The sequence below is a fragment of the Centruroides vittatus genome, unplaced genomic scaffold (assembly GCF_030686945.1).
Source record: "Centruroides vittatus isolate TY-2023 unplaced genomic scaffold, ASM3068694v2 scaffold_1015, whole genome shotgun sequence".
Lineage (NCBI taxonomy): Eukaryota > Metazoa > Arthropoda > Arachnida > Scorpiones > Buthidae > Centruroides > Centruroides vittatus.
In genome coordinates, this window is record NW_027122666.1 from 1,944,216 (window position 1) to 2,065,723 (window position 121,508).

The following is a 121,508-nucleotide window of genomic DNA, read 5'->3' on the forward strand; positions in this document are numbered from 1 at the left end:
AAACCCAATTTCTAATTTTCAATTTAACCACAAGAGATTATAATTGTCCACTTTTAATAAAATTATGAAATTTGACGTGATTAAAATGTACTTTAATTCTAGCCCGAAAACACACAACTCAAAAGTAAAATAACACCATCAAGGAATGCACATAGCCACATGCAAATTGCAGGTCCGGTAGATGTGACAGAGATGCAAATGATTAAGTTTGAGTACGTTTTGGACTCTAAAGACCAGCAGCTGGTTCGAGCCTTAAATGCTATCAGTGACAGTTTATGGCAGCCGAACTTTCGAAGAAGTGGAGAAAATGCCTAAGAGACAACAGTGAGATGAATACCATTAGTTAATGGCTGGGGAATGAGACCATATCCTGGAACTGCGAGACCTTGGTTTGTCAATGTGCGCAATTGCCACGTGTTGGAGATAACATGAGTACCATCCAGTGATGTGATAGGATGGATGCAGGAACATCTGCAAACATTCCAAAGAGGGAGTGGATTACACCAGCACGAGCATACACAATGGCAGATTTGCCAAACAGCCCATTGGGACTTGTTTGTTAAGGCATGTGACATCTGAAGTCACACATCACCATCAATGCATACATCCATGTCCACCCAAACCATTTGCAACAGGTTGCATGAAGTTGGGCTGCACACACAGCAACCAACAACAGGGGTGACATTAACCACTCAGCAGAAGGCTGCACACCTGGCATGGTGTTGTCATCACAACTGGACCACAGAATAGCATCATATATTGTTTACAAATGAATCTCACATCTGTCATGGAGGAATGAAGGCCATGGATGGGTGCGGTATCTTGAGGAATGCTAAGTGCCCTTTTGCCCAGCCCTTTTTGCCAAGTGTCACAACACTGGGCATCATGTTTGATCAGCAGACAGCCCTGGTGCACTCTGACAACAAAACAGTATGTTACACAAATTGTGGGGCCTCTTCACTAGTTCAGGTTGTACCCGAGTGTTCCAGCAAGAAAAATGTCCAACTGCATGTTACATGGCAAACACTCACCAGCCTGGACGGATTTCAATCTTTCCCTGGCTGGCAGTCTCACCAGAATTCTCCCCTATTGAACACCTGTGGAACCTTGTCTGACATGCAAGGTGCACCAGGGACCACCACACCACCACCACAGTGGACACAGCTTGGCAAGGAATACCTCAGGCAGCCATTAATCACCTCATTGATAGTATGCCTCACTATATAGTGGCCCATATTCATTACTGAATAAACAGGTATCTGTTGCATAACTTTGTTCTTATACTCATTTGCATATATCTCTCACCTTGACTGGTCCTGCATTTTGCAGGAGGCTATGCACATTCCTTCCTAGTGTTGTGATTTCACTTCTGAGTATAACTTGACTATTAAATGTGTTTGCTATGAAAATTTTGGCACTTGTTCATTTTTTTACACTTATTACAAATCAAACTTGTGGATTTTTATTCCGATATTGTTAGAATTCTAACAGTTAATCAAAAACTTACTTTTCTAACAGTCACAACTGATAATGGTTTCTACACCATGTTCATGAGTTAGTCATTTTAATGAATAAAGCATATTTACACTCAAAATATTAAATATTTATTATTTAATAAAACATTTTAATGTTGAAAATTTTAATTACACTTATTGAGTCAATCTGAAAATAAAAATTTATCATTTCTTTTATATTATAAAGAATTTAGCATCTTTCAATCATAATTAAAATATTTCAGACCAATTCATAAGTTAATATCCATAGTACAAAACAAAAAAAAATTTAACATTGGTTTAAATCCAATTCAGAAATGTACAATTTATACAAATTTACAACAGAAATAATTCCTGTTAAAATTAATTAAACTTAATACTTAATTCAATAAATTTCAGTAAAATGAATAGTAATTACCAAAGAATATGTACTGTACAACATAATTTTTGTTAACACTGCATTGACCAATAGTGTATAATATAATATATTTTTTCATATATTGTATAACTTTAACATTGCACAAATTTTATTATACAGTTTTTCTTTTCTTCAAAATATCTATCAAAACAATACTGGAAGAAACAATGGAAGCTTTTCCAAATCAAAAAATAATAATATACTTATGCATATATACAATAATTTTTAATTAGTGCACTTTAAAATACATCTTCATTGCTATATATTTTGCACTCTTTTTTTAAGTCAAATTTGCATTGAAACTTTTATACTGGCATTATTTACTTGTAAAAAATATTGCCAAGATGGAATGTAGAAATTCAAATAATCTCATATATATTTGGACTTATGCTGTTATGTTCTTCGACATGAAGAAAATAGGATACACCTGAAAAGATAATAAGTAAATTGATTTATACACATGTGTAAAAAAGTTTTCTTTTATCATATTATCTCTAAGTATACTCACATGCTAATTATAGTAATTTGAAATCTATTATCATCTTTGCAATTCTACAGCTTTGGCCAATATTTTGTGAATGTCCATGTCAGGAAAATTCTATAAAAGAAAAATCAGCATTTCAATATAATATTCTCATTTTAATTATTACCTGAGAATTATGAGATTACACCAATCAATAGAATAACTGTCCAAGTTTCATCTCCCATTCTCCCATTTGCATTCATAATGTCTTGTCGTCTACTACTTCTAGGAAGTGGTGTAAACAAAATGGCAACTCTGCACTAGAGAAGTTCTTTTGTGAAGGTGAAAACCAATCCTAAGAAATCAAAATCACTCATTATTGTTCAACAAGAATAATCTACAAGAGCTGCAGGAACTTTGGAATTGTGGCTGCTGTGGGAGAAGTGACAATGAATATGCCATACACATATACATGAAAGACATCATGCCAAGCCGGCGGAAAAGAGGGTAAGGGAAAGGGGGAAGAAGGAGGGAGAGGAGATAGACAGTAGAGAAAGGTAGGATCCCTGTGAATGGCATACATATGGCTACTGTACCCTCTACGTTTGATGTTGAATGCAGTTTTTAGGCTGCAAGGCCATAGTCTCCCAAATGGTCTAAAAGAAAACCTAAGTGTAGCGAACACCAATAATTGAGTGCTGCCACGAATGGCTAAGTGTAGAAGTTAGTGCCAAGTGGCTGTTAGTAGTAAGAATTATATCTACTTAATACTAATAAAACCAAATGCAAGCATGAGCAGACATGCCATAACAGTCGTAGGAAGAATTCAAGTGTTGGTTGGATGTGTGTACCTCCTTGTGCTGTATGACGTGAGGAGATACAGAAGTTGTAATGAGAAAATGTGAAAATTGGGCAGTTTTCCAATGTTTTAATATATATTACGACATTCTCGAATAATAATTAACATAATTACATTCTTTTTGGAAGCTCCTCTATATATATAGATATATGTGTGTACACATATATGTACAAGACTATAACTATTTATTTTCAAAATTAACACGTATAATAATATAAATGAATAAAAATTATAAAAATTAAACAAACATACCACTGAGCCTGTTACCAGTGTGCATCTTCTAATAAACAGACCGTTTGTAATGGTCTGTTTATTAGAAGACGCACACCAGTAACAGGCTCAGTGGTATGTTTGTTTACTTTACTCTGGTGTAGTATCACTGTTGTTTAATTATAAAAATTATTAGATGTTTAATTTTCTCTTATGTACTTATTAGAAAAACGTATAATAATTACCTGAAGCAATTTCATATTAGTTGGAAAGTCTCCTTCCATTAATCGATCCCTTATTAATCTAAAAAATAAATGAGTAATAATAAAAAATAAATAATGTGCCTTTATTACTTTAATAAATAAATAAATAAATATACATATATATACAAATACATACATTATACCTACAAAAATATAATTAAACAAAAAAATAAAACTGCTTTCTTGGAGTTTAAGAAAGTTTAATATTGGCATTCTAGTGCTCATCTTCAGGTATGTAGCAAACACTAAAATACAAATAGTAAATATTTTTTAAACTTCAAGAATTTAGTTTTATTCTTTAGCTTTGAAGTATTTATTAGATTTTTACTCATTATTATTATAATAAAATTGAAAATTTTGAATACAGTTTCAATTTTAAGATCATAATGGAAAATTAAAATAAATAAAATAATAATATAAAAAAAAATTTACAATTCTTGATTTATTTTCTTAAAAACATCATAGTGAAGCATTTAAATAATAACTAAGACTGCAAGCTTGTATCTTGCACCACTCTATCATGATTGGATATTAGATCAGAATTTCTATACTGGTCAATCACTAACACAAACTAGTCAATATATTATACATTATTCTAAAGAAATAGATCTTTTTCAGCATACATATATAATTATATAATATATATAATTATATATTATATAGCATTACATTTATTTATTTTTATCAAACAAAGGCAATAACTTTCTTATCATGTATCTTGAATGAATATTTAACTGACCATGAGATCATGGCTCTTTTTTGAGGAATGTTTCTTTTTGAACAAAAACAATGGTTATTCCAACAATGGCCCCAGCAACTATAAATCCCTTTTTTTAATCTCTTAATTATGACTGACTACTACTCTGAAATAATGCACTGTATAAAATTATTGATAAGACAAAGTTTGACTATTGGCTTTTCACACATTTAGTGAACTTGGCTATAAATGTAAAATTAAAATTCTTAAAAAAACATCAAGGACTAACTACATTTAAAATTGTAGGCAGTTGCAAAAAAATTTTGTACAGAAAGTCCTCCTCTAATCTGCAGAGAACTCTTAAAACACATAGCTCATAGCCTACAATAAAAGATGGATCTATGTTAAAATGTGTCAAAAAAAGAAAAAAATAATAATGAACAGTGTCTTCTGCTGGTCGTAATGATAAAATTTCAACACCAAACACTAACTATACTTTACATGCTTAAGAAGAATTTGAAGACGTGTTTATTTAATTAACATTGCAAGCAGAGGACACTTTTTTAAAACACATTTTAATATAGATCATAGTCTACAATAAAATACTGATCTATGTATATTTTTAAAGTTCTATGAATATTACAGAAGTACTTTCATATAAAATTTGTAATTTTCTATAATGTTAAAAATAATAAATTGATTTAAGTTTTCCTTCACTTTATACAACCCATACAACATGTAATTTTCAACAAAGATCATATTATTGTTCCTGTTAGTGGCCACTGTTCAGAGGTTTAACTGTATATTTATTGTGGATATTAAATAAAAATTAGGTTAAAAATAATCAAGTGAGTGCTATATGTAAATAATTATAAATATTAATATTCATTTTAAATTGACAGATCATAAATATATTCAGTTTAATTATAAAAAATATACTAAAGATCTGCTGAGTCAAAGAATTTGATTTAAAATTATTAATGCATGATAATAAGCAGAAGCTAAACTGAAAATTTGTTTGATCATTAATAAATTTATTGACTTAGATTAATAGAGCTGATAATGGTGTTAACTATCTTGACAAAGATATGAATAGACCAGAAATATTTATATATTAACAAATATTATTATTATTAACAACTATATATAGTTAATAGTTAAATGTATTTGTGAACAATAGAGTTGGACTGTAGGATTAAATAAAAAATGAGTTGCATATATTCTGTGAATGAAAACATTAATTTTATATTAATAAATTCAAAATTTTATCCAAATATTTTTTTTAAATTATGAAGTTCATATCTAATGTTTTGGAATAAATCTTAATAATCTATGAGTAAAAAGCAAGCAATTTAAATATCTGTTTTAATAGACTAATTTATTATATATGGTAATAAAATAAATACTTACAGTAACATAGCACAACAAACATTTATCAAAAAGTCAAATCTTTTATGATCAGAAAATAAAGAATCCCATACTCTGATCACATCTGAAAATATTAAAAAAGTAAAGTTGATCATTATAAATTATATAAAAATAAAAAGAATTGTTTATAAAATACAATTATAAAAATTTATTATCTGACCAGAACATTTAAAATTTTTGCACTTTTTTTTATCATCAAACACTTGAATATATTAGAATGATTTTAAAGATGGTTATGATAATACATTATAAAATTAATTCCTCTGAGATGAATATCAACATGTGTCTTCAAGTTAAACATAACAGAAATAATCCATGAAACAATTTATGTGAAATGCTTTTGACTTGAATAATGAGTTGAAAATATTTTGAGTTGTTTATAACACATTTGATTCTTTATATTATCTTTAACATAATCTGAGAAAAACTCATTCAGTAAGTTGAAAACAGTTGTTTTCATTGTTAAAATAGTAATGGATATAACATCTCACTAATGAATGCTTTATCATAGTTATATATGTATAATGAACAATGTCCATACATAGTAAACAACAATCCATTATGTTCATATTTCCAAGTGATCTGCCAAATTAGCAATCAAGTTAAATTACGGCTAATTAGTTGTTAGCTTTAATTTAGCCTGCTAAGAGTATCTACTGCAGTGTTTAAAAAACAATCCAAACACTGCAATAGATTTGCAACTCTTTCTTCCAGTGGGTACTAAGGTGATTTTTTCTGAGCTCATCATGGGTTTGACCATTATTGTTCTGTGTATTTTTTCAATGGGCAGCAAGCATCAAAATGAAAAATACTGCAAGGCTCTAACAAACTTATAAATGTTTCTTAAATACTTAAAACGATCATTACTGTAGCAAACCTGATTGTTAAATCATTTGAATCCTACTACAGTACATAAGTTACATTAAATGCTAAATTGTGTCTTAAAGCAGGTATAATAAAAAAAAGTATTCACAACAAAAATTTCTAAATTAGAAATTCCAAAACAATGATAAACAAAAATGAAACAAAATGTAAGATCTCCAAAATACGTAACTTTATAAATTTATTACAAGGCTGCACTAATATCACTTGATGGAATGTAATTACACTAATTTTGCAAGAATATTGCCAATTCTTGAAATTGGCATAACTGCTGATTTCCCAAAATGAACATTTCTGGATTCAATGTAACAGTCACAACAGCAACAATAACAACATACAATGTAATATTTTTAATGAAATAAATACGAAAGTTACAAGTATTTTTATTGCTGTTTTGCATTGACACTAATGGCTAGAATATCAAGTACACAAGAGATGATCTCTAAAATAAATAATGACATTTATAATTTCGTTTCAGCATTCTAGAAAGAGTCTTGCACTATTCAGTTCAGAATCCACTGGTTCAATCTCATTGTTGCCTTCTCCAAAATCTAGAAATGACACTTAATGATCATTCAATGCTCTCAAAATCTGTCTTTGAGTCACCTGTTTCTAAGTTGCTGATAATTCTAATTTTAATAAAATCATTCATATGGTATGTTTAATTGTTACTCATTCTCTTGATGGATTCTACAGTGATAAGCATAAATTTTGCTGAAGGGAACTAATCACACAAGGAACACACCAGTAATTGACTATGCAAACTTTAGATTTATTACAAAAGGTCTTTAAATCAATCTTTTCCAACTATTTTACATTTACTTACAATTTTATACAGTTTATCAATATAAAGTTTACTCAACCAGTAGTCACTAATATATTTGAAAAACAGTTAAAGGTATGTAATAAAGGACTGAGGAGACAGAAGGCTTGAAATGCTTTTCCTGGTATAACAAGGTTTGCAGAGTCAATTACTAGTGTGTTCCCTATTCTTCAGCAAAATTTATGTTTACCACTAAAGAATCCATGTAGTATTTTTATGCCAGAGAAGTCATCAAATAGTAATAACAACAATGTACTCAATGATCACACAGAAATAACTTATATAAAATTTTGTGTTCCTATATTTATTGAACAGCACATTATGCATATTTTCTGCATTTATGATGTCATTTGCAACTATATGTATGGTGATAGAACAGGAAAAAAAATTTGTGAAGTAGTTTTTTGTTTGTTTGTTTTGCAGTAACTATTAGTTTGTCAATTATGCTTAACTTTTGGACCAGTGAATTAAATGCAATCTTTATTACATAAAGTTTGAGAATTACTACTTATTTCAGTTGATTCATGTTGAATTAAAAAGTAACCTGATAGTGTCTGAATATTAAAAAAAAAAAAAAAATGTGTATAAAGACAAGATTACTGTACTGTTTGTATTTTAACAATTATATATTTGATATTATTCATATTTTTTTGTATGAATTTTTTAAAATAATATTAAAAAGTTTGAACATAAAGTCACTAGTCTATATTAATTTATAAATTGATAAAAAAAAGTTTTCACCAAATTGTTTTTGCACTGATATTTCTGAAATTACCTGGAAGAGGAAATTCCTGAGATAACAAAAGTGTTATCCATCTGAAACTATAATATTGCGGCATTAATTCTAATTCTTGTAAGCGAAACCATACATCATAATCATAGTGATTTAACATATTCATTAGTCGATTCATCATTGAACCAATTCCGCTAGAAGACTCATCTAGAGATTTAATGAAAAAATCTCTAATTTCAGACATAAGGTTAGTAAAACAGAAGAAACAATCAGCTTCAGCATACCCTGAAAAAATTGTTTAAATTCACAAAAAATTTCTTTTAATATTTAATATCTATAAGAGATTTAGAAGATTCTTACTACTCCATTCAGGATTAAGATCGGAAGCAAATGTATAATAAATTGGTCCAATTATTTCATTCATTCCCTGTAATTAATATTTTAAAACAGGTTAAGTCATTTGATTATTTACATCAGTAGAATATTTCAGAAGAAGAAGAAAAAGAAGAAAGAGAGGGGGAGAGAATAAGGAAAAACTAGAAAAAATGTTTTAAAAATAATTAATAATTAAATAATACTAGTTTAAAAAAAATTTTATTATAAAATTTTAAAAACAATTTAAATCTTTAGAGAGTTTATCTCATGTGAAAATAAATTATGAAAATGACGCTATTTAGCAAAGTTCAGATTATTAAAATAACTTATTAAAGACAAATTATTAAATTAAAAAACATTTAGAATGTAAAAGATAAAATATGTTACAAAATAAAAATGAATATTTTCATTCTCATTATTAATTGAATTTGATTTTAAATTTAATAATTGAAACGTCTTTCAGTTTAATTTACAGCAACAAAAAATTTGTTGTAAGTGTTAAGTTTAAAATTAAAACATGAAAAATATTATGTATATAAAAGTCTAACTAAAGTCCAGATTGATATACAAAGCATTTTTATGTAAAATTTAACAGAAGCAATGGAATTCAATTAAAGAAAAAATGGTTAATTTAATTTATATAGAAATAAAATTTAAAAATCTAAACATTTGAAAATTTTGAAAAACATATTGTAACTACTTTTTAAATATTTAAACTTTTTGTGAGAAAAAAATATATCACAAAATTTAATACCTGAACATAACTTTGCCCTGGATTTAATTTTGCATAGAGGAATAATATTCGTTCTACCACCTCCCAATGTGCTTCTTGGCCTTGAGGCAAATACTGATATTCATCATGTGCTCTTTTTTTAGAAAGTGAAATCTGAAGTTAAATGATTAATCATAAACAGTTAATTTTAAAATATTATTTTAATATAGTTTATGAATTAATAACAATTAACTATTAATTGCTATTAATAAGTAATTAATTCTATTAATAGAATTAATATAAAATAACATATTAAGTCAGAATTCAATTTTGAAAAATTTATAATTCTAACTGAAACAAAATTACAATGTATTGATGATCAATAGGGTGATTCTCATGCCAAATATTGTATTCTAAACTGAAGAAAAACACTGAGATTGGCGTTAAACTTAGTGTGTCCTTTTATCGCAAGCACTTTCGACGCACTTATGGACATCGTCATCAGGTGAAAATGAAACTTAGTGAGAAATCTAACGGAAATTATCCGACAAAAACAGAACGCTTAACAATTTGAATTAAAAACTTCTTTCCAAACCGTTAGGAACACACATCAAATGCTAAAAAGTGTTCGAACTTGAACGAACGCCAAACTCCGTGATAGGCAAAGCGGTGCATGTGTGGATCTAGGCTCGAGCTACACATTTGCTGTAGGATGTTTATCGTTGTTTAATCGCTTGTACAGCGTGACCCATACACTGGGTAGGTTGAGTGTGGGAGAGTTGCATGCCTCCAAGGGGGTGGTTAGTAGAGACTCCCATATGAAAACGATTTTCCGATTATTACAGTTCCTGAGCATAACTGACTGGGACCACAGCGGGTTGTAACTCTGCTCTAGCACCTTTCTTGATAGCTCTGTAGTGTGTCTTCCCCTCATAACATCATCCTGGTGCTCCGCAAGCCGGCTGGCAAGCATTCTGGTAGTGGCCCCGATATACTGAGAGACGTTCCTCATTTTTATGCAGCAACTCTCAAGAGTTTATCCTTCCATCAATTTTACGTGGGAGAATGAAAATGATGCTGCAATAACATTCTTAGATTTACACATACGTAAAGCTCTTGAAGGGCCACAATTCTCAGTGCACCACAAATCTAATTTAGCACCACATATTATCCAGCAGAGGCTTTCCAGCCCTCACGATATGTCAATGCCACCATTGCCGCTCTCATCAGAAGGGCATTCTTAATATCATCTTTGCAAGTGCTGATAGACATTGAATTAGACATCTGTTTGGCGGTACGCACTGCAGGTTTTCCATGTGCCAAGTTTACGTATGTGCTCAGTATGGTAAAAAAATCTCTGTTCCCAAGTACTACACTACACAGCAAGAGCGAATTATCTGTGGCCGAAACATCATTGCCATACCTTGGACCCCATTCCATCCAAATTTGCCACATTTTCAAGCAGAACAACCTTGTCCTACCACTATCCACACTTCCAAATCTACACAAACTCATTTGCAATGATAGGGACAAGTTTTCCATTCTCGAAAAGTTGGGCGTCTATGCTGTTCCAATGGGGAATCGTACCACAGGAGAAAACACGCAGTATATCGGGGCCACTACCAGAATGCTTGCCAGCCGGCTTGCGGAGCACCAGGATGATGTTATGAGGGGAAGACACACTACAGAGTTATCAAGAAAGGTGCTAGAGCAGAGTTACAACCCGCTGTGGTCCCAGTCAGTTATGCTCAGGAACTGTAATAATCGGAAAATCGTTTTCATATGGGAGTCTCTACTAACCACCACCTTGGAGGCATGCAACTCTCCCACACTCAACCTACCCAGTGTATGGGTCACGCTGTACAAGCGATTAAACAACGATAAACATCCTACAGCAAATGTGTAGCTCGAGCCTAGATCCACGCATGCACCGCTTTGCCTATCACGGAGTTTGCCGTTCGTTCAAGTTCGAACACTTTTTAGCATTTGATGTGTGTTCCTAACGGTTTGGAAAGAAGTTTTTAATTCAAATTGTTAAGCGTTTTGTTTTTGTTGGATAATTTCCGTTAGATTTCTCACTAAGTTTCGTTTTCGCCTGATGACGATGTCCATAAGTGCATCGAAAGTGCTTGCGATAAAAAGGACACACTAAGTATAATGCCAATCTCAGTGTTTTTCTTCAGTTTAGAATTACAATGTATTCCAAATCATTATTGAAATCAAATTTTACATTTAATAATAAAAGTAAAAGATGTTTCTACATTTAAAAAAAAATATATATAATTATTAAGTTTATTTTACTTTTATTGTAAATATCTGATTTATGATATATATATATATATATCATAAATCAGATATTTACAATATACAATATAGAATATGAATATAGAATCTTCTATTTTAAAATTTCAATTAGGTCAAAAAATATACAAAAATGCAGTAAAATTAAATAAAAAAAAAATCATTAAAAATTTGTGTTTGAAATAAACTGGCATTTCCTTTAAAGTTTCTAATAAAATGATATTCATCAAAGCATTTATGAATCTCAATAAAAGTATTATGTTATAAAAATAAAATCATTAATTTTATTATTTTATAAAAAAGCTATTACACTATACATTAAGAATGCTTACATTTGTAATTCCAGCTCTACTGCGAATAACATTTGCAGAACTTAATGCAGTTTGCTTTACTCTTTCCCTAAATGATTCAACTTCTGTATTTTCTACAATTTGTATGCAAGGATAATCTGTTGGTTGTTGAAAAAATGATATGTCTGGACATAAGCGTCTGTAAAATATAAAACAATAAACATTTTTGTTTTATTTTACTGTAATTTAAAAAAGAAAGATGAAGAAGTATGATAACTAATCTTTAAATAAATGATACATTAGAAATTTAATACTATATCAATTTATTCAAAGACAGTTCATTTTTTAAAAAGTCTTAATTAGCAATTAGTGATAAATATTTAAGCATGAGAACATAAATATAACAGAAAATATTTTACAAATGTATTATTTATAATAAAATATATCTCAATATACAGTAAAATTTGTGTAATATGAATTTACAAGGTTCCAAATTACCTTTTCCATTTTAAACAGGTTTAGTATTTTTTCCTTTTATCTTTATGTTTGTTTGTATGTTTAGTTATGGCAACGCAACACTTCAGCAATCTGTCTAGGGGGTGCCTTCTGGGAGGTCTTTCTAAGGGAAACTGGCCCCTATTTAGGCATTACAAATGTGAAAAAACCCGGAAAACTCCACGTAGCCAGCCTGTCTGAGTGAGGCATGAACCCACAACCGAACTCCCAATGTTCAGAGTAAAGACTGCTTGGCCACTGGTGGGCCCTTTTATCTTTAAACTACACTAGATGAATGTCCTATAGTTACATTCAATTTTTCAGTAAAATTACCTTTATATATCTAAAGAAATTTCATTACTAGGCTTAATCCAAATTAATGCTAACTTAAAATAGGAGAATAGGAGAATACTCAAATACAAGAATTGGGAACTATTCTATTGCATAGAGTTCTCATTGTTTCCAAGAACTTGTTCTAAGTATTCAAATATATGAGGTTGCCGAATTCGTGATATCCAAATGTCAGGACTTATTGCATGTGGAGTGAAGGAAAGTGAGGCAAATAGCTGCAGTGACAAACAAACCTGTTTATTAACACTAAGTCTTACAATCTAGTGTGTCCTGCGTGTCTTGTCTTCTGGTGGCTCTTGATGGTTCAGTTGTTGGCCCCGGGGCAGACAGTTGATGCTCGACCGTGGGAGGTTGTGACGAATGGTGAAAGCCTGAAGTTCAGTCGGATGGTGTCCACTCGTAGAGGCAGGGAAAAGTCTGGACAGTGGATTATAGTTGTCAGCTGGGAAAAGTCTGAACAGTAGTCAACACGGACAGAAGCTGGGAGAAGTCTTCACAAGGGGAGGCAGAGAAAAGTCTGCTTTGCCCTTGAGATCCAGGTTTTTATAAGATTTCTCTTCCCTGGATCTCCAGCTCCCGATTGGTCGGTTTCCTGTATCTAGGCAGATGACCGACCATTTCCAGCTACTAAAGGTTTTAAATTCGACACTGTGTTTTAATCTGATCAAGGGAAATTAATCGCAACTTGAAACTCCTGCTCATATTCAATTGTTTCGAATTCTTATAAGTCTGATACATAATATCAGCGCTGCATCTCCTTTTAAGGTTAAAAACATTTCTCTCTCGATTAATAATTTTAATATTTCCCGATTTTATTTAAGGTTTTCTTCCAATTTTTACGAGCATCAGAATCAAAGCTTGATCCCTTGATTTGACATTTTTACAATATTTTTAACACATGAGCTCGAGTATCGCTCAGGCTTTACAAATATGAGCTGACACAATAGCAAATAGACCAATTTTAGTTCCAAAACTAATGTCTGGCTGTGCTGTCAGAAGTTCTAATCTCATTACAGTAATGCAAGATGAAGCTATTATGTGATCTTGCCTCTTGAGAAATTTTAAATAATTAGAGATTGAAGTAAATGATTAATCATTTAATTCAATCTCTAATTATCAGCAATTCTAATGAACTTGTTTTTAAATACTTCTTAAGTTACTAACTACTCTGTACAAGGTAAACTGGTAGCACTATATTACTTTATTCTCATTGTTTTCATAAAGTACATTAGTTTTAAGTTCTTGAGATATCAGTTCTTAGAAACACATTTTATTCTTGAAAGTTCTGAATTCTTAAAAATATTCCATTCTGCCTCTGGTTAATTATAAGAAGCTAATCTGACACCTTAATACAGTTAATAAAAGGTAAATGACAATGGCATTAGTTGTGTATGGCTTAGATGAGAACATGCAAGTGAAAATCAACAATGCAAGACTTATTTACCATACACAAAAACCTCCATAACTTAAGTTTCTTGAAATGTTAGAAATTTACAAAGCTAGCATAAACAACATTGTAATCGACTAAAAGAACAATAACATGTTTTTGAAGACATTATTTGAAATTTATTATTTTTACATCTCAATGAAATCACACAACTGCTGACTGCTAATAAGACATTGTTCTTTTCATATTTTAATTTATAAAATTCCATTTCCAAATCCATTCTTTTAACCTGAAGATGGTTTCTTAAGGAAATTGAAAACATTTGTTTTTCTTTCACTTTTTTGACATATGAGCTGGATTTTTGGTTTTGTGAGTGTTATTTCATCACAGTGAATCAGTTAATTTATTGAAGTACATTATTCAAATGTACTTCAATAAATTAACTGATATAATTCTAAACTCTACTGTATATATAAAAACTTATAAAAATAAAACAAATGCTATTTTGAAAATAATTTTTATCTATAATTTTTATAATTTACATCGAGCAGATTACTTAAACTTATCATATTCAGATTATAATTTGGTAATAATTATTTATTAATTTCATATTTTTTTTGATTTTGATATTGCTCTTTCATAACTTTTCGTAAATTATTTACATACCTAACATCTTTATCAATCTGTAAGAGTACTTCATTATCCTTAAAATATGTTTTCCATTTACTTTCTGGATTAGGATTTAAAGGCTAAAATGATTAAAATCTTTATTAGAATGTTATGACTTATATTAAAGAAAAAATTTTATACTTACATGGTCTTCTATTTTTTCACTGGGAGATTCACTTTTATAACTAAGACCTGGCGTAATTATCATTTCTTCTATGAAATGGTTATATAAATTCCTTTAGAAAAATTTAATCAAAATTATTTTAACTTCAGTTTAAAATAACATATACATCATTAAATTTCTTAATGGTATGTTAAATATAATAAATTGGTTACTATGCATTATCACTAGTTATTTTACAAAATAATCAATATTTATGGTTAATGTGATAAAATACATGCAAATAATTATTTTCACTGGTACATAATAACCAAACCTTTTTGGCTCAATTAATAAATTACAAAGTACACAAGTTTTTTATTCTTATGATTTTTAATGGACAACATCCTACTTGTTGGAACAGAGCAGTGTCATGAAATTTCAAATTATAGAGTATTCCATGTCTTTTGCAGTTACATTTTGTCAAAAGGCATTTTTCCTTTCAGTTGCATCTCTTGTACCCTTGAGTTTCTGTAATATGCAATTTTTTGGCATGTTTGCGAAGAAACACAATAACATTGATTTTACAAGATGACATTCCCAAAATTTTTTAACAAATGACAAACTGGTTCCTTGAATACTTTTGAGCCAATCAGCCTTTTTTTAGTGCCAATCTCATATATCTCACCTTTATCATCCATCTACAAAATGATTCCCAGAATGTTCCTGGAGTTAGCCTTCCACTGTAGACATCAGGAACTTGCAGTTTAATATTACCTCTGATCTTTCCCCTTGGAAACTTTGTCAGATGTTTGTCTGATCTTTGCCTGAGACTACAATGCACTTCTGGCATCTCTTTTTCTTAATATTGTTGATCTTATCAGCAATAACATTCTGTCCTGATATGCCCTTCATAACTGTCTCCATCCTCTACTTGTTCATCATCCTCATCACTGTTCTCTATTTGTCCATCTCTCTTCTCACATTTATCCATATGTATGAAGCATGATGTACTGTACAATAGACAAGTTCAAACTTGCAGAAATGTGAGATTTATCATTTTATTCAGAGGGTGCTGGTTATTGTTCATAATGACAGGTTAATATGATTAATTTTACAAAAACACAAATAATTTATCACTTTTATCAAACTTGATTATGCAGAATATCCAGTGATTGAGCATATTCACCAGATTTAATGATTTAACCATAACATATATATTAATAATAGAATATACACTACTGATAAAGCTTAAAATCAGCAATAAAATACACAGTAATTTGAATTAGTTAATTTATCGTGACTAGTTTAGGTTTTTACAGATGTCAACAGCAAAAACATTTAACAAAAATTATTTCACTTTAATTTCATCAAAGTATTCACCATGAGCTTTAATTCACAGCTGCACAAACCTGTGGTATACATTCCAACAATTTGTTGAGGTAACTTAAAAACATAGAGTAGATGTCAAGCCAACAATTTTTTCACAACTGATTCAAGAGAAAATTCACACAAAAAAGCATTAAAGAACATTTTAAAAAATGTTTTAATATCCTGCAAGCGCTTTCAACATATTTATAAATGGCATCTTCAGGCAGAACCAGAATAAAATAGCTTTTCAAACAGATTTTTTAAAAAATTGAAACAAAAACAACATTAGCCACTTAGAACATAACAAGTTTAAAAATAAAGTATTATATTTAAAGTACACGTAACATTATCGCACATGCACCTTACTGTGCAGAGATCAAGAATGGCTTTAGTCATTTAGAATATAACACAAAACATGAAGTATTAATTTAAATTTGTGTAACATCGTTATGCAGGCATCCTACAGCGCAGAAAACAGAAATAGCAATAAGCCGTTTAATGGATAAATTTTAAAGATAAGATCAGATAAATTTTAAATATTCTATGGTTTGATCCAGAGTTTAAATTTTAACTCATTAGTCAATAGCACCTACTTCCACTCTACCATGGATCAATTCTTGTGCTATACTCATTTCAGTCATTTAGCCTTATTTCCACAAAGAAGGAGTGGTTCACATGCTACAACTCAACCATGGAAACCAGCCTTCTGCAATCAACTCATCACTGTGGACACAGAAATGGATGTTTGCCTCATTCTGTTATAATTGCCAACACAGTCAGTTACCTGTTTTGCATGTTACACATGATAATAAACTTGTCCTCATGAGCTATTTAATTAATTTCAATTCATATTCATTAATGTCAATTAATTTTAACTTAATTAATTTTGAAAAAGTACCTTTGTTTTTGCAGTTCAGAAGGCCATTCTTCTCTTACAAGTGGCAAATAATTAAGTAAAATCTGAAAAAATACAACAATATATTTTATATCATTTTAAATGTAATTTTATATATGTTTAAAGACAAAAAAATCAGTTTTAATTTAATTAAAATATTATCAAAATTTTTTGGTAAAATTTTAACTATTACAATTATTTTAAAAACAACAAATATATACTGTATACGTAGTTTGATCTTCAATTTACAATATGCCAATAATTTCACAACTGAAAAGTAAATTGATATTTGTATTGCAACAGTAAAAGTATCAGATTTTTTTCTTATTTCTGCTAATATAAATTTTGAATTAATATATTTATAATTATCAACATTTTAAATCAGAAGAGTTCCTTAAATTATCATTATCATGAATCTTTTTACAATAATTTTTTTTCCACAGCTTTAAGACAAACTTTTTAAGAAACAATTTTTAACAAAATAGTAATATCTGTTTAAATTTTGAATCAAAAGACATCATTTCAAAACTTTTTTCTATTTGCTACTTGCATTTAACATCTTTATTTCAACATTAATTATCATAATTATCTTATTTATATATAAAAAACCATGCCCAAATTTGACTAATAATGAAATGATAAAACCAGATTAAGTAACGAATCAGTAACTTCTAGCCTGATAATAAATCATATGATAAAGTTTGATTAACTATTTTATTTAAAATCTAAGGAATAAATGCATGATCATACCCTCCAACATAAAGCTCTGTATTTGCCATCATCTGGTATTCCTATAAAATATATAATAAATTTTTAAAAATTATTTATTTGCTATAAGCAATAAATTATATATTTTATACAAATATATAATGCACATACTGGATAACTATAATATGAATAAAACACACCTTTAATAATCCAGCAAATAAATATTAGCAATTTTAAGGCAAATACATAAAAATGTGGCCAAGATTAATAATTTCCAAGTGGTATATTGATGCAATCCTACAGTTTTCAAGGTCTTAAGAAACGATAAGAAACAATATGACTGGAATTCAACCACAGGAATCTACTCTATACCATTACATGATCAACGTTTTGATTCTGATCTTGTTTATGTGGGAGCCATGATGCGCAACTTGCAGCAACATCTCAAGGAGCATAAATATATGATTAATAAAAACCATGCTATCAGCTTACGCAAGACAGCAAGACATTCAAATCCATTGGGATCAAGCAGCAATAATTAGGCCAACAACAAATTTACACACAAAACATCTTAAGTAAAATTACTCTTCACTCCGACACCGGGGATGAAATACTAAATACCGAACCTGTTACCGGTGTAATTTGCGTGAAAAATCTTCTTTCCACAAACGTTTTCGAGCTTTCCAAACAGCTCTTCTTCAGGTATAGAAAAAAGTTCCGACGAAACACTTCGAAAAAGGAACGTAGACATTTAAATAAAAACCGAATCTAAAAAATAGAATGCAGATGTTTAAACAAAAATTATGGAACTCGCATATCAAACGAACATTAAGGTGGACATGCGCATTCGTGCGCCAATGTTGCTATTTATAGATCGTTGTTTATGAGGGCCTGCCACGCTATAGAAAGATTAATCTCATCCTTCCGATTTATACATGTGGTCCAGTGGTTAGCCTTACAGATGGATATAGCTTCCCGCCATTTTAGTTGCTCCAGGTGGGGCGTAGTGTCGATGATGTCAGCTTTGTCGAACTCCGGTTCTATATCGGGATCAGATGCAAAGGTGGTTAGGGCCGTGGTGTACCGCCCGTGCCGAAGGTCCGCCTGATGTTCTTGCATTCTGGTATTTAAAGATCGCTTGGTTGAGCCGATATATACAAGGCTCTCGTTACATCTGTTATCTTTCAGCGGGATAGAGTACACGCCAGGAAGCCTGCCACGGACTGGACTGCCTTTTTCATTTCTGAGGATGTCGTAGATTGTCGGGCCTCTTCTATAGGCTATTTGTAGTTGTTGTTTTCCAGCGATCTCAGCGTATATCGCTTTAACATATGGGTTAAAGGTGACTGGGAGGCGTGTACGTTCATCCTGGTCAGTGTTGGTCCTCGTATGCGTAGTGGGTGCGTATTGTGAGTGTTGAAGTCGCTCAATTAGACGGTGTGTCAGACCATTGTAACTGTGCTTGGCTGCTATCTTCTTGATATAATTCAATTCGGTGTTGAGGGCTTGCGTGGTGGACGAATGGGAAAAGGCCCTTTTAATCAAAGTATTAAATGCTGCAGCCTTGTAGGTGAATGGGTCAGATGAACCTACCGGTATGTATATAGGGTCGGCATCTTGCCAAAACGCACAAAATGGGCCAACAATTACGTCCAATAGTCGATAAAATCAGAGCTCCCACAAGAAAATTGGAGAAAGCCATTCATAACCTACTTTCTCCCCACCTCAAGGACTACCCATACACCATCGATAACCCAGTTGAGCTCATCCACCTCCTTCGGGTTGTGCCTTCGACGCCGCAGTATATTACCGTGCTAGACTTTAAATCTATGTACCCGTCGGTGGAGCTCCCTCCAGCTTTTTGCTCCCTTAGGGACATTTTGCTTAATTTGACTCAAGAACAAGCATTACACCACCAAGTCATTGACTTAGCCCATCTGATCTGTTATAATTCTATCTTTGCGTTCGACGGAGAGGTCTACAAACAACAAAGAGGAGTCCCCATGGGTAGCCCAGTATCTGGGGACCTATGCGAAATGGTCGTTAGGCAACTGGAACAAAAAATACTTCCGCTGTTCCTCCCGAACATCTTACTCTATAGGAGGTATGTGGACGACATCCTCATCATGTGGAAGACAATACCTGACATCTCAAACTTCGTACAAACCGTTAACGATAATCCCTACGGCCTAACGCTGGAAATGGAACAATCTAGCAATACTGAGGTCCATTTTTTGGATATAAACATTAAAGTAGAAGGATCCGCCATCGTCACGTCGGTATACCGTAAACCTTATGCCGACCCTATATACATACCGGTAGGTTCATCTGACCCATTCACCTACAAGGCTGCAGCATTTAATACTTTGATTAAAAGGGCCTTTTCCCACTCGTCCACCACGCAAGCCCTCAACACCGAATTGAATTATATCAAGAAGATAGCAGCCAAGCACGGTTACAATGGTCTGACACACCGTCTAATTGAGCGACTTCAACGCTCACAATACGCACCCACTACGCATACGAGGACCAACACTGACCAGGATGAACGTACACGCCTCCCAGTCACCTTTAACCCATATGTTAAAGCGATATACGCTGAGATCGCTGGAAAACAACAACTACAAATAGCCTATAGAAGAGGCCCGACAATCTACGACATCCTCAGAAATGAAAAAGGCAGTCCAGTCCGTGGCAGGCTTCCTGGCGTGTACTCTATCCCGCTGAAAGATAACAGATGTAACGAGAGCCTTGTATATATCGGCTCAACCAAGCGATCTTTAAATACCAGAGTGCAAGAACATCAGGCGGACCTTCGGCACGGGCGGTACACCACGGCCCTAACCACCTTTGCATCTGATCCCGATATAGAACCGGAGTTCGACAAAGCTGACATCATCGACACTACGCCCCACCTGGAGCAACTAAAATGGCGGGAAGCTATATCCATCTGTAAGGCTAACCACTGGACCACATGTATAAATCGGAAGGATGAGATTAATCTTTCTATAGCGTGGCAGGCCCTCATAAACAACGATCTATAAATAGCAACATTGGCGCACGAATGCGCATGTCCACCTTAATGTTCGTTTGATATGCGAGTTCCATAATTTTTGTTTAAACATCTGCATTCTATTTTTTAGATTCGGTTTTTATTTAAATGTCTACGTTCCTTTTTCGAAGTGTTTCGTCGGAACTTTTTTCTCTACCTGAAGAAGAGCTGTTTGGAAAGCTCGAAAACGTTTGTGAAAAGAAGATTTTTTCATGCAAATTACACCGGTAACAGGTTCGGTATTTAGTATAAAACATCTTGAAAGGTTAAAGTGCACGAGAACTGGTTGCATCAACCATAGGGATGCGGACACATTAGCTACCGCATGGCAATCCTTTTACAAAAATTAATGTTATTAAAAGAATTTTGTTTATTTTGATTTTATTTTATTTTATTAAGTGACATTTTCAGCTTAATTTATATTATTTCTGTGTTTGTTTATTTTATTGACTACAATTACTTTTACAATTACAATTACTTTAAAATGCTAGTACTACAATTACAATTATTTTTATCTCGGAATCCTTATTTTCATATTTACATTCTATTTTGGTATTCTATTTTATGTTAACTGAAGATCATTAATTAAAAATGGTTGAAAATGTTTTTATGTTGCTAATATTTATTTTCTGGACTATTAAAGGAGTGTTTTATTCATTATAATCCCATTTATTATCTAGTCACCTTTATTATTCATGTATCCTAGTTGAAAAATATTTAAAATATTTAACAGTGAAATACTACCATATTTCCTTGAATAAAGATGAATCATACAATCAATAACACTTTACATTATCAGGTCAAAAATTGTCAGCAGTCGGCAGTCATTGCAATAGACCGTATGTAATATATACCAATAATGGTCATTCTGACTACTGCTCAATAGTTATGTAAGTAAAAATAAACTTTGCTGTTAATGGCATTTAAATTCAAACTATTTCAACATTTAAGATGCATCAAAATATCATTTTAACAGTAACATTAAAAAGTTATTATATAAGCAGAAATGCAAGAAAATAGAACTCCCAATAGACAACATCTAAGTGCTGGTTAAAATGTACTAAATCAACTGATAGATACCAGCAAAATTTCACTTACAATTCACACAAATGTTTTTGTTCATGTCCATTGGACATCTTCAGGCTGTAGATGAAATTGGAGATGCAGGATATCCACCAATCAGCAAACAACAACACATCTGTTTTAAGTTGTTATAAAACATTTAGTTTCAATTCTATTTACAGCCTGAATGTTTTTGTCCAATGGAATGTGGACAAAAACATTTGCCTGAATTGTAAGCAAAATTTTACTGGTATCTAGGCTTGGGTGTCTGTTGATTTAGAACTGTCAACATTATCTATTTAAAATTTGGATTGTTTTTATAATTTATTTAATAAAACTTAATACAATTGATTATATATCTTTCCTTTCACAAAAAATCTTAAAATTCATCCTAAAAATAATGTGGACTTAGAATTAGAAAGAAAAAAATAGTATTTACATTTAATAATAATATTTGATGATAAACATTCATTATTATTTCCACCTGTTTTGAAAAGTAGAATTGTTTCTCAAATTACTTAGTAATTTTATATCAATACATCATTTAACGAAAACAAACATTCATTAATTATTGATTACTCAACACGTTATTACTTAACGTTTCATTTTATTTAATAAAACAAAGTAGTTTTTAACTTTTATAATTTATAATTAAAAGATAAGTAATTAAATTAAGAATAAATTACTAGAATAAGAAATAAAAAAACTACCATTAAAGCAAAGTGCTTTTAATCTTGATATATCAACTTTTGCAGCAGAAAGTATTGAACTAAATTCTTTTATCCTAAAAAAAAAATCCATTAAAAAATTATTAACAATTAAAGAAATCAAATTAAAACTATATCAAAAAAAGATAATTATTAATACATCTAATCCAATAATATATAACTAGTAAGTATGGTTGCTGTGCATTCTAATTCTGTGTGTACCGTCCGTGTAATCCAAAAAACGATTTTGGTAGACGATCATACAGCAATGGTTAGGAAATTTTCGTTTATTTAATCAAATGCATTTTGGGTTGGTTTATCTCCCAACCCCTCTTTAGTGCTGTCAAAGAATACAAAATATGGTAAGGTTTCCGACAATATTAAACATCATGTAAATTGAAATACAACAACATAAAACTTACATATCATATGTTGGTACATTTTTAAAAATATTTTTCTATATTTTAACATAGAGGTGTATTACATTCTCTATAACATAAAAATTTTTTTGTGATTTAATACAATTTGATAAAAAATATATACAGTTATTCAATTTAGATTAAAGACCACCAACTGCCGAATTATCGGGCTAGCAAATGGCTATAGTAATATTAATAATTTAAGTTAATTTGGTACTAGAGTTAGGCGTTAGGCGCCATCTCTTGCTAAATTTAATAATTAGAATTTTAATTAAATAATTTAAATAAATTTAGGCTTAACTGGAAGAAAAGAATCGGCCCGAAGCGGGATTCGAACCCGCAACTTCTGCTATCCGTGCAGACACGTTACCAGTTACGCTACCCGGACCTTCAGTCCGATCCTCCCCTTCCAGTTGATATAAGATTACCGCACGACCATCGACGGCTATTACAATGCCGGCTGGGGACACATTAATTGCCCACGTCCTCCCAAAGGCACTCAACCAGCCATCGCAAACCCTGGCAAGGGGTATACATATAAATAAACAACAACTAACCCGTTATATATAAAGACCAACAACTGCCGAATATACGCCTTGCCGGGGTTTGCGATGGCCGGTTGAGTGCCTTTGGGAGGACGTGGGCAATTAATGTGTCCCCAGCCGGCATTGTAATAGCCGTCGATGGTCGTACGGTAATCTTATATCAACTGGAAGGGGAGGATCGGACTGAAGGTCCGGGTAGCGTAACTGGTAACGTGTCTGCACGGATAGCAGAAGTTGCGGGTTCGAATCCCGCTTCGGGCCGATTCTTTTCTTCCAGTTAAGCCTAAATTTATTTAAATTATTTAATTAAAATTCTAATTATTAAATTTAGCAAGAGATGGCGCCTAACGCCTAACTCTAGTACCAAATTAACTTAAATTATTAATATTACTATAGCCATTTGCTAGCCCGATAATTCGGCAGTTGTTGGTCTTTATATATAACAAATTAGTTGTTGTTTATTTTCAATTTAGATTATTTATATAAAAACTTACATTTGCAGTGAAAGTGCCTTGTTCCTAATGAGGGTGAAGATGAGTAAAAACTATCACTTATGCACTAAATACAATGCACTTTCACTGCAAATGTAAGTTTTTATATAAATAATCTAAATTGAATAACTGTATATATTTTTTTATCAAATTGTATTAAATCACAAAAAATTTTTTATGTTATAGAGAATGTAATACACCTTTGTGTTAAAATATAGAAAAATATTTTAAAAAATGTACCAACATATGATATGTAAGTTTTATATTGTTGTATTTCAATTTACGTGATGTTTAATATTGTCGGAAACCTTACCATATTTTGTATTCTTTGACAGCACTGAAGAGGGGTTGGGAGATAAACCAACCCGAAATGCATTTGATTAAATAAATGAAAATTTCCTAACCATTGCTGTATGATCGTCTACCAGAATCGTTTTTTGGATTGCAAGGATGGTACACACAGAATATATAACTAATTTATATATTGAATGAACTTTAACAACAATTACACACATATAAAGCATTGTAATATTTTCAAATGATTTGTTCATGATTTTACAATACATAAATAAAAACAAAAATTCTCATTAACATAAAGTTTTTTGAAATACTAGTTCAAATTATTTATGTATTTGATTATACAAATAAATTATTCAAGTTCACAAATAATAATTAAATGCAATGTTTTTAAATTGCTTGTAATTTAGATATGTTTACATTTTAGATTTTACTGATTACAAATAAAATTTACAAACTAAATATAAATTATATAAATAATTAATAAATACATAGGTAGGAAAAAATAAAATTAAAAAATTATTAAAACTTTAATTTCATATTTCTGTAAAAGAAATGTAGTAAAACATTTAGTTTATAGAATGTGTTGATAGTAAAAGTAATACAGAACCAGATGAAGTATCCAGAAAGCTTGGGACTGAAAGAGGTTTAGATTTCTGGATTTTTTAGTTTTCTAGACACAAGCTATGTATATATACTTAAAATATATAATGGAAAGTAAAGAGTTAAACTGTTTATAACACACCATACATCAGTAGTCACAGCAGCACTGGTGTCAAGCAATGTATATACAATGGAAAATAAGTCATGTGGCAAAATACAAATGCACTATGGCTCACAAAGTCAAAATTAGCCAGTTTTTTGGTAATTCCAGATTTATGGAAACCAGATATTTAATCTTGTGCCATACACACATGTATTCTGATTTATTATATAAAATAAACTGTCTTAAAAAATGTCTTAATTAAGAGCTAACATTAAATTGTGATGACAAAAATCCTTAATAGTGACTTTAGTAACATTAACATATATAGACAATCAAGCTTGAATTATTCTAATGATCAAATAATAAGGGCATAACTATCAGACTGGAATTTGGCTAACTAATTTCATAAATACTATGTAAATTGGACTAAAGGTAGATAGGTAAGCATGCTTAACTATCTACCTTTATGGTAAGACATCTGCTTACCATGAAGAATTTTCACGGCAAGCAGAAATCAAGACTGTACAGTTGGTAGACCAAGTCCAACTCCAACTATTACTCATAACATTTTAGAAGATATGATTCCAACTCCTAAATAATAATTTCAAATATATTTTGATTATATTAACCTGGAATGGCATTTTATCACTACCAATAAATCATCAAAGCCAATTTTTTAGCTTTTTTTTTAATTGAATCATCAGGCATTCCTATTGTAATGATGAGTAGTCTAAATAAGCCCTTCATATTCAATATTTGCAAGATCTACTCAGGTTCTATATCAGGTTGCCAAGCAGTTCTCTCTCAGTACCATAATTGTTCTATCTTTTCCTCCAATGTTCATTAACTATTTTATTTTAAATAAAACTCTACGAACCACAAAACAACTTTTTTTCTGCTACAGGGTAGGGAAGGACTGACGTAAAGGTGCTTGTGCTGCTACAGTTGTACTTGTTTGTGCTCCTCAATTGAGTGGATTTTTTCACAGAACTTTTTGTGCCAGGACCTTTCGTAATACACAGTTGGAAACAGCTAATCATTCCAAAGCTACCAGTATAGAAATTACTTAATTACATTAATTAGGGAGAGGAGTTAATTAACTTTAAAGTTTTGGATTTTTGATCAGACCTAGTGGAAGGGGGATTAATTTTCGGGGAGTGGCAGCAGGGGGTTTGTCAAAAGAAGAGTAGTTTTAGAGGTATATAAAATTGGGTGGCAGTAAAATAAAAATTTAACAAGTTACAGGGTTTAAACAATTTAGTATTACAGCCTTGGAAAATTTCAAAAATTTTGAGTTACAATGGATTTTAATGGCCGTTTAACGGATTCTAATGGACTTTATAATGGTTCCAACTATCTGTTTATTCATTAAAATGCATTAGGGTAGAGGTATCAGTTTTGGCCAGTGTACCAGTTCTGGCCAGAAAACAAATTTAACTTAAAATCACCACATATTCAAATCTGTCCAATGAAACAAACTTTTATTGTTAACTGTTCACACAGTTAACAATAAAAGTTTGTTTCATTTGTGATTATATTTTTAAGTTAAATTTTTTTTCTGGCCAGAACTGGTACTACACTGGCCAAAACTGGTACATCTACCCTACTAGCTTAATTAGTAGGTACCTTATAGTTAATTGGGAATAAATTAGAGTCTTTATTTAATTAGCATAATATAGTTCAGCTAACTATATATAAAATAATTTTGCATACTTACGCGTGTATTGTCGGGACATTGCTGTACCTGTTAGTATATTAGTCCACTCAAGTGATTGCTTTGACATCAATTACTCATGGCTTACTATTTATTCTTGAATAATGGAGTCAAATGGTGTGCAATCTCAAGCTGAACTTAACAACACACAAGACTCACAAAGTGGCCCAGCTGTTGTTCTTGGGTCAATAAAAAACATAATACTGAAAGAGACAAGTTTCCACCTATGGAAAATACTTAACTTGGTACCTGAAACTTACTGGTCAAATTTAAAGATAGAGGAGCATAAGGAGATCTGGGAAAGAGTTTCACAGCTACATAGCTGTGTTGGCCAAATATATGGAATCCTTAGGAAACTCAAAACAAAACCCAGCTCCCCACTAGTATTTAGTAATGGACAGGTGATCCAACCAACCTATGCCACTATTACCAAAAGTAATAGACCAATAATAACGAACAACTGCACACTGGAGTTTACCAAACAAAACGTACTTCAGAAACCTTTAACAAATACAAATTAAAATTTAACAGTACAAATGTTTTCAGACCCCTCCTGGGTCCTTCCTCAGGTAAAAACCAAAATTTGAAACAGTTTTAAAGACAAAAAAATAGTCATGTGGAACGATTTTTAAATAGGAAAGATAGAACAAAATCACGCACTCAACGGTTCCAAATGTAAAAGTTTCTACGTAATATCAAATGTCATTTATAAGTTTTTGTACATGTACAATCATCTGAATAATAATCTGCAGAGCATCAAAGTGCTTACAGAGAGGACGAGAAACACCTAGTCAGTGGCAGTATCTTCATAGTCATGCAAATCTACTGAACTATGATGTTAACACCACATGTTAATAAAAATCACTGTCTATGCTTTTAGTGTAACCCTAGGAATGTCAATTATAAATACGTTTGTGCTATTTGTCTTTGTCACATAGTGCTCCCCATGTAACTATTGTACTATTGTTAATCTGCATAATGTACATAGATTTGTCATCTGTTTTTATGTTTGTACTGTCTGTGATTTGTCAGACAGCACTGAACATGTAATTTCTTGTAACAATATTAATCTGCATACTGTATATATGTTATTACCTGTACATATATTAGTGCTATTTGCGATCTGTAACATAGCCCTCCCAACTTGTATTCCTCTGTAAGATTCTTGTTATTGTATTTTCTACTGAACATTTCCTTATAAAACACCGTCGCGAGATGCCCATGGATCCCAATCCTTTTTTTATTCCCTTTCCTTTCTCACCCCCACCCCTTCTTCCCCACCATTCCCATCTTCCCCCTTTTCCATAACACAAGTTGTACCAAAGAGTGATACCTGTCTTACTACTACTACTACTACAGCATAGGGACACCACACCTAGCTCTTCTGGTTAAAATTTGAGAAGGCTTACATCATCCTTTTTGCAAGAACCCCTCACAGATCAATTAAACAAGTAAAAAAATTAAAAAGTTCATATTTGGTTCTAACACCCAATGAAACTAAAAGCATTTATCTTTTTTTACAGAATTATTCATTATCACCACTATCAATCTTCAACAACACATTTATGCACAAAATATTTTCTATCTGTGGTTATAGTAAAGTATTCAAGAACACTAGCGTTAATGCTCCTATTAGGAGTTTAATATCAGGTACATAATAAAAATATGGAAGTTGGAATTGATCCATTTTTATCAACTCCAGTTCTTCTAGCAACGAATTCTCTCCAACTCTACAGTCCTGAAAGAAATTGTGGACTTGGACAATCTAGATTGATCTTTACTTAGAATAATCTAAGTTTTCTTTTCTCTTATTTAAGATAGTGATTTTCATAGCAACTAACACTAACTTTTCTACAATTCTGACAGGTCAGTGCCTTGCATCAAGTATCATGATACCTGATGCAAATCACATATCTCCCTGTCAACCTGCCATACCAATTTTATCATTGGTACACTCCACAACAATGGAATTGGCCTCCTAAATATAAAATGCATATTTTATCATCTATGATAGAGTCCCATCTTCTCATTATAGACAGATTGCCACTGCCTTTCTTTTAAATTTTATATTATATTATATACATTTCGAGAGAAAGTGAAAAACAAAATTGTAAAAAATAAGTTACTCAAACATTAAGTTCAATTTTGAACTTTCCAGGCAATTTTAAAAATAGAAATGTCATACAACACTTATACAATAGTAGTAGTTGTCTGCTTATGCACTATTATTATTATTATTTTATAGTTTGCCATTTTTTAAAAAGAAATGTTGATGCTTATAGCTGCTCTACATCTATGGCTGATTATTTTTAATCATTGCACACGTCTGAATTGAACATTAAGTGTTAAGCACAGAATGTTATTTTAATTGTAAAATTGTATTTATGGAAAAAACTGGAAAGCACGTTCTTGAGAAACAATGATCATTTGGTTAATCTTTATTGGTGGAAAAAGACAGTGAAAATGATCTTACTCCAAAATGTAAGATGTTTCTAATTTTTCACATTATATTCTGCTATTGGATATTACATTAGTCTTCAATGTTTGAAAAGGTGAAAACGTTCTAATAAATTTTCTTTCAATAGTGTATCACTGATTTTGTGACATATTGTTTTAATAATATTTAACTTGACATATATTTTGTATTTGATGATTTTTCAAATAAAAATTATAATAATTAAAAAAAATTTTTTTAAAATTATTTTTCTACAAAATTAAAATTTAATTACTAACTATTGAAATATTTTATGCTTTACAAAATAAACTAATTAACTTTATTCTAATGAGAAAGCTGTTTACCATGTTATGTTCATTATAAAATAATAATAATAATATTCAAAAGTAACTGCTTAACTTTAACTATATATACAAAACAGTTTGTATGAGAACTGCATTTGTATTGAAGCACTCAATTATTAATTTTAATAATTAACAATGCCATTAATTATGCAACATGTGATCAAAAAACTTATAAATTCAAATGTAAAAAATTAATTTTGAAATTTGCTAATTTTTTTACATTAAAAAAATAATGAACAATAATTTATTTAAAAAATTTAATCATCTAATTTTTAAATCTACAAAAATATTGCTATAATGTATATCATTTTCTCATAATTCATTCAAATAAAAATAATTTTCAAGTAAATATAATGACAAATGTATTATGTGCATTACTCTTCATTTTTACTATGAAAGAAATTAAAATTTACTATGTCAAAAATAAGCATTATCATTGGATACAGTATGAAGAAATAAACAGTGGTTTTTTTTTAAATAAAATAAACAATGATTATTTTATATAGAAAGTAAATCTCTTAAACTAATTAAAACTTAAAGTCAAGTTACATTTCCATATATCTTCATACATAACTCTTTATTACAGTCTTTTACAAAAGAGCTTGCTTGACAGCTTGAATAATGAAAAATAGCAATAAAGGGTTATGCTTGAAGATATATGTAATTAAAACTCTGCCATATTTTTAAAAAGTTTCTTTATAACACAATAACAACATTTATAAAGCCTACTAAACAAATTTTAAATATTTATATAACACATTTATATATATATATATATATATAAGCTGTCAATGAAGTCATAACAGAAATTTTTCAGAAAATAAAATTTTTTATTATGCAAATCAGTTATGAGTTCCTTCTATATATTCTCCCCCATTATTTAAAACCTTTTGCCAAACCCTTAAATTTACCTTACCTCATCTGCAGAATTATTTTTCTGGGCATATCACTGACTATTTAACAGTAAAAATATGTTTTCAAGCAGTCAGAGAAAATCTGTCACAAATCAAAGCAAACAGAACAAACAGAAAATTACAATTAGATAAAAGTTTAAGAGCACTGTCTATCAGTGTTAATAAGGTTTTGATGAGTAACACACAAAATAAATACAAAATACTTCAGAAGTACTTTTGTTTTGCCCAACAGACTGCTGGGCATTTATAGCATCCCTATCAGAGACAACAGATGGGATAGGGAAATGGTGTATGTTGGCTCTACTAAACGTTCAGTGGAGATCAGGATACGGAAGCATAAATCTGACATACAACATAACAGGGCTACAACTGCCTTTTCCACTTATGCGACGGATCTGGATATTACAGCGGACTTCACCGAAGCTCATGTTATCCTTACCACCCCACACCTGGAACACCTCAAATGGTTGGAGGTAACAGAAATTTTTAAGGCTGGTTGCAGAATCCCCTGCATTAATTTTAGGGAGGAGATGTGCCTTTTGATGATATGGCAAGTTCTACTAGACAATAATATTTACCATATTTACTCGCATATAAGACAAGGTTTTTATTCATTTATCAGAGCTTTAAATTCCTAGGTCATCCTATACACGCGAGCGAAAGATTCTTTGTGTTTTTGCAAATAATTTTTATGAACTGTACATTCGCATTTTTTTACCAGATGCTTACTCTCTTGTATTTAAAAACATAAGTATTTTATCTGGGTCGTTTGAATTGTTCTTGTATATTGTCAGGAATAAAGATGAATAGCAATAGGAAAAGCAAAGCTTTTGAATTGAATTCCAGATTGAAATTCCAAACTCACACGGGAGCCCGATATAAGTTTTAATCCATTCCGTGAAAACAGATGATTATTCGAAAATCAGAATTCAGAGAAACTCATAAGCGTAATCGACGGAGAGTGGATTTGACTGTTAAGAATTGGCAAAAAAAGGTTCCAATTGTCCAGCTTTACATGAACAAATGTTGTTGATTTTACAAGATTTTACTTTAAAGTTTAAAATGCCAGTAATTTTTGAGGGACAATGTGCATTTATGTTTATTTGATATTTTACTTGTATTTAAACAAAATAAAATTAAAATTATATTATTAAATCTAATTTTCTTTATTTTGATCCTTAAAGTCACATCTTGTCCTATATGCGAGGTTGTCTTATATGTGAGTAAATATGGTAATTTGCAATCGTATTTGAAGTGGAATGCATGTGCATTCAAACTCATCATATTGTTTGATATTATTTAACATCTTAAGGAGAACCATGTGCGTATGGTACCCCAAATCGATTACCATTAGATTTATATTCGAATGTTAACTGCCAGCTTGTTTTGAATAAAAAGGAAGCCTGAAGAAGAGCCCAGAAGGGGCTACGAAAACATTCACAAATGCATATGCACTCCAGTTATTTGGTTAATGTGAGTCGTACATTTTTTATATATCTAAAAGAGCAATTTAAGATTCTTCATTTTCCACTAGTCTAATAAAATAATCTTCCAACAACAAAGTGTTAGTCACTATAAATAAAATTTACAAACTGTACTGTGTTTTGCATTTAGTTATGAAAACTGTTACATCACTAATATTTTCAGTCATCCACACCTAGGATCTTCTTCAGGTAAACTCCCTAATATATCAAACCTTTCTGATTTCAGCATTCTATCTTCAAATACATTGTAGTCTTATATACACAGTCTATTGATGATGTTTTTTTTTTTAAAAAAAAGCTGAAAATATTTGCTTTGGTGTAAATTAAGATGTTTTATGAAGGGCGACAGAGATTGCTACATATGCTGTGACCAAAAAGTAGTTACTTTTTGGTCACAGCATATATAAGTGTGTATCCTAAATGTATAAGAAGTTTTACTGATTTATAGTGACCAGTCTAAACAATAAAAGTTTAAAACATTTTTTTTAAAAAAACTTAAGATTTCTTTAAAAAAAAAAAAAAAAACATAAATTGCTGGATAGATAGACAGATAGATAACACTTTATTGCACTGAAAATACATCTGTGCTGGATCCAGCTGGAATGATGTTGGTCCAGCAAAAATCCAGCTGGATTGCAATCCCTAGTTGCCAGTTATGCTATCAGGACCTCCATCCAACTTTTGCTTCCAGAACTATTAATTTACACATATAACCATACTAGTTACTTACAGCACTTGCACTCACTTAGCATGGCATGCACATAAATGTTTTTATATATAAAGAACAACTCATAACCCAATTTTAATTGATTAATCCAAATAATCTTGCTAAAATTATCAGGCTACTTTTGGGCTACATTAATTAATTAATTCAACTAAAGATAGGTGGTTATGCCACTATGCCAGATGATTGTGTGGTTGTTCGTACTAAGAGATAGTAATGCTTGTAAACAAACATTACTAAGAGGGATACATAAAACAGATGTACAAACAAAATATCCTTTATTTCTCTCCAAACCGATTCTTTTAGTACAGATCCCAACTTTACAGATATTAATATTACTAATTAACAAAAGGGTGGTCTATTGTCCTCTCATAAGCATATAGGTAATGTGCATGTATACATACTGTATCAACCTGACCAACTTACAACTAAGCTTATACCTATCTTAAACCTAAGAAAAAGAAAAAGGAAGAAACAGAGCTTAGGGAAGTATGTCAGATAGACAGAGGAAGGTAGAAAATATCTGGGTCTTCTTAAGTGGTAGGTACCAATGTGGAAGGTGTCTCTGCTTTCGGATGCCTCCCTCCTTCGAAACAAAAGAAAAAAAAAAAGGTGCCTCGTAGATCTCCAGTCATACTCACTGTCTTTACAACCCTTCTTTTTCTGTTCTTTTCGACCTCTACAGTTTTCCTCGGCTTCACAGTCCCCTTTGTCCTGTCATCCACTCTGAGATCTTGACCAAGAATGACTCTTCCATTGGCAGTTTTGCCTCCAGTCCTTGCCTTCCTTTTGTTTTCCCCGAAAATTCGGAGAAACGATAATTCCCATACCCTTTTGTTCTACCAAGAATTCAGAGAAAGGGTAATCCCTCCTTAAGGCAATGAGATTTAAGACAGAAGCTTCTAAAAGGAAGTTATGAAAAAAGGGAAGAATTGAATATAAAGATAAATAAAAAAATATAACTAAAATGCATATAACAATATGGCTGACGGCCGCAATTGCAATAGATGGCTAAGTGCCATGAAGAAGGTTAAAGGGTGTGGTTGCTTAAAATTGTCCTCAGTCAGTGTTGTACGTAACTAGTATCACTATGTCTAAATTAATAGTTCTGGAAGATTGGATGGAGGCTTAGGTAGCAAAACTGGCAATGCATCCAGACAATAAGAGAGAGTTGTGGGTTCAAGTCCAGCTATGGGCTGATTTCTTTCTTCCAGAAATTTCTAAATTAAATTAACATAGTGTATGTAGCACTCTGTGTGGCCCTAGCATTAGTATGCTGATTTACAAGGCTATTTGTGTTCATTAGTACTAATATTTGATCAGTTTTGTTAGTGAGGATATATATCTAAAAAAATTCCTGACTGAGACCGAATCCCATGGCTTCACAGACTACATGAGAAATAAAAGTCCCTAAATGCTAAAACAAGTAAAGGAGTCTACTCACAAAAAGACATGCTACACTTAATTGGCATGAAGCAAATGTTTTCTTGATTTATACTAATTTATTTTAGTCTTTATTTATTTTATTGCATTTTACTTTAGTTTAAATGTATTTAAATGTTCAAATTTCTGTTAGATTTTAAATGCTAAAAATGGCCTTCAAATGCTTTTGGAATGTTCTAGTTCAATTCCACAACTTGTAGGATCTGACAATGAGATGATCAGCTCTAAAAAAAATGTTTTATTGGTTGGATTTGGTGGTTTTTGGCACAAGAACCTAGGTATGCCAAACAGTGCCAGGGGGTCTAGCCAGTTATGTCTCTATGTCCTTTTGAGTCTTTTAATATGTCATAACCTTTCTGTCATATGTCCTAGAGCTCTGTATGTAAGTTTATTGCTTTCAGATATGCCAATGTAGGTTGAATTTGTCCATTATCATCTAGTATGTTCTGTCGAGCTGGTTTTCTGAAAATATTTGTTGTTAAAGGTAGTGAATGTGTCTCTTTAATCCGAATAAATAAATGCTGTAATTTCCTCCTGTAAAATCCTGTAAAAAAATTTTTATGATAAAAATAAAAATGTTGCTGATACTTCTGATCAAGATCGACAAAAAAAGCTGAGATGACAATACTTTGTAAAAAGAAAATGACCCTTGTTTAACTAAAATTAATATTAATGCATAATACAGTGCTTTTAATTGTGATTGTTAATTAATTATTGATTGGAAATAAATTATTGATTGCTTTAATAAACATATTTCTCTTAGTCCTCTGTTTCATATGCATGGATTTGCATAACATGACACTTTTTCAGAATGTAACTACCATGTTATACGAGAGATACCTGTACTTTATCTACACTTTCCGAAATACTATGTTTCAATTAATTTGATTTAATTTGAAGCTATAGAGACTTACATAAAAATATATCATTTTTCAAGTTTTTCTTTTCCTTTTTCACATACTAATTTAGAAGTAACAGTCAATTTTATCATCACTTTTATTGTGAAAGCACTGTAGCCTCTAATAAAAGGTCAGTGTTTTGATCATTTTTTAACTTTGTGGTAATTTTTTAATAATTTATTTATGACGTCTTGAGAAGATTTTTATTTCTTCAAGCAAATTGACTGTTACTTGTGAATTGGTCTGTGGAAAAGGAAAAGAAAGACTCAAAACATTATATAATATATATTTTTACGTAAGTCTCTATAGCTTCAAATGAAGATAATCCTTGGGATACGTCATCTTTATGAAAATAACATGACTTTAATTAATTTAAATTTAAATCAAATCATAATTAATTTTGATTTTATTTTTAATTTTAGTTTTAGCTACCTAGTATTAATAATTAAATTAAATATTATTATAATATATAATATTATATTAATAAAGTTTTGTTATTTAATTTGAGTTAAGCACCTTTAAACACAGATTCATGGATGTCATTTATATTACACGAATATCAATTAACGTGGCTTCTATTAATTCATTTGACTTAAATTCAATAAAAACAATACTCACACCCAAAACCAATCACCAGTGTGAAAACTCCCAAAAAAGCAAACATTTTCAATTCCCCTCCTGGGATCTTCGTCAGGCTTAATTAGTTCTTTCCATTGGAACTGGATTCGAAGATCCCAGGAGGGGAATCAAAAACATTTGCTTTTTTTGGAAGTTTTCACACTGGTGAGTGGTTTTGGGTGTGAGTATTGTTTTTAAACAAACCGGTGGATGAGAGAATACATTAAATTCAATTGTGATACATATTGAAAAACAGTAGTAGTATCTTATCTGCATGCACATTGAAATCTAATTTGAATAATGTCATCAACGGCTCATGTTGTGACGTCTAATGATGCAAGGCAATCTCAGTGCCACTAACTTTTGAATCAGTAGTCCTGTCATTTCTTGATTAGGCCATTAACTTTCATTAACACAGGAAGATCTGTGGGCTACTCTTTTGAGTAGCTTGTCAGCAACAGGGGTAAATATGGCATTCAAAATTTTGTTTGTAAACCAAACTGTTTGAAAAGCAAGGTGTTCAAAATCTGAGGATTGATTGTACTATTTTGATTTTTGCTGACTGGTAGTCAATTTTATTAACTCTGGTTTTATAGCATGTAATTTATTGTTGAGCTGTTTGTCCCAGTCTTCTTGACATTGTTGTATAGGTACAGTACATATTGATACAGTTATATTGTTCTTTATAGTATGGTCTGAATGTTCTTGCTTGGTTCCTGTTTACTTATTTTGCAAGTTTGTCTACTGTTTCATTTCCTTAGAGTTCTGTATATCCAGGCAGCCAGTAGAAGATAATTGTATTTCCTGTATATTTGAGACATTGGAGTAGATGATGTATGCTGTTGAGTTGGGTGGTCTGTTATTCCACAACTGTTAATTGCCTGTAGTGCACTGCGTGAGTCTGTATATATTATAGCTGTCTGTCTGTTTTTGTACAGTACATATTGGAGAGCCAGTGTAGACTGTTGTTTCTGCAGTCAGCCTTGTAGCACATGCAACCTCAATACATACAAAAGCTGCTCCCACTGTTGTTGGTTTAGAGTAAAGTGACCAGATATGTTAGGTTGAAATGCAGGACGCTTCTGTGTTGTGGGAACTAAAAATGGGGTGGCCCTCCGACATACATATATATGTTACAGTAAAAACCCGTTTTTAGTGAAAACGCATTTTAACTAGTTGAAACTAGTTTTTACTGGATGTCATTGTTAAAACTAGAATTTACTGCTAGTCAAAAATGAATTTGAGTTAAAACTAGTTTTAACTAGACAAAACAGGTTTTAACAAAATAGCTTAGTAAAAACTGTTTCGACCAAGGTCATTCAGCTAACACGTTCCTATAATGTAAGATGAATTTAGTATTGCTTTAACCCTTTTCCCCCGACATCTTGTTTACTTTTATTTTGCAATTCCTCCTAGGGCAATATAGGTCAGTCAGGCGATATTATTTTAAAAGTTCACCAAAAATCAAATTATCATTATATCTATATGAAAAAAATCACTTACATTTATTAATATCTTTAGTTTTAAATACGATATTTTTCAATGCATTTTATTAGAAAAATTTATAAGAAAAAAAATAATATATATCAGAACTGACACAAACTTGATAATTTGTAACATTTTGTGAAAATTAACATTGTCTAGTTACATAGTTGTTTGCTGGCACTGAGCCAGAAAGACGTAGAATATTGTTTTGTACAATTCGATATAACACTTATGCATGTATGTTTATTCGTTGTGAAATTATCGCACATTATATCAAACATTTGTTTGAAATCAAAATTTTATACTGCTATCAATTAATATAATGAATTATTATACTTTATTCACTTCATATCGAATGAGATTATATCTGTTGTTAATAAATTTTACAAAAATCGATATTTACCAAAGTAACGATGAATCGGTACCCTTGAAGTTTTGCTTAAAAAGCCAGGGTACCGATCAATCGGTGCCTTCAGGGACAAAGGGTTAATTAATGTTAATAACACAGATGTGTGGCCAATACAGTCAAACCTGTTTTTATGCGGTGGATAGGGACTGCATAAAAAAACGCATAAAAAAAAAAAAAAAAATTGCACGAAACTTTACGAGTGGCTATAAAAAATAGTTTTCGCAACACAATTAAAAATATATTTTTTTTATGCGGTCAATAGGGACTGCGTAAAAAAAGTATCACAAAGAAAACAACTCAAAACTGTACGAAATAGAATTTATTGACAACAGATGTCAGCACTTGACTGCATCGTCTCGTCTATCGTCTGTTTTACATATTTTTGTCCAGGTGGTGTTTTGTTGACTTAAAAAATAAATTATTTCATTTTTCGCATATTCATGCAATAACATTGCTATTATAAGTTCATTTATGCTATAATAAGTTTATTTAGCTATAATAAGTCAACGTGAGACATGACAAATTGCACGAGACTAGTCACCAACTATACTGCACAAATAAAAATCGCATAAAAAAAATCACACAAATAAAAAATCGCACAAAAAAGACCGCATAAAAACAGGTTTGACTATTTTCAATAAATATCATATTAAATAATACAAATGTTTTAATTCCAATCATCACTTTATTTATTTCCCTCAAACATATTTATGTAGCTAAAATTAGTTTTTACTAATGTTAAAAGTTAAAAAGTTAATGTTTGATTTTAGTTTTATCTAAAATCAAAACATGTACAGCAGTAAATTCTAGTTTTAACTAGACAAAACGGATTATAACAATGACATCCAGTAAAAACTAGTTTCAACTAGTTAAAATGAGTTTTCACTAAAAACGGGTTTTTACTGTAACATATGTAATAATAATAATAACTAATTCATTAATAAATAATTTAGTAGAAAAATATATAAATACATAAATGCATAAATAAACTTAAAAGTAACTCTTTACAGAAAAAAAAAATTGTATTTTTTCACAACTTGATGGCACTGTTTGTATGTCCGTCATGGTATGCCTAGAACGGCCACTAGGAGCACCCCTAGATATTATTTAAATTAATAATAAATTCAGTATATTATTATTGCAATAGGAATTTATTATTGAATTATTGATATAAATTTATTATTTATACCATGGAATGACACTGTTGCTACTAGAACACCCACTATGGGGTGTCCCGGGCTACTAGTAGTAAAAGAAAATGACAACTTGCGAACATGTTGAAAATGTTACATGACCAAATGCAGGAGGGACACTTTCCAGGACACTGTTCAATGCGGGACTAACAACCCAAATCCGGGATGTCTGGTCACCTTAGTTTAGAGTCATCTGTATATATGGGTAATGTATGGCTCTATTGAGGTTGGTGGACTATGAATAGTTGCTGATATGCAGAATTTGGAGTTATTGCTTTTTGATAGCTCTGTAAATTGAAATGCATATCTGCTGCTGGATAGAGCTATGGAGGTGTTGAGAGTCAACTTACTTGGATGTACAGGTTACTTGTAGGTCTGTATGCAATCATATAAAAATTGGAGTTTGTATGGGGAGTGATGATGAAGGAAAGCTTCTGAAATAGATGGGATTGTTAGGTGATGTAAGAAGGATCCCTTATGGTTATATGTGATATAATGAAAGAGACAACCTTTACAGAGACAGGTGGTTCTATTGATTCTGTATACAAGAATGCTTTATTGCAAAAATAAATTTGAATCCTTTACTTGTTTTAGCATCTATGAACTTTACTAATTATAGGAATAAACTTCCTCAAATACTATAGATTATTAGTGGATTTAAAAAACATACGCCTAAGATACCCTCTCGCTTTTTTTTTATCATCAAAAAACCTAAGAGTTCCGGAAATAAACAATCAGATTACACTAATCACAGGTAGGAACGAAGGGAATTTTATATTTTAAATATTTTATATGGTACTTCTAGGAATACAGTTGTATTCCTAGAGGTACCATATTTTGTTTGACCATAAGATTTGCAAGAATAATTAATAATATTCAAGATTCACATAAAATTGCATTGTTGATGAAATTTATTAGTTTCTTTGAATTTCTATTAATAATGTATTTAAATATGTTTTAACAGAAAAATTACCATACTTACTATTACTTCACCAAATGTATCCACTTACTAACTTTTATTATTTGCACTTAGTCATACACTAATAAAAACAGATTCAACATTACCAGTTTGGAATTCAGTTTCAGTTGTGTTCTCGGTTACAGCAGCATATGCCAGGAATTTCAACGTTATTGGAATTAAATGACTCAAAAAATCAGTTAAAAAGTTTACTTATAATTATAAACGATAAATAATAACCTATGTACTAGCAGTGGTAGATACATACGATATCTTGTCTTCAGATAAGCAAATATATATCAAAAAACGGCATCGTGAATCCCAATACTAATTTTGATATACATTTGTTTATCTTCTTAAATATTTTATACAATTTTAAATATATATTCTTTATAAAATACAGGAAAGAACATTTTATGCAGGAAATCTTACTCATATAAAATAACATATTATTATTATTATTTATTCTTTAATTTACAAAATTTTTGACATTTTTCAAATATATGCATTTAAAAATTTAAATTATAGCCAAAATTTATGTATTTATAAGCATAATTTTATATAAAACAGGTTTATGAAGATTATATAACTGTTGTCCCCATTTATAAGCTTTTCTAATCTATCAAGAGCATGTTAATAACACTTCTAAGATATCATTGATCATTGATAGAGTTACAATAGTTAATAAACTCTTTCTTAGCTATAATATACATTTCAGACAACTCTAATGTCTGTTTATTGCTTACATATCAAGTATTTATGCTCGATATCACTCACCTTAGCTTGTAACTTGCCATTTCTATACAGAAAATAAGAATCGGACAGCAACTGAAAACATACAAACACGACTTTCCCCTAGGAGGAAAGTAACTGGTGGTACGACGAAAACGAAATATTATAGATAATATATAAAATAAAATCAAATAAAAATTAAACTTTAAAAGAAATTATAAATAATTATATATATTTATATTTTTAATATATAATTAATTAAATAAACACGTATATAATAATTTAATCAAAGTATTGATATAATAAAAACAAACCGTTTAAATTTTATTTAAACAAAATAAATATTATTTTGAAATTTTTCGCATTTAAAATTATAAAAAAGGTGAGCGAATTGTATTAATTATTATTATTTATTATTATATAACGTTTCGTATATTCCGTTTCGGTTTTTGGATTTTAGTGAGAATTTTTCAGCTGTACCAAGATGGTGAGAATTTTATTATAGAAAGTTTTTTGTTATTAAATTTTATTTTAATGTTGTAACATCCGTTATGGTGAGAGATACGAGAAATTTTCGCTTATGTATGACTAAATTAATTGAAAATTACGTTAAGGAGCCTATAATTGGAAGCGTGTAGGAATTTTTTTCAGTTGTCATGTTGAAGAGGTTTGACTTTTTGTTCTATTTACCCTTTTGCTATTTTCCCTTTCGTATGCCAAATTGAAATCAAATAAAAGAGTGAAGTTTCTATTTGTAAAATGTGATAAAAATTCCATAAATTTTATTTAAAAAATCGATTAATTAATTCATTTTCTAAACAAGCTGTCAAATTTTTTACAAATATACATCAATCCATTCAATTTTATGTACTGTTTACAATTTGAAACATGAAATAAAAGACAGAAGAAACAAACAATACTTATTACTTGATTAATTAGCTGATAATCTTTCAATTTCATACAGATTTATTAAGTATTTTCATCATTTTAAAGATTTTCCTTGATAAAATTCCAAAAAGGATGAAACATTTTAAGAGAACATTGTCCTATATTATAGCATAGGAAAGTTTTTTGTACTAGATGAGTGAGTATTTAGTTCCTATAACTTGCATGCTGTTATTAATTTAAAAAAAACTGTTTATTATTTTTAATAGAAATTGTATAAATTAATTAAAATATATTGCGAGTAAATGTGTAAAATGTGCTATGTTATTTTTTCTGAAGAGATTTTAGTTATAACATTTTTATGGTTTGGAAAAAATTATTTTTGTATTATGTAATACTTTCGTGCATTAATCACGTCGCTATTAATATCTGTTTCAAAGGTAAATGGAATTTTTTTAGTATTTATAGTATTTTTTTAAACAAATATTTTCTAGTAAAAATATTTTTACTTTGTTAATTTTTATATGTGTTTCGTATTTGTAATGTGATTAATTAATCAAAGAAATAATTTGGATTTGGAAATTATTATATTGTGTAAGTTTTTTCTAAATCTTATTTTTGAGAATTTATGACTAAACTAACAGTTTTTTTTTTTTTTTTAGTTAATCTCTTAAAATTCTTATCATTAGCAAGTTTTAGGGAAAAAATCTGCTTTAATTCTCATTGTGCCATTTTTTTGTTAATTGTATCATTGTCATTGTCTGTAATTGGTAAATTTTCTGATATTTCTTTATTCTTGCATTCCTTTTAATTTTTACATAATAATTCAGATTTAGTTATTTTTATGTAATATATAAATTTAATTTCGTAGTTGATTTTGAAGTATTATCTCAGTTTTGTTTTTAGTATAATGTTATGATTTACAATATTTTATTGTTGGAAATATATCTGTTATAACAAATTTATTTTAGCTTATTGAAATACATCTTGTCAATGTGAATTTACTTTAAATTTTATTTTTGCTTAAAATAATGTTTATCATTTTAGCATATTTGTTATTGTACAATACAAATTTTGATATTAGAATCGTATCTGTTTTTGTGTTTTTTTTAACAAGTTTTGAAAACAATTATTATTTAGTATTGTAATTTGATGGTAAACAACCATTGAGAATGTTTTCCTTGCTTATAAAAAGATTTAAATCAATAAAAAATTATTGTGTGTTTTGAAATTGCATCTAAAAATAAATTCTTTCATTGCTTGTATTTTTGCCAAATCAATTGATTTTCATATTACTAAATTAACATTAGCATGTTGATATATTATTTGTTTAGACATATATTACTATTTTAATATGAATATTTCATATTCAGTGATTTAAATAGCCTTAAAAATAAAATTGTTTAGTTTGTAAAGTAAACATTTTTATATAATCTGTGTTTTAATTAACATAATATACATTCATCTTTTGTACTTATCCATCTTATATATTTTGTATGTCTAAAAATACAGTAATCTTTCAAAAACTGGATGCAAATATAAAATAAATGCTTCTAAAAAAAAACCAAAAAATCCAGCAAATGAAAACTTTATGCCATAATTATAAAGACACTGAAACTATCTTGGATGCGTGGAAATCCATTTTTGAAATTTATTAAAATATTTATGGTGCATCTCTGCCAATCAGATTGTGTTCCATTCAGTTTAAATTTGTACATTCCAATTTGTATTCTATTTTCAAATACATTAACCTAAAGATGACCTTTAAATATGGTTGAAAACATTTGTTAGTCATTAAAGTTTTCTTGGTTATTGGATTTTATGGCTTTTTTAGAAGTGTTTATTTTGTATGTCTGTTAATTACTGTAGATATATTTAGAATAATTAATATATTTAATTATTCTGATTATCTGTTATTTAAAATTTAAATAGAGGAGAGTTTTTGTTTTTTATTTACAACTTTATATTCTAAAAAGTTAGTTTACTAATACTTAAATATTGTATTGTACTAAATTAAAATACATTTAATAAATAACAAATTTTAAATATTCTTTCATTTTCTGCTTAAATTTTAGTCTACATTTCATTACTAATACCATTATTTACAAAATTTTTCATTTATTAATTTTGATATATTAGAAAGTTATGTACATAATCTGTTTAATTTGCTTTTAAATCAGTAAGTCAAATACCACAAATACCATATTTGTATAAAATCAATTTTCCATTAAATATAGAAGAAATGTTTTATTTGGTCAAACATTTAGTTTAAAAAATCTTTGAAAAAAATATGATCATATATTTAGCATTGTTGTTATAAAAATTTTTGTGCCTGAATAATAGTATGATATTTCATATTGTTGAATAAAGTATTTTTTATAATAATAATTTCTTTAAAGTAAATAGTGAATAACTTTTTTTTGAGATATGATGATATGTTTTATTTTGATAAAAAAATTTGTTATATTTGAAAAGATTTTGAATTAGTAAAACAATTTCATAATAGTAATAATTCTAATTTATTATGGTTTTTTTCTTATAGTTTGTTATTTATAATGTTGATTAAACTTAATTGACATTTAGGATTTTTTATCTTTATTTACTAAGTGAAAATTAATAAGCATCTTGAGCTATCATTTTTATGGTAAACATTTTTAGATAAGATTTGAAACTTATACATAACTTTGTATAAGAGATAGTAATAGTTGAGTGTTCTTTATAATAATTGTTTGACTTTTATTATCTCTTCTTCTTCTCATGCTTTTAATTATTTTATTGTGTGTCATGAGTATTTAGCTTAGATAAATGCTCTCTTATGGTTTAAGAAATAGATAATAACAGAAAACAGATATATAATAATTAAATCAATATTTTTTGAACACACATGCTTATTATTTATTATTCAGCTATTAAAAAAATACTAAAATATCACACTTGAAACTTAAAGATTTTTATATTCTTAAGAATGATTATTTATTGTGACATTGTCACAATGCTGGACTGCAATTTTTAATTTATTTAATTCAAAATATATGCTCTCCATCTCAAATTAGTAGTGCCTTATCCCTGTACATCACACTTTTCCTTTAACAATAGAGTCATGCCAATCATCTATTAACTGCTTTCAGAGGAAAACTTTTGAATTGAAATAACATGACTTCTGGTTTGCATTGGAAGTTCATATATAGTTAGTCACTAAAGTTTATGCAATAATATTATATGCTATAATATTGGTTGAATGGATTGCTATCTATTTATGAAAAATTTTCCACATATGGAAACCTTAGGAACCTCTTTCTTTATCTGGTCTAGTCTTTCATCTATCTAACTCTGTTCTTGAGATTAACAAAAGACTGCAAACAGACAGACAACACTGGGAATTTATAGGTCTACAATTTTTTTCAAATTGCAGCCTAACAAGTAAGTATTTATGATAAACAATAAAGGGAAATAAAGTTACACAATAAAGTATATTATTAAATAGTTATAGGTAATATGTTATTACTACCTCTTACATAATTACATACTGTAATTATTTTTAAAAATTAAAATTTGGATTTCTCAAAATTAGTTTTCTAGTTACACTTCAAAAACATTTTCTTTCATAAACTGATGTAGTGGAAAAAATTAAAAAAAAAAAAAAAAAGTTTTAAGAATAGTAAGTATAGTTTGTGACCTTCACTAAAATATTTCAGTAATGAATGATTTTATTTAACATATGATAATAAATTTAGGTTATTAGGACATGTCCATACATTTGTTATTTGCCAAATCACAAACATCTACCTTTCATCAAACTTGCTGCACTGTTTATCACTTGGTAAACTGACACATATACACATTCAATTAATTAATAATAAATATGAGCCTACTGGCCTTTTTTTTTATGATTTCAGACTCATCAAATACCTTTCCAATTTTTATTCATTAACGTATGATGTCTTGGAATGCTTATTTAACAGCCCTCTTCAGCCAAGTTATATATATATATATATACATTTCAACAATATGGTATTATAATTAAAATACATATAAAAGAAACTAATAGATTAAAATACAATATACAAATAAACCAAGTTAACTTTAAGTATGGTTATGGTGTTTGGCAATTTAACATCAATTTTTATGAATGTCTTTTATAATTATTATAATGTTGTATGTAGTCAGATATATAGTGATATAAATGCTGGTTTATATGTATATTGTATTTTAATTTATTAGATTCTTTTATATGTATTTTAATTATAATACCATATTGTCAAAGTGTACGTATATAACCTGGCTGAAGAGGGCTGTTAAATAAGCCAAAATGCATTCTGGGACATCATATGTTAATGAATAAAAATTGGAAAGGTGTATAATAAGTCTGAAATCATAATAAAAAGACCAGCAGGCTCATAGTTATTTATTACTGATTAATAAATAAGGGGCTGTTCATAAATTACGTAAGGGTGATTTTGGCCATTCTAGACCCTCACCCACCCTTGAGTAAGAAATCGTAATATTTTCTTTGATCCTCCCTCCTCTTCCCTATCGTACATAATATTTAGGCATGATTTAAAAAAAAAAAGATTTCAACAAAAAAAATTTTTTTATGAAACCCTAAAAATCTTATGTCTAAAATATATAATTATTAATTAGTTAACTAATATGCACTATTATTTATAAAAGACTTTATGTGAACAAATTTAAAAATATAAAAATTTAATGAATTTGAATGAACAATTTATTGTAAGAAGTTTATTTTTTAATTATTAACATTCTTTTCATTATTATTATTATCATTAATCAACATCATAATATTCATTTTTATATTAATTTTAATTTTCACAAAAGGACGCAAAAAACTTTGACAGATTGACTAGCTAGTACACGTGTAAACAGAAGCATCATAGAAAACAAAACAAGAGAGAGAAACCATCACATGGCTTTTCTTCCACAATAAAAAAATGTGTAGAGCGTGAGTCTGCAAGTGTTGTTATTCTATCACGTCACACGAGATGGCATTGGTACAAGCATTCTTATAGAAACCGCCAAATTGAAGCCAAATTCAAAATTCCACCACTCAGTGAGATCAAAAAATAAAAATAAGAATATTACATAAAACGAGATCTATTACCCCCTACCCCTGAGTAAGAAATCGTAAGAAATCCTTGACCCCCACTCACCCCAAAATACCTTACGTAATTTATGGATGACTCCTAACAGACTAGAACCTTATATTGAACACATTCAATTATTTGCCAGACATTGGTTTGTTGTGGGAACAATGAAGGTTTGTCTGAGATCTAGAAAATGACACTTTTCAAACAGTAATTTGTTTTGCTGCTTTTATAGTTATGAGTAGTTCATACCTGTTAATGAAAAAAAAGCCTAAAAGAAGATGATGTGGATGATATTACTTCATCAAAGCAGAAAAATGTGAATGTGAAAAAGAAAGGAATTTTATATAAACCAGTACAACTATATTGCATAAAACTGCATAGAAAACATAAAATAAATATTTAAACTATGAACCAAATCGAAAAAAATAAACTAAATTCAAAAATAAAAGACTGGATCTAGTTTTAAAAAGACTAAACTAGCAATACTGCTGACAAAAACAAGAAAGTACAAGAATGTATGCACAAATATGTGGATGGACAACACGAATGTGTGGAGATGAATAATCACCTTCTTTGATTCAGCCCAATTTACAGACAAGAATCAGGAAATGGCAAATACCAAACATTTGTCACAAATAAACCATCCACACTACTTGGTATTCACCAAATGTTTTCCCAGCATTCAGTGAATAGTGAATGTGTGGATGTGCCCTTATATATACATGTAAATATATAATAAGAAATGCTTACTGGACCTATGTAACAAAATTAAATATATTCTCACCTTTGACGTGTCCAGCATAACGTTTAATTCTATAAAAACGTTTTTGATCCTTTTAAGAGATCTTCAGTTAATGTTTACGAAGAAACAAACAAAAAATTCAAATTTAAAAAAGAACGAAGATTTCAAAAACTGGTCGTGCATCTAACGGTAAAACGTAAAACCGTTCTTAATAACGTCACAACTAATGTAAAATTTAAACATCCAAAATAATCTTAGCACACTTATATAAATTACCTAAAGGTAAGAACAATATTAGACAGAAATAAAGTAAAGCGGCTTCTGCGGAGTCGTAAACGTTTTTATAGAATTAAACGTTATGCTGGACATGTCAAAGGTGTGAATATATTTAATTTTATACATGTAAAACTTTAATACTTATTTTTATATTCTTTTCCTTTCCATCTTCTATTGTTTATCATAAATACAGTACTTATGATGATTAATCTTTAGTACTTCCAATTAATATTATTCAATATACATTTGAAGCATGCAATGCCATAAGGTTGTAAATGCCATTTTTCTCAAAATTCGTTTTATTGAAGAAATGAGTTTTAAATGCAATGTTTTTTTTTACAAAAAAATATTGTGGCGATTGTGGCGCTCTAAGTGGCTATATTTTGAAGATGACGTTATGTGCAAGCCATAACGTTTTAAGCGCCAAAGCGCAAGCCACGTGACTTTTGGCGCGTAAAATGTTACGGTTTACTTTTACATCATTTTGTTATTCCAATTTGTAACGCAGTGAGTTTTTTACGAGTGAAATGAATTCCTTAAAGTATGAAATACCTAAAAGAAGAAAGAAATGTGCAGAAAAATGGAAGAAGAACATTCGAAAGAAACAAAAAAATAGTGGCTTAGAGTACATTTCTCCCATATCACAGAAAGTTAATCCGAGAAAGGATCCACCAACAGGGGTAAGTAAAAGACTTAATACTTCAAAAATATAGACGTAGATTTGAGATTTGCAAGATATGGATAGTTATTGTGTCTATGCATGGGTGAACAACTTGTATATGACTGTTTCCAACAAGTTTGTCAAACTTTTTGTTTACGTTACAGGTGACATGCAAGTGTTCCTTCGCTTGCAAAAACGTAACGTTGGCTTACCGTCAGGAACTCTTCCAACAATTTTATGAACTGGCTGACTACAATAAGCAACAGAGTTATCTTCAAAGACTTGTTCATCCCCAGATGATAAAAAGGAGACGATATGGGAAGTACCACCATCCTTCTGGAAGTAGAAGGCAACACTCTTTCAGTTATCATTTGCTTCTTCCCGGTGGAAGTGAAATAAGAGTTTGTCTTAAGACTTTGTGTAATACATTCGGGGTTACTGCAAGAAGAATTCAGTTGATTAGAGAAAAGATTTTGGAAGGAAAAATGGATGCTACTGATCAAAGAGGAGGCCAGCGAAAATGTACTGAAAAGCAGTTGTGGACGGAAAAAATAATTGAGCACATTAAGAGTTTTCCAAGTGAAGAAAGTCATTATGCTCGAGCCAAAAGTACAGATAAAATGTACTTATCACCTGATCTCAATGTTAGCAGAATGTATAGAGCCTTCCTTGAGAAATATTGTCAACAGTATGCTGGGAGCAAAGCCCCAGTTACTCGACAATGGTACAATGAAATTTTCCTGACCAAATTCAATCTGTCTTTTCAAAGACCTCGCATGGACACTTGCTCAACTTGTGACCGCCTTGATGTACGAATAAAAGCTGGTGATGCATCAGCAAAAACAGAACTGGAATTACATCATTACAGAGCTGAAGTAACCACAAAAGACATGTCTGATGACACAAAAAATGCTAAAACCTCAGATTCGTATGTTATATCTTTTGACTTGCAGCAGCAAATGTATATACCACAATTAACACACACTGAAATGTATTATGCTCAACAATTGGCATGCTACAACCTTGGAATTCACGATTCAATTAAAGAGAAAGGATGCATGTGTTTGTGGAGTGAGAATTTTGGAGGAAGAGGGTCTTTGGAAATATCATCCTGTATATACCATTATATTACTACTGAGGCTGCTATTGGTGACCGAAAGAAGCTGACTTTGTGGACAGACAATTGTGTTGGTCAAAACAAAAATCAATACGTGATAGCCATGTATCTGGTGTTATTGGCCAATAATGTATTTTCAGAAATAACACATAAATACCCTGTAAAGGGTCACACATTTCTCAGCTGTGATCGAGACTTTGCTCTAATTGAAAAACGGAGGAAAAAATGCAAAGCCTACACACTAAAGGATCTTGTGGACATCATTAAAAGTGCAGGGACCAAAAACCCTTTTACCTGCATCGTATTTGAGAAATTTCATGACTTTAAATCGATTGCCCACGCATTTTTGAATACAAAAGACCTGGGAATCTCAACAGCATCCCAAATTAGACTCTCATCAAATAACTTTGGTAAAGTTATGATTGCTAAAGATGGAGGTAAAGCAGCAAGATGGTGCACTGGGCTTAATGTGCTGAAAGATGGAGTTAGCATTGATGATTTCAAAAATCTTCCACTTCCTCTTGCTCGCTCCCATTTTGGGATTCCTCAAAAGAAGAAACCTGACATTGGTAAAATGATACCATTTTTAAATCCAATAGCACAAACCTATTTCAAGGAGATGCTAGCAGAACCGGATAACTAAATGCCAGTTTATTAATAGTTAACCTGTCACTTTATTATTTGATATTTCAAAATGATATTTGGACTTCCATTAATCTTTCAAATTTGAAGTTTTTAAATACGTTTTAACTTTTATTACACTAAATTAATACCTTATTGATAAAGATTACAGCCCAGTTCAAGTCATTAATAGATTATTGTCAGTTTTTAATGTTAAAATTGATATTGAATTTGTAAATTGTGTTTAATAATTTAAATGTAAGTTTTTGGTATTCAAAACTGTTTTTCAGCTGTAGAAACATTAATTTTATGACTGCAATCGTTTTTGGCATTTACAACTTTATGCACTTGCACAATTTTGGCATTTACAACGTTATGGCTCTAACCCTGTTTTTAAACTTTTTTTGTTTCCTTACTATTATTCGTAGGTGTTTGAAATTAAACCCAATGTTTTATTCCAAACTATAAATTGTTAAAATAATTTTTCTAGCATTTGATTAAAGTTTGTTCATTAGAAAAAGTGTTTTTTCTCTCTCCTGAAAAATTTGTTTTTTGGCATTTACAACCTTATGGCATTGCACGCTTCATTTATATTTTTTCGTATTAATTTGATAAATACTGAATAGGTCAAAGTTAATTAACTTAATTACAGCTGATTTCTGTAATTATCTATATCATTTTAAATCACATAATCGAAAATGGTTTTCCTAATCTCACATTTATTTGATTGACCTATCACATTTTCTAATACGTGGTACGATCCAAAAGTTCGGGGAATGCAGTAATCTATGACAACAAAAGCATGTATTTGAAGTTACAGCATATGAAATGGATTCTATCAAACCACCTCTACGTGTTCAGGTTGATTTTACCCATGTCATGTGATTAAACCGCAAGCGCGGTTGTTTTTTTTCCGGAGATAGTTATTTTTGTTACCTTTGTCCTGCGACGTAATCAAAGTAGAGTTTCAAGAACAACCTCCAACATTAAATTTTGTCAGCGTTTAGGTAAAACACCTACGGAGATTTTAAAATTGCTAAGAAAGGTGTATGGTGATTCTACGGTGAAAGGTCACGGTGAAGTCGAAATGTTGGAGGTTATTCTTGAAACTCCACTTTGATTACGTCGCAGGACAAAGGTAACTATCTCCGGAAAAAAACAGCAGCGCTCGCGGTTTAATCACATGACATGGGTGAAATTAACCTGAACACGTAGAGGTGGTTTGGTAGAATCCATTTCATATGCTGTAACTTCAAATACATGCTTTTGTTGTCATAGATTACTGCATTCCCCGTAGAATCCATTTCATATGCTGTAACTTCAAATACATGCTTTTGTTGTCATAGATTACTGCACTCCCCAAACATAACTATAATGATTTCAGTTATTTAATAAAATTTTTTAAGTTATTATAAAGTGGAATAATATGTTTTTGTATTGAAATTTTTTCTTGTATTAAACTGTTTTTAATGAAAAACAAATGCTTTCACTAATAATTCTAGTCTTTTTTTATTTATAAGAGTAAAATAAAAATAATTGTTAGAGTTCACCAATACATTCAAACATTTCAATAAATTAAGTTCCTGGATATCAGATGCAACAGAACCATGATAATGATGATAGATATCATATTAAATAAATATGTATATATTGAATATGTTAATGAACATAACAAATTTTAGAGAAGATAAGAGATAAAATTCATTTTAAAAAGCACTTATGACATAAATAGTTTTATGGCTAATGTAGAAGATAAAATTGAAAGGATTTTGTTATAGATTGATAAGGATTGTTAAGGATTGATTGAATAAGTAGAAGTTAATTGAAAGGTTTTAAGGGGAAAAAGTTTCATCTTACTTTAGTTTATCTAAAAGATATGGTTTGTCTGTTAAGAAAATTTGAAGAAAGACAAGTAATCATTGTAATCTCCTTATACATTCTAAAAGATATATTTTCATTTGATTCAATAAGAATTGTTAAGAAAACTGAATTTTCAACTAAATTGTTGTTAAAATGTATTAGGTTTTTAAATTTTTAGAGAAACTTTTTATTTAATTTATTAATTTTATTATTCCTACCTGTCAAGATTATTGAATGCATTGATGAATCATTCTTATATAATTATTTATATATTGCATTTAAATGAAAATATATACAAATCATTAGTGCAAAACATAGAAGCTGTCAGATTATATAACAGAATGAAATAATAAATTTTTAACTAGTATAAAATATCATTAAAAAGCTTACAAGTGTAGAACAAGTCTGTATTATATTAAATTCTTCTGAAATTTATGTATTTAGTTAAAATTAGTTAAAATATATTTAAATACATAATTATTATTATTTCTTAATTTTACTGCAGGATGTTTTTTTAAATGAAACAAGAGTTTAAATATTTCTTTTAACATTGTTCAATGAAGTTTTTTCATCTTAATTGAATTAATTACAATTTACTTTTATCTAAACAAAATATCTATTTATTTGTATGTTTTTGAACAGTTGCCAAATGGTAGATATGTTTATTTAAAAAGAAATTATTATGAGGAGGGAAAAAATTTTTTAAATTACATGCTAACATGCTTACATTTAGCATACATTTTTTACTTAACATGTTTACGTATTATATAATAGGAAACTAAAATAAACTGTAACTTAACTAAATTCTTCTTTCAACTGTGTTTCTTTTTATACATTTTTGCACAATAGCTTCTTTTTTTTAAATAAAAAACCTGAAACTATATATTATATGAAAAATGTTTTCAGTAAGAGTTGCCTTATCTTCAATTCACTGCTGTCATATAGTATCATATAGTACAACAGACAAAAGTAGTTTATCTATATTCTGTATATATGATTAGACCAAAGATGGATCTATTAATTTCAAAAATATCTTATATTCATATAAAATAATCAGTCTAATGTTATTATCTTGATGCTTTATGCTTTTGCTCTCATTTGTTGATTACTAGTATGTTTTAATTTAAGAATAATAGTATTTAAGCATGATCACACATTATATTGTAATAGTACAGTAGAGAACTGAAAATTGGAATCAATTGGGGACTGGGGTTGTTCAGATTAGTGATTTGTTCCGATTACCGATTATGTACGAAAAAATACATTAATCTGTCCGATGTTCAAATTTTTCTCTGTTGCGTGTCGCTTTGTGTTGAATTTTCGTTGATTTTAAGCCTAACGAAAATTTTTATAATAATAATCGAGGCTATCGTAACGTTAAAAATTATTTTTGCATTTTGTACAAACAAAATAAATATATTGAAGAATATAAAAACATGAAAATTATACTTTAGAAGTAAATTTAGTATCAAAAACGTTCGATTCAGCACGACACAGTCTGACTGAAAATCGTTCCGATTACCGGGGTTCCGATTAACGAGTCTCTACTGTATATTCCAAAAAATTACTTTATTTGTGTTACTGTTTGAAGCTTGTGATTCCACATTATTATTGTTGTTATTATGTTGTGAATGTCATGCTCAGCTGATACTGATGCCAAGTGCTATGCCGGACTAAAGTCAAAGCATAGTTATCCAAATAAGTGTAACATCAAGCTGTATTATTGGTATATGCATCAAAATCTAGAAACTTCCTAACAATGTGACACATGTTCAATATTGCAGCTTTCTGTAGTACCATGTATATGTTTTTAATAAGGTTTAATGTTTTTAGACTTTTGTGTAGTATATTGGTATAACACCAGTAGAAGAGAGGACAACAGGTACAATAAATACGTTATCCATCCTCCAAAACTGTCTTATTTCTTGAAAGAGTGGAGTTTACTTGTTGATATTATTATTATTCAATATGGTCTTTTAGATGAATCACAACAAATAGATCATATGTTGGTGTTGACTAACATTCACATTGTGTTCTTCCCAAGAACCTAGGATGTCATAATGTAATGGCATAGCATGTTCATAGACCCAAGCAGTGCAGCTTTTTGAAGTTGACAGATGTTAATTTTGTCAATATTGATTAGCTTCAAGTGCTGCCCCAGGTTTTTGGGAATGGCACCCAATCACTGGTACTACTGTTGCTGGTTTGTGCCTCAATCTTTGAAGTTTAATCTTCAAGTCCAAGTATTTTGTAATTTTTTTGTTTTCTTTACCATTAGCCCTGCTGTCACCAGGAATTGTGACATCAATAATCCACATTGTTTTCTTCTCAACAATGGTTATGTCTGGTTTGTTGTACACTAGAACTTTATCGGTTTTAAATCTGAAGTCCCATAAAAGTTTTACCTGCTCATTTTCAGTGACAGTTTTGTGACATGATCCTACTAGTTGTTTGAGGTGGGTAAACTGTAGTTTTTGCAAATGTTCCAGTGAATCATCTTGGCAACTCTGTTGTGCTTCAGTTTGTAATCAGTCTGTGCAATTTTTTTGCATGAGCTGAGTTGGTGAGCATGGTCTATGGTTTCATCCGATTCATTGCAGAGCCTGCATTTAGCATTAGCTGATGAATTTTTAACTTTAGCTTTGATGGCATTTGTTATAATTGCTTGTTCTTGTGCAGTGAGAATGAGGTTTTTAGTTTTGTCCATTTTTCTGTCAATCTTTTTCAGAAATTGCCCATGCAGTGCCTTATTTTGCCAACCTTCTGTTCTTTTGTTCAATGTTTTTTGGCAATCTTCTTTCTTTGTGCCTCAAACCTGCAGCAGGTTTTGATTCTTCACTTCCATTAGTGCCATTCATGGCTATTGTTAATGTAGTCAGCTAGGGCATGTTTTACTTCTTCCACTGTTTGATGCACCTGGAAAAGACCTCTGCCCCAGATTTGCAGGGCAGGTACAACCTGTCAATGTCACTGCGGGGATGTAGGGCATAGTGAATTGTCATTAATTTTCTTGTTTTCCAATCTAAGGCATTTAAATCAGCCTGCATCCAGTTCACAATGCCAGCAGTGTATCTGACAACTGGAATAGCTCAGAAATTGATGGCCTTTATTGTATTGCTTCCATTTAGCTTTGTCTTCAGGATTTTTCTGACCCTTTGGGTATATTCTTTGCTAACTGTTGTTTTTACTTGACTATGTTTGATGTTATCTAACTCGAATATGCCAAAGTATTTGTAGGCCTCTTGTTGGTTATTTTTTAATAACCTGGTCATTTGGCGTTTCTATTCCCTTGCAGTTCTGTTTTCCACTTTTCCATTACTTCTGTGAATTTTATATTTTCATTCATGCCAATGGTTTTCATACATTTTATAATCCACCTAATGAGTCAAATGCCTTTCTACAGTCAGTGCAGATGTTTTCCATCTTCTGCAGTTTTTCAGAATCATTTTGTCAATCAAGAGTTGGTGTTTTGTACCTCTGCTTTTTCTTTTGTTCCCTTTTTTGTTCTGCTGATAAGATGATGATCAGTTCCAAAAAAGCTATGATGCCAATAAGCAATTTGAATATGATTGGTAGGTATGTTATTGGCCTGTAATTCAATGGTATTATGCCTTTTGCTGGGTCTTTTTGTATAAGGTAGGTTCTGCCATTTGTTAACCATTCCTCAATTTCACCATTTTGTAGTGCATGGTTGAAATGGTTGGATGTAAACTGGTCAAGTATTTCAACCAAAACCCATGCACTTGATCATTTCCAGGAGAAGTCCAGTTTTTGATTCTTTTTACTGTATTTTTTACCATATTTGTTGATATTGACAGATTATCCATATGATATTCACTTGTCTCCTCTTCAAATATTTGCTAACGTCTGAGCTAACCAGCTATTTGACACAGTTTTGTCAACAAAATCCTCTGCCAGGTCTGCCATAGAGTGCCTTTTGAGCCCACGATTGCTTAATGTTGTTGTTGTTATTATTATTATCATTATATTGATTTGAGATTTACAATTAGAATTTTTTTTAATTAAAAAGTCATTTTTAAGTTATTTCTAGAATTTCATTTTTACTTTGGGTTTTAAATTTTATATTTTAGTTATCTGTTTCATATAATCATTATTTATTCCAGAATTGAATTAATGCTATTACAAACTATTACATGTTTAATACAATCTAGATTAATTATTCTTGGATGGATAATCTTGTTATAAATATTTTAATATATCATTATTTTCTAATATTTTAATATTATGCAATATTTTTATTGTCTCTATTAAAATAATTCTGACTAGTTATTTTGGTTTGTGATCTTGAGTTATGGCATTTCTGATTTATTATTTAGAAATAGTTTATAATAAATTGTAGATTTTTTTTAGAAATATTTAATAAATTGTTGTGTTCTAATCATATTGCATTATACAAACTTTGTACTAAACAATAATAAAAATATTAAATTTTTACTGGACTTTTATGTTATTAAATTAATAATTAATCAAATTTGGTATAAAAAATAATCAAATTGCTGAGTAAGCATAGGCTAGTGTATGGTAATTCTAATGTATGGTTGTTGGATGTGTTTGAACCAAATATTTAATTGATTATCTAAAATATAGACAAAAGGCATTTGATATATGAATATATATCATCAACAACACGAAACTGGGTATACTTAATAAATGAGGCATATAAAACCAATTTCTAGCACAAAAATTATGAGAAAGTGAACATTTAACACAATCAAAAACATTCACTTTAGTTTTTGCACTGAAAATTGGTTTAATTTGCTTTATGAATATATCATACTATATGAATAATCGGAGTTGTTATCTTTTAATATATTCCATAATTAGATATTAAGTTACTTAATAATTTGAAAAATAATCTGGTAAAATCAGATAGTTGTGGTATATAGTTTAACGTATGGTATAACATAAATTAATATTGATTTTATGTATTATGATAATATCTATATCAATGCATAAAATCAACATTTCATTGATATTTATATTGCACATTATTTTTAATTACATAGAAAAATTTTCAGTAAAATTTTATCTTTGCTAATCTTTGTCTGTTACATAATTTTCCTCTTTGTGCAATATTTTAATAATAAAACACAGACTAATTTACAGTAAATTGTATATAAATTGTTTTGTGTAAATTGCTAGTGTCTGAAAAAAAAAAAAAAAAAAAAAAAAATGCAATTTTTCAATAAGTTTATTATTTATATAATTTTTTTAAAAGCATGTTAAGAGATGTAGAACTATTAATTAACAACATAAATTCATAGAATGATACTGGATGAATTTTAAAAATTTATTTTATTAAAATATAATAATATGGTATGATGAAAAATGTTTACCTTACTAAGATGATAGAATTCTTAAGAATCAAAATTAAATACATTTCATTAAGTGTGAGCTAATTTATTAATGAATAAAAATTAAGCACATAACTATTGAAGTATGAAATCTACAAATATAAGAGTTAATTATCCATATATGCCTATGAACAAGTTTATGTTAGTAAAGAACAAAATATTTCATGTATATAATGTAAAGCAAAACTTGTAAATAAAAGAAAATATTGAAAATAATTTTTGAAACTTGTACAGAATTGCTTTATTGACAAAAACCTACATGAAAAAAATCATTCATCAAAGCCCAAGTACAGTAATTTTGATTTGGTTAAGCTTATCATCAGAGGCAATTAAAGTAGTAGTAACTTCTACATTTGAATAATTCAAATATATATATACAGTGGTGATATTCGAAATATTTAACAAGGGGTTTGCTAGCAGAAAAATTTTTCCCTGACAATCATCGACAAACGAAATGGAAGTTTTAAGATATTGTATTTATTTCTATTCATCTTGCAACCGTATATCTAACAATCAGTGGCGTACTTGGAACGTAATGAGCCATGGGTGAAGGGCTGGTAACGATAATATTTTAGGGCTGTCGACTTTTTTTTTTTTTTTTTAGGCAGGAGTAATCTTTACCGCGAAATGGCGCTTCTCGAAATACACACGTGTCATCATCTCTCGAGATACATTATACTTTTTCTTTCGCTGTCCATAGCGGCACACATGTTCAACAGCCATCTTGTATTATCTCGCGCGCATGGCATTCTGGGATCTCTCTTATGACTGGATCTACTTTGAAGAACTCTCTTGAATCGATCGCGATTAAACCTCGATTGAAACGGTCAAGAGAGATCGCACCAAGACATACTCCTTGACCTTGCTCACAATCTAGATTGAAATGCTCGGTACAAACGGGGTATAAGGCTCTAGTTTAGTAGTATTACAGAGTATAATACGCATATTTTAATATATTTTTTTAAAAAAAAACAAACCCACTGACAAATGTTCCGTGTGTTTAACAAGGTTCGGGAAACTGAAAATTTAAACAACGGGTTCGCTCGAACTCGTTCGGAAAACTTTAACAACGGGTTCGGGCGAACCTGCTCGGAAAACTGAAAATTTTAACAACGGGTTCGGCCGAACCTGTGCAAACCCGCCGAATATCACCACTGTATATATATGTGGTAGGCATCTCATCTGCAGAAGAGCAAACAGGGTACTTGACTCCCCTAGGTTTGAGTAAAAAATTCCACAAATTATAATAGTAAAAGTGATTGAGATATGTAACTTTACTCCTTTGAAGATGGGGTGCCTTGATGCAATATTGTATTCTATAATCTACTTGTGAAAAAAACCCCCAAAAAATTAAATAAATAAATAAAAAGTTATTGATATACTTAATTACTTGTCTTCATGTTTTGCCCTGGAATATTTTGTGTAGACACCCTTGGATGTGTGTGTATGTATATATAATAGTGATAATATATATATATATTATCACTAATATATATATGTCTATTTGTATTTGTATATGTCTATATATATATATATATATATATATATATATTATATATAGACATATACAAGTATAAATAAAACTATATTTCCTTACTGAAGAGACAATATAAAATAAAATAATCAACCATTCCAACTTCAGCAAAAATTCTTTAATCCTAAGAACGTTTTCAAACGCATTAAGCGTCCATCTTCAGTTACATCTTTAAATTAAATATGAAATTCGAACTAATATTAAATTCGAACAAATATTACATAAATTAACGGTACGATTACAATAAATAAATAAATACATAAATAAAAATAAAATAAAATAAAATAAAATAAACAGGATTATCGTAATTTACAAAATTATGTCAATATTTCATCAACAAATAAAAATAAAATAAAAATAAAACAAAAAATAAAAACGAAACTAAAAAACAACGTGCGGTTTAAACCAATCACGGATTATCGCTATATTTCTTTACAAATGCCTTCATCCGTCATTAAAGATTTAAAACAATATCAGCTCTAGGATTTATCGTACTTCTATGTTTAGCCCAAATCATCGCACAAAGATTTCCAAGCTGTGGAAAGCCCATCAGCGTCCCTATAATTAATGCATTGCGTACTTCTCTGCGCTCTGTGGATCTCCAATTTTTCGAAAAATTTTATTGCGTGTCTCGATCTAGTAGCCCTGATGATAGAGGCTTGGTCCCAAAAGACCGTGATGCCTTGCTGCTTAGCATAACTGGCCAGGACGGTACTATCAACTGATTTTTCCACCGATCGCTTGTGTTCATTAATCCTCTTTTTTAAATTTCTCAAAGTTGCCCCTATATATACTAATTTAGAATCGAACCTATGATCCCTTAATGGTATCGAATAAATTCCTGTTAGTGAGTTACGCTCATACTTCATCTTATCATTCCTTAAAAGCTTGTATATGGTCGGATTACGTCGATAAATAACCTGCAAATTCCTACTCTTGGAAATCCTTTTAACTAACGGCTTAAGAAAAGGAATGTAATCGAGGATCACTTTCTCTCTTGGTTGGTTTCTACTCCTCCCACTCGTTCGGTTATGGTGTTTCTTGATGAGAGCATCTATTTTTTCTGTTCTGTAGCCATGTTGCAAAGCCGTTGTTCGGATGTATTGTAGCTCTTTAATTGTATCTAAAACATTGGTGCAGTGTGTGTGCGCTCTCTGTATCCACGAGCGAAATACTGCCATCTTGATATGCCCCGGGTCTGCAGAGTTCCTAGGGATAACGATTGGGACTGATATCGGTTTCCGATAGACATTCGTGCAGATTTCCCCTCCTACACATGTTATAGTGAGATCCAAGAAATTAACACTATTATAACTTTGCTGATCTAACTCTAGAGTTAAACCATAGGGGTTTTGATTCATTAAATCTATAAACTTTTTGATGTTGCGATTGTCCTTCCACACGATAAAGATGTCGTCCACGTATCTCACGTATAATAAAATATCATCTCCTACTATCGGGAGAATACTGCTTTCTAGCTTGCGGAGTACCAATTCGCAGAGTATATAAGACATAGGGCTACCCATCGGTACTCCTCACCCCTGTATATAAGTTTTGTCCTCAGGGCTACTCATCGTACCCATATGTCACACATCTTTCTTTGGCTTCGAGGACAAAACTTATATACAGGGGCGAGGAGTACCGATGGGTAGCCCTATGTCTTATATACTCTGCGAATTGGTACTCCGCAAGCTAGAAAGCAGTATTCTCCCGATAGTAGGAGATGATATTTTATTATATGTGAGATACGTGGACGACATCTTTATCGTGTGGAAGGACAATCGCAACATCAAAAAGTTTATAGATTTAATGAATCAAAACCCCTATGGTTTAACTCTAGAGTTAGATCAGCAAAGTTATAATAGTGTTAATTTCTTGGATCTCACTATAACATGTGTAGGAGGGGAAATCTGCACGAATGTCTATCGGAAACCGATATCAGTCCCAATCGTTATCCCTAGGAACTCTGCAGACCCGGGGCATATCAAGATGGCAGTATTTCGCTCGTGGATACAGAGAGCGCACACACACTGCACCAATGTTTTAGATACAATTAAAGAGCTACAATACATCCGAACAACGGCTTTGCAACATGGCTACAGAACAGAAAAAATAGATGCTCTCATCAAGAAACACCATAACCGAACGAGTGGGAGGAGTAGAAACCAACCAAGAGAGAAAGTGATCCTCGATTACATTCCTTTTCTTAAGCCGTTAGTTAAAAGGATTTCCAAGAGTAGGAATTTGCAGGTTATTTATCGACGTAATCCGACCATATACAAGCTTTTAAGGAATGATAAGATGAAGTATGAGCGTAACTCACTAACAGGAATTTATTCGATACCATTAAGGGATCATAGGTTCGATTCTAAATTAGTATATATAGGGGCAACTTTGAGAAATTTAAAAAAGAGGATTAATGAACACAAGCAATCGGTGGAAAAATCAGTTGATAGTACCGTCCTGGCCAGTTATGCTAAGCAGCAAGGCATCACGGTCTTTTGGGACCAAGCCTCTATCATCAGGGCTACTAGATCGAGACACGCAATAAAATTTTTCGAAAAATTGGAGATCCACAGAGCGCAGAGAAGTACGCAATGCATTAATTATAGGGACGCTGATGGGCTTTCCACAGCTTGGAAATCTTTGTGCGATGATTTGGGCTAAACATAGAAGTACGATAAATCCTAGAGCTGATATTGTTTTAAATCTTTAATGACGGATGAAGGCATTTGTAAAGAAATATAGCGATAATCCGTGATTGGTTTAAACCGCACGTTGTTTTTTAGTTTCGTTTTTATTTTTTGTTTTATTTTTATTTTATTTTTATTTGTTGATGAAATATTGACATAATTTTGTAAATTACGATAATCCTGTTTATTTTATTTTATTTTATTTTTATTTTTTATTTTTTATGTATTTATTTATTTATTGTAATCGTACCGTTAATTTATGTAATATTTGTTCGAATTTAATATTAGTTCGAATTTCATATTTAATTTAAAGATGTAACTGAAGATGGACGCTTAATGCGTTTGAAAACGTTCTTAGGATTAAAGAATTTTTGCTGAAGTTGGAATGGTTGATTATTTTATTTTATATACAAGTATCCCTTCTCTGTACTCTGTGATGCCATTTGGCAGAGCAGGGACAAATTTACTTAGAGTTGTTATGTGAGGAGGAGGTATCCCTTCTATAACAGTGTAGTTGCGATGCAAAAAAGGGCCATGTTATGCAAATCTGTGCTATACGAAACAAAGAACTAATATAAAACGGGGGGTTAGATTCCAAAAGTTAACAAAAGTATACTGTTCTTTTTCATTACTAAGAGAAATATGTTTATTAAAGCAATCAATAATTAACTAACAATCACAATTAAAAGTACTGTATTACATGTTAATATTAACTTTGGTTAAACAAGGGTATTTTCTTTTTACAAAGTATCATCATCTGAACTTTTTTTGTTGATCTTTTTCAAAATATCAGCAATGTCTTCATTTTTTTATTTTTACCATAAAAATATGTTTAATTGAAAATTTGTTCTAGAGGTTTAGGTTTGTTCAATTGAGCACTGAATGATTTTTTTCATAGAATTTGTGTTCAATACCGAATTGTTTGAGTTGATAACAGTTTGAGTACTGAGATACTGCTGTATTTTGTTCATTATTTTTATGAATGATTACTTACCTAATTTGAAACTTTGAAAATATCATAAGTTTACGATTAAAGAATGCTGAAAATGCAGTATTTTAAGTACAGTTTTTATTAACTTGTTATGTTCTGTTAATAATGTAATAAAAATATGTACCTTATAATTTTAAAATTATTGTTGTTCACTAGGATTTTTATATATTAATAGCAGATGAAAATAAAGAAATATTGTTTAAATTTTGACTACTGCTACCTCTTTGTGTCCAATTGATCACACCAGTGTAATATACATTCAGTCCTATATTTATAAGTAGTCATATATATATAGTTAGTATATTTATAAGTATATACTATATAGTTATATACAGTATATAACTACACACACACATATATATATATATATAAGTCCTAGTAAACAATAATAATTGGAAACAGTATTAAGAACATAGAGGCATAATTAGTGTACTTTACAATTTGTTTATATTAATTTGAATAAATAATAATTTTAATGAAAACATTTTATTAGATTGAGGATTAATAACTTTTATTCAACAAATTTTTTTTTCAGATTCTATGATTAATGGACATGAATCAAATAAAAATAAATTAACTGAGTAAAGGAAAGTATTTGTCTAAATCTCAGTAGACTGAATTCCAAACAAAAATGCTGAAGTTCCCAACACTTTGGGAAGAATACAGTCCAGACACATTGCTGGATATATGTGTGAAATATTGTATTAAAAATCCACAAACTTTCTGTACATACAATCCAGTACATAATGAATATTTGTTAAGGGAAGGTGTTACACTTCCAGCTGAAATATGTGAACGGATGCTTAAGTTATCTGTTGAAGATCTTGATCGAGTCATTGATGATAGTTTCTTAAGGATATTTATTGATAACTCTGCAACAAGATTGAAACAGGTGAATTTACAAGGTACATCAGTTAGTGATGATGGAATTGAGATTATCTGCCGTCACAATATATTAGAATTGAACATTTCTCAATGTGTAAAACTTACTGAAAGAACTCTGATGCTGTTAAATAATATGAGTTCTGAGCTTTTATCTTTAGTAATAGGAAATTCAGTACAGATATTGCCAGATTCTTTGACTGATACAGAAGTAAATATGTCTGGAAATCAGTTTGTAAAAAGCAAAAGTATTTATCAAGAACAGAATTATATTTTAAATGCACCATCTTTGCGGAGACTTGTTGTCCATGGACTTGAAATACCAATGGAAAAGGATTATTTTCCACTCTTATTAAAGCCTCTCCAATTACTTATTCATTTAGATTTGTCTTCGTGCCGACAGTTAGGAGATTTATATTATCTTATAAGTCATAGACACTTAGCATCACTGGTTCTATATAATGTTCCTCATTTACAGGATGCAATTACATCAATTTGTCAAATAAAAACTTTAAGGTAAGGAATATTAACTATAACAATGCAATATTTATTTTTCAGTTTTAATCTATAAACAAAATTATGTTTAATAAAATATTTTGTAAGTCATTTCTTTTATTGTTTAATTAAAAAATTGTTTTGTATTATATTTAAAGTTTAATAATTCTTTCTAATAGGCTAATTGAAATTAATTTTACATTATAAAATTTAAATTAGAATAAATATAATTATATAGATTATAGTTGGGGTGACTATCTCTCTAGACTTAACTCACTCTTCAGGTTTCCATACTTCAAATTACTGCTACTATTAATAATTAAATGCTAAGTAATTTGGCCTGTAAGTAGGGACCACATAATTATTACCAGAGGGCAGTCTTTACATAGCAAAAATAAATAACACTCACACCATCCCTTTCCTCAATGTAAAGTCATTGTATGTAACTTAGTAAAAAAAATAAGTAAAATGCATTTTTTATGAAGTTTTACCCTCAACTTTTGTCAATTTTTATTTATTATACCAGTCTTTTACATTTTGGTTTTAATAGTATACAGTTTTAATTTTTATACATTACAGTAATACCTCGGTTTTCGTTGACTTCGGTTATTGTCAGTTTCAGTTTTCATTGATTTTTTTTTGCGAAAAATTTGTCTCGTTTTTGTTGATTGCCTCAGATTGCCTCGGGTTTAGTTGGCATGCCTAAGTGACCTCACTGCTAATTTTGCGAAAACAAAGGGCGACCCACACATTTTCTGGCTCAGTATGGCGTTATAACTCGTTCTGTGAGCGTTATCCCGCTAGGCCTACCATTGGCCAATGTTTCCATTCCCTGAGCACTGGCAGTTCGGTCATGGGTTTGCGCTTCGCCAGGACAGGCTGGTCACATGGAGTTTTCTGGATTTCTTCCACATCTGTAACACCTGAAAGGGGCCAGTTACTTTTAAACAAACCTCCCAAAAGGTATTATTTCCCTCGATACGACCATCATAAACACAGACAACTACTATTACATGACAATTACGTCACACTTTACCACGGAGCGATATAGGCTAGAAGCTCATGTCCAACTAACTTCTACAAGACAAAACTTATATTAATTTCTTATTGCTTTTAGTATTTAATGCTATATTAATTCTCTATAAAATGTGTTTTTGGTATGTATTTTGGACTTTCTAGAATGAATTAATTGGATTTACATCGATTCATATGAAAATAATTGCCTTGGTTTTCAGTTTCGGATTTCGTCGATTGTTTTTGGACAAATTATCGACGAAAACCAAGGTATCACTGTATTTTATACATTTTATATAATTTATAGTATTATTAATCCTTTCCGTAACTGCACTATCACAATAACAAACATGTAACTAATATTTACTAATCATCTAATGTTTTTGGTCCTTTTGATTGACCTTCTTTGGGAACATATATAAAATTTAAAATTTCACAAAAGAACAAAGTCACATATTTCAAAAAGTTTTTATAAGCTTCTATTATGGGAATAATAGAAATTTTTAAAAAATGGGCATTTTGGTTATTTTTACATATTATACTATATCATACGATACGTGGCAAAATCAATAAACATATAAAATGTCTATTACCCATAGTGAATTAACCTATGCTTAGAAATGTTCTAAATTATACTTTTCATGTTTATATTCTCGCTCTTGCATCATCTTATATCATTTGCCTTTAGATTTTATTTATCAATACTTTCCAGGCTGGTGAAACTGAGGTGTTTTCTCTATAATTTACTGCCTGCCCCCTCTCTGTAGCCTTATGAATGTGCCATGCTTCTGCATATTTAATCCATTGTTTATCCTGCCTCTTTTGGATCATTTCTGCTCAGTTCCATTTTATCATTATGGATACAGGTCTGCTATGACAAAAGTCACTAACACTGTAATCAGCTGCTCCTTTTGGATGTTACTTTTATGTTCTTTGATCCTCTGGTTTAGTGATCTAGTAGTGGCATAAGTTGTTAGGCCTTCTGCTGTCTTTTATAGGTATTCTGTACACTCCAGGAATGCATGTTAGGTCAATGGTCTCTTTGTTGTTCCTTAGCATCCCATCTATTGTGGGGTTTCTTTTAAATACGATTTTTTTGTTAGTTTTAATTCCAATTTCTCTGTAGACATTTCTGAGGGTTGCCATGGTATTCAATGACATATTTATTCTGTATATCATTTCATCTCATCTCCATGTCTTTTGTTCTCCATTTGTATATCATTCTCTTTATTGTTTTTCTCTTTACTCCAACCTGATGAGCCATCTCCTCAATGTAGTCTAGCTCTCTTATCCTATCTTGCATATTGGTGCAATGAGTATATGCTCATTTTATGAGAGGTCTAAATGCTACTAATCTATAGCTTACTGGGTCATGTGACACCCATGGTATGAATGTTGCATTATATGTCGGCTTTCTGTAAATATCCATGATGACAGTGTTTCCCTTTAACTTGATCAAGATGTCTAGGAAGTGCATAGTGACATTGCTTTTCTGCTCCAATTCTATTTCTAATCCAAATGTGTTCAAATTAATATCTTGTGTAAAGTTTCTGATGTTGGGTTTCTTCTTCCATATTATTAACATATCATCTACATAACATGCATATACAATGATGTCGTTTCCATATTTGGATATGATTGCTCTTTCTAATGATCTCAATACCATCTTGCAAAGTATCCTGGAAATGGGGCTGCCCATGGGTATTCCTCTATTTTGCTCATACACCTGCCCATTGAACGTAGAAAACAATGAAAATGCAGCCAGGTGCACCAACTCTAGAATTTCCATATGCAAGCTGCCTGAGTTTCATTTCAATTTGGATATTTTTTGTAATCATCTCATAATACAATGATATAACCTTTCCTTTTAGATTTTATAAATTAATAACAGAGTTTTAATTGTACTCTTCTTTTTCATTGAAAGTATTGTAGACATCAACCAAGTAATTTAAAGTTTTATTAAAGAATTACTGTGCTATATATTTTATACATTTTTTACTTTATGTACACCTCAGTGTACTGTTTTCTAGAACAGACTGATGAGGGGTGTAGCCCAAAATGCATTTCTGTGGAAAACAATAAAAACAGGGCTTAAAGTGACTCTCTTTTTTAGCTTTTTCTGAGAAAAATGCACTTTTTTTAGCTTTTTTCACTTCCCATGTGAAATTTTTTTTTTCATAAATGCGCTCAGGAGCGAAATAGCAACCAGCACTTCCTCGTATGCCTTATGGACCGTGCGCGACATGTTAAGGCACTGTCGTATACACATGTAGTGTACTACATTTATATAGACTAACAAAACGAGAAGCTTCCCAAAGCTTGATACTCTGCACATGCTGTAGGAATTTGCACGTGGGTTCTCCTTGCTTGTATCCTTCTAAAATACCGATCTTCGCAGCGCTTCGATATAATCACGCTGCATTAAGTCAAGTACACTTCTAGTTCAGCGTTAAGAGTGATTTTTATACAGCATTATTTTTAGCATTTGTATTTATTTAAGTGCAGTAGACAAAAGAAAGAAATAGATTTTATTTAATACTAACAGTAGAAACTCATGTTTTAGCAATGGAAAATCGTATAGAACCCAATACTTTCTGAAGTAAGTTGCTAAGCAAACTTCTTCCCAACCGCCTGCTATTCTTTAGCTTAAACGATGACATTTACTTGTTTTTGACTACTGTAGAAAAACCAAAAAAATAATTGTTGAGCGATAATAAATTTGATTTCTACTGTTATTATTAAATAAAACGTTGTGGGACACTCGTTTCAAAGCTTGTATCTTTCTAGCACTCTGTAAAATTAAAGATCGAGCGAATCTCGTGCAAGGAAATACAAGATTTTAAACTAATATCCTAAATATTAATAACTTCTGTAGAGACAATCTTTAGACAAAGACGAAAGTTTGGTTCTAAGTGGGTGCTTATATATTTGGCATGCACCATGGTTTTCTGCATTCTAACAGTGTCCTTCATTTTCCATTTTGACAAACTATAAAACTCTTCATGCACGTGCGCATTCGAACAGCTGCAGTCAATCCGGCACCAAATTAAAAAATTAATTTGTAAATATTTAGCGTCGAAAAACCGCTATTTTCACTTTAATCTAGCTTTTCGATATGCTTCTAGTCGAACTCAGTCAAAAAATTAATTTAATTATAATTTATTGAAGATTTTAATATTTTAATATTAGAAAGTAATTAGCATAAATTACATGGTGTCATGTCTCATTTTCGCTCCCATTCAAGTTTATTGTCCTATACACGCGCCAATGTTTGCTTTTACTTCTGCTGGGGTTTTATTTCAACCTCGACCATTTGGTTACACAAAGTGGGGAGACGAGCATCATGTGATCGCGTACCTGACTTTTTACAAGTTTCCTTACCTCAAAAGAAACTTATATTTTTTCTTGACTTTAATTATTATTAATTAACTTTTTTGATGGATTCTTATATCTTTGTATTATCTAAAGTTGCAGATATAAATGCGTAAAACTTTATTTAAAAAATTGTTTTTCTTATATTTTAAAATTCAAAAATAAATTAAATATCGGAAATGCTAAACTATAAGTACAGTGTGTTTTACATTATCATTGCGAACAGATACAGCCAATTATTTTATAAACATATTTATTATTTCAATTTTTATAAATTATTTAATTTGATGCAACGTAATCAATTAATTACTGTGGCACGTTAACATGGGCGTAGCCAGGAAAGGGCATGGGTGGGCACCCCCTCCCCCAGTTAACCTGGTGCTCCTCCCAGAAAATTACAGCTTCTACTAGGCCCCCCATAACAACACGTTAATTAATATGGAGGCGAGACTTGATTCAATTACTTTTTCATTTCAGACGTTAATTACAGTGTTATTTTAATGTAATTTTATACATAATGTATGTTTATTATAATTAATAAATCTATATAGGAATAATATTTGTGTCTAATAAAACGAAGCGATTATAAAAATGAAAATCGTGCATTCCATCTCGATCTTTTGTGAGCGAAATTTCATGATTTTAGTTTTTAAAAAATGAGATTTTTATTTATAATTTCTGTAATTTGATCTATAAGAGCAAAAAACTAAACTTATCAAATATCAACTCTCTGTAAATAATTTCATCATTTACTTATTAACATCAGATTTGTTAAATTTCATGGGATTGTATTATTTTTCAACTTGAGGGTAGTAGAAAGCTTTGTATATTTTCTCCCGTGAAAGTAATAGACTCTGCCGGTTCCCCACTGTGAAGGACAACAAACTGCTAAATGTTTAATTACGTTGTTTTCATAAACTCTCTTCTCTGTCAGTTGTGGGTCGAATGACTAACAAATTGTTTTATTGTATTCAGGGGAATAGATTTGGAGACTAGTATTACCAGTAATGAATTCTGTAATTTTATTTTTAATCATTTAAAAAATATTGATAAAATTACCAAATAAATGATTGGGTCACAATTACTAGTGGTATTGCTATATAACAGACATGGGCAAATGCGACTTTGAGAGTCGCATGCGGCTCTTTTTGAGTTTTATGTGGCTCTTGCTGAAAGAGTTAATTTCTGCTTTTTATTATTATTTTTACAGTTTTATTTCCACAATTTTGTGAAAATATGTTTATTAAAAAAATTCAATACTTGTTCTATATTATATAATAAAATCCAGATACAGAACTGCAGTACAGAATAAAAAAGTACAGAACTGCGGCTCCCATGCATTTTGCAAAACCTACATTTCGGCTCCCACTGAACTTTTGCTTGCCCACCCCTGCTATATAATGAACATGCAACCCACTGATTCTGCCAGAAGTTGTTTTTTTTCTTCTTTAATTACATTTTTTTTATGAAGAAATCAAAAAATGTACCTTGAAATAAATGGCATTTGAAATTTGACATGTTATATGGAAACACAATCTGGTAGTTATGTTACTATTCCATTTGCTTTGCTGTGTAACGTTGGGAATTCTGTACGGGGCACATGAAAACTTAATGCGGGCCTGTTCTGGCTTAATGCAGTCTTACTGCTCACTTTTCTGGAGTATAAACTCAGCCTAACTATTTTCATATTTAATCTTATCAGTCCACTTAATAATCAATCTAATATCATATGCAATGTTATTGATACAAAATATGTGTTCGTTTGTGTTTTTTTTAATAACGCCTGTTTTCATTCATTTTAACACTATTAGCTTTTTTAGCTTTTTTTCAGTGTGAACTCTCTTTTCTCACTTTCTTTTATTGCCATGACTGCTTTAAGCCCTGTAAAAATGAATCTCCTTTAAAAAAGAAGTTTTCCTTGTATAATTGATCCATTAAGAAGATAATAGTTAATTATCACAGAACTATAGCATTAGACAAGCAAATAAAATGTAGGGACTCTGTTAGAGTGACATTGAGCATCAATTGGTAATAATTCTAACATTGGGTTTAAAACCCTACTTATTATCTATTTAATTTTTCATAATTTACAGTTAGTCAATAAATATTTATAAAAGACTATTTTGTTATAAATGTGCTCTATTTTATAATGTTTATTCAATCCAGTTTTTTTGTACAGGAAATCTGATAACCCAAGAAAATGTAAAACAAAACTGGAACCAGTTGCAAATATCAAAAACTATAATTTTTCCTCTTTCCAGTAAAATGTTTATTAATAAATAAACATTTTACTGGAAAGAAGAAAAGATAATGCTTTTTGATAGTGACAATCCTAATGAATGGGACATACACCCCATTCACCTGGTCTCCTAATACATTTGCACATCTCTGTTCGTATATCTATCAAGTGACTATTCTTAATCTTATCTGACATCATGTTGAAAGTGATGACATTGACCAGTTTGCACTTAGCCTTACATAGCCATTTAGTCTGACTGAAACGATACTATGAATAAAAATCTATGCTGTCATCATTCTTTCTCTTCAGTTTTAACATTTTAAGATTAAAGGTTGAGGACATAGCAGTAATTTAAATGTTACCAATTCTTTCTGTTGTTATATTAGTTAAATAGTAAAAGAAAAAGTATCGGAAGTTTTAAGATTTATTAGCCTAAATATTTTTGAGTTTATATCAAAATATAACTTGATATTTATCCAAATGTACTAAAACTTGTGCTAAAAAAAAGCTGAACTAGCTATATTAGAAAAAGTAATTCTCTAATAGAAAACAAACTTTCTTACAAAAAAGTTTTAGACCAGCAATATAAAATAGGTTTTCCTAAATTTATAAGACAATTTTTTAAAAATATATTGCATAAATAATCTTAAATAATTCAATGTCAATTTATTTTAATATATTTTATTCAGATTTTGAAGAAAAATAAGGAAAGAATATTGTTTCTTGAATGTACATTTCAGAAATTTAAATTAAATAATTATGTTTGTTTTAAATATAATAGTCCTTTTTTGACTGTTATTATGGAGGCTGTATGATTTATGTTAGAAATTCACATCATTTATTCATATAAATTGCAGATTAATTTTTAAATAAATAATTTTTCTTATACATTTGCTTATTAAATCTTGAATGTAAATATTTCATACTTTTTTGGCATTGCAAATCTTATTTGAACTTTAATGTTTATAATTATTTTTGCACTGAATGCATGAAACTTTGTTATTCTAGTTGAATACAATTTAGTTGAAACATTACCTGAATTTTTGGCACAGCACATTCCATGTGTTTTTTCATTTGACCTGAGAAAGTTACTATTCTATGCAATTCCAAAATTAGATCAAGTGTGATAGGATGTTTGAGTAAAATACAAGAGAATTTGTTAAATTATTAGTGAATAATTGAAAAAGAAAAATAATTTACAGTATTAGATATTTCTTATTAAATTTAAAATGTTATAAATTACTATAAAAATTATATCAGTATAGTTTCCAATTATTATAAACTATCAGTATTTTTAAAAAACTGTTTTTTACCGAGGAAATAATTTTATGGAAACATCAGCAGTTTACAATTAATAATGAACTTGTTAATGACATTGAGAGCAGGGTTAATTGATGACTATTAAAAGGATTTAAAATGATTAAGGTCAAAGTCACATTACAAAGAGATTAAATATATGAAGAAAAGGTACATTTTTTTAGCTGTATGAATTATACAAAGTATATATATATTTATGGAAAGGAGCTTTTTATCCAGAATATCTACAGTACATATGAAATCCACATGCCATAGTTTTCTTTCCAGAAAAGTTGAATTATACTGGAAAATAACTGGAAAAGGAAGTTAAAATAATAAGAAAAAAGGAGATTAGTAAAAAGCATGGGTTTTAAATAAAACAAATAGAAAAGATCAGAAATCAATATTTTAGTAAATAAAGAAATATGATATAATATAAAAAGCAAATTTCAATTATAGTGTACAAATAGCAAAAAGATTCCAGAACTATTATGACTCCACAGTCAAGAGAATATATATATAATATTTATTCTAACAGTGTGCTGTCTATAACTTTTTTCTGCTTATCACTATTCTATTTGTTAGAAGGCACTTACTAGTAGCAAATATTATTTCTATTCTTTGGAAATTGAGAGTGATTATTATTCAAGGATGACGATTAGTTGAATAAATTCATTTCACTTTATTATTAATTAAGCAACAATGCAACATTCAACATACTCATACTTTGTTTTAATGTTAGGTAAAAGTGACAACACTGAGTAGAATGCTCAGTTTTTCAGTTTACAATAAGCCTTATCATCTAATAGTACAGGATTCTTACTATTAGAATAAATATGATATTTGATTTAATAAGAGTGAAAATTATTTATAAATATAAATTCATCTAAGGCAGGCAAGCATTAAGATAAAGCAATTTATGCTACTCTATAAAGTAAAAAAATTTCATATTAATTTGTAGAGTGTATGTTAGTATGTTATGGGATAAAATTTTTGAGCATATTGGTGAATTAACAAAGAAAAGCACATAATGGCATTGACTGCATATGTTTGATTAAGAAAATAGGAATAAAAAGAAACAAAGTTAGTCAGCTTGTTCTTGGTACTGTACATGAAATATTGATGCTATTAATTTAGTTGTTAATAAGCAACACTAAAATAAAGCTTAACTACATTTATCTGAAAGTAAAAAACAATTCTTTTCACAAATACATTAGTTATTAATTAATTAACAAATTTGTTAATTAATTTATGTGCTTTTTAGTACATAAATTAAAAAATATTTTTCAATTAAAAGAAATTTTAAAGAGAGAGATTAATATTCAGTTGCTCTATATTATTTAAAAAAACTTGACTTGTACAAGGAAAACAATCTAATTCTTGTGTTTTTTTTCAATATTTTCTATTTACTGCTTACACAATTCTAATTTTTCCTACTATCCATGTGTTATCTTATAGTTTGAAATAAATTCACTTATATAAAGGAATTTGAATATGAATTTAAAGTTTTTTTTCTTGTAAATGGTAAAGTATTTAAAAAGAAATTTAAGAATTGATGAAAGTTTGGTAAATAAATTAATGTTTATTTAAAATAATTGAAAGGAAGTTAAAGATATAACTTTATTGTTTTAATATATTTGTAGAAGTTTTGCTGATGGGTCACAGAACTGTAAAAATATATAAATAAAAAATGCCTAAAAGACTTAAAGGACTTAAGACTAAAAGACTTAAGACTGTTTGAATATTTTATTTATTAATGAGATGTTACTAAAGAGTTTTTAATAGTGATGTAACGAATATTCGGTTACTACCCGGTATTCGGCCTATTCGGCCGAATACTGAATATTTAATCACTATTCGGCCGAATACCGAATACCTAAAAACAGGAGTAAGAAATAACAAAAACACAGTAAATTAATCATTTTTGTAACTTTTATTAATGCTGAACATTAAACTATAATTATTAAAGTTAATAAGAAATAGCATCTAACTCTAGTATTAAATTATTTCGTAATTAAATAATAATATAACCTTTATCTAGCTCGATATCTTATGGCATTGATGACGTGTAGGTTAGAATGTATCGCGCATTAATGTTATTGTTTAGTTAATTATGTTATATTCGTATTCGCGTATATTTTAATATTTATACGATATATTTGAACTGTTCCACAACTGGGAGAAACTAGACCATATTGTGTCACCACTAAAGTATATCCTTAGGGTATTATTCAGTCTACAAATACGTAGTAAAAACATAATTTTAGTGTTTAATTAAAGAGTTAAAATGATCGATTGCAAATAAAATAACTTATAAGTTATAACTTACATCTAAATACCAACAACTGCCGAATCATAGCGGGCTATTTACAGCTATTACATAAATTATAAACCAATTTGGCACTAGAAGTAGACGTTAGGCTCCATCTGATATTAATTTTAATAATTATAATTTAATTAATTAATTTAAATAATTTAGACCTAATGGAAGAAAAAATCGTAGTGACAGCGGGCCAATAGAGAGCACGGTGTGCGATCTTTGCCATAATGTGGTTTGCGTGCCAATTTTCGTACATGCGTTAATCAAGCCGAATAGTTTGGCCGAATATTCGGCCATTCGGCAATGCTCCTAGCCGAATATTCGGTATTCGGCCACGCTCCTAGCCGAATATTCGGTATTCGGCTGAGGCTGAATATACTATGTGTTACATCACTAGTTTTTAACAATGATGGAAAATATATAGACCTTACACTTTTAAATTTGCAATTTAGATGTATAAAAGTAAGAGCAGACAACATTAAAAAGCACTGTAATTATCAAATAAAAATAAAAATAATTTTTTAAAGAATTCAGATATTTTCATTCATTATAATAATCTAAAAATTCTTAAAATATCATTTTAAGAAATTGTCAGTTTTAAAATATAATAATTAGACTTCTTGGTCTAATTTTTCTCAGGTTGACTATTTAAAAAGTGTCAATTCTTTTGTCGTTGATGTTTGATATATACAATAATTAATCTTTATGAAAAATATGAAACAATTAGCTCCTATATATGTTTTTTTTTTTAAATAAAAATAATTTTATTTATATTATTTTATTAATATTTTAATTATTTATTTAATAATTATTATTAATATTTACAAATAAAATAATTTTATTTATTTGTTTTAAAGAAAAACTATCAAAAACAATTTACATAGAAACTTTCAGATTCTGAAATGAAATTAAATTTTTCTGCCAAATATGGCAAAGTAATTTCTGTAACATAATGCCATATATTGGAGAAGTAGTGAAATAAACATAAAACAATGGTAAATGCATTAGAGATGTTAAAATAAAAGTTTCTAGAGCATTTTATTTTCCTGGCTCTGGTATATATAACAGAGGGAAAGTATGGCGATCAATCAAAAATGATCCCTCCTGAAGATTTTTATATTTTTCGACTTGGGACCTTAAAACATCATGAAATGCACGAAAAAATTAGGGTATTTTTTCTGTATGTGTGGATGTTAGTGTATGTGTGGGACACAATTTTGTTTACCTTCTTTAAAGCTTAATAACTCCTCTGCTTTTTATTGAAAAATTCTGAAATTTTGCAAGGAGGTTTGTGTATTAGGTGGATTGATGCTATTAAATTTTTGCAATTAAAGGTCAAGGGGGTGGGGAAATAAAGGGGTGTTGAGTCATATCTTAAGTAGTGTCACACTTAATGACAAATATACTCATTATTAGAATTTACAATTGTTTATAAAACTCATTTCTCAAAATTATACATTAAACATATCCTCAAAATTAAGCTTTTTGCCATTTTATAACAATTAATAATATAAAAAACTTTTTATATTATTAATTATGTTCTAAAAATAGAACATTTTCAACCTGATGAAGGTCATTAAATATTACCAAAAACATTAGTTTTTTTTAGTTTAATAACCAATTTTTTGCTGCAGAAGGCTTGGTGTACATGATTGTGTGATGAAACTTATTTTTAGGAAAATTTCTTTATACAACGTATATAAATCTAATTTCTTTATATCTTCAATTAGTATAATAATGATATTACAACTAAAAATTAAAATACTGTTAGTTATTAGTTAATTAAACTGTAACATGTACCACAGTATAATATATTATGTTACTTGTTAATTATTTATAGAGTTAACACTGAAATAGAGTTTGTTTATAAAACATTCTAGTATTTTTGTTTACATTATCATGCCAACTATAAGATGTTAGTGTAAAAATAGAATAGTTATATGGATTGGGCTTATTTGATTATATCTTTATATATATTTAATATAATTTATTACACATATGTAGAATATTATTACAATAAAAGGGTTGTCACAAACATGAAACTATTAATCTACATATATGTAGTAAAGTTAAAGTTCTGTGTAATTAGTTCTATGTATGTTTAATATAATACATTTTGTATTAAAAATCTAAAAAAAAGGAGTAAAGGATTATTGTTAATCTTCCTTTATGTTATATAATAAATTCTTCTGAAGATAAAAAAATCATTATTTCAGAATAAATTTATAAAGTCTGAAAGTATTTAAGATATAATCAATGTTTCCTGATAGCTGGATGAAATAGTACAGTAAGACCCCACTTAACGTGGGGGATGTGTTTCTAGGCAACAAAGCGCTAAACGAAACAGCGTTAAACAAGGTCATTTTAACATAGAGTAAATAGGGAAAGGGAACACACGACCAAAAATAAACAGATTTTACTTTAATTTTAAGTTATTTTTATATTAATTTGCATAATAATATATGTTAAATAACACATAAACATATGCACACAGAAATGTAAGTTTATTTTTTGTGATTCATGTCCTGGCTCTTCTGAAATTCTTGTTTTTTGTGATAAAGTCGTGAAGTTTCATTTGTTGCTTTTTTTTTCTTTCCTTAAGCAAATGTCAGAAGATCACATCCAAAATGCCTCATTTTGCTTTTGCATTCCTTTCAAAATCTGGATCATTCACTACAATTTGATCAATGATCTTGGCTATCGATACCAAACTTTTACTAAGGAAATTAGTAGAGAAATTTTTGTTTTCAGAATCACTATTTTCCAGTTCTACAGGAATTCCTTGTTCTGCCAGTTTTTGAAGATCGTCGTTGGTAAGACTCTCACCAGAAACCTGCAGTAATTTTTCAATATCCTGCTTGTCTACATCTAGTCCTGCTGTATTGATTAGGTTGACCAAATTGCCAACCTGACAATACAGCGATAGGCTCTTTGCGTTGAGAATTCTTGGATGCTTCTGGCCATAACTTCTTCCACACTCCATTCATACATTTATCAGTTAATTCTTGCCAAGAGAAGTCGATATTTCCGATGGCATCCATGACGTACGTTATATTTTTTCCAAAATTGCATCAAACATAGATTTAGGCTATGACGAATTGCCACCTTTTGTTGATTAGTTCATGTTTGTGAATAATCGTATTATAAACAAATCAACAAAATATTGCAATAATTTTAATCAGCATAATTTTGAGCTGTTTTTTAGGCTTTGTACAGACTGCATTATATTGAATCAGTGTTAATTGAAGCAGTGTTAAGTGAGGTCTTACTGTATATATAAATAAAAACCAGAAAATCCAGCAAAAAATAAACTTTAATTTAGATAAATAAATTTTTTTATTTTTTGCTGGATTTTCTGGTTTTTGTCCTTTTGCTTAAGGTAAAGTCTTCATCATCATTAGAAACATATGTGAAACATTTTATATTTGTTTGGAGTCTGTTGAAAATTTGAATATTAATCAAAATTTGCATATTTTTATTCTGGAAAATTTTTATTTTTTTTAACAAATTTACTTTAAATTATAAAACCTTATAAATCTTGTCATAAAAATATTTTATCATCTTTTTAGACATTTAGATGTATCACAATGTAATGAAAAACGTGGACATTATAAATATCCTAATCAAACATTAAGGCAAATTGTGGAGAGTTTACCACATTTAACATCTTTAGATATTTCTGGCACAAATCTTGCTGGAAGTGGTGTTCAAGAAAGAGAAAGTCCACAGAAAGAATCTAGGTATTTCTTATATTATTTTATTTAATGCTATTACTTGTAAATTCCAGATTCAAATAAATTAAAATAATTTTAATTGTAATATTTTTGTATTTCTTACTATCTAAGATACAGTTTTTCAGCTTTTTAATGTATATATGTGAGACAATCAAAAAGAAACCTGATTTTCTCTATAGTGATTTTAATACTTAACTAATTTAAATTCCCTTTAATGGCCTTTATCCCCTTCAAAGTAGTTCCTACCTGTATTTATACAGTGATCTGCTTCTGCCAAGCTTCAAATGCTCTTTTGAAGCCATTGCTTCAAACATTCCAAAGCACCTGTTGAAATTTGGATTAGATCTAAACCATATTGAAATGCTATGCCTTGAGCTTCACTTTCATTCTGGAGAACAGAAAGAATCATAAGGAGCTAAACCCATCAAGTATGGACTGGGGAGATTGTTGTGTTGTTTCTCATGAAAAATGCTTGTGTGCTGGAGCATTGTAATGATGAAAGAATTAGATTTGGTTCTGCCACAGTTCTGGTCTTTTGTGATCAAGACAGTTATGCAATTGTCTAAAAACATCACAGTAAAAATCTGAATTTGCTATGACCAGGAGGAACAAGTTTGCATTATGCAATTTCTTTATAGTTGAAAAAACTGTATCATGCTCCTGACTGGCCTTGCCTATTTGGGTGTCAGAGATTGGGTCTTGCCCATGGCTTCCAAGAATTTCTGAAGCATTTCAAGGATCTTTGTTGCTGATTTCTCAGGTTTAATGCAAAATTAATATTTGCAGCATGATACTAACATATTACAAAATCATGTATAGCAACTGTTTCAGTTTGAAAATCTCAATACCATGTTGCAGGCTGCTGCTCAAATTGTCTAAGATATTGTACATAGAAGCCCATAGGATTATTTTGACTAATTTCATTAATAAAAGTTTAGACCATACAAAAATAAATTTTGAGTCTTTTTGCCCATTCTTAATTTTGTGATGTTCTTCAATTGTGGTCATAGGTTGTTTGTGGAAGTGTTGCTTCACATCACCAGCTGATTTTTGTGGTTTCTGGTTTGGAATAAAAGGATATTAACACGTTGACTGCCACGTGACTTTTTAGGATTCTGTTGTAAAACGCCAACTTAATTTAATTATATTATATTATTAAAAACTCTAATCAGAGTATATAGTAATAATCAAATAGCATATAGAATGTGTTTTTCTTAAAATAAAAGTATTACGAATTATCTCGTAGTTGGCTTATGTAACAGAAAGCTCTTCGCTAAAGCCAAACTACGAGTTAATTCGTGCACAGACACGATTCGTCCTGTCACTTCGCTACAGCCAATCGGAGATGTGCGTCTAAATTCATTAGTAATAAATCGGATATAGAGGCAAGCACATCACATTTACGTCTTTTTTGAGAGTGTTATTTTTTATTTATTTTTATAATCAAATTATAAATATCCCAAAATGGATAAGAAAAGACCACTAACTAAAAAACAACTTGATTACTACACTAATCTAAGTGATTCAGAATCTGACAAAATTTTTGGTGAGGATGGGGGAGTTTATTTGGCAGCGAAATGGTCCTGTTACTGTATGTAAATGGAAAGACAAACGAGAAGTCCTTACCATTTCAAACATGCACGTTGTTGAAATGGTAGAGGTGTTCAATCGCAATGGAAAATGTTCGATGAAACCGAATATAATTCGAGATTATAATCATGGAATGTCTGGCATTGACGATCAGATCAAATGCTATCGTACTACACAGCTCTAAGAAAGACTATTGGATGGCCCAAAAAGGTTGCATTACATATTATAGAAATATATATACATAATGCGCACAAACTCTTTCAAAAAGCAACTTCTTCTAAAATAAAACTTATAAAGTTTAGAGAAGCATTCGTCGAAGCGTTGATTGGAGAAGAGATTCAACCAGTTTCAAAAAAAATTAAATTGCAGAAGCTCCACTATTTACAGAGTATCCCATCTACTCAGAAAAAACAACATCTGACAAAGCCATGTCGAATTTGTACCAAAGCTAAAAAACGCCGAGAAACGCGTTATTTCTGTCCAATCTGTCTTGAGAAGCCAGCCCTTTGCGTAGAAGATTGTTTTAAAAATTATCACAAACAATAAAAATATCGTTTTGCTTTTGATTTTGAATAAACATTTTATAATATTTTCTGTTCGTTTAAATTTATATTTCTGTTTTATAAATTATCACGAACAATAAAAATATTGTTTTGCTTTCGATTTTGAATAAACTTTTTATGATTATATTTTCTGTTCATTTATTAATAAATGTTCTGTTCATGTAAGCCAAACTTGATTTTTTGTTCTTGCCCCTGAAGCTATCTATTCATATTTACACTGATATACTACGAATTACATCGTAGCTGCACAAATATGGCAAGGAAACAAACTACGATATAACTCGTAGGTGGCGTCCTAGGCAGAAACGGTAACTACGAGTCATCTCGTAGATGGCAGTCAACGTGTTAATAGGCAAAAAGACTCAAAATTTATTTTTGTATGGTCTAAACTTTCATTAATGAAATTGTTTAGGATATTGTTCCTTGGTGGCAAAAAGACTGTACTTTGCATTATTGTTAAATACTGGGATTAGTCTGATTTCTTTTTAATCACACCATGTGTCTGTGTGTATGTGTATAATATAGATGCATACATACACATTTTTTAAAATAATTTAAGAGGAAAGATTTTCACTTGTATTTATGGTTTTTGCTCATTTGTGTATGCTTATTGAATATATTAAAAAATCATTTAAAGTAGAAACCTGAAAATTTTAGCATGATTTTAAGATCCTAACAGATTCTTACATCTTTAGTCAGGATCAAACAATAGGTTCTGAGGCTGACATACATAAATTTTAATTAAAAACAGAGAGAGAGAGAGAAAAATTTTACTATTAAAATTAAATTTTTATCTACAGTATTTTGAATAATAATGGTATAATTCAGTTTTACTTAAGAAGAAAAATTGTTTATATTTGAAATTATCTTTATTATCTTATTAGCTTTAGTAATTTTAGTCTCTGTTGAAACAATTTTTATAGATCTTGAGATGATAATGAATTTCAAAAAGAAGGCTTTGATTAATATTAATAGTCTAAGTAACAATCTAAATCAATATAAATGTTTTTAATTTATTTGATTTATTTTTAAATAAATTATTAAGTATTGAGGCTGTATTTTAACCTCAAACTATATTTTTGATTTTGATTTGATTTTTTTTTTTTTTTGCCCAAGAATATATTTATCAGTATTTTATTAAGTTATGATTAAAATTTACATTTAAATAAAAATAAAATTGAATGAAAATAAATTTGAAATGAATAATTTTACATATGTTATAAGAAACTGAAGAATTAATTCTGTTTAGAATTATTAAAAACTAACTTTTTATCATGAAAATTTGAAGAATAATCTTTTATGTCTAGCTATTCAGAAATCATGTCAAAAACTTTGAAAATGTTTCTATCAGAATTATGCAATTATAGTAATAATTGTATGTTTTGTTTAAATACAACTTTCAATGAATAAATCTTAATCTAATATGAATTATTTTAATGAATTTCATAATATAATGTTAAGACTTTGAATTACATTACTAATTGTTATTTGTTTATTTTTTAAAGTCCAGCAACAGAAGATCCTGTAGAAGTACCTTTAACAGACATTCCTGGTCTAAAGAGTAGAGTCAATTGTCCATTAGAATTTCTTGGTTTATTTAATACAGCTCATGAAGCTTGTTATCGGCATCATATTCCTTCCAAAAGAGTATGTAATATGATTAATATATTTTTATAAACTTATTATAACATTCAGTCTACTCAAAAGGAACAAGTATCTGCTGATTCTTAATCAGGAATATAATAAGGGGGGTGCAAAAGTAGGTATATAGTTGTTATTATTGGTAAAAACATACAGGGAGAAAATAGGAAGAAAAAACATTATGTACAAATTAAATCACAAATAAGGAATACAAACTAATTAAAGGTAATAAAAATAATAATAATGAACACCAAGCATTTGTATTTCTCAGATTCTCAACTGTATACCTGCTTTTGCACCCTGCTGTATTAGTAAATTAATATAAATATTTAAAATAATTTTCTTACTATATAAACGTCACTGTGAAAGACCAAAATTAGAGAATGTTGAGATTCTGCGGTGAATGTCGACACATATGAAAGACCGTCGGTGATAGATCAAATATTTGGTTATATTATTAATGTTATGTTAAGTTAGGTTTAGCTTATGTTTAGGTTAAGTTAGGTAAAAAATGTCCCGAGAGAAGCAGCTGCAACTAATTCGAGAAATGGAAGGCAAGGCTATACATGCTGTAATTGCAAAAAGAAGTGTTCCACAACTAAATGCTAGGAACAATATTTTTATTCAGCATTCACATTTGTCGGTGTAAGTGAGAAATAATGATATTTAGCAATATGTCATACCTACACGAAACAACTGTGTGAATGCTGACATTCATCGGTGAATCTCAACATTTGCCAGATTTCAGTTTTTCACAGTAACATAAATACATACAAATGAACATATCTTTTTAATTTTTTATCTTTGGCATACTTTTTGTGTTATATTTGTATTTTTGTTACAATTCTTTATTTGGGAAGCCTTATATGATTTGGAGCATTGCCTAATTATATATTTAAATAAATAAATAAATAATTTAAACTTCTATTGTATTCGTTTTGAATTTAACTCATTGCTAAGCATTCAAATTATGTTACATGCATTATATATAGGCCTATATATACACATTATTTTCGAATTATTACATATATCTGTGATTAATATAACATTAATTAAACAATATTAAATCTGAAAAAATACTAAAACCGACAATAGAATATTAATTTGTATTGTTAGTAATTTAGGAAATATTAAATTTTTAATAGAGTACTTCATTAACCAGACTGAATAATTTATATTTAAATAAGTATGTATTACTTTATTATATTGGATGTAATATGTTCATGTTCAGTACAACTCACTTTCTTGGAAGCAAAATTTCAGTTTTTAAGATTATAGATCATTGACAAAACTGTAGCTGTTACAGCTTTCGGAAAACTGAATTTTAATGTTTCTACATTATAGTTAGTGCTGGAAGAGAAGGTATTCTCTTTCATTAATATCTCAAACATGATATCAAAATACACGAAAGCTGAATCTATACAATCTATAATATTTATTGTAATACATTTTCATTCATCTGTGTATATTTTCTACACTGCAGTTTATTCTTTTTGAGAATATAACATTATTTACAGCTTAAAGTTTCAAAAAACAAGTAACATCATATATTAGATGAATCATTTTATGAAACTTTACCTCAGTTTCTGTTTTTATCAATTTCAGAGATCTGCCATTTTATCCATACTGTGAGTGCTGTTTTGACATAGATTAAGCTGTTAGTTATGAATAAAATGTTATATAACATTATATTATTGCAATTTAAAATAGAATTTTATTTTGTAAAGCATTACAAATATACAGCAGAGTCCTGTACAACATGGGAATACATTCTGTATTATAGGAAATTGCATTATCAAGACATGCATTATCAGATGATTTTATGCAAGATAAACTTAGGCCTAGAAGTTGAAGAAGAAAACATACCCCTGGATGACAAAATTAGAATTTTGTATGAGTACTATTCAATTTTTTCATTGCATTATACAAATTTGCATTACAGAGGAGCACATTATACAGGAGTTTACTGTATTCCCAGTGTTTTTTATTTATTGTTATTATCATTTGTGTATTTTAGCCATTCAAAAATAGAAACCAAACATTACTACAAAAATATATTCATATTATAAAACAAATTACAAGTCAATTTATGCAATAAATATAAAAAATTAATAAAATAAATAACTCTTTATAATTATTGTTTCTGTGAAGTATAATTTCCAATATTACTGAAACACTTTTTCTATCACTTATCACGATACACTTTCCTGTTGTGAATGATTAAAAAAGATGTTTCATTAGTATTGGAAATTATATTTTGAGAAAATTGTTACAATGCACATTTACTGAACTGTTACTATTTGTAAATTATTAAAAAATTATTATTAAAACATTAATGAAGTTATATTTAAACAGATAAAGGTAATTCAATAAAAACTGTATAATTATATACTGGTATATATAATTGTCTAAAAAATATGTGTAATGAAAATTTTATTCCGATTAAAGGTGTCTTTTTAAATTTTCAATATATTTTTAATGTGTTTTTATTTCACTTATAAAATTACAAATTTACATTGGTTTTTAGATTGCTGGTGATGCCAATGAAGAACAGATTTTAACAGCTGCTCAAGTATATTATGATCGGCCAGAAATTCTACAGAAAGTTTTAAATGATTTATTTCATGTCTTTCGTTATGATTCTTGTAACAATTCTCGTCTCGCATTAGATGTTGTTATGGTTGCTATGAAGCAGCATTTGACTGAAAAGCATATACAGATTGCTGGAAGGTAATTTTTAAAATATTTTTTATTTTATATCAATTTTATATAAAATAAATTTAATAAGTAGAAACGTTATTTATAATATTACTATTTACATAAATTTAGACTCAGTATCATTAATTTCCTTGAAATTAATGATGATATTTCATCATTAATTTCTTTGTAATTCATTAGTTATAATTAGTATTTCTAAATGATTTGTTATGGTTTTATACAGAAGAAAGATCTCTTGTTTATATGCTGAATTGATTTAAATAATTGAATAAAAATGAATTTAATAAAATTTCCAAATTATTGCAAATGGCATCAAAGGCTGTCATCAAAATCTGTACAAATATCACATAGATAGATCAATTTTGTCAATATGTTTTAGGAAATATTAAAACAAATATTAGAAAGCAATTGATACTGTATTTACATTTGTAATCTGCACACTTTTATTCAAAAAATTAGGCTTGTGCAATTTATTGAAAACAAATTTGGTGATATACCCAGTGATTTCAATATTTTCTTAAAGTTTCTGAAAATTAAAACAAATTCTGTAAGTAAATATTGATTTTAAAACATAATAATGATTTAGAAGAAAGTATTTCTAAATAAAATAAACTTTAATATATTAAATTTAATTGTAAACTTTAAAAAATATATTAAATATGAAAATTTTAATTCAAAATTTGAGAGATTCCTATTTTTGTTTTAGTGGTTTTTAGTTAGTTATATAAAGTTATGAATTGTGTAAGAAATTTCATAAGAAAAATATTAAATATTTATTTTTAAAATTTATAGTAAATATTATTTATATTAAAATTTATTATTACACTCTGTTTAGCATAATAATAAATTTTTGACAATTTGTTTAAAAAAAACAAATTGTCAAAAATAAAACTTTTATTCCATAAATATGTATACTTTTTAATGGTGTATAATGCAAATTTTTTTTTTATTACTGTCAATTATAAATATTCTCCTAAATAAAGTAAAAATCTCATATAAATATGAAAAACAATTGTGCTGGTAATAATAATCATCATTTCATTTCATTTTTAAGTGAAATTTATTTTTGTAATTATTGATAAAAGCTGGATAACAATAATTAGCTTAATAGAAGTTATTTATAAGTTATGTTAAGCTGTTGCAGTAAAGCTTCATAGGGAAGCCTACAAGATTTTATAACCAGAAAAATTGCTTTGTTATGTTATTAGCTGAACTGTACAACAGTAAAAAAAAGGGAAATAAATAAAATGTAAAGAAGTTTTTTAGTTAAATTATATTAAGTTTCTTTGTAAATAACATAATGTGAAAGGATAAAGTTTCTTCAAAACCACTTTGATTATTTGGAGAAAATTAATTCTTGGTGTTTCTGTCAAATTTTATAGCGATACTATCTGATGTTTGCTTAACCCTGGGTTAGTGCAGTGGGGTTTTTCTCCACCCTAGACGCTTTAAAACTTGGCACTATTCATAGATTTTGCAACTAATATCCGTTTCCTCTTCAGTAGCTTCATGATTTTATGTATAGAACATGTTCAAAAATTTGTACAGTGATTCAGAAACTTCAGTAAGAGAACGACGACAGTTTACAGTGGGGTGTCCAAACACCCCACAGTACCAGTCATGTTTTTTTTTTTTTTTTTTATTTTATAAATATTTATTTAGTTTTTTTCATTTTTAAAATAACTATAATTTGAGTACATTTATTATTTATAATATAGATCAATTATTTTTATTCCCGTTTTTTATTATAAGTTTATTTTAATTAGTTCTATTCCCTTACAAATTCAACATGGATGACTTCGAAAAACACACTGAGAAAATACCAAACATAGCAAGTTGCTTGTCAGTTGCATTGAGTGCTAAAGTACAATGAATCAGAGTGACAATTATGTTTGAAAAAAACAATTTAGATTTTTACTATTGGTTTAATGTAATGAGTTTTGATAAATGTTGTTTTGTATTTTTATGGATTTATGAACTAATGTAATATGTAATCATACTTGAATATAATCATATGTATAATGAGACATGCCTCTACCAAATAAATGACTAAAACTTTATGCATTTTTACTTACATGCTTCATTGACAAAAATAAAAGTTTGGTGGTCAAAAACCCCACTGCACTAGTGTCGAAAAAAAACTCACTGCACTAACCCAGCATTAATTTTACTTTTTAATCTGGATTGGAACATATTGTTGATTGTTTTATAGTATTTTTCATTAAGTACATATTAATCAAAGATTTCTTAATTAAATAAACAGATTTAACACTGACTGCTTTTGTTTCATTTAAATCAATAAATATTTTCTATTTTGTTTGGATTAGTTACTAATCCAAACAAAATTAGAGTAAATGAAACTAATTGAATTGCTATCATATCATTATTTGAACCATGAAAAATATTTAAATTTATATTCTTGATGTTTTGTTGTATATTGCATAATTGCATAGATCATATCAATTATGCAACAATTATTTATTGTGACATCATCACAATGCTGGGCTGCAATTTTAATCATGTATTTTTAATTTATTTCATCTAAAATATATGCTTTCTACCTCAAATTAGTAGTCTTGCCCCTGTACATCAGAATTTTCCTATTAGAAATAATCATGCCAGTCATATATCCAAATCCTTTCAGCAGAAATTTTTGAATTAAAATGATGTGACTTCTGGTTTGCATTGGAAGTTCATATATAGTTAATTGGGACCTCCAGCCCCTAATCTTTCCATATGTGGTCTTGGCTTTCATCTATCTAACTCAATTCTCAAGATTATGGAAGGGCAGACAACAGATGGATGACAGTGGGGAATTTATAGATCTACAATTTTTTCAAATTGCATCTCAATAAATATTAAGTTGACAAATAAAATGTGATGCTTTTAATATAGTATAGTATTAAGATTATATTGAAATACAAAACAAAATAATTGATAACGGATGATTACAGAAATGAATAAGCAATCAGATTATATCAATGTGTATTTTGTGACTTTTGTTTTTTGATATATAATTATAAAAATTTGCATAAATATTTTTTTTTGTAATTTCTAATATTAAACATTATAAGAGCTTCAATTATTTTATTATAAAATTATGAGTAAAATATTTTTATGATCTAGAATATATTATAAGTTATTATCAAGATAAAAAGATTATTTTTATCTAGTAATTTTTTTTTAAGAAATTTTAACGTTTTAAAAGATAATAAATCATATAGACTTTATGTAGAGCAGAAAATTTTTATCATTTGTTAAAGAAATTAACAAATAATGTATGAAATTTTTATTAGTAACATTATTTTTAATGTGTGAGAGAAAATAAAAGTATTACTTGAATTTTGTTATAGAAACAGTACTTAATTCTGTACAGTTTCATTTTGAATCAATTATTTTGAAAGAAATTCCTAATAAAAAAATAACTGATAAGATGTATTACAATTGAATGAAATATATATATATATATAATGTATAAAACATACATATAAATGATGAAACATATAATTTAGTATTTTTTATCATAAATCTAACAACACATATTACATTATATTAAATATTCTCTTATATATTTTTAATAATTAACAATTTCTATATCTATGAATTAAAAAAGTTAGTATAACATGACATTCAGATAACTTATAAACAAAACTCTTTTGTCTACAGTTATATCTACATATGAATAGTTATCTTTTTCACATGATTTGATAACATATAGGAATATTTATTTTAAAACTTAAAAACAGTAACTAACATTTTATTCATATATTATAATAATCTAATGACAGTATTAACAGAAAATTATTTTTTAAAATAACATTAAAGATATTTTAACTGATTTAACTGAACTAAAAATTAATTGCTGAACCATTTGAGGTTTAGCAATTAATTTTAAGTTAGTTGATAGGTTAATTTATGTTATTTTCATAACAAGAATTATACTGGATCAGTGATATAAGAATTTTGAGCCTTAATCTAATTAGAAAATTTTCAATAGTTCTGTAGTTACTGAAAGTTTTGATATTTTCATTTACTCTATCAAAAAGAAGAAATAAGAAAGTAAATTTAGTTTATTATTTATTCCAAAGAATAAAAGATTTTAAAATATATGATTAATATGAATACAATATATTTTTTTTAACTCTCCATTTTGTGGGCACTGAGGGGGCCTTTTTCTAGTAAGGCAGCGGGCATTTATTAGAACGACATCAAAATGGGAGAGGGTGTCAGAAAGGTGTTGAGGAATTCTGACATGAGGAGGGTAGGTCATCCAAGTGTTTGTGCATACAAAATAATTTATTTATTTTGGAATATTCTGTTGATAATTGATATTTATTGTATATATGATTGCACATATAGGGAGGAGCAGGCAGTGGTGATGACAAATTGTATGCAGAAGGAAGTGAGAGTAAAAAATGAAGCAAAATCTGTTGTTGCAATATGTGCACACACCTAAGCCCATTATGGGTTTGACCAGGCTCTCAATGGGGCTTCCAAATGATGAGGAATGAGGCCTGACATAGTTGGACAGACCATCTGTGACAAAATTCCTGGAGTTTTTTTAACCTATCCAAATTCAATGCCTGATCTCCCTCGGCCATCTAGTCATAGAGCTGAGAAATGATTTGAATACAATATTAATGTTTTATGAAATTAAAAACATTCAGCAAAATTGATAATATTTTAATACTTTGTTGTTCTGTAAACTACTCTTTAATATTAATTCACAAAATGTACATACTTTAATAAAAAAGTTATAGTTATTTTCTTAAAAGTTTTCAGATTTATTTTAATCCATCTTCACAAGAACAAAAATTAATAACTAATTTAAAAATCTTCTATCCAGTTCTATCCCAAATACATGACATTCAGGACATTAGAATGTTACATAGGCTGTCTTCAGGCATTAGTGTTTCTCCAATCTTACACACTGTTAAAGGAGTTTGAATTTATCAAGATATTTTGGAAAGTGTAAAATAGTATTATTATAAAGCAGAATAACTGCTATTTTATTTTTTCATCTTATTAGCAAATTTGTAGAGTTAATTTCATTAACAATATTAGTAGCTCAAAGGTTAGTTAACTGTATTTGGAAGTATAATTCATGTAATTTTTCTATACAAAAAGTAGTGGAAACATGATAAAAATTTAGTTATTTAATTGCAGTTTAGTCTTCATAATAGTTGGACCACCCTATATATTTACTGTGTTGTAACTATCTTCACTAGAAATTAATACAAAAACAAAGTTATTATAATTTTCTTATCATTTTTTATCCATTTACTTTGTAATGGTTAAAATTTTAATAAAAAATAAAGATTATTTACAAAATCATTTTTTAAGGTGTAGCATTAAGATATATTTCAGTAATATTTGATTGTAATTTTTATTTTTAAAAATTTTTTATTCTGCACTCATTTTAATTAGTTGCATTTTATTTGTAGTGCATCTCTATTTTATATAGTTAAGGGAGAAGAAAAAAACAATTTTAATATTAAAATTAAGAGGTTAGTATGCAATTCACTTGATATTTTATGCATGTTAAAGGTTTAAAATTTATTATTATTATTTTAAATAAAGCATTTAAATTTTAACTTAGAACACAACTAAATTTACTATTTTTTTCATTTAATAGAAGAATAATCAAAGCACTGTTGGATGCCATGTGTGCTCACCGTGATGACACAACAGTAGGTTTTTTGATTTTGTTTATATAAAGAGAAAATTAAACAAAAATGAATGAGAAAAAATATAGATATTAATAAACTGTTCATTCTGTGTAAAGGTTCAATTATATTTTACTGGCAAAATTTAAAGATTTGAAGTGAATTGAAATGTCATTCTGAAGCATAATGAAGTGTGATTAATTCTCAGAACTCACTGAGAAGGGAGACACTGTAATTTCTAAAATGTATCTGGGTAAAATAAAGTTGTTGATTGGCTAGTAATCATGTCATCTGTGGATGTGATAATTCCTAGAAAATTAAGATGTTTTGACTGGTCATATATTGAGAATAAAGAAACAGAATAGTTTTAAATCAGTTTTCAGTGAAGGTAAAAATGATGTGCCTCCACTTTTATGAAAAATGTGTTTATATTTATGGAACTGAGAATAATATCTATATATATTGTTGACAGAAATATTTAACACACTATTAGTGTACTAAATTATTTCATTTGTGTAAAGAGTCATCTTAAAGGAAAATTTAGAACTAAAATTTATTTTAATAAGTATTAATATGTAGTTTTCAATATAAACAATGTTTTTTTAACAATAAAACTAAAGTATATATATTGTATTTAGACAGAAAACATTTATAATTTAAAGAGATTGTTCTTAAATTGTTGTTGAATCCAATTATTCCATATTCTTATAATTGAAAATTTTAATCGTTAATTTTTAACCTTTAAGTAATACATAGTAGCTCTTTATTGTATCATTCATGTTGAGAGACAAACTAAATGATTGATATATCACATGGTGCAATATAACAGTGTATCTATTTTCTATCTTCATGCCAAGTTGCTTTTTAGAGGGTTGTATTTCATACAATTGTAGATTCAAGATCAGTGATTGGAATGCGGTAATATTTCTTTACCAATAGAAATTCAATGGCAACCAATTTTTTAAAAAATTATTGGCTAAGTGCTTTTATATTTGGAAGACCAAACAAGGTGTTATATATCCAAATGAGCAATATAACAAGAGGCTACTGTATTATGATATATTAAATACAGAAATCCATTTGTCACAACAGTTAATAATTTTCTCACCAACTTTATTTATTCTATCACTTTTTCTTGTTATTATTATAAGTGCATATAAATAGAGAATACTTTTTCAAATTATAAATCACAAATGCTTGTTTATTTTTCTGATTAGATGCTTCGAAATGGTTGTTTGACTCTCATTCATTTTAAAATTCCCCAAGATGTGGTAAGTAATTTACAGGTAACGCTCAAATCATGATTATATATTTATTATTTAACTATTATTTAATTAGCTATATTTGATTTTGTGTTTCTAGATAAAAGCTAGAGCTTTCTTAAATTTTTCTTATGTAATTGAAAATTAGTGAAATTATAACAAAACCTCAAAAAATGATTTTATAATTGGAATAAAATTTGGACAGGAATTTTAAAACTGCTTAAAATATTTTATTGTTGGAAACATATAATTATTAACACTAGAAACTCATATTTAACATAGTTATTTGTAAATTTATAAAGTACAGTATTTATCATTCATTGGCAGGAAATCATCAGTTATAGAGAATTATTACCAGATAGCTATAATGATGCCAACAGTTGATAACATATACAGATATTTGGTAGTTATATTCCAAAAAAGTGTAGTGTTATGCAAATCTATGCTATATGAAACAAAGGACTGGTACAAAACTTAAAAGTTAGTTTTCAAAAGTTAGGAAAAATAAACTATTCTTTTCCATAACTAAGAAATATGTTTATTAAAGCAATCAATAATTAACTAACAGTTGCAATCAAAAATATTGCATGTTAACATTAATTTTATCTTTAATAATTTGAAGACAGTTCGCTCAAACAGAGATCACCATTTTTAATTCCGTGTTTAAGACAATACACTTTCGGCGACCGACCTTTCCTTAGAGGCTACTAGCCGCCGTAATCGCTAAAAAAGTCTTTTTTAAAACACAAATTTTCCAATTAAAAATATAAATTTTTAAAAATAGGATTTGGTGACATACGAACATCTTGTTTAATCCATCTAACCTTCTTGGGAAGTTTTCGGCTTTATATCCACTAAGTAGTAAGCGCTGGAAAATGTAGATGCTGGAAAGCCTCCCTCTGGTGACGATATTTTACATTTTCCTTCGTAATTTCGTTCGTCCGATGGCTATTTTTATGTTTAATAATTTGAAGACAGTTCGCTCAAACAGAGATCACCATTTTTAATTCCGTGTTTAAGACAATACACTTTCGGCGACCGACCTTTCCTTAGAGGCTACTAGCCGCCGTAATCGCTAAAAAAGTCTTTTTTAAAACACAAATTTTCCAATTAAAAATATAAATTTTTAAAAATAGGATTTGGTGACATACGAACATCTTGTTTAATCCATCTAACCTTCTTGGGAAGTTTTCGGCTTTATATCCACTAAGTAGTAAGCGCTATTAGTGCTAAAGCCTCCCATCTGGTCGCCGATGTATTGTCTTACCATTTTCAAGCCATAAGTAGTATCTCATGTTTCGCTGTCTTCAAATTATTAAACATAAAATAGCCATCGGACGAACGAAATTACGAAGGAAAATGTAAAATATCGTCACCAGAGGGAGGCTTTCCAGCATCTACATTTTCCAGCGCTTACTACTTAGTGGATATAAAGCCGAAAACTTCCCAAGAAGGTTAGATGGATTAAACAAGATGTTCGTATGTCACCAATTCCTATTTTTAAAAATTTATATTTTTAATTGGAAAATTTGTGTTTTAAAAAAGACTTTTTTAGCGATTACGGCGGCTAGTAGCCTCTAAGGAAAGGTCGGTCGCCGAAAGTGTATTGTCTTAAACACGGAATTAAAAATGGTGATCTCTGTTTGAGCGAACTGTCTTCAAATTATTAAACATAAAATAGCCATCGGACGAACGAAATTACGATTAATTTTATCTTCACTGCTGAACACCATTAAACAAGGACATTTTAGAATATCATCATCATCTGAGCTTTCCTGTTTACCTTAACCTGAAGTATTGGCAACATCTTGATTTTTCTCTACTTTTTCATAAAGTCTGATGTTTTCATTTGCTTGCATTTGCCTACGATCTCTTAAGACCTTTAAAAATTTAATCTTTTTATGTACTAACTTTTAATTTAATCTATAAAAACGAAACATGGTAACAGTCTTTTGGGTTCATTTAGAGCACTATCACTAATGCAGCAACACATGGTTTATAGGAAGCTAGGACAATCAGTTCTCATTAAAAAAAAACCAAGTGAATGGCACGAAACAACATTGAAAATTTCAGTATTCTGAAGTCCATGGGCAATATGTATCTTGCTTGAATAAAGAAATATCAAATTACGGTGTTTGTACTTAAAAATTATGATGTTTTCTATGAGGATCGCTCTAATTCTCAAACTCTGTTAGAGCAAAACCATATTGTAGGAATGCCATGTTATATGAGGGATACCTGAATATTCTGTAAGCAGTTGAGCATTTATAAAAATAGATTACTTTCATAAAAATAGATTACTTTCATAAAAATATATCTATCATTTAAAAGTTATGCTTGACTCTTTAAACATGATGTTACATTATATTAGGAAAAATAGAAGATTCCTTATTATTACAATCAATTATTTGAATATATGATATAAAATTATCTTAAACACACTAATCCATTTAAAATACAGATTCAATTAAATAACAAAAATATAATTCATTGAAATTATTTAAAATATGTAGCATTAATTGTATTAAATGTGTATATATTACTCAGTTGTAAACCCTTCTGGTATATGTAGATTTAACTTTTACTGATTGTCCTAAAAAACTTAAGCAGGTATATAAAAAAAGTGGAGAATTTGAATCTTGCATATAAATTTTAAACGGAAATTCCTTTATCTTTTCAATCTTACCTTGGAAATTTAAAACTTTAATTAGGAGAAAGCTAATTTTCTAACTAAAATATTTAATTTTTTAAAATGAAATAAATTAGACAATTACATTAGAGCGTCATTTATCCGAAAGCCGATCAACTGAAACGTCGGTTAACCGAAAGCTTTCCAGTCGGACTGTGTCATGTTGAATTGAACATTTTTGATACTAGATTAACTTCTAAAGTATAATGTTTTTTGTTTTTATATTTTTCAATATATTTATTTTGTTTGTACAAAATAAAGAAATAATTTTTAATGATACAATAGCCACGATTGTTGTTCCAAGAATTTTTGTTAGGCTTAAAATCGACGAAAATTCAATGTGAAGCGACACGCAATGGAGAAAAATTTCAACGTGGGATAAGTTGATGTTCAACGAAAAAATATATTAACTTAACCAATTATTTACGAAAAAATATATATCTGAAAAATAAGTTACCCGAACAACCCCAGTCACCAATTGATTTGGATAAACGACGCTCTACTGTAATTGTATTACTTTTCTAATATATTATCTGAGAAAAGTGGCTTTTATTTAGAATAATAAAATTTATTGTTATTTTTTTTAATTATAGAAATTTACAGTTTATAGTTAGGAAAAGAAAGTTTATAGTTATTTTATATTGACTTTTTCAGTTATTTGACTACGAAAGATTAGTAGATATTTTACTCCATATAGTCTCCCAAGAAGATCAAGATGATTTTGTTCAAAGAATTGGAATCTATCTACTTAATAGTGTAGCATGTCAAGTAGATGGTATACAAAAACAATTAGTAGGTGATAGAGGTGCTATAACAGTAAGGATATTTGTATATATAATTTTTTTTTCTGGTTTTATTAAAGATTAAACAATAAAATTTATTTTTAGATAATGCTCCGCTTAATTGAAAATAGATTGAATCGTCACAACTGTGATGAAGTAATGGAAACAGCTTGGAGTACAATGTGGAATGTTACAGGTTATTAAAATTTTATGTTTATATATATATATATATAATGGTTTATTTGATTATGTATTGTTCTATTCAGATATCATTATTGATGAGACTATGTCTCGTCTCTAAAATCAAAGAGCTTCTTAAGACATATAATAACATATATTTTAATACAATACAGAAAACATTACAAAACGAAGAACACTAAACAAATCATCTTGGTACTAATTATTAAATGGATATTAATCGTCTTGAAGTAGACACATCGCTTGTGCTATGTTGTTGCTTCTTCTTTCTCTAACAGTTTAACTAAGTCATATCAGCATGGGGGATGGGCACCTATATACAAATTATTATTTTTCAACATTTTATTCATATTATTAAATTTTTGATGTGAATTGTCAGATACTTAACCATAGTACATTTTATATATAAATTTAATGAAGATTTTTAAGAGGTTAATACATAAATATTCAAATTGAGTTACATAATGAAATATTTATAATTCATTATAATAATTGTACTTTTTAGATGAAACACCTATTAATTGTCAAAGATTTTTAGATGGAAGAGGAATGGATCTTTTCTTAGGTTGTTTACAGGTAAATTTAAAGTTTTGAATAAACATAATTTTGGGATTATGTTTGGATTCTTAATATACTTAATCCTTTATTACAGAGTTTTTCTGATAAACCAGAATTATTAAGAAATATGATGGGATTATTAGTAAGATACATTTACTATATATTTTTTAAGAACATTGTATTAGGCTGAAATTTCTAATTAATGATATTTCATAGGGTAACGTAGCTGAAGTAAAAGATTTAAGGCCACGATTAATGAAAGATGAATATCTTTCAGTATTCAGGTGAGTTTTCAATGCAAATAAAACTAATTTAATTAATTAACAAAATTTACAAAATCAGCAATGTTTCTTTAATGAATTATTAGAAAATTAATGAACTAAATCTAAACAATTAAAATTTCTTTTAAATTATGAAACAATCATTAAATTATAATTATATTATCATTAAATACAATTTAATGAATTTATATTTATTAATTAATTAAATTTGTATTTAATGTCTATTTCATATATATTTAAAATTGAAACGCTTTTCATATTTAGTTAAAATTTCAATACCAATTCAATTATTAAAATTTGAATCAGTTTTTGAATCCCAAATTAATTACAAAAACTTTTTTAAACTTTATTTTTAATTTGTTCAAAATCAGAGACAGTTACTGTAAATATTAATGATATTTGTATTTTTAAAAAAGTCCTAGATTTTTAACATTGTATAATAAATTTAGTTATCAGATGGACTTTTTTCAAGAAGTTTCTAGACTGAAGAAAAGAAATTTTCTTGGATTACTGTGTAAATCAAAAACCAAGATCAATAGGGAATTAATTTTTGAATTACAGTAGACCTCCCTATAACACGGGTTCATATAACACGGATTCGTATAACACGGCGAAAAAATTGCGATTGTGTTCATATAACACACTAAAAGAGACTCATATAACACGGTAAAACATCATCACCAACTCGTGTCGCAACAGGATTAGTCAAATCTGGACCAATAGTGGACATTGCACAAACCATTGAGTTTAAACGAGCAGCGGATTTACTAAAAACCATTTATTATTTAACGGCCATAAAAATTATATTTATATTAATGATGTCTCCAAAGTTCAGCGAATTTTTCGCAGAAAAATAACTTATCAGGAAACACGCACCTGTCGTTTGATGAGCCACTTCGCGACAAAAACAAGCTTAAGCAATGGCATCATCGAATGGTGCACACTTGGTAAGTAATCCTATAATTTTTTGTTTATAGCATAGTTTACATGAATTATTCCCAAAAAAGTATACATGTTTTGTAAATGTTGACTCAAATTAGTCTAGAATCGGTTAATTTTATGGAAGAAAACCTTTCAAACAGCCATAGCTCCTAAACTGCACACGTGTTGGGCTGTGATTGGCTCATGTATTTAAGTGACTTGCACAACACGGATTCATATAACATGGAACATATCTACCGTGTTATAGTGGGTCTACTGTATATGATGTAATTACAATAAATTTTGAATTGCCAAATGTTTTTTAATGCTTCTTTAAGATCTGTTCAAAATAAGTTGAACTGTGAATTAGTTTGAAATATTATGATGACAGAAAAAATCTGTTTATCAAATGAAATTTACTATGTTATAATAAATTAAATATATATAGTTTCTATATAACTTAATTTGGTTTAGGTAAAAAAATTTCTTAAAAATTATCAATAAACATACAAGATATGCAAATAATAACTGCACATGAGATGGAAGATATAAATACAACTTAGTTATCAATGTTAAACTATTTTATTAAAGTTATGGTTTTAACTGTGTTGGTTGTAATATTTTGAATAAACAGGAGTGTCACTAAGTATGGAAATATTGATGTAAGATGTATGAATGTATAGAGAATTTGGAATGAGTCTTTGGAATGTTTGGCAAAAGATACAACTAAACATAAACAGTAACAGTCCACTTGGTTTGTTCTACATTAAACCAAGTACAAATTTCTGAACAAAGAACACTAAGATCATACAACACATGGACGCCATGTTTCCTTGCTAAATTTGAACTGAGCACCCGAAACCGTGCCTCCTGCCAAAAATGTTCCTTTCCGAAATATAGTACGAATGACACCAAACATCACACCCACCTTGAAATAATTTCAATAAGAGGGTTGTAAGAAAAATGTCACTGATAGTTAATCAAGAGTGAGGGAGCGTATTTTCACAATAGGTCACTTGAGTCATTGACCGGATGCTAATTTGACTGTAACAACCTGTACACAATTGTCCTCTCCCAGATGAAGTTCACAAACTCTAGCCATATCCCATTTAGTGGGTGGCAGATTGTTGTCCTTGAGTAGCACTAAATTGCCAATCTTGATATAATATTTTCTCTCTTGACTGCTCATTTAGATCATTATAGATATTGAAAGCATAAATATCTTGCACGTCTCCAGAAATGTTGCAGCATCTGTTGGCCTAGCTGCCAGTGAGAAAGATGGTTATGTTTGATGCTGGTGAGATCTGTCTCAGGAATTACTGAGAGAGAATCCTCGATAATGAAGTGTCCCAGTGTGAGAACTGTGAGATCTTTAGGATCACTGCTAAGTGCCGTGAGTTGTCTGGAATTTAAACAGGCTTCAATTTGACATAACAGTGTTTCCATCTCTTTGTAGGTTAGCTGGTATCATTACTTTTATATCATTATCATTACTTTTTATATGATACTTCACTAACCTTACTCCAGTTTCCTAAAGACCTCAAAGTGAGGGGCTGCTGGGGGGTTGAAATTCCTTTGTTGGCAAGCCAGTTGTATAATCTCATTACTATGTTGCTTGGTTGAAACACAGGCCTCAGAACAGAAAATGGCTTCAAAATAAGTGAGAATAGTAACTCCTAGCAAGGAAAAAGTGACTAAACAGTGACTGAAATAAAATTCGTTGGCCACGATGATATACATTATTTGTAAGGAGTAGAGGCCGAATGTTATTTTATATTATGGTTTTGTTTCATTTGACGTTATAATTTAGTTTGAGAACGTTTTCTTTTGTTTAAAGGACAATAATTTATTTTCATTATTAACTAATAGTAATTATGAATAAAGCAATCATAATTTGTAATTATGACCAGAAAATACCACAAATTGAGTTCCAGCTATTGGCGCTGTTTGCCACAGTGGCATGATTTAGAATCTAATGCTTGCAGGGTATAGACGTTTTTGTGCATTTCAATTGCATGTTCACATGCTTGCACAAGAAATTCGTTTCTCACTTTTGCATAAACGGTGTCACGATTGCATAAATTCGTTTTTGCGTGTTTTTACTCTCTTCTCACATTTGCATAAATGCAGCCTTACAATGAAGACTTGAGTAGATGCTAGTCTCTGGTGAAATCAGATCTTGGAAATTTCCAATTTCATTTTTGAGTGCATCGTATCCCAGTCAGTTGACCAAAATTAGCAAAGGGGTTGTTAATTAATTATCTTTTGCTATATCTGTACATTTTGATCTGCTCTTTACTTGGTTTCTTTATTTTTTTGTAGAACATAACCTTAGGCCAGTGATTCTCAACATTCTTAGCCCTCCCAAACAGTAAATATAAATAAAATTAGTATTTCGTAACCCCCCACCCAAAGCAATAACGACAGTAATCCTTACTATTACTAATTGAATTTTGACTGTAATTATAAATGTAAATTTTTTAAAATATTATATAATCACATTGCACTAATTTTATACATTAAGAAAATACCGACAGTATAAAAAATGTAATACAACTATTCCTATTATTTTATGTCGCTGCGTTTACAGCGACGGGTATGAACATGCACATATGACGTGTACATACATGAGCAATTTACAAGTTTCAACTTGATGTGTATGTGCTCTTTGTAATTTGATTCACCTGTGAAGAAAATTTTAAATGAAAAACAAATGTAACCATTACATTAATTTCTTTTCTTTCTTTCTGGTTACATGTGTACTTATTGTAAGTAATACATTTATAAGTTTGTAATAAATGATTTTTTCTCATAAAATGATTTCATTATTGTCTCGCAACCCCCCTTTAATATCACTGTGACCCCCAAGTTGAGAAACGCTGCCTTAGGCTAATAATTTGCATGAACACATTAGTTGTATCTATTAAGTGTCATAATAATGGGGCTGATTCTGGGTTGTTTGAATAGCTTCTGAATGTAAGAATCAATAATTTTACAATTATGATTATACTGTTTTAATAAGGTGTCCCAGGCTTCTTGACAGTTTCCTTCAGTGACGGGAATGGATTGGATCAATAGAGCAGATTCATGACATATTGACCATTTCAAGTTCTGGAATTTTTGGACACTTGATAATGTGTAGTTATCGTAAACAGTTGCCGTGAACAAGGCTGAGAAACAAATGAGCGAGATTGTTCTATACTTTTGTGTTCTGTGTTAAAAAACATTAACTTTGACATCTGTCCCATCAGGACCATATTTACAAGTAAGCTATGTTATCTGTTTGCTTAGGGCCTCGAGTTTCAGGGGCCTCAAAAATTGCTTCAAAAAAGAAAATTGATGTCAAATTTTGTAATAAAAATTTTTATACAAATGCTTTAAATACTACACAAAATAAAAAGTAGTTAATATGTTTATGTTAATTCTTTTGTTTTTATGATTGACTTTCAAAAATGTGAAGGGTTGGTAAGGGGCCTCACACAGAGGCTTAGGGCTTCAAAATGCTTAAACCCGGCCCTTTGTCTCACACAAAATTACTGTCATTTTAAACTTTAAGGAAAAATCTTTTAAAATTGACAGCATAACTTATTCATATAAAGCTGGACAATTGGGAAACTTTTGCTAATTCTTAACAGTCGAATCCACTCTTTCTGTCGATTATATTTATGAGCTTCTCCAAATTTTGATTTCCGAATAATCATCTGTTTTTCTTGTGAGAATCAACAAAAACTTATATTAGGCTCCCGTATGGTTTTGAAATTGCAATTTTCCCCTTAAATATTATACAGTATAATAGTTAAGATCAATATAATAGTGTAGTCAGTTTAACATAGTGCAGTGTTATTGGGTAAAATCCCCTCTGGCTCCAAGGTAGACCTGTATTGTATGCAACACTTAATTTATAATATTTATTTTTTAACCAAATTCATAACAAAAGCTTGTTTTTGTTAAAATTGCCAGTGTGAATTATCTTATATTTAGCATATGAAATAGAAAGCTCTTTAAATAGAATAACTATGAGATAACTCGATCAACTCAGATAAAACCAAACATGGAAATTATAATAATAGTGTGTCTATATTGATAAGATCAAATGCTTTCTTATTAATCAGTGCTAAGAAAAATCATACGATGGTCCCAAAAACATACATTACATATTCTAGAAATTAATTATCCTTTATTATCAAGTAACTGGTTCAACCATAAGTCTAACACACAGAGGAAAAAATTATTGAATGTATGTTTTATTCGAGTTAAAATGCCAAACACTGAAAAGAAAATTAGGGCTGAAGATGAATTTTGTTATTTAGAGGCTATATCACCTGCTGAAAACACTATGCTTATTCAAGGTGTATTGTGTATGCACAAAAGATAAAAATGCCATTGCCACAATTGTTCATGGGACTAAAATTAAACGTTTATATGGAAGTTTTTCAATAGAATTTCAGCAATAAACTTGTTTTTATTACAGTTTTAATGATATTGTTTCAATTACTTTATTTTATTTTTCTGTGAATAAATAAATATTCTATTCTCTGATGCTGCAGTTATTTTTAATATTTACTTCAAGTTCCTACTACCTATTAGTTACATCGATTTACTATGAAAATGCTTATTTCTGACACTGAATGTATCTAAATGCACTTCTCTCTGGCACTTGGCATATTAAAAATAAAATTCTGAGAATAAAATGAAATTATAAGAAAAATTATTTAGTTAGTGTATTTTGAATAAATATAAGGGCAGAAGTAACTAAATTTATTTTTCATATATAATTTTAGTGAGTTATTAGACAGTACAAGTGATGGTATTGAAGTAAGTTACAACGCTGCTGGAATACTCTCTCATATTATGTCAGATGGTCCAGAACCATGGATATCGTATAACATAAGAGCTGTACAGCGTCCCGATGTTCTTTGGAGGATGGTGAAAGCAATTGAACGTTGGAAACTTAATACTAAACGCAACATTAATTACAGGTAAACATATTTTATATGTGAAATTTTTCTTTGTTTGAATATTTATTCAATTTTAGTTAAATAAAATGATTATTTTAGATCTTTTGAACCCATTCTACGTCTGCTGAATGTCGATCATTCACCCGAAGCACAGCATTGGGCAGTTTGGGCTCTGGCTAATTTGACAAGAGTCTATGGTTAGTATAAGCATTTCTCTGCAATTTTGAATTTCAAAATAGTACACATTGAAATGAATTTTTTTTGAAAAATTTTAGCTGACAAGTATTGCTCTCTTCTCAAAGAAGAAGGTGGTTTGCAAATGTTGGAGGACTTATTGCTTCGACCCAAACCATATGCCAGAATAAAAGAACTAGCTCAAATTACTATTGATCAGTGTGAAAGGTAAACTTAAAAGTAAAAAATAAAAGGTGTCTATAATTTTTAACAACCTGTTATGATGTCATTTTTCTTTTAGGTATGAAAAATTTGGTAAGTTGGATGATCTCCCTGAAAATCAAGGCTGACTTACAGTTTTATTGTGCTATATTTAGCATCTGTTGCCCAAAAAGTTTGATTAATTCATTGTACTTTACATACAAAAAACTCTAAGAAACATTTGTTATATGATTTGAAAAACAAGAAAGTATATAATATATATAAATATATATGTATACACATTTAGTATGACTGCATTTGTGTATTGAATTACTGATTTATATTCAACCTTTTTGGAAAATATGAGAATATGAAATAAGTAAAGAGATAAAGAAATAAATAAATATATGTATATATATAACATATATGCATAAATACATAAACATACACACAAAAAAGACTATATATATATATATGTATATTTATTTATTTGTATATTTATTTTCATTTTAAAATAATTTATCCAAAACAAAATGATTATAAAATTAATGATCAGGTATGGTGATAGCTGTAACAAATGCATTATATAATTAATTTACGTCAGTCGGAATAACAAAAACATAAAGTGCTTGTAAGACATTTAAATTTCAATCGTGTTTGATTACATTTTACACCTGTACAAAAACTTGTTGGATTCAAAGAAGATAGCATTGTTGTTGTAAATGAATTTATGCATTTAGAAGTTTTGTTGTTATATATAAAAATCCTCAAAATGTATCTACTTTCTAATGATTTAAATATTCCAAGAAAAAAAAATGAATGCAAAATTCAAATGTTCATTTCATGAAAGAACTGTGTAAAGCTAGATTAGAATAGAAAATACTTTGACTGGAATGTGTGTACATTGCCTGATTTAATAGTCAAATTAACTAAATGACTTCATTCAAAATGATTTCATTGATGTTTTCTTCTTCTAAATTGTACTGTTACTGATGATAATCTCTTAGTGTCTGTTTATTTGTTTGTTTGTTTTTTTAGCAAAACCAAATTTGATAATTTTAGTATTTCAGATTCAAACCAGTAAAAAAATTAATTTGAGGGAATTGTAATAAATTTATATGGACATAAAACAATTTTATGTGAACAAATAAAATTTGAATGGTATTTAATGTGTTTCATTGTTCATTTTCAATTGATATATGAAATTATGCCAGATAACTTAGTTGTAGCTAATCATAATCTACATAGAGACTTGAATAATTATTATTAATTATCATCATTTTTTGAAACCGTGTCATATTTTTTATGTTTGTTCTATAAGCGCAATATAGCGCAATAACGACCACTTGGCACAATTTACTTCTTTATTTCAATTTCATTGATACGTGTTTATACACACGCATTTCGGGTGTCATTTGTCCCTCTTCAGTCAACTAAAAATATATACAAAACCATTTTTATACACACAATAACCTGACATATAAATCCAAAAAATACGGATTACATAAGTAGCGCATAACGTACCTTAAGAATACAAATGCCATCACTAGACGTATATTACCACAAGCAGGAACCATACAATATATATTGGATTACCTAGTGTTTTAAATTAAGAAAGGTTTTTTTACCATAAAAACACTGCTTAAAAAATAAAATGACAAAAAACTACACAGGACATACCTTGAATACTAGGCCAAATACTTAGCTTTAGTTGGTATGCACAAGACTTGTAGCATTTTTTACTGTTCTGCAAACAGGTTTTTAATTTAAAGATCCCTCAAAACCACCATAAAATCTTCTAAAAATTGTAAATGATTATAATTAATGTACTTAGTACGTAAATATTATGCTATATACTTGACTTATCTTTGCATACACTTTCCAAGGAGACCTTCGAAGATACAAAGGGAAAGCTGGAAGAGACGTGTAACACAGTTCTTTCTTCTTTAATGTTAGTGACACTTCATACATAATCTACAGGACTGAATTTCTTGACTAGTCCCTTTTGTTCTTACTTAATGTTAGTACAGTTCTTACATAAACGACAGAACTAAACTTCTCTTTGACGAATCTTTCTTGTTCATCGTCTTTCAGTCTCTCGTATGCTGCTGCTGGCAATTTCCCATATGGTGATTTGCATAATCACGCGTTCTTTTTAGGGTGGCAAGCCAAGATTTTCATTATTTTGACTATTTTTAAGGATATATACCAAAAAAATTTGTCGAAAATCAACAAAATTAAAATAAAGAAGTGAATTGTGCCAAGTGGTTGTTGTTGCGCTATATTATGCTTATAGAACAAATTGATTATTATATTAATTTAGTTTTATTTGCTAGACGTAGTTCTTCCGTTTATCAGTGAGAATTTTTGGATAATTATAGTTCTGCTTGTAAAAAAGTTAAATATTGTACTTTTGTTTCCATTCTGTTTTAATATACAGACCAAATATCCGGCCAACTGGAAGTGATTCAGTTTCTGGACACAGGCTAAATGTATACTTAAAATATAAAATAGACAAAGGAAAATAAAGAATGAAATTTTGTTTAACATGTCATATCTTAGCAGTCACACTAACTGGCATTGTGTGATGCCTATACCATGGAAACAAAAACAAAGCAGCTGCTTGGTAAACTACAGTTGTACTTACATACAGCTTGCCAAATTTAAAAATAGCCAGTTTTCTGGTAATTCCTGATTTATGGAAGTCAGATATTTGGTCCACTACCATATTAGTTATTTTATGTTTTTAAAAATTTTTTACTATAAGAAAAACTTGAAGATGAGACACTAAAATTAATAACTATTTATGATTCCAGGTTTATTGATCCAGATTTTCAGTTTTAAGGGCTGAAATGTTATTTTATAAAGTAACCATGATTCATTTCACTACTTTTTCATAGAAAACAAAATACAATAAAAAGAAATACACTGATGATGATAATTTTAAATTGTTTTTATACAATGTTAGCAAACTTCTTTAAACATTTTCTAGTTGTAAATAAACCTATTTTCAAAAGTTCTGTATAAAGAATTATAATTTTTCAGTACTTACATCTTTAAGTTGAATAAGCTATCAAAAACAAAGTAATGAATAATAAATGTCTTTCATTACTTGATTTAACTTTGTGAGCATTTGAATACAGAAAATTATACTTTTTTTTCTGGCTTTGAGTGTAGCAGTTTTATACAATTGAAGAGATTACATAGTTTTTTTTTAACGTTTAAGTATTATTTATTATATCTACCATATTCAAAAGAACTTTATAATTCTTATAATTTGTTTTAGTATAAAATTTATTTATTGTATAAGAAACATTACTTCTAATTGTTTTATTTGTGTGTAATGTGACATTATAGCAGTAACATTAAGTTCAGGCATCAATTACTTTGGAATCACTTCTTGGTTAAAAAGAATTTACTTACCTAATTGTATTATTTAGACAAGTTCTGTGGTAATGTAGTATTAACTCTCATGTAGAAGAGAAAACATATTATCTATATAATAATAATAATCTGTGGACACATCAAGTATAGTCAATAAATTACCATCCAACCTCTGAACAACGGGCACTGTGACAGGAACGTTAAAAAATGGCCGTTGTTTGGAAGTTATTTGGTATACATTTTTTATTTGAAAAAAAAACAAGGTTCATGGAGAAATGGCCGTTATTGAGGGTTAGACTGTATTGGTACGCAGATTATTCGTTTTATTTATCCTATATACAGTAGGAAATGTCTGAAATGGATTTCCTCCACATTAACAAAACCCAGAACAAATACTAAATACAAAAAAATGTAAAATAATTAAAACAACTTTACCTAAAAATTGAGAATACTTGATAAAGGTAAAAAGAAAAGGCAAGATTTAAGAATTATGTACAGTAAAAACTGTTCAAAACAGAAACTTGCCAAACCAAGAAAACATATTTGGTACTGTGTCCTGTTTACGTCGGTTTTACTGTAATAATCTCTTACAAGCGTTTTAAAACGATAGAAATCAACTCGTTGAAGTAGAAATGCTGTAGAAATAAGATCTTTGAGGTATTGATAATCTAGAAAAAAGATTATCCTGTACAGTGAAACCTGTGTAAATGGGAATCGCATGGTACCAAATTTTTTCCGGTTTGGCAGGTTTTCGTTTTGAATAGTTTTTCTTTTGATATAGAAAATCTCACCGTTCCGAAGAGTTTCCGTTTATTCGGGTTCCGTTTTGGACAGGTTTTACAATAGATGAAAATTAAGTTACAAGTATTTTGCAAGGGAACTCAAACGAAGCTAATCTACACACGCAAGTAGTCGTTATAATATAGTATATTAATCGATCGAAATATTTAATCCGTTAATTAAATGAGGAAAGACGGAATCTAGATTTAGTAACGTTCGGATGAATAGTAGAGACTAAGTTAAAGAGTTTACTTGAAGTAAGTTCTTTAGAGATTTTTTTCTAAGAGAGGACAGCCATATCCCAGATGGCAACAATAATCTATAATGGATTGAAAAGTAGGAAAAGATTGGTGTAAAAGATGGAACTTATTCAACTTAATACAATTTTGGAAGATACGGGGTGGCAAAAACGCCATAGAATTTCGCGTCGAATTGCTAGCGATTTGGGTACTCTATGACAGCGGTTCCCAACCAGTGGTCCGCAAAGAGCTAAAATATGGTCCGCGAAAGATTTAAAACTTTTATTCATTTTGAATTATTATTCCCACATTGATACAAACTGAATTTAATTTTTACTAAAAATGTTATGTTTTCTATTATAATAGTACTGTTAAAGCATGTTACTCTTGAGTTTAACGATTACTTATGTTAAAAGTTTTGATTAAAGTTTATTTTTAGATTGACACAGTTTATTTTTCTTAAACCTTGTGGTTCCTGCTAACAACAATGAAATCAAAGTGGTCCCTGGTCAAAAAAAGGTTGAGAACCGCTGCTCTATGACATTTGTACGTGAGTTTATCATCAAAAATGACGCCAAAATCGTTCACGGAGTTGACATATTTAATTTATTCTTCATAAATAATAAAGGGTAGAAGAGGATGGTTTCTGTTAAAAAAAAAAAGCAGTTTCTATCGGAACCACTTGATTGGTGTTTAATCAACTGCGAAAATGCTATTTTGAGCCAAACGTTTCGTTTTCGGTTCCGATAGCCACGTGCGATATCTAAGCTTTTCTTATCGATCATTGTCGAGCTGTAGTTAGGAACGTAACGAAAGTAATCAGAACATGGCGACTTTAGGTGTAAGGATGATATTACATCACGAGCAATTGGAAAGAGAAAAGTAGCATTGGACATCGCTAATCTCGGTTTTTCGTCTTCGAGATAATGCTTTTCGGCTGAATGATACACGCTTTAAAGAATTTTGTCGTCTCCGAAGCCATTGCTATTACATTTATGCAATGTATTACGAAAAAAGCTAGAGCCACGAGCCAGCTTTTAGTAGCTTTTTTGCCATCAAAAAATGATGAAAACGAAATTTTTAGTATTTTCCTTATTTTATTATATATTGCAAATAGTTTTTAACAATAAAACATTTATTATTAAATTCTATCTTGAGGAAACCGTGTTTTGTATTTTCTTTTCTTTTCTTTTCTTTCGAAGACACAATGTAGTGACGTAAACTTAAACACTGGGCGAATTTTTCATGAAAAATTGAAAAATTCGCCCAGTGTTTAAGTTTACGTCACTACATTGTGTCTTCGAAAGAAAAGATTTATTATTAAAATTAATATGTTTACGTTAATTCTCTGTTTTATAAGATCGATTTCTAAAATTGTAGTGTTTGTAAGGGGCCTCAGAGTTTCAAGGGCCTCGAAATATCTAAATCCGACTTTGGCTAGAGCCGAAGTGTTTTAACTAATATCTCGAACTGACAGGTTGTAGTTCGCTGGCTGCGTTGTCCCTTCTTTGATAACATTTTAACAGGCCGGATGGCCGAGCGGTCAAGGTGGCAGCCTACCGCTCCGGGGACCCGACGCGGTAGGCCCGGGATCGAATCTGGACGGTCGAGAAATCCTCAGGAATCTTTTGGAGGGTGGTGCGTTCGGATATGTGGGACCCCGTCCGTCACCTGGTCGCCCCATTGTGGGCCTAGCTGAACCCATAATGGAGCTGCTAAAAGAAGCCCTCTTAGTGCCCACTGGGGAAAGAGTTAGAAAAAACATTTTAACAAAAAAATGGCTACAGAATACTAAAAACACGTTGGCTTATAGTCACGTGAAAAAAAAAAATGTTAATTAAATTGTGATTGGTTAAAGCGTAACAACTATGGATAGCATGTGAAGATCCTAAAATGGCATCGTTAACCGATTACCGGTAGCGAAACCCACTTAACGTGGAGCAGAGAATAGCAACTTGTCTAAGGTTCGTTAACTGCCTTTCGCTAAGGAGATTTTATCAAATGTCCCATGTATCGGTCTCGTTGAGTTATCGGAATTGCTCAGAATAGGTCCCCAGCACTGTCACAAATTGTTTCTGACAGTGCAGTTACGCTGATGATACCAAATCAATTTGTGATAGTGCTGGATTGTCAAAACTTTTGAAGAGAATGGGGAATATATATTACGGTAGGTGCAGATTGCGAAAACTTTTAATATGCAAAGGAAAATTGGGCGATAAGTTTTTATCCTTTTTAGGAATAATAGACGAAGAGATCCACTGATTAAGATCATGACTAAATTGACTAGAATTGAATTTTGGTGGAATTCTTTTGGAAAATTTGGAACAAAATTTTCATCTATCATGCAAAGGTGAAAATAATTGAAATACAATGCTAGAACTGTTTTCGAATGATATGGATATAGAGGTAGTGGGGATTGCCTATTCGTTTCTATCCATCCTATTGCTTTCTCAAAAGATTTCTCAGTTTTTTAAGTGATGATTAATTAAACCATTTACAAGAGAGAATTTTGATTTTTCGGAATTGCAAAATTTTATTAATGGTGAAAAAAAATATATTTTGGCCTATATAGGTCTGTAAGTTCTTTGATTTTATCGAGAGACAAATAAGTAGAGTCGAGAAATGTCCAGTCAGCAGAACAAAGATAATTGCTAGCTGTTTTTGATTAAAGCGTGTCCATGAGGAGATTCGGTAAACCGTTTGGTTTTATGTGAGATTGGACAGTTGGAAACTTCAAGGATTCATGATCTGACATAAACACTTGAAGACGATAAGTTGCAAGGTAACGATTGTTAATGAATGCTAGGTCAAGAAAGAAGCTACCACGTAAATAATACTTGTTTTTTTTTTTTTTTTTTTTTTATTGAACGAACGTTTTGTAGAAGTTAGATTGGATTGTTTGTATACGACAACGATCTGCAGAAGGAGGATGCCTCCTGTAGGACTTTATGGGTAATTGGCCCTTATTTCGGTGTTACAGACGAGAAGAAAACCCGAAGTCAGTCTAGTGATTTTATCCATTCGTCCACTGGTGGGCACTCCAATTTTTTAGGCGTTTGAAAAAATGTTCTTCCATCAGTACAGATTGTGTATATGTATAGATTTCATCGAAATATTTTAGGGCTGAAAGTCGAGAGGAGGACCTGGGGGTTTTTCCGTGACCGAAATGGTTCTTACCACGCATAAAATTAAATTTACTTTTAGTAATCAAAAATAAAATCTTTAGGACTGATTTTTATTAACACCTTTTGGCTCATTTCAATAGAAGTCAGTGTGAGGTCTATAAATGAATAGCCCCTACTAGAGATAAATGTAGGATCCTCCATAGCATTATTTACAATAACTAAATTCCATTTCATAATCATTTCTAATAAGGCCTTACCTCGTTGATCCGTGATCTTACTACGCCATATTTGGGATTTAGCATTAGAATCCATAGCAACAATTACTTTTTGTTGTACAATAATTGCATACATTTTTCCAATTCGTAAAGAGAACTTGAAATATCATCATGTGGTGGAAAATATAAACTTACCCTGTTTCCCCGAAAATAAGACAGTGTCTTATATTAATTTTGGGGATACTATAGATTACTATCTATGGAATTTCGGGACTTTGAGTATATATATCTGAACTGAGGGAACCGAGACGAGTTCAACGATACCCTACTTTTGGACCGGAAACGAAAAATAATAAAGTTATCATACTTTTTTTCCAGCGATCGCGAGATGATAGGGAGTCGCTTCGCTCTCACCGCTAAGTCGGCCTCGCTATCGCAATCGGGAGTCGCGTCGCTTGCTGTTAAAATTGCCTTTAGTAGACGTTTCCAGTGGTGATATTCGAAATAGTTAACAAAGGGTTCGCTAGCAGAAAATTTTTCTCTGACAATCACCGACAAACGAAATGGAAGTTTTGGCTAGAAATAAATACAATACCTTTTCTTGCGATATATCTAATAATCAGTGACGTATTTGGAACGTAACGAGCTTTGGGCGAAGACCAGGTAACAATAGTATATAACAATAGTGCTGTCGACCCTTTTTTTTAGGCAGAGAAAATTTTTCACCCCGAATGGCACTGCTGATAATAAACAGATGTCATCATCTCTCGAAATACAATATCCTTTTTATTTCGCTGTCCATAGCCCGACACGTGTTCCACAGCCATCTTATATTATCTCGCGCGCGTGAGATTGTGGGATCTCTCTTATGACTGGATCTAGTTTCAAGAACTCTCTTGAATCGATCGCGATTAAACTTGTTTCGGTACCAAGGCATAGTCCCCGACCTTGCTCACAATCTAGATTGAAATGCTCGGTGCGAACGGGGTATAAGGCTCTAGTTTAGTAGTATTACAGAGTATAATACGTATATTTTAATATATTTAAAAAAAAAAAAAACAAATGAGAACTGAGAAATGTTCCGTGTGTTTAACAAAGTTCGGAAAACTGAAAATTTTAACAACGGGTTCGGCCGAACCTGTGCGAACCCGCTGAATATCACCACTGGACGTTTCCCCCCTTTTTTACTTTGTTCAATAACTACCGTGAATCAATAACTAGTGACGTTTAGCACAACTAAACGAAAGGAAAAAACTACAATGATAGAACTAATTCACTAACTTCAACTGGTTAAAAATAAGCTTAGACATATTGTACTTACGCAATATATGATGTGACATACATCTGAAAAAAGAAACAACAAAAAAATATATTGTATATATTTTACTTGTAATAAGTTGGTACAATAGAAGCACAAACAAATCTTATGGTTTATTTATATTCAATATTTCAACAACCATAGTAATTGTTATATGACACCTACCGCTGAGAATGATGAGAATTGCAGAGAATCAAACGAAGTGTTTCAATTTGATCAGTTTTATGGAACGTTTACAATCGTTCTATAATCAAACCAATATGCAAAACGAAATTCGAATTTAAAACGATTCGAACATTTGGTTATAAAATCGAAACATATAAAAATATTTATAACAATGTCTGAAATGTTATCAATTTAATACACCTAAGTACTCAATGAAGACTAAATGTAGTTGAAAACAAAAAATCGCATCTAAAATAGTACAGTAGAAACCGTTTTTCAGGTTAGGCCTTAATGCTCTTCCTCTCCCCCGGCGGGGGGATTTCGAAAAATCTCTTCTTAGTGTGCGCTTTCATGACGTACCCTAACTATGTACCAAATTTCACCTCTTTAGGTTCAGCGGTTTGCTCTGGGCGACGATGAATAAATCAGTCAGAACAAGTAATTTTATATACAGTATAGCGTCGATAAGTGGAACCAATTGGGGACTGGGGTCCTTCCAGTTAATGATTTGTTCCAGTTTTCGACTTTGTACGAAAAAATACATTAACCCAGTGTTTCCCAACCTTTTTTGTGCTATGCCCCACCTAAGTCTTTCTAAAATTCTTATGTCCCCCCACGTATACGTTGAACTCTTTTGGAAGATCTCTTGTCGTGTTCGTTGAAGTTTTTCTTGCACTTAATTGCCACACTGTTTTATGGTAACCACGATAAAACCCGATCCTTTCATCAAAGTCTCTTGAACTTTCCATCGTTGCGAAACGCGATCTGAAACACAACTCGTGTCGGTCCAACCCGAGGTTTGGGCAAAGAATGTCCTTTCTCCTCTTTCACCAGCCTAAGGGCCTCGTTCATCTCTTTGTTCTCAGTGGTTCCCAGAATTCTTAATCCTACCCAAGGGAAAAGGGTTATAAAGGAAAGTTCTAGAAGGAAAGGGAAACAAAGAACAAAGAAAACTAAAACTAACTTAAATCAATATTTACAATAAATATGGCGTACAGCGGTTATATGCTTAACTTTAACTCTGGACAAGGGCATTTTCGAATTGCCCCCCTTAACAATCGAATTGCCCCTCTGTGGGGCGTGGGCCCCACGTTGGGAAACACTGCATTAACCTGTCCGATGTTCAAATTTTTCTCCGTTGCGTATCGCTTCCTGTTAAATTTTTCTCCGTTGCGTGTCGCTTCGCGTTGAATTTTCGTCGATTTTAAGCCTAACGAAAATTTTTATAATAATCATCGAGGCTATCGTATCGTTAAAAATTATTTTTGCATTTTGTACAAACAAAATAAATATATTGAAGAATATAAAAAACATGAAAATTATACTTTAGAAGTAAATTTAGTATCAAAAACATTCGATTCAGCACGACACAGTCCGACTGAAAATCGTTCCACTTACCGACGTTCCACTTATCGACGCTCTACTGTATTTAGATTATATTTATAATTCTAAACATTCTTCTAATTTTATTAAATTTTTAAAAAAATTATTATTAAGAAACTGTATTAAGTTGCTTAAAAATAATTTCATAAACAATGAAATGAAGCAAATTAGAAGAACATATCGAGAAACCATATATTTGCATATCATTAAGTGTTTATTTTTTAATAAACCAGCAACGAGTTGCTCAACTTTCCCGGTAACATTTAAAATTATGGTGGAGCCATATATTATTATATTTTATTGATAAAACTTTTTATATTTTTAACTATTATAAAATGGCAAAAAGCTTAATTTTCAGGGTAGAGATGAGTTTTATTTTTTTTTAAAAATTGTAAACGCTAATAACGAGTAAAATCGTCATTAAGTCTGACCGTACTGGAGATACACAGGACTCCTGTTATCTTCTCACCCCTTCGACCTTTAACCACTAAAATTTAATAGCATCAATCCGTCTAATAAGCAAACCATCGTGCAAAATTTCAGAAATTTTCGACAAAAAGCACAGGAGTTATTAAACTTCAAACAGTGTGAACAAAATCGTTCCCCCCCCCACACACACACACATATATATATATATATATATACAGTAGAGACTCGTTAATTGGAACCCCGGTAATCGGAATCGCCGGTAATTGGAATGATTTTCAGTCGGACTGTGTCGTGCTGAATCGAACGTTTTTGATACTACATTTACTTCTAAAGTATTATTTTCATGTTTTTTTTTATATTCTTCTATATATTTACTTTGTTTGTACAAAATGCAGAAATAATTTTTAACGATACGATAGCCTCGATTATTATTATAAAAATTTTCGTTAGGCTTAAAATCGACGAAAATTCAACACGAAGCGACACGCGACGGAGAAAAATTCAACACGAAGCGACACGCAACGGAGAAAAATTTGAACATCGGACAGGTTAATATATTTATTCGTACATAATCGGTAATCGGAACAAATAACTAATCTGAACAACCGCTGCCTCAATTGATTCCGATTTTCGGTTCTCTACTGTATATGCACACACATACTAATATCCATACATACAGAAATTACTCCCGAATTTTTTGAATTTCTTGACTTTCAAAGTGTCCTGAGTCCGAAAATGTAAAAATCTTGGGGAGGGGTCATTTTTCATCGATCGCCATACTTTCCCTATGTTTTACGTGTATTCAACACGTTTAATCTTGTTTTGGTATGTTTTTTTTTTATTTTATAAAATTACACTGTTTGACAACAGTTTATTTTAAAATCCTTTTAAATTTCTGTCGGGTGTACTTAGTCTGTGAAAAATATTATCTGCAAAACTTCGATAAGATTTTCACACATTAAGCCACAAAGCCACGTCAAGGCAACACTCATTTTGTGGTAATTTTTTGATTTCCAGAAACTGGCCCTGATTGCTTATTTTAATGGCGGCATGATCTCGCCACGTTGCGTTACCGTCGTAGGACTCTTGTGGCATTCTGTAGAGACAGCGAGGACATTCGCCATCCCGCCACGTCCTGTTAGTAATACCGTCACCTGAAAATAAGGCTCTTACCTGAATATTATGAAAGTGAAAGTTTAATCTTGTGGACTTATATTATAATTTTCTCTTTACAAACTTTTAGTTTCTCCTTAAATCAGTGGTTCTCAAAGCGGGTGCCGCAAGTACGCCACAAGGGTGCCGCGAAATTTTTAAATAATTAAATTAAAATTACTTAAAATAATGGAATTAAAGTATTAAATTAAATAAATAATTAAAACAATTATAAAAAATGAATATTGGTTTTTTCTACTAATCTTGTTACATCGCCACTTGTCTCAATGACTCGGTAATTGGCGATACGTAAATACTATTTTAAAAAAAACGAACTAGTTACTAGTTGTCTGTTCTTCTGTTCCTGCAGCGAGTAGAAGTGCAATATAAATGCGTTGAATGCAGTAAGTAGTTGTTTTTATTATTGTTATATGTTCAGACAATAACGAGAAAGCATCATACACAAATATTTTTCTTCTTTACAACAAGAACAAATAAATTATTAACTTGTAATTAAATTTTATAATAAAATATTGAAGTTAATTATGTCGTTCAATATCATGAATAATTTTTTTCATTAAAAAAAGAAAACGTGAAGATTCTAATGATCAAGAAGTGGTTACTGGTAGCAAAGCTAAGGAATCAAAAATTGAGAGCTCATTTTATCACCAGATACCTTTATAATAATAACTTTTGTTTTGAATATTTTTGTGTTGTTTGGAAATAAACTTACTTACTTTAAAAAACTTTTATTTTTTTCAAAGACTTTTCATCCTTCATATCTTTACTAACCGTAAAAAAGCAAATAATAATAATAATAATAGGGGTGCCGTGAATTTTATTTAATAACTTCAGTGTGCCACCAGACAAAAAAGTTTGAGAAACACTGCCTTAAATGATTATTAAATATTTCGTATAAACTTGATATACTGAACGTATTTTTTAACTATATATTTTTAATTGTTTACCATTGTAAGTGAAATATTTGTGTGATTACAAGTCGAATTATTTAATATACATTTCCTAGTTCTTAGAATTATCTTCACTTATCCAATTGAGCTTTCAAGTGGCTTGAAGATTTTGGCATATACCTGTAAAATCTATTGTTTCTTTTCATATGAATATATAAAGGTGAATTATATCATATTACCTGCTTTTATCATTTTTAATATTACAGTAGAGCGTCGTTAATTGGAACGTCGGTAATTGAAATGGCCGAAAATTGGAACGATTTTCAGTCGGACTGTGTCGTGCTGAATCGAATGTTTTTGATACTAAATTTACTTCTAAAGTATAATTTTCATGTTTTTTATATTCTTTAATATATTTATTTTGTTTGTACAAAATGCAAGAAATAATTTTTAACGATACGATAGCCTCGATGATTATTATAAAAATTTTCGTTAGGCTTAAAATCGACGAAAATTCAACACGAAGCGACACGCAACGGAGAAAAATTCAACAGGAAGCGATACGCGACGGAGAAAAATTTGAACATCGGACAGGTTAATATATTTTTTCGTACAAAGTCGGAAATTGGAACAAATGACTAATTGGAACAACCCCAGTCCCCAATTGACGCCAATTTTCGACGCTCTACTGTATTAACTAATTTTTTGCTAGATTTTTTCTGTTTCTGAATGTATAAAAATATTGGACATTATTTAGAAATGTTTTTAAACATTTGCTAATCAAAATTATTTCGATTTCGCGTGTTCTGCTTTGTATGAAAGAAATAAATAATAAGTTTACTTGGAGATTAATTTTTACAATTGTGCATTTGGCGAAAATATCTGAGAAAGTGTTATTAAATAATCAGACATCTAATACAAAATGTATGTTTCTTAGTAGCGCGTTATAGCTTCAAGGGTCCCAGACAAATTTAAATTAGAGGGCTTCATTTAATCATCAGTATTGACTTCATACATTTTTCTTCGGGATATTTTTTGGGAGAAATATTTTCTTGTTGCTGGGAATGCAGGCAATTGCCCTTTTGCCCATAGGATAACGCGCCACTGATATTTCTGCCATTATAAAATATTCTGTTTAAATGAAGCGATTGTTAATTCTGAACTTTACGAAATACTTTCAATGAATTTCAAACTATTATGTTATTTGAAATTCAAATATTTCTTTATGTTTTATACAGGAAAATTTTGGAAAATGATAATTTATATCAAATAAAATGTCAAGGAAACGATTATATATAACTGAAATTCTTGTATTTGTGAAATATACTCGTATAAGACTGTTTGGAATTAAAAGTACATTACCAAAAAGTTGAGACGTACAAGGTAAGTTTGAATTACTGAAATACTAGCTATACAAATACGGTTAGTGTTTGTATATGTGAAGCTTCGGAAGTGGACCTACTATTTGTGCAAATAAGAAAATTTTTTCTAATTTTTGTATAGAAGCAAATAATAATAATTGTTGTTATTATAAATTAACGTTGTAAAAAGAAACCGTCAAACAAGAAAAAAATAGTAAAAACGAAAAATGAATATTACGAATGTCTGTAGAAATTTCCGAGAAAGTCGGACTTCTCAGGTTGAAACAATAGATGAATTTGAGTACTTGGATCGAACGTCTTCGATAGGAATCGAATTGTCCGTCGACGTTGACTCATCCAACGACCTGGGTTCCGATCTCGTTACAATGCGTAACGAAGGGGGGGGACCAATTGGAAGACAAGGGCAAGTCGACATCGACCTATCGGAATGTTCGATCTGGGACTCAAAAGAAAGTTATAAAAACCCTGAGAAAAAAGGATGTGACGTTCTCGGTTATTAGTTCTCTCGGTTCTTGGCTCTTGGAGCTTTGTCTCGCGATTTTACGACGGGGTTTTTCAGTGATCTTCGGCAGTTGGATTACATCTCTTTTGGAAGGTCACCCACTCCCTTGGATTTGTCACCTGTTATCTGAATCGTCCCTGCTTCCGGAACTTTCCCTCGAGAAACTGAACAGTGCGCCCCGGGGCCATCATACTCCTGCGAAAACATCGGAGAACTTTTCTTGTGGACCTTCGATTCCGAGAGGGGGCCCAGAAGACTCGAACGCCGCCGCTGATAAAAGTGTATCGTAGTTGTAAGCACCTTTTGTTATATAAACGGGTTACGAATGAAAGCCTGTCTCTGAGAGTTTTTTTCACTCCCACACGTGGATCGTGACCGCGCGACATTCTGACTAACGCAGTCGTTCGGCAAACCTCACATATACTACCTGATTTAAATTATCTGTTAATAGTCTTCGAATTCCAAGAGGGGTGATCAAGTCAGAAGATCAGAGGAATGAAAAATCGAAAAAATGGAAATACCTCTATTAACAATATACGATCGTCATTAACTTATTTGCATCTCTAAGTTAAAGGTGTTTTTTCAACTTTAACTTAACTTACATTCAAACGTTAAATGATTTATATATTAGCATTGTGCAACTTATAAAATGCCATTTTCTTTAAAATAGTTTAATTATATTACGTATACATTTCATCTTAATAATTAAATTTGTTTATTCATAAAATTAATTAGTCATATTAAGTAGTTACTTTTTTAATCTTTACTTATTTGAAATTTAAAATGTTTAGTTATACCACTCGTATTATAAAATTTAAGACATTATTTACGGACCATTCAAATTAATGGCAATTCAACACGCCAGAAATTAGATTAAATATTAGAAATTTGACGTAAAAATTAAAAATTACTGCAATCATCGATAGAAACTTTTATCAGATTGGAATTAAAATATAAATTTTCTAATAATAAATGAAATCTTATCGAGAAAATTAAAATAAAACTCGAAATATTATTCAGGGGATTGTCCAATACTCAGATAATACAAAGTTGCTCACTAGTGACCGAGTGGACAAAACCAATGACTACTGATCACTGGTAGTTTGCCTGACTAATAGACTAGCCAAGTGGAATTTTCTGCATTTTCTTCGTGTGTCTAACGCATAAATACAGGCCAATTTCCCACAGAAATCCCTCCTCGGAATACTCACGCTTCAGAGACCGCCCGTCTGTTGCACTGCCTTATTCTATTAATCCAATTAATAATACAAAATTTTAAATCTTAACTTTTAAGATGAATTTGGTTTATTCTATAGATCTTAAAAATTGCAACTTTTAATTAATTATTTTATCAAATATTACAAGAAGTATACCTCACTGATGGGTAGTTGAAGCCTGTCAGTGAACTGCCTACGGCTTTGAAGAACCCGGAATCGAAATCGGGCAAACACTCCAAGAATTTTTGGAGGGAGCTGGTCTGACTCGGATATGTCGGGCCCCGTCCTTATCATCCTGTCGAACCCACAATAGGCATGGTTAAAAAGGCCCTCTTACAACCCAAAGGGCGGTAAGAGCCAAATAAGAAAGTATATTTACATTAGAGTATGTTCGATTTAATCATTATATTAAGAATTTAAAAGAAACATCTATTGAAATACTGAATAAATATAAAAGAAATTAATAAAATTTTTAAAACGTCTTACTTTTCATTTCGTTGAGAATCTTCGAAATTAACAATTGTCTTGTCCTCAACAATCGCAAATGTTTTGTTACACGAAACAATATTTTGTCCATTGTTAACAATTTTTGTTACTGTAGAAAGCTTTGACATTTATTCGAAAATACATAAAAATAAATTTAAAATATTTTTTATCTATAAATAAAGTATAAGTTTTGAAAATTTTATTTCAATAAACCAGCAACGAGTAGTTCAACTTTCCCAGCAACATTTGAAATTTTGGTGGCGCCATCTGTTATCATATTTTATTTTAAAATACTTTTTATATTTTTAACTATTATAAAACGACAAAAAACTTAGTTTTGAAGATAGGGATGAGTTTTATAAAAAAAAAAAAATAAATGTAAACGCTAATAACGAGGAATATCATCATTAAGTCCGACCTTACTGGAGATACACACGACCCCCATTATCCCCTCCCTGACTTTTAACTAACAAAATTTATTAGCATCAATTCCCCTAATATAGTGTTTCTCAACCTCTAACAAATCGTCGCCCCCTTCAATAAAACCGTTACGTAGTATCGCCCCGTTCATTTCGAAAAAAATTTTGTTGGGTGTTAGCCTCGGCCCTCAAATTCGCATTGCATTGAATAGAGTAGTGACTAGTATAATGTTATTTGTTTAATTATTGTACGATATAACGAATAAAATATCTAATTATTCTTAATATAATGTTTTACTATATCGCCCAAAAAATTTTTTGCCCCCAAAATATAAATTGTTACTAATCGCCCCCCAACATGGAAAATCACCCACATGGAGGCGATATCGCCCCCGTTGAGAAACACTGCCCTAATACAAAAACCTCCCTGCAAAATTTCAGAAATTTTCGACAAAAAGCACAGGAGTTATTAAACTTCAAACAGAGTTATTAATGTTATACTTCATAACAATTATTTAATGTAAATTTTAATATTCTTATTGTCTATATCAAAAAATATGGAATAGATTTGATTAAATTAATATATATATTATATATATATATATATATATATCCAATTTATCAATTATGGATCAACTAAATCAATTAATTTCATTTTACAGTGATAAAATATAACAATTGTTGAAAGTTCTCTATATTTTTTGCATTTTTCCCTATAAGTTCTGTTTGAAGTTTCTCTGTTTTAAGAATTAAATAAAATAAACTCCATTAAGTTTTACATATAACATTATTGAAAGTAATAAGTCTATATCTCAATTATTTATTAAATAAATTAAATTTAAAACCATAGTTGCATTTTTATAGACATGTATATAATTTTATATATTTGCATCTGAAAATATTTTTAATTTAATTTTTTAGTAATTTTTTCTTTATTTTTAATAATAATAATAATAATAATAATATATATATATATATATATATATATATATATACTGTATTATTAAAAATATTTTATAAAATTATAACTTTTAAGTTATTGAACTAATTAAACTGAAATAAAACAAAGCTATTCTGTACATACAAAAATTATTATTATAATTATTTTTTTAATTATTTATGACTGTGCCATTGGAAAATTTATTTGCAGTTTTATTTGTTTACTTTTTTAATATTTTAAAATAATCAGAAATTATATAATTTAATTTAAAATGATTTTGTTTATATGACATAAAAATTTTTGTTTATATATAAATATAAATTTTATGATTATTTTTATAGACTACTATTCTAATTGAATACAGTATACTGCAGTTAATTATTAAAATATTACAGTACCAACAATGTTATTTAATTTTGTATTTTTCGTTAGGGCAATACATCATGTTGACACTAATAATAAATTTCATAGATGCTGCTGAAAGATATCAATAGATATTAACTCGATACTTCAATGAAATTGATGTATTTATTTTACTCAAAAATTAAAAGTCGAATAAATAATAAAACAAAAAAGCTTAGTGAAAACATTTTACTAAAATTTATGGTACTATTATATGATTCATTAAACGTAACAGTGCATAAATCATCTTGAAACTCTGAAAATAGTAGAGTGCCTAACATAATAGTCAGTTATTCAATGTGAAAAACATAATACGTGGATTCTAATGCAGTCAAACCTTTGAAGAACAGCCACTGATGGGAACATAAAAGATGGCCGGATGTTATTTGGAGCTTAATACTTGTGATGTCAATCACTTAACAGCAATTCTATTCAAGAATCAGAACAGATCGCTTTTTTCATCACTATGAAAAACTAGTATAATAATTACATATAACAAAAAAAAATTGTATAAAAACAATCCATCCGATTATCTGCTAGATAATAGTGCTAGATGTGTTGTAAATGTCCCCGTTCGACCTGGTTTGGCTCGAAAACTACTACCTGTATCTCTATTTTCTTTTAAAAAAAATACTATACCAGCGGCTATCTTAGTAACATTTTATTTATCTGGTAATTGTCTTTTTATATTATTGTCCAGTCTACTTGTTTATCATCATAAAAAGATCTAGGTGACATTAAGAATGCTAATAATAATTTAAAGAAAAGAATTTTGAAAACATATTTTTCAATTTTTAATGGCACATAAATATATTCTTCGGTTGCCGAGAAGAATGCCAATGACCTGTATTTTTATTATGGTAATTTCCACAAAAATAAACTTTATCATCTCTTTTAACTGTTTCTGTATGAATATATAATACAAAATTATAACATGTTTTCATGTTATCTGTAGGTACTAAATATAAAATTAAGTTAATATTAGTTGACTTCATGTATTTTACTTCTTAAATGAATGGCTTATGAATTGATGTTCATTAGTCTATAATGAGTTATTTTCAGATATTATTG

The 121,508-nt window shown here is 29.7% G+C and overlaps 4 protein-coding genes across 8 annotated transcripts; 2 read left to right on the forward strand and 2 right to left on the reverse strand.

The window, feature by feature from the left end:
* Positions 1–1,603: 1,603 nt before the first annotated feature.
* On the reverse strand, positions 1,604–40,734 carry LOC136986236 (TBC1 domain family member 13). 2 transcript variants are annotated; one of them, XM_067283725.1, is made up of 14 exons: positions 40,620–40,734; positions 22,748–22,821; positions 17,966–18,006; positions 17,219–17,280; positions 14,995–15,085; positions 14,847–14,929; positions 11,990–12,146; positions 9,399–9,530; positions 8,630–8,696; positions 8,312–8,554; positions 5,814–5,895; positions 3,689–3,746; positions 2,420–2,509; positions 1,604–2,338 (listed from the first exon to the last, which is right to left on the reverse strand). In XM_067283725.1, exons 1-13 carry the CDS (start codon positions 40,637–40,639, stop codon positions 2,450–2,452), a joined length of 1,170 nt encoding a protein of 389 aa, XP_067139826.1. In that variant the 5' UTR covers positions 40,640–40,734; the 3' UTR covers positions 1,604–2,338; positions 2,420–2,449. The 2 variants fall into 2 exon arrangements, with proteins under 2 accessions (XP_067139826.1, XP_067139827.1); XM_067283726.1 differs by lacking the exon at positions 17,966–18,006 and having other exon boundaries at positions 40,620–40,636.
* A 270-nt stretch (positions 40,735–41,004) lies between these two features.
* LOC136986343 (protein zer-1 homolog) lies at positions 41,005–103,152 on the forward strand. Of its 4 annotated transcripts, none has more exons than XM_067283846.1 (17): positions 41,005–41,061; positions 62,970–63,832; positions 77,622–77,792; positions 81,445–81,586; positions 84,108–84,310; positions 89,743–89,805; positions 89,934–89,988; positions 91,182–91,250; positions 94,570–94,731; positions 94,803–94,893; positions 95,401–95,471; positions 95,548–95,595; positions 95,670–95,737; positions 101,437–101,634; positions 101,713–101,810; positions 101,889–102,015; positions 102,089–103,152. In XM_067283846.1, the coding sequence occupies exons 2-17, from the start codon at positions 63,066–63,068 to the stop codon at positions 102,135–102,137; spliced, it is 2,382 nt and encodes a 793-aa protein (XP_067139947.1). In that variant the 5' UTR covers positions 41,005–41,061; positions 62,970–63,065; the 3' UTR covers positions 102,138–103,152. The 4 variants fall into 4 exon arrangements, with proteins under 4 accessions (XP_067139947.1, XP_067139949.1, XP_067139951.1 ...); XM_067283848.1 differs by having other exon boundaries at positions 91,182–91,235; XM_067283847.1 differs by lacking the exon at positions 41,005–41,061 and adding an exon at positions 41,086–41,241.
* LOC136986276 (uncharacterized) lies at positions 59,254–60,276 on the reverse strand. The gene has a single exon (XM_067283771.1). The coding sequence runs from the start codon at positions 60,274–60,276 to the stop codon at positions 59,254–59,256; it is 1,023 nt and encodes a 340-aa protein (XP_067139872.1).
* Positions 60,395–61,417, forward strand: LOC136986277 (uncharacterized). The gene has a single exon (XM_067283772.1). The coding sequence runs from the start codon at positions 60,395–60,397 to the stop codon at positions 61,415–61,417; it is 1,023 nt and encodes a 340-aa protein (XP_067139873.1).
* Positions 103,153–121,508: the final 18,356 nt, after the last annotated feature.

Bases quoted from the DNA above. Each gene is read 5' to 3' on its own strand.
- LOC136986343 (XM_067283846.1), top strand. From the start codon at position 63,066: ATGCTGAAGTTCCCAACACTTTGGGAAGAATACAGTCCAGACACATTG. The intron at 89,989-91,181 runs GTAGGTTTTTTG...TTTTCTGATTAG, and splicing joins CTCACCGTGATGACACAACA to ATGCTTCGAAATGGTTGTTT. The intron at 95,596-95,669 runs GTAAGATACATT...GATATTTCATAG, and splicing joins GAAATATGATGGGATTATTA to GGTAACGTAGCTGAAGTAAA.
- LOC136986276 (XM_067283771.1), bottom strand. From the start codon at position 60,276: ATGGGTAGCCCTATGTCTTATATACTCTGCGAATTGGTACTCCGCAAG.
- LOC136986236 (XM_067283725.1), bottom strand. From the start codon at position 40,639: ATGGCAAGTTACAAGCTAAG. The intron at 22,822-40,619 runs GTGAGTGATATC...TTTTTTTTTTAG, and splicing joins ATGGCAAGTTACAAGCTAAG to GATAAAAGAATTTAGTTCAA. The intron at 18,007-22,747 runs GTAGTTTTTTTA...TATATTTTATAG, and splicing joins AAAAGCACTTTGCTTTAATG to GAATACCAGATGATGGCAAA.
- LOC136986277 (XM_067283772.1), top strand. From the start codon at position 60,395: ATGGGTAGCCCTATGTCTTATATACTCTGCGAATTGGTACTCCGCAAG.